This window comes from Aedes albopictus, chromosome 3, assembly GCF_035046485.1.
Source record: "Aedes albopictus strain Foshan chromosome 3, AalbF5, whole genome shotgun sequence".
NCBI classification, from domain to species: domain Eukaryota; kingdom Metazoa; phylum Arthropoda; class Insecta; order Diptera; family Culicidae; genus Aedes; species Aedes albopictus.
This window is the reverse complement of record NC_085138.1, coordinates 336315567-336446762: the sequence shown is the minus strand read 5'-3', so window position 1 is coordinate 336446762 and position 131196 is coordinate 336315567. Positions and strand designations below refer to the sequence as shown.

At 39.5% G+C, this 131196-nt stretch overlaps 2 protein-coding genes and 1 long non-coding RNA gene across 4 annotated transcripts; 2 read left to right on the top strand and 1 right to left on the bottom strand.

The window, feature by feature from the left end:
- The first annotated feature begins 6 nt into the window (after positions 1-6).
- On the top strand, positions 7-1551 carry LOC134291606 (uncharacterized). The gene is made up of 2 exons (XR_009999183.1): positions 7-979; positions 1213-1551. It is a non-coding gene; the product is annotated as an uncharacterized LOC134291606 (long non-coding RNA).
- Positions 1552-18612: 17061 nt separating this feature from the next.
- On the top strand, positions 18613-19780 carry LOC109401606 (checkpoint protein HUS1). The gene has a single exon (XM_019674182.3). The coding sequence runs from the start codon at positions 18880-18882 to the stop codon at positions 19762-19764; it is 885 nt and encodes a 294-aa protein (XP_019529727.3). The 5' UTR covers positions 18613-18879; the 3' UTR covers positions 19765-19780.
- An 8094-nt stretch (positions 19781-27874) lies between these two features.
- On the bottom strand, positions 27875-117614 carry LOC109397409 (ras-related protein Rab6). 2 transcript variants are annotated; one of them, XM_029865262.2, is made up of 6 exons: positions 116852-117614; positions 101832-101890; positions 65763-65922; positions 36011-36216; positions 35723-35789; positions 27875-28117 (listed from the first exon to the last, which is right to left on the bottom strand). In XM_029865262.2, the coding sequence occupies exons 1-6, from the start codon at positions 116919-116921 to the stop codon at positions 28047-28049; spliced, it is 633 nt and encodes a 210-aa protein (XP_029721122.1). In that variant the 5' UTR covers positions 116922-117614; the 3' UTR covers positions 27875-28046. The 2 variants fall into 2 exon arrangements, with proteins under 2 accessions (XP_029721122.1, XP_029721123.1); XM_029865263.2 differs by lacking the exon at positions 27875-28117 and adding an exon at positions 28438-29323 and having other exon boundaries at positions 116852-117613.
- Positions 117615-131196: the final 13582 nt, after the last annotated feature.

Here is a 131196-nt window from a genome sequence, read left to right as displayed (position 1 = left end):
AATGTGGCAATATGGTGTTTGGCCGTTGTTACCGTGTTTTGGTTTGCAACCTTACTCAAGCAAAGATTCAAATCCTTACACAATTTTCTGAATGAAATTTATTCTAGCGAAGACTACTTTATAAAGAAGACATGCAACTCTGTTAATTTTCCATACAAACTTCAAGCGTCACCGACGGCACCGCCGCCTGGTGAGCTAAGGTGGTACCTTTATGTAAAAGTGTAAGAGTGTATTGGTGCGAGTATGAAAATTTACACACACTATCATGAATAGTGCCACCTTCATCCGGGGTGGCGCTGCTAGCAGTGACTCCCGATTTTCAGCAGTGCTGCAAGTCTTCTTGATAATGTGGTCTTCGATTCTAGTCTAGATGTCTGTTCTCAGTGCTATCCCCAGTGTGGCCGATAAACTGACGCCCCAGTGAATCACTACCACAGAGAACAGACATCCAAGTCCAGTTCCAAAACTGTGTAAGGAATTTAACGGCCATTTAAAATCGGCAACACAAGTGGCAATAGCGTGGCGCTGCAATCGGTTAATTTTCCATGCTAATTTAATTCACCACTTGAAATGTTTCACTTCACCACTGACTGTGGCAATATGGTGTTTGGTGGCGTTAGTGTTGTCATCGTGTATTGGTATGCAACCTTACTCAAGTAAATATTCAAATCCTTACACAACTTTCCGAATGAAATTTGTTCTAGCCTGGATGTCTGTTCTCTGTGTCGCTACGATGAAATGCCATCTCTGCTAATCGGCATCGATAGCAGGGCAGAGGGAATGATTTATGCTCCACTGAAGAGGGAGACTGCGAAGATAGGCGTGACTACAAACTCGAACAAGACGAAGTACATGATTGCGGGTAGATACAGACAGGCCTTTGAACGAATAAAATACGGCATACTTCAGAGAGCTAGACACACAGTGTGAATGTCGAAAGTATTGTGAAAGCTATATTCAGCAAACAACCAGGTAGGGGGTCGGGAATATAGACACTATATATTCCATAGACTCGCGGAGACGAAGACAACTGTAGCCAAACGAACTGTCAGTTCGTGTAGCCAAACGAGCATGACGTCACGATTTCAATAGCGACAATGGATTGCGTGACGTCATATTCGCTCGATACACTCCAAATTCATGACAAAACACACTAAAATCGTATTACTCAACCATGTCTCCGCGAGTCTATGGAATCTATAGTGTCTATAGTCGGGAACATCGTGGGCGGCTCTTTTTAATTACATCAAGACATGAAATATTTCAAACGCATGAAATATTTCATATGTATGAAATATTTCATATGCATGAAATATTTCATATTACATGACATATTCATTTTTGAATTAACACGTTGAGCATGTTCAGAATTCCATTCAATGAAAAATATATCAAATTGCGAGACATATTTTTCGTCAAACATCCCGTCGATTTCGCCCACTGTGCAGCACTACCGGTAATGTGTTGGTTTCTAGCATGAAGCGCCACCACACCAACTCATGGTTCTTCTTCCTGTTCGCTATCTTCTCACTTCGCACAATCTTATCCCGAGATTTTTCACTCAAAAATCACAAAACCGAAAATAAATCAATTTTCTTCATTCGAACGGCATTTTCTTGAGGCACAACTCAATCACTGATCATCGCGCCCCAACCACTCCCCCACTCACAGAACAAACCTTTTGCCGAAAAGTCCCCTTTCCGAACTCGCGATTGTCACCAAAACCCCACACTAAAAATTGAATGATTCACACACAAATCGTTCGACTGTTGATCCGCACCGAAATACACGACTAATACCGGCTGAAATTCACCACAATTCGAATGTTCACAAAACGGAATTCCACTGGAAAACGTTCAAAGTTCTAAGGTATCGGGCGACGACTTTACGCGAGAAAGACCAGGGACGACAAGAAGTCTTGTGACGGTGTCTGACTGAATCCGAATGATGATGCCAAAGGCAAGGCGGCGATGGCGAGCTGATGATGCATGCACACACAGCAGCACAACAGTTTGCGGGTGGCGGTCGTGGTCGCGGTCGTCGTCGTCGATGATGGCTACTATCATCGATCGTTGATTGCCACGTGAGTGTGTGTTCGTGAAAACAAGAACGAAAGCTTTTTCCGCTTTTCCCGCACGCGTGAGCTTTTCAGCCGAGGGGACTATAAATGTGAATGAAATAAATGTGTGTAGGGTGGCCCAAAATGTTATACATACTGATTAAAATCGCTCATTGAGTTGTCCAAAAAATGTCTCACGAAACCTAATGCAAGCCTATCCATATACGTGAGAACAAAAGATGTTTACAAAGTTCTTACAGATAGATTAACACGGGAAATCTAAAAACAAACCACTCCCGCATAGTTAAATACAATTTGTATAGCGCATTTAGTTCACCACTGGACTATCGCACTAGTTTTCAAGAGTGCGAAAACGCTAATAAAAGTGCGCGATTGCATCAAATCAACTCGGTGTCTTCAGAGCACTTGTTCTCCATAGATTGAAGAAATAGTGCGCCGAAGACATCAACCTGATTTGATGCAATCGCGCACTTTTATTTACGTTTTCGCACTTATAAAGTCGCAGTTCGCAGTCCAGTAGTGAACTAAATGCGGTATATTACAGTCCGCACAGTAAGTCTTCTTTATCTGTTAGGGTGCTATTTATTACACTCTTTGCCCAGACGCCAAATATTTGACAACTTTTGACAGATAAATTTTGGCAGGTGGTTTGGCTCTGTTTGCCCCTATTCGTTTTTCGAGAGTGACAAATATTTTTGTTTGCCTGCTACATCTTGGTCAAAATTTAACTGTCAAAAGTGGTCAAATATTTGGCATTGGTCAAAGAGTGTCATACTACCTTGGGGCAAGACACTGTGCTGGAGAGTACATTTCCCTTCACAGAGTTGCTCAGAATTTCTCCGGATTGTTCCCGTTTTAGCTTGGGTGTTGCCTGATTTATCGCAATCAAAACAATATTGCTCGATATCTCGCTTTTCTTGCAGTTTTAGGGGTGTTTTTCAACAACTTTCGTCGATCATTGGTGAAAAGAGTTACTCAGAATTTCTCAGAGTTACTCTCGTTTGCACAGTGTCTTGCCTCTAGGGATAATCAATGATGTCGTCGATTTACATTTCCGAATAGTGGAATAAGTGCAGTGAAATTAGCAATTAACGAACATTTTTATGACATTTCCCATCCCTGTGTATATGTCCCGTATTTTCAGTTCAAATGTCCCGTTTTTATGTTGTTACTATCAGGTCAGCCTATTGAAAGTGGAAAAACTAGGGGTGGGTAATGTCTGAGACATAACCGCATTGTTGACGTAGGACAAAGGCTGGAATGAGGTTCCGACTTTTATATATTGAAATGGGCCCTTTAATTTGAAGTCTTAAATCAGCTGATTTTTCGTGTCATTGTTGTCCGACCTTCGTAAATAAATGCATAACGAATTTATCACATAACGTCGGTTTCCTGCAATAGGGGCACAACTCAAAATATGTCATTTTTGAGATTTTGATAGCAAATGATGAAAAACTATGTAAAATTTCATCTCACAAAGACCCGTTCCAAAATTCGATGAGAAACGCGAGATTTGGGCATTTTCACCAATTTTCCGCAGTAAGGGCACAACTCAAAATCAGTCAATTTTTTCAATAGTCGTTGAAAAATAGTTGTCAAAAATTCATGAAACAGATAGTCCTTCAGCCCCTTTCAATGATACAACAATCAAAATTTGTTTACTTTTATCAAATGATGAGAGAAATAAGTGAATTTGCAGGAGGTGCTTCATGATTACCAATTTTCAAACGCTTATTCTGAAAATTCACATTTTTTGAGTTGTGCCCTTATTGCAGGAAACCGACGATAAAAGGCCTACACAATGTATGCTGGCAAAATTCAAATCGGCGGAGTGATGTGTTGATTAAAGTTGTTACCTATGTGATCCATTTCACTGAACGCATTCATAAGATGTTAATTAGTTAAACCTTCCGTAACTCGCGCGGTTGGCTATCACTTGAGGGTTGAGTATTATTTTATTTTGAAGATAAATGTTCAACCGTTGTTTGAAAGAATTTTCGTCGAAAGGAAAGAATGATTATAATATTGAAAGGCGTTAAGCCATAGCTTCCCAAACATCATATTGCGATCGCAACAATCATTAAAATAACTAAAATTGCCGCTATGAAATGAACAGATGGAGCCACCGTAGCCATGTGTATTTGACACAACTCAATTGCTGTTAACGAAATTTTAGATAATTTTGATTGCAGTTTCATGAAATATTCTAGATTCAACAATACGTTGTATAGTTACGCGAACAACAATTAGAGGCCGGCTATACTGTTGCTAAGTTTTCAGTCTGTCGCTTTTAATTATCCGATTCATAACTCTGGAGGAATAATTTTCACTGGTCCTGAAAAGGACCTTTTAAATAACAGGAGATTTCGGCAAGACAATTGAAAATTATCCGCACTGAATGCTGGAAGCCATCGAAAACTGCCATCGCTTACTGCCGTGGATGAGATTCCTGGTTCTTCTTCTTCTTGGCGTAACGTCCTCACTGGGACAAAGCCTGCTTCTCAGCTTAGTGTTCTATGAGCACTTCCAAAGTAATTAACTGAGAGCTTCCTCTGCCAATGACCATTTTGCATGTGCATATCGTGTGGCAGGCACGAAGATACTCTATGCCCAAGGAAGTCAAGGAAATTTCCTTTACGAAAAGATCCTGGACCGACCGGGAATCGAACCCGTTACCCTCAGCATGGTCATGCTGAATACCCATGCGTTTACCGCCTCGGCTATATCGTCGGTTTCCTGCAATAGGGGCACAACTCAAAAAATGTGAATTTTCAGAATTAGCGTTTGAAAATTGGCAATCTTGAAGCACATCCTACAAGTTCACTTATTTCTCTCATTATTAGACAAAAGTAATCGAATTTTGATTGTTGTATCATGGAAAGGGACTGAAGGACTATCTGTTTCATGAATTTTAGATTACTATTTTTCATCGACTATTGAAAAAGTTGACTGATTTTGAGTTGTGCCCTTATTGCGGAAAATTGGTGAAAATGCGAAAATCTCGAGTTTCTCAACGAATTTCAGAACGGGTCTTTGTGAGATGAAAGTTTGCATAGTTTTTTATCATTTGCCATCAAAATCTCAAAAATGACAAATTTTGAGTTGTGCCCTTATTGCAGGAAACCGACGATATGGGCCCTGTTCCATATAGCCTGAGATTTCTGGTTCCAGATTCTAGAGATTCCTGGTTCTATCAGCTAAATAGCCGAGAGTCATCGCAGGATTGGTGCGCAGCTGCGGAGGTGACATCCATTCCCTTTGACTGATTCAACGAAAATGACGGAAGAAAACAGAGGTCACTGCTTTTATTCCCCTTGATTAGTAGATTAGGCTCCTCCCATTTGGCTGGCTTTCCAGTTTATTTCGTTTGCATGACCCGCCCCGAATGCTCCAGACGCATCAAGCAACTAACCAACCGAGAAATGAGCAAACCACCAGCGGGTAACCAAACGATCAACTTTTAAGCGCAAACCGACATTCGGTTCTTCAGATTTGTGCTCTAGAAAATTCTAGGTGTGGCTTCGTCATATATTCACCTTCGAACATTTTCGAAAAATGTTTAAACTTAATTTTAATTAAACAATGTTTCACGCAAAATAGTTCGGATAGAATAATGCGTTGTTAAATTCCGGGTGGAACCATTAGGCCATTAGTGACCGGTTTCATCATTATTGCTGGGCCACCAAGTATTCAATCTTTCACTTCTCAATTGCACCACACTTTTCTCGTTCGATGGAATGAAATTAGCTGATTCACAAACTCTTAAGGAATAATTAACGGTGGTCCTGAACAAGACCGTTTGATTAATTGACGATTTTAGGAACGAAATGGCATGAATTCACCATGTCACGCAATGCGTGTTGGTTTTCTCCGTGCTGAATGATAAACGCCACCGAAAACTGGACCGCCGTGGATTACAATAATGACCAGTTTCACTATTGATGGCAACGATGCTCTGTCTTTTGCTTTTTGGTTGCACTACATCTCGATCGATGTTGGAAATTATCCAATTAACTCTTGAGGAATCATTTTCGATGGTCCTGAAAAGGACCGGTTTGAATAATGGACGATTTTGATGCATTCAAAATGCCATGCAATGCGTGTTGGTTTTCGCTGCGGAGTGCGGAGAATGCTGGACGCCGTCGAAAATTGGCCCACCGCCGCTGCCATGGATGCGATTCCAAGTGCTATCATCAGCACGATATCCGAGAGTAGTCGCTGGGTTGTTGTGCTGCTGCCTTGCTGGAGGTGACATCCACCTCCAACCTCCTTGACTGATCCAACGAAAATGACGAAAGAAAACAGAGAACACTGCTTTTATACCCCTAGATTGGCAGATGAAGCTCCTCCCATTCGGCTGGCTTTTCAGTTAATTTCGTTTGCATGACCCGCCCCTTATGCTCCAGACGCATCAAACGATTAATCAACCGAGAAATGAGAAAATTTCCATTGAACGGATAATGTAACCAAAATATTAGATGATTTAGATCATTTTAATTTGGAAAATGTTAGAATTGAAACATTTTTCACGCAAAATGGTCCGGATATGATAATGCGTTGCCAAAGTCCGGGTGGAACAATTAGACGTCATAATTGTTGCTGGCTGAGTCACCAAGCATTCAAAATCATTCACTTTTCTGTTGTACTACACTTTTCCCGTTCGTTGGAATGGAATTATCCGATTCACAGCTCTTGAAAAATCATTTTCGATGGTCCTTAAATTAGGAGGAAAATTAAATGAATTCACTATGCCACTATGCGTGTTTGTTTTCTCCGCACTAAATGCTGAACGCCACCGAAAACTGGCCCGCCGCTTGCTGCCGTGCATGCGATTAATGACCGGCTTTGCTTTTGCTGAGAAACGCCGCTCTGTCCTTGCTTTGCACTAGGTTCACCTTTCTCGATCGAGGGTGGAAATTCATCCAATTAACTCTTGAGAAATCTTTTTCGATGGTCCTGAAAAGAACCGTTTGAATAATGGACGATTTTGATGAATTTACAATGCCACGCAATTCGTGTTGGTTTTCTCCGCGCTCAACGCTAGACGCAATCGAAAACTGGCCCGCCGCTTGCTGTTGTGAATGAGATTCCTGGTGCTATCAGTACGATAGCCAAGTGTCGTCGCTGAGTCGATGTGCCGCTGCCCAGCTCGAGGTGTCACCTCGACGGTGGTCGAAATGGAACTGACGATCAGCTCTCGCATGATCGCATTCCTTCCTGCATCGTAGTTGCCCCCACGATGCGCACCAATCAGAGAGCGTTGGTATACTGAACGAGAAAATTTGTCCGCTACCCATATTTATAGATTTCAGCGATTTCAATGTCTAACTTTAAAACAACTTTTCAACTATTTATCAATGATTTTTAGGTTCACCGAATATTACAAATTGAACGCGGGAGTTTCATCTCTCGGATAACGGGATTTGTTTATCATTTCGTTCAGTGGGAAAGGTACTGTGAGCGTTTAAAATCTTTCACTCAAACGTAACGCTCTTGGTTTCATAAATTTTGAAATGACACCGGGTATAGAAAACAGAGACGTAGTCCTACGTCAAAAAGCTGTATAAAGATACGGTAGAAACCCTAGAAACCTTGCCAGTAGAAAATCCGCTGAAATCCAATGCAATAACTGTAAGTTTCATCATTTTTATGTAGAGGTGCAGTGCAAAATAGTTACTGACAAAATCCGAAGAATGCTCCGTTGGAGGCGAGTTTCTTCAGCATCACAAACATAACCACAAAAACCGAACTTAATTGCTTTTCCTCGTGGAAAAGAACACCCGTGCTTGCAACCGTTTTACTTCATTCCCATGAGAATGCATCCTACATGAAATTGTGGTGATTCTGGAAGTGCTACTGTTCTTTTTCATAATCATTGTTGGTAAATTTGTAGAAAACTACAAAGGGAAATATTACAACGGCTCCGTGGTGTGCTAGTGAGTTGATGTCTCCGCCTTCAGCAAAAGTTCCTTGTTGGTTGAACGAGATCCTCAGTGTTTCTAGTATTTGATCGTACAGTTTTATTGACTTATTCTAGGGCCATCGAGAGTTGTCAATACGGTTCCCATTATAGTGATCGACCTACTAACGAGTGGAGACAACGATGTGTAACAGTTCGATGAGAACTACGACTACATAGAGAAACATCGAGTACAACGGGTACGGAGTGTCGTGACCAGAGGGAATGTTTCTCCTCGCACAGCCCTCAACAACCGTACAAACGTTCCATCCGGAAATATTTCTTCGTGCTCCGACGAATAGAGAGCGGTGCCACCCGCTTGTTCATCGTCGGAGCTGGCTTCTTTCAACGCATCTTAGCGTTTTGCTGCTGCTACTGCTCTGCTGCTGCGACCGTTTGCCTTCACATTCGTCAATCAACTGACTGGCACCGCGATGCACCCTCTACAGCATCATCAATTTTCCCTCCAATTCTGGTAATCTCTCTCCCTGATGAGCAATCTCGTTTGTACTAAATAGGGGTGTCAATGTATTTTTTTTTAACGATGTATTTTTTTTATGTTTCATTATTGAATCCTATTGAATCACTATTGAACTTTTCAAAACCAATCTTTTTTATATTATCCCATATCCAATCTCTTATCCTACAATTCCTCTCACCCCTACTCTTCTGCTATAGAATCCAAAAAGCTATCCTTTAATACTGCTTGAAAGAATCATTTCATATTGATATTGATATTCACGTGTTAGGACGCCATCTCCTGTAAAATTTAAATTCATTAATTTGGCTTGTTGATTGACTATTCATTACAAAGCTCTTTAAAATTTACATTTGGATTGTTCAGCGATCAAAATATTGCTATTTGAGAGCACATTGTTCTACATTCCATATCTTCGTGTTGACAGTCAAATAGTTAAAATTTTCGTAAATATCAACAAACTACTCACTGAGAGGTATAGCTTTTGCATCCTAACTATTCCAACAACTTCAGACTCTAGTTTAATTTAAAAACATTTCACTAATACTTCACTTTTGCAAAAGAAAATAAAAAATGAATAACTCTTTTAAAGAAAAACTAGAAAGGACGAGCAAATTCCTTTTAATTCTACTACTGTGCTTATCTTCGGACAGATAGGCCTATTTCGTCTGTGACTTACAGACTTCTTCAGTGTCAAGTGCTCGACTGAAGAAAACCTCGCATTCGTTGTGGTATTTATACTAGGAGTGTATGTGTAGGTACGTGTGTGGGTAAAAGTGTAGGTATAAAAATGTAGGTACAAAATTGTAGGTACAAAATTGTAGGTATAGATTTGTAAAAAAGGGGTAACAGGTAGATACACCCCTTTTTTACAAATCTATACCTACAATTTTGTACCTACAATTTTGTACCTACATTTTTATACCTACACTTTTACCCACACACGTACCTACACATACACTCCTAGTATAAATACCACAACGAATGCGAGGTTTTCTTCAGTCGAGCACTTGACACTGAAGAAGTCTGTAAGTCACAGACGAAATAGGCCTATCTGTCCGAAGATAAGCACAGTAGTAGAATTAAAAGGAATTTGCTCGTCCTTTCTAGTTTTTCTTTAAAAGAGTTAAACATTTTTTATTTTCTTTTGCAAAAGTGAAGTATTAGTGAAATGTTTTTAAATTAAACTAGAGTCTGAAGTAACAAGTTCTACTAAAAGCTCTAAAGTAATAGTAAAGTATTCCAACAAGTCAATGCTATTTTATTTGACATTTCTAATATTTTTTTCATTAGCTAAACTTATTTCGAATCTAATAATATCTAGCTTTATCATCACTTCCACACTTTCTGAATCCATAGTTACTTCTGTGCAAAGTCCATACTCTTCATTAATCATTGTCACAAAACAAACTGGGTGTTCAACGTCAATACAAATCATTTCTTCAAAGCTTATAATAACGATCTCTTTATTTAAAAAAAGCACAAAACAATACAATAAAACCTTTTTTTATGAATTGAAGAAATCCATATATGTTTAGAAGGCATCCTAAGTGATACACAAACTACATTCTTAACAAAGTAATTTCCTTCGTGCATTAGCTGAGGCTCACCACGATGACATAGCACTAACTCGGTATGCCTGTCTGGATTATGACCCAATAATTCCTTTTTTTTTTTTTGTCAAGCATGTATATGTTTCACCACTCCGCCAAAATATTCTCAGCTTTTGTATCCCCACAGCGTGGTCTCTATTATGTTTCCTTCAGTCATTACTCTATTTTTCCTGGTTCCCCTTTCTCAAATTTTAGGAAAAAACATCCATCTTGTAGTTCTGTTCCCATTACTCGTTGATAATTCCTTCCAAAATAACCATTCTGCACCACTAACAAATATCATAATTATTTTTTTTAACAACATTGGTAAATTCAGTTCTTTTCAAAAGTCTGATTACTGTTATTTTTTGGAAAGTTAATCAGTACTTTTCGATGTATCAATCAAGTAACTAGAAGTCTAATCTGTTTATCTCTCATCAGACGCCATTTTGTATCCTCTTCTATGCCAAAATTTACTTTTGCGAATATGTTCTGTTTCCGCACATTTGTCATTTATTTTGTATAACCCTTACCAGCAAGACCATCCTATTCTTAACCTGCTAAGAATTTACACCCTCTCACATCAGATTGCTTTTTCAATTTCAAGCAAACTGCCCACAAATGACTTTTCTTCACTTTTCTAATTCTACCTTTCATAAAGATTGCCTTTTCATGTGAACTTGTAAGTTCAATGTCAACTGCAATCTTATCACCGCATCTGGTCTTTGCACGCCAGATTCCTTTTCTCTCAAATCATTTTCGAAAAATTAAATCATTCTCAGGTTCTACAAAACTGTCCTTGTCGTGTCAGATTGCATTTTTTTTTATTGAATTTAAACAAAATGCACTTTCAAATTAATAATTGATCTTGTTTATACTTCTGCAACTTCAACTCTTGACTCACGCCAAAAATGTTTCAAAACTCTCGATTGCTTTTAAAGGAACTGACAATATAAGTTGCCCATCACATAGCGTATCCATCTAGATCACTGATTTTCTTTTAAATTGAACATTTACAAACGCTAAATCATTCTGAGCTTCGGAAATCTAACTATTTCCATTTGTTCAGCAAAACTGCCCTTTGCGTACGTCAGTTTGCTTGTTCTATTCGATTTGGGCAAAACTGTCCTTTTCACACGCCAGTTTTCCATTTTCTTTTTATATTCTTATCTAGCAAATCAGTCCTTTACGCCGAGAGACGAACCAGCCAAGGGCTGAAAGTCTCTCTAATAAAGACAAATCAATCAATCAATCAATCCTTTACGCCAGATTGCTTCCGTTATTTGTTCTACATGCAGAAAATCTGTTCTTTGTCTCGCCAGATTACTGCCGAAGAGCAAAACTGTCCTTTTCGCACGCCAGTTTGCTTTTTCTATTCAATTTGGGCAAAACTGTCCTTTTAACACGCCAGTTTTCTCTATTCTTCTTACAGTTTAATCCAGCAAATCAGTCCTTTACGCCAGATTGCATCCACTATTACCCAATATGCAAGTAATCAGTCCTTTTCCTCGCCAGATTACTTCAGATGAAGAGCAAAACTGTCCTTTTCGAACGCCAGTTTGCCATTTTCTTCTTTCATTTTGATCAAGCAAATCAGTCCTTTACGCCAGATTGCTTCCGCTATTTGTTCTACAAGCAGAAAATCTGTCCTTTGTCCTGCCAGATTACTGCAGAAGAGCAAAACTGTCCTTTTCGCACGTTAGGTTTGCTTGTTCTATTCGATTTGGGCAAAACAGTCCTTTTAACTCGCCAGTTTGCCATTTTTTTCTCATTTTAATCAAGCAAATCAGTCCTTTACGCCAGATTGCTTCCACTATTGCTCTACATGCCAGTAATCTGTCCTTTCTCTCGCCAGATTACTTCAAACGAAGAGCAAAACAGTCCTTCATGTCAGTATACGTACAATTATCAAACTTTTCTTCACACTCACTTCACTTTCTTTCGGGAGATTGCTGCGCCAATTGTCGTGACCAGAGGGAATGTTTCTCCTCGCACAGCCCTCAACAACCGTACAAACGTTCCATCCGGAAATATTTCTTCGTGCTCCGACGAATAGAGAGCGGTGCCACCCGCTTGTTCATCGTCGGAGCTGGCTTCTTTCAACGCATCTTAGCGTTTTGCTGCTGCTACTGCTCTGCTGCTGCGACCGTTTGCCTTCACATTCGTCAATCAACTGACTGGCACCGCGATGCACCCTCTACAGCATCATCAATTTTCCCTCCAATTCTGGTAATCTCTCTCCCTGATGAGCAATCTCGTTTGTACTAAATAGGGGTGTCAATGTATTTTTTTTTAACGATGTATTTTTTTTATGTTTCATTATTGAATCCTATTGAATCACTATTGAACTTTTCAAAACCAATCTTTTTTATATTATCCCATATCCAATCTCTTATCCTACACGGAGGTTCGATGATTATTTCAATATGAATGAGTTCCCACGGAATGGAAATCCTAAGCCATCACGAGAACGATCCCTCCAAAGCCAGTCAATGGGCACATAATAGGTCGGGAACGATAACCACTAGAGTGGGTCAACGTTGTATGGAGAAACTTTGAATTGGATGGTATTAACCCGGAACAAAGCTTTTTCAATGTGTATTAGCGTCCAAAACAACTATGCATAATTTGGGAGCGATTGGTTTCGTCCTTGTATTCCGCATTGCGATTGAAATATGTATGGAAGTTAGTAAGGGAAAACGTACTTTTTTGCATTCTACTCATAAGTTGAATTCTTTTGTCTAATACCATATAACTAATGACGTTAAAGCACAAACTTATTTAATAAGTTTGTGGTTAAAGTATAGCCTAGGATATGCCGAAAAACTTTGCCAAAGACCGCAAAGTGATCCGACGCTTGTGAAAAAAGTTATTCACCTGGTAACTTAGGCCAAAAATTGAGATTTTATTATTGATGTTATTTCTTTACATCGGCACCAACATTTCAAAAGGGCGTAACTGCATTTGGAAGTAATACCTTCTTTCAAAGCTGTAGGTCGTACTGCCACCCTTACACTCAAACCACCGTGGTTGTCGGAAAGAGGAGAGTTTTTCCCATCTAGTACTTGTTGTGAAAAACATGGAAATCATAACGCATGATCCACAGCTTTAAAAGAAGGTGATGATTCCAAAAGCAGTTACGCCCTTTTGAAATGTTGGTGTCGACATGTTAAATGTTAAGCACCACCGGGCAATCTGTATACGTTATAACTTTTTTTCACAAGTGTCGGATCACTTTGCGGTCTTCGGCAAAGTTTTTCGGCATATCCTAGGCTATACTTTAACGTCATTAGTTAGATCGTTTTAGACAAAAAAAATCAATTTATGAGAAAAATGCAAAAAAGCACGTTTTCCCATACTAAATTCCATACAAATTTCAATCGTAATGCGGAATACGGGGAAGCAGCCAATCGACTTTGTTGACCCAGTCTAATAACCACATTCAATCCAAAGCAACTCGTGGTGTACAAGGGGTCTACTTAACATTTGGAAGCGGCAATGAACATCTTCGTAAAGCAACCAACATTTCTGACTGCCCTGGGATTGCTCTATCGGTACTGAGGTCGGTGATTGGGGCAAGACACTGTGCTGGAGAGTGCATTTTCCTTCACAGAGTAGCTCAGAATTTCTCTGGATTGCTCCCGTTTTTGTTTGGGTGTTGCCTGATTTGTCGTAAAATCAAAACAATATTGCCCGATATCTCGCTTTTCTTGCAGTTTTAGGGGTGTTTTTCAACAAATTTCGTCGATCATTGGTGAAAAGAGTTACTCAGAATTTCTCAGAGTTACTCTCGTTTGCACAGTGTCTTGCCCCTAGGGTCGGTGCATACCGGTATAATGGTAAGTTTCCAGTTCCCAAGTAGAGCGCTCAAGTAAAATTCCTCCTTTTTCCGTAAGTAATTTTGACATTTGTTCAACCGACAGCATTTTTACGAAACGATGCTGTAAGAAGGATGTGAAGAAAAGGGCACTGCATACGGCGGTTGCTAGATAAATTGTTCGTTGTTCGTGTGGCGTTTCGTGACCTTGTTGTTTACGATTTGGACTTAGAGAAATTTTATTCGTTTCCTCAGGAAGTGTGATTGAAATTTAAATTTAATTTTTGCGCGCGTATGGGGAAAATCCAGAGAGTGAGATTTCAACGCCACGGTGTCAAAATCTCGATTTTTATCGAACTTTCATGTACCTCGGATTTTTCTTCGGAAATTGTTAGTATTTGGGCTATATATTCATAATCGGAAGACGAGAAAATATTTTATCGGTGAAAATTTTCCCATATATTTTGTATGGGACGTTTTTTGGTTAAAATCAGTATTTAATTAATTTTAGTATGGAAAATAGCCAAAAACTTAGATAAATCAAAATTTCCCCGATGGAATATTTTAAAACTTTCCAATTATAAAGTATAGCCAAAATGCTGACTTTCTGTGAAGAAAGATCCGAGGTACATGTTCGATAATAATCGAAATTTTGACACCGTGCAACGGAGTTCCAAGGGAAATGCTATTGAGAGACGCTGGGACTCTGAGGGAACTTTTAATGGGTGTGTGAAGAATTAGCCTAAGTTAAAATTCACAAATAAAAAGAAATTAAAAAAAAACTTTTAATGGTATTACAGTGAGAACTATGGTTGGATACTAATTATAAATTCTGCAATATTTGAGTTCGGACTACGGTGGGAGGAATTCGGCTGGGACTCTGACGGTTACCTTGTGGAGTTTTAGATGAAATACGAGGTAGGACAAAGCTTCACGGGGAATTTAATGAAAAACCACGAAAGATTCTTTGTGATGAATCTTTTGGCATTCCGTACGAAGGTTTTTCTTTGGGGTTTCACAGAAAGTCCTCTTGAATTTCTTCCAGATGTTCCACCGAAAAATCCACCTGAAGTTCGCAGGGGATTCTTATAAAATGTCTCTGAGATTTTCATTAGAAGTTCTACAAAAAATCCCTCCGTGAGTTTCTTCTAATTCAGGATTTATTTATTTTGTTTTTTTTTTATTTTGGGATCTTCTAGGAGTTCCTTCAGGGTTTTCTCCAGAGGTGTTTTCTAAGATTCTACCAGGAGTTTTTTCGAACTATTCTACAATAATTTCATCCGGGATTTCTTAAGTATTTTTTATCCGGGGTTCACTCAAATATTTATTCGGAGATTGCCGCAGGAATTCCTTCCGGGATCATTTCAGGAATTCCTTCTAGGATTTCTATAGGAATTCATTCTTAGATTCGTCCTGGAGTTCTTTCAGTGATTCTTCCAGGATTCCTTTCTAAGATACAACTTTTCGAGATTCATCTAGGTTTTCTCTGGACGTTTCTCATGTGAATCCTCAAAGAATTCCTTTTGTAATTCCTCTAGCTTCTTCCGGGATTCCTCCAGGAACTCCTTCTAGGTTTCCTCTAGGAGTAAATTTATGGGTTCCTCTCGTAGTTTCTTCTGGTATTTTACCAGGATTTTCTTATAAGATTACACCAGGGGTGGCATCAGGGCATCATCTCCAGAAATTTTACCCGGGGTATCTTCCGGGAATTTTCAAAAGTTCTTTCCGGAATTTCTTCAGAACTTCCAGACTCCTGGAAAATAAGTCATGGTTCTTCCAGGAGTTCCTTCTAAGATTTGTCCAATAATTTATCCAGGATATCCTTCCGGGATTCCTCCAAGAAATTCTACTGGGATTCCTTGCAGATTACATAATTTGGAATTCATTCTGGAAGTTTCTTAAATTTTGCTCATGGAAATACTCCAGAAGTTTTTTTTTATTCTTTATGGAAGTACTCCAAGACTTGCTCTTGAGTTCCTTATAAAATTCCTCCAACAGCTTCTTAAGGAATATCTCCAGCAGTTTTGCAGGGAATATCTACACGAGCGATTTCAGAGATTCTTTCAATAGTTTCTTCCCAGATAAAAATCTGAAGACATTCCAAAAGATTCTGGAGAAATCATAAAAAAAAACTCGTGAAAGAATCCCTGAAAGAACTTCTAGAATAATTTCATATGAATCTTCTGGAGGAATCTCGGAAGGAATTTCTAGAGAATTCCATGCAGGAACCTCTGAAGGAATCCCGTATGGAGTTACAGGAGTAATCCTGGAGAGAACTCCTGGAAGTTCTGAACAAATCCTAAACAAATTGCTGGAATAATATCTGAGGGAACTCCCTTAGGTATCCCAGAAAGAACTCCTGGAGCAATCCTGAATTAATTTCGAGAGAGATCTAGGATGGAATTTCTGGAGGAATCCCAAGCAGAAATTCTGAGGGAATCCCAGAGCAATTCTCGTAGGGATCTCGGAACGAATTATTGGAATTCAGAAAGATTTCATAATAAAATGGTAAATGACTAATTTTTTACCAGGAATAGTGTATTACGTAAAGCTAATACTATACAAATTTCATCAAAATCGGATGAATATTGGTGGAGATATCGTTGAAACAAGAATTTTGCCATTTGAGAAGTTTCTTCACCGTTATAGCTCTAGATTCAAAAATACTGAACCGATTTCAATCAAAATGTAGAAATATTGTGTAAAAATTTCATTCAATTTGATCTAGCCGTAATAAAGTTATAGCCGTATATGTGTCACAAAGTCACAATAATCAAAAATGTTTTTTTTTTGTATCGTGACATTCACACAGTTATAACTTGACAAGTTTTCAAGCAATTTGGCTAAAAACAGTTTTTATAATGATTTTACAGTTTTAAATGCTAATAAAAATCGGAACAGTCATGACAGTTGTACACACAAAATAGTACACACGGAATAAAATGGTTTAAATGTACCTAAAATATGCCTTGAAGCGATTTGAGTTTTGAATGCTAGAAAAACGTATTGAACCGATTTTATGATTTTTTTACCTGTTTATTGATACTCTGTTAAGACCTTCGAGTCAAATTTTCAGACGTCTTGACGAGTTACATCAAAATTATAGCCTTTACAATTTTTAAAACGGATGAAAAAATTTGCTAAAATCTTATTTTATGATATTAACAATATCTGCGCCAATACCAAACTGAATTTGTTGTCATTGTTATGGTATTAGCTACACATTATATATTATTCCTGATCAAAAAATGTTTGATTTTGTGAACGGAATCCAACGCTATACATTATTTTCTGTGTCCAAATTTCATCGAATACAGTCTTTACTTCTCATGGTTCTAGTGCACCATAGAACATTTTATTCAACAAACGAAATGAAATGATTATGATTCAACAGTTTTTAGAATCATTGTCTCATCATCAGCTAAACTCAAATGCTATTTACTTTTTTCAATAATCGAACTATTTATAAACAATTCAGTTTTGGGGTGTCTTTATAAATTTTTAAACTACGTAACAGCAAATTATTCAACCTCAAGAAATTCAATCTCGTGTTCAGATGCAGCCATGCTGAGGGATGACGGAGCACACATTACAGAGCGACACGGCTAAATACTAATGCACATTGTGAACGCGCAGGCGCGAAAGAAGAAACACAAAGAAAGAGAAATGCCCCTTTTACTCACGGAATAATACATCGACATATTATTCCGTACGGAAAATCAACAACATGACTGACAGCATCGCATGACAGTGCCATCTGTTGGCAAATTTTTCTGGCTGTGAATTACTTATCAACTGCGAACGCCTAAGTAATTTTGATTGCAAAAGTTTTACGTGAGCATTACTTGTCCTATCCTTTTACACAGTACTTATCAAGTGGAAACTAGCCATAAGCTGTGAAGCTGGTAAGACGTAGAAAAAGGTCGGAAACTGCATCAAGGTGCTCAGCAGAAATGACAAATGACATGAAATAAAGCAATGTTACTTGACATGAACCGTGATTTTTTGGCCTGTTCCATCACATGTGCCGATCGGAACCATTGCTCCTAATTTTGGTTTTTGTGCCTCTAGACGTCTTCCACTTGGTGTTCTTTGGTCAGTCTGAAAATAAGACAATCGACATAAAACAATGCTTTCTTTCTGTATGTACCTTATTTCGATAAAAACTCACCTTCATTCCCGAGATAGTTCATATTTGTTGAACTATGGATTCGACACACATCCTGATTTGATATTTTTTCTTTGGATTTGTCTGTTCGAACCGATTCGGACTTGACCGTTTAATTTTGTTTTTAATACAGGGAACAAAAGTTGAAAATCTTAAATAATTTATTTATTTGGCTGAGTGTAAACGTCATTTTTTCTGTGGTATCATTTTTATAAACACATTTTAAATATTGCGCAGTTCCCACCCAACTGGACCCCTTTCGCAGTTAGTATAAGTGCGGGATCGTGAATAAAACTGCGATTTTGCATCGAATTGTTTCGATGTCTTCTGCGCACTTATTCATCACTTTGTAATGCATAAGTGCGCAGAAGACACCGACACGATTCGATGCAAAATCGCAGTTTTATTCACAATCCCGCACTTATACTAACTGCGAAAGGGGTCCAGTGGGGTGGGAAATGCGCAATATTTTTTTATTTCTCTTCTTTCATCAATCATATTTTTGCCAGACAGATCCCTATTTCGCCCCTCTTTGTATTTTCAAGCACGACAAGCCCAAAAGCTTTCGGAAAAACCCTTCGTGCTTTTTCGGAGGCTCTCAGAGCTTTCACTGATGATGGGGTGGCGTCGTGTTTCGGTGTGTGAGGTGATGTTTGTTTACATCGCTGTTGCAGAGTCTTGCTCGCAATCGCGAATCAACCGGTATCGTTTGTAACTGCCGCCAGAATTCGGTACGATTTTTTCTTTGATTCCTATGTGATAGATAGTGATATTTAACCACCAAAATGAAGTTCCGTGCCGTGATAACGGATACCCTGTGTATGCGCGAACTGCTGGACATTGTGACGACGTTTTCGCGCATCACCCGCAACATCGCCATCAACATCCAACCGTCGAAGGTGATCGTCCAGATCGAAGGCGATGTGGAAGCCGGTCAGTGCTTGTGGTGTGAAATCGATGCCTCCGATCGGAAAGGCTTCTTCAGCGAGTTCGTCATGGATGGGGTGGACGCGGAGCACAACCAGATCTACCTGATGGCCGCGGCTTCCAATCTGGTACAAGCGTTGTCCTACAGCAAGAGCAACTCCATGGATTACATCAAGATAAAGCTGGTGAAGACGGATGTGGCCTGTTTGGCGGTTGAGATGAGTGGGATAGTGCACAACGAGAGCGACGTCATGAACCCGAAGGTGCAGCATCACATTCCGGTTACGGTGGCTCCCCGCAGCGAGTGGAGCAATTTCGATCTTCCGTTGGAGATGGTATACGACCTGACCGTTATGCTCCCGTCGGTTAAAGCCCTGAAGGGCCTGATGGACAAGAAGAAGAACATGTCCCCTTCGGTGACGATCTATGCCACCCTGGGCGGGGAGTTGTCGTTGGTCGTGGAAACGGATGTCGTTACGGTGGCCAGCCATTTCAAGAATCTACAGTGCAGACGGGGAAAACCGCCGGATGGTGCTCATGATAGAGGAGAGGAAGAGCAGGAAAACCTGGAGGCAGCCTGCAAGGTGGACTCCAAGAAGTTGTTCACGTTGTTCGATAGCGTGGACTTTTGCGAAACGAAAATGATTGCCAATATCAAGAATGAGCATTTGCTTAAAATTCGGTTCGAAATGAGAGAGAAAGGATTTATGAACTTTATTCTGCCGGCGGTGGATTTTGAATAAAAATTTAAACGTTATTTATAAAGTTTTCGTATTTTTTTTAATCATTTGATTGTGATTGTATGTATTTGAGAAATTTCCATTCTATATAGGGTAACGCAAGATAATCCAAAGCTGATGAGAAAAAAATTTCAGACTCCAGATAAGATTCTTTCAAAGTTTTATACGAAATGCCCTCGGAGATCTGATGCGATTCTTTCGAAATTGTAGACGAGATTCTGTCAAATCTCAAGAAGAGATTCTGTAGCATCTCTAGCCTAGTACCGTCAGTGTACCAGTAGCCGCTCATGACCCAACAGCCGCTCACTGATGCAAAAAATAAGTTTTCACGCATAAATACACACTTTTCGACGCTGATTATCTTGGACAATATAAATTAGATGAGAACAAAGCCATTTTATGCAATATTTACCGAAACACATACATTTTAAAAACAAAACACTGAAATTTTTTGAGCGGCTATTGGGCCCTAAAAAGTTGTGGGTAATTTCATGTGATCCAATAACCGCTCACGCAATAAAATACATGAAAATCGTAAAATCTGCCGATTTTAGCACACAGAGTATTTAATCGATTAGTGATCACTATTATACCCTTTCACAGAACAGGAAAAACTAATGGTAAAAACATAAAGTTGCAAAAATAATTTACTTTTTCGGAAAAGTCTATTTAAAAGATGGCATAAATTTGTTCGTGAGCGGAATTAGGACCACTTTGGTCTCACACAAATTGTAATAAAATCATACTTTAATGAAAATTTTTACAATAGTCTTGATTTGTATCTGATTCTACGTAGATTCAACTAACATAAAATGCAAAAACATAACAAATTTGCTTAACAGTCATTTCAAAGAAGATGTTTTTCTGCAAAGCTGGCCTTAGATGAGCGGAATCTGGTACCCTGATGGTAACTGTTCTCTAGCCCAGATTCGGTCGAATCTCTAGACAAGATCCTGTTGAATCTTTAGACGGAATTCTGTCGAATCTCTAGACAAGGTTCTGTCGAATCTCTAGACGAGGTTCTGTCGAATTTCTAGACGAGATTCTGTTGAATCTCTAGACGAGACTCTGTTGAATCTGTAGACGAGATTCTGTGGAATATCTAGACGAGATTCTGTGGAATATCTAGACGAGATTCTGTGGAATCTCTAGACAAGATTCTGTGGAATTTCTAGACGAGATTCTGTGGAATCTCTAGACGAGATTATGTGGAATCTCTAGACGAAATTCTGTGAAATCTATGGACGAGATTCTGTGGAATCTATAGACGAGATTCTGTGGAATCTATAGACGAGATTCTGTTGAATCTGTAGCGAGATTCTGTCGAATCTAGACGTAATTCTGTCGAATCTCTGGACGAGATTCTGTCGAATCTCTGGACGAGATTCTGTCGAATCTCTGGACGAGATTCTGTCGAATCTCTAGACGAGATTCTGTCGAATCTCTGGACGAGATTCTGTCGAATCTTCGGACGAGATTCTGTCGAATCTCTGGACGAGATTCTGTCGAATCTTTGTACGAGATTCTGTCGAATCTCTGGACGAGATTCTGTCGAATCTCTGGACGAGATTCTGTCGAATTTCTGGACGAGATTCTGTCGCATCTCTAGACGAGATTCTGTCGGATATCTAGACGAGATTCTGTCGAATCTCTAGACGAGAATCTGTCGGATCTCTAGACGAGATTCTGTCGGATCTCTAGACGAGATTCTGTCGGATCTCTAGACGAGATTCTGTCGAATCTCTAGACGAGATTCTGTCGAATCTCTAGACGAGATTCTGTCGAATCTCTAGACGAGATTCTGTCGAATCTCTAGACGAGATTCTGTCGAATCTCTAGCAGGGATAGGGTGCGACTCAAAACTCTTTGCGTGCCGCACACTCTGCTACGAGACAGCACAACAAACTAGGAGACGAGTACGCGCAATCGGTTGTGTGTTGCTCGCTTACTTTGCCGCGCGCTGGAGCTCTCCTGTCTCTCACGCTCTGTCGTATGCACTCTCTCGGTGCTTGTCTCCGTGCTTTTGCACTTGGCTTGATACTACGCATGATTGGAAAAATTTCGAATCAAATGACCCATCACTTGTCAGCCCTTGACAAGCTTAACAACTTTGCCGAAACCACAAACTCTTCAATTAATTTATTAATTGATTTTTTCTGTTTGGAGACAAGCACAGTCCCAAGCACCGCGCATTACTCCCTGCGCCGTAGAGCTAGTGCTGCGATTGTCTCTCGCACAATTACGAAAGCTCTCACTCATACGTCTCTTGTCTCTCGGCAAAACGGGAGACGAGCACTTGCGATTGTGTGAAACACACGCTTTTTTCGCACCGCACGGTGCATGCCGCCAATCCCTGATCTCTAGACGAGATTCTGTCGAATCTCTAGACGAGATTCTGTAGAATCTCTAGACGAGATTCTGTCGAATCTCTAGACGAGATTCTGTCGAATCTCTAGACGAGATTCTGTCGAATCTCTAGACGAGATTCTGTCGAATCTCTAGACGAAATTCTGTCGAATTTCTAGACGAGATTCTGTCGAATCTCTAGACGAGATTCTGTGGAATCTCTAGACGAGATTCTGTGGAATCTCTAGACGAGATTCTGTGGAATCTCTAGACGAGATTCTGTCGAATCTCTAGACGAGATTCTGTCGAATCTCTAGACGAGATTCTGTCGAATCTCTAGACAAGATTCTGTCGAATCTCTAGACGAGATTCTGTCGAATCTCTAGACGAGATTTTGTCGAATCTCTAGACGAGATTCTGTCGAATCTCTAGACGAGATTCTGTCGAATCTCTAGACGAGATTCTGTCGAATCTCTAGACGAGATTCTGTCGAATCTCTAGACGAGATTCTGTCGAATCTCTAGACGAGATTCTGTCGAATCTCTAGACGAGATTCTGTCGAATCTCTAGACGAGATTCTGTCGAATCTCTAGACGAGATTCTGTCGAATCTCTAGACGAGATTCTGTCGAATCTCTAGACGAGATTCTGTCGAATCTCAAGACGAGATTCTGTCGAATCTCTAGACGAGATTCTGTCGAATCTCTAGACGAGATTCTGTCGAATCTCTAGACGAGATTCTGTCGAATCTCTAGACGAGATTCTGTCGAATCTCTAGACGAGATTCTGTCGAATCTCTAGACGAGATTCTGTCGAATCTCTAGACGAGATTCTGTCGAATCTCTAGACGAGATTCTGTCGAATCTCTAGACGAGATTCTGTCGAATCTCTAGACGAGATTCTGTCGAATCTCTAGATGAGATTCTGTCGAATCTCTAGACGAGATTCTGTCGAATCTCTAGACGAGATTCTGTCGAATCTCTAGACGAGATTCTGTCGAATCTCTAGACGAGATTCTGTCGAATCTCTAGACGAGATTCTGTCGAATCTCTAGACGAGATTCTGTCGAATCTCTAGACGAGATTCTGTGGAATCTCTAGACGAGATTCTGTCGAATCTCTAGACGAGATTCTGTCGAATCTCTAGACGAGATTCTGTCGAATCTCTAGACGAGATTCTGTCGAATCTCTAGACGAGATTTTGTCGAATCTCTAGACGAGATTCTGTCGAATCTCTAGACGAGATTCTGTCGAATCTCTAGACGAGATTCTGTCGAATCTCTAGACGAGATTCTGTCGAATCTCTAGACGAGATTCTGTCGAATTTCTAGACGAGATTCTGTGGAATCTCTAGACGAGATTCTGTGGAATCTGTAGACGAGATTCTGTCGAATCTCTAGACGAGATTCTGTCGAATCTCTAGACGAGATTCTGTCGAATCTCTAGACGAGATTTTGTCGAATCTCTAGACGAGATTCTGTCGAATCTCTAGACGAGATTCTGTCGAATCTCTAGACGAGATTCTGTCGAATCTCTAGACGAGATTCTGTCGAATCTCTAGACGAGATTCTGTCGAATCTCTAGACGAGATTCTGTCGAATCTCTAGACGAGATTCTGTCGAATCTCTAGACGAGATTCTGTCAAATCTCTAGACGAGATTCTGTCGAATCTCTAGACGAAATTTTGTCAAATCTCTAGACGAGATTCTGTCGAATCTGTAGACGAGATTCCGTCGAATCTCTGGACGAGGTTCCGTCGAATCTCTGGACGAGATGCTGTCGAATCTCTGGACGAGATGCTGTCGAATCTCTAGACGAGATGCTGTCGAATCTCTAGACGATATTCTGTCGAATCTCTAGGCGATATTCTGTCGAATCTCTAGACGAGATTCTATCGAATCTCTAGACGAGATTCTATCGAATCTCTAGACGAGATTCTATCGAATCTCTAGACGAGGTTCTGTCGAATCTCTAGACGACATTCTGTCGACTCTGTGGACGAGATTCTGTCGAATCTATGGACGAGATTCTGTCGATTCTTTGGACGAGATTCTGCCAAATCTCTGGCCGAGATTCTGTCGAATCTCTGGACGAGATTCTGTCGAATCATTGGACGAGATTCTGTCGAACCTCTGGACGAGATTCTGTCAAACCTTTTAGACGAGAGTCTGTCGAATCTCTGGACGAGATTCTGTCGAATCTCTGGGCGAGATTCTGTCGAATCTCTGGGCGAGATTCTGTCGAATCTCTGGACGAGATTCTGTCGAATCTCTGGACAAGATTCTGTGGAATCTCTAGACGAGATTCTGTCGAATCTCTGGCCGAAATTCTGTCGAATCTCTGGACGAGATACTTTCAAGTATCTAGACGAGATTCTGTCAAACCTTTTAGATGAAATTCTGTCGAATCTCTGAACGAGATTCTGTCGAATCTCTGGACGAGATTCTGTCGAATCTCTGGACGAGATTCTGTTGAATCTCTGGACGAGATTCTGTCGAATCTCTGGACGAGATTCTGTTGAATCTCTGGACAAGATTCTGTCGAATCTCTGGACGAGATTCTGTCGGATCTCTGGACGAGATTCTGTCGAATCTCTTGGCGAGATTCCGTCGAATCTCTTGGCGAGATTCTGTCGAATCTCCAGGCGAGATTCTGTCGGATCTCTAGACGAGTTTAAAAAAGGAGTTGAAGAGAACTTGAGAAAACCTCTGTACTAATAGCAATGTGGACTTCGAATGAAATGAAAACAACCGACCATCGAAACCTGCAAAGCAGATCGTTTCCTTCTTTTTTTTCAATGAATCATATCATTTTTATTTTAACTATGAAAAGCGACTAATGTGAAGGGTTCCCGTCCATTTTCTTCGTTCATCCCTAAAGTGTCCAGTCCATCTGTCCGCTTGTCTGTCGCGCATCTCCTCCAGACGCCAAGCAAGATGGCTCTGTGCTACCCATACTTTTCCATGTAATCAATCCGTTTTTTTGTTATTTTCTCTCGGTAGAATGCCTATTATTGTTTGCTGAATTTTGATGAATGAGAATGTTATTTTTTTAGCGTCTATCTCTCTGTTATGCGGTTTGCTTCGTTTAGGTTTTTCTTCTAGAGTGTGGTAATAACCATAACGGGGGTTCGTTTTGTTTTAGCGATAGGGTTTTAGTTTAATATTTAAAATTTTCATAGTTTTTCCTATAGATCTTTGTAGTGTGTTTTTGTAAAGTTGTAATTTAAATTGTAGTTAAGCCCGAAATTCTTTTTTTTTCGATAAGATGTATTTTCACAGGGGCTGTTTTACGCTTCTACTGGTTTTAGAAGTGAATGGGAATGATTGTGAATTTTCTTGTGTTTTTTTTTCTCGTTCTGGTTTATTGAAGTTGAGTGAACTTAACAAAAGAAACAATAATTAGCTCAGCTTTCACAAGTCCGGCTTACTTTTATGCATTGGAGTTGATTGAAAACAACAGTAAAAATAGTCTGAGTACAGTTATCAACCTTTGTGGTGTTCGAAGCTCATCTGGTTCATTCCAAAGTAAGCACAAAACATCCAATTTGCGTCAATGTTGTTTGCTTTTTTCAACATTTTATACGTTTTTTTTTGTTTTTTTTTTCATTAGTTTTGAAACAACCTTCAATGATGATAATGCTTGCAACTTTTAGCGATCAACACTAAATCATAATGCTCGTAAGTGGATTGTAAGTGAATAAATAGGGTGGGGCGGGGCAAGATGGGTCGCATAAGGATGGATCACCATAACTTTGTAAATACAAATCGTATTGGTTTCTATTCGTCCGCTACTCTTTAATACACTAGTTAGCTATGCTAAAAGTCGATAAAAAGTTCATTTAATACAAAATATGATGTTAAACGAGCAGTTTTAAAAAGTGATCGATTTTGCACCGTGGAAAAAGTGCGGGGCAAGATGGGTCACCTTTTAAGTAATTCACATTTTCTCAACGCAAAACGTCAAAATATAAGATTTGTTCCGCATTCATATATGCTCCATATCCATACTGAATAAACAAGAGCTACTAGTAAACATTTTATAGATTTATTTGGAATATAAAAAACTTTACAATTTGAGTGGTCCTAATGCGTCTTGAAAATCGATGTTTTCACTAAAAAATTATCATAATTTTTTGTTATAATTTTGAGTGTTCATTCCGCTTGATTGAAGTCATTTATGAGATAGTCTTGTAATAAAAAATAAATAACTTTTGAATGCTCCAAAAATACGTTCAAAATTGAAGGTGACCCATCTTGCCCCGCGGCCGTTTATATGGAGATTATATGGAATGTATCGCATAAGAAAAATGGCAAAAAAACGTTTTATTTTTTATTTCCAATGGGAGTGAATAATTTTTCAATCAATGCCCCAAACTTTTGTATATTCATGCTGGTCATCTAACAAAATTATTAATCTGAACAAAACATGAGTAATGCGCCCAAAAATGGCACTGACCCATCTTGCCCCGTGACCCATCTTGCCCCGCCCCACCCTAAGTGTTCATTTTTAAACGCATCGATACAATCGAATGCCATACATTTCAGGCGTGCGTATGTATATCGATCTCTCTTATCAGTGCTACCAACCTAAAAAAGTTATTGAATTTTCTGCGTGTTGAATTACAAAAAAAAATCAAAATCACGTCACGGGGATGAAGCTGAACAACAATATGCTTAGCAGCAATTGCCGAAAATGCAATAATAAATAATAGAATGATGAACTGGATATCGTAATTGCTTGTACATCACGAATGATTTTTTTCCCTTTCTTTCCAAAGAACATAGCATTGTTTTGAAGGGAGTATGTGCTTTCGACGCCATCTTTTCGAATGTATCAACATTGGTAGTTCGTGTCGGGGTGGGAATGATTCATTATTGTTTGTAGTTGTATGGGTAGTGAAATATAACAACCGCTGTTTCGCTGTTTTACTCGAAGCAGTTCTCCAAACAGCATCTGTACTGCCCTTAGAGAGCTACCGTTGTTACTATCGGTAATTATTAGCTTTTTAATGGGTGATTTGGTTTTCTAAACTAGTTCTAGTACTTAGCGAAATGGTTTGTCTTCGGTTCGGGGTCCTGCATTTGGGTCTTATGTCCCAAGCGACAATTTGAAGACCAATTAGTTTTGAGGTGGTTTCCAGAACTGTCATAAAACCTATTTTGGGTTTACGGTGGTTTCAAGACCTCCTTGAATCTAATTGACTTCAAAACGTAGCTTGGGGTTTATTTGTGGTGAATATGTGTGTGTGAGAGTGAGTTTTCTTATTTGTTAAACTATCGATTACCGTTTTTGTTTCTTAAAAACTTGATTCTTACTTGTGCTTCAGTTGGTTTTCTTGAGTTTAAGTTTCGCTTTGGTTACTGCATAGCTAAATTGTTAAATCCTAGTTTTTTTGTTATCTTGTAATAATTCGTTCTTGCTTTGCCTTCGCTAATTGAACTCTGCCGCGACACCGTTTCTCGAACGTTTTTTGATTGTTAAACTCTGTCATTCCTCTTGTCAATTCGTTATAATATTCTTACCATTGAGATTTTTTACTGTTTGGCGAAGTTGGACTAAAGGTACTTCAAATTTAAAGTCTGGATGTGTGTTTGTATTCGAAATATATCTTTAAACTGAGCAATTGTCTGTCTGAATTTGCTATTTTAATCGATTCAAGTGTAACCTGTTGAAAACTCTTCAGTCAATTTCGCCCGACAATAAAACCTCCCAGTATTTACTTCTTCATAGAAATTGTTATTAAAAAAAGGAAAACTTTCGGCAAAATATAAAGCAGACACATCAATTTTTATTCCGCTGCTTGCGCTCCGTGCCATTGTAGTTAGGATACACACACATATGCTGCCGATTTGCTGATGCCGTTGCTACTGCTACTGTTGCTGCTGCTGCTTCTTCTGCTAGTTCTCAGTTCCACGGACCACCGCCAGCGGGCCGCGTTTTAACACATACAACCTCCTTCCGAGTCTTGCTGGTCGCCGGAATTCGAAGGTTGGGTCTGCAAATCGACGGCTAGGAAGGACACAATCGGGGGTTAAGGAAAACTACTTAGATGTACCGTTGGAAAGGGGTTTACCGATAGATGGTTTGGAAGTTCAACATATGGCATAAGGTCACTTGGCATAACGAACGTTTGGCATAATCGAAGTGCACTGTTCTTTTTATGAAGATGATTATATGCTAAACGACACATATTCAAGATTGTAGTTTGATATGATGCCATTTGGAATGCACTCATATGGAGTAGCTGAATGTTATGCCAAATGGCGTTATGCTCAATGAAATGCTTTCGATGTTTTGGATCTCAATGAAACAACGATACTCGATAGAAATGCATCTATAAATCCGTACTCTGGTCAGTTTATTTAATGGTCAGTATCTAAATGTTAATATTTTTTTATAAGCAATGTTGGTTCATGTTAACAAACCATTCTCACTGTTTCTACAACGACTCGGTTTGATTCTACTTGCGTAAGTTTTAGACTAAAGACTAAACCGTAAAATTAAGGAAAGTATCGTAGTAGCTTTTATTACTCTTAGAAACAACTTAATCGACGGCATTAAATATATGTATATCGATAGTGATCATAAGTAATTGCGGAAAGTATAGGGAATAATAATTCTTAAGCAATAATGCTGTTTTGCGAATCGATAAATACCCTTTATAAACGTAAGGAAAAATAAACGAATCAGATTTTCACAATTAGTCAAAGGAAAAAATATAAGCATACAACAACATAAATCCTATCTCGCGTCACATCTAAATAAAGTTGATTTCGCAAAACGCTTCAAGACCCAGTTACAACAGTCAACGCGTACTTTATCAATAAATAAAAATATGGATAAAATGTTCACTTTTATCTTTATCTCTATCGCTTAAGAATGGACAAATTGTAGGCACTCCCTGCCACCCCCCTAAAGAACCGATCATCAACACCAAATAGTTATTCTCCTCATTCCGTCCGCATTCGCTCTTTCGAATCCACCTTCCAAAACACTCATCTATTTCCCGCGACGACCACAACGGCGGCGGCTGATCAGAGCCGGATCGCACGCACTCTCGCGCGTAGTAAATTTCCCTACTATAAAAAAGGAGAAGAATAAACCAAACACGAAAAACGACACCCAACGGAACTGGTTCCGGCCAGGTTCAGCATGCACAGCCACCCTCCGGGTCTTTGGTCTCGTTCGGCGAGTCCTTGAGCACAACCTCTTGCACTGATAGGTAGGAGAAAATCATAAGGTTAAGGAAAATAAAAGCGCAATAAAAGTGTGTGTGTACGTACAATAACCAAAAAAGTCATAGAGAGAGAAACCAAAATTAAAAAGAGAGATGTATATGATAAAAATGCAACTGAGAGTTTGTGACACGGTGATGTATGATGCCAATGAAACAGTGATAAAAATAGTGATATAGAATCGATAACGAAAACCCTTCATGTGCATTTGGAGTGTAGATGCTTGCAAACCAAGTATTATGTTTAATACATACCTACCATTGAATTCAATTCGAAGCATGATAAACATTGTTGAACACTGAAACTAACTGGCAATCGAATATAAGATTTTTGTTTGAATCGGATGTTTATCGAAAAATCTTTTAAAGCAGATTTGACAACCATTCTTTAGTTTTTTGTTCAAAAAGATAATAATGGTCGACAAATTTGAATAAAAAGTCGCAAATATTAACTATTAAGTATGAATACTACTTGTGGGATGTGACCAACGATAGTGTCATTCCCCTTGCCTGCCCTTGCCTTAGCAAGCATCAATGACAGTAATGCCTGGTTTAGACAGTGCAAGTGACTTGATTCAAGTCAATGGAAAATGCCCAATTGAATGCGAATTGAACGTGTAAACACCACCATTCATCTCACATGAGCAACTCACTTGACTTGAACGAAAGTTGAACATGTTGAACTTTTTCATTCAAGTCAAACGAAATCGTCTCACTTACCCCGTCTAAACATGTGAGCTGAATTCAAGTCATCTGTCAGTGAGATGAATTCAATTCAGTTTGCTTACGCTCCGCACGAGTTGAACAATGTAAACACTTGCTTCAACTAAAATGCATTCAAGAGCATTCAAGTGAACACTCAAGTCATTTGCTCAGTCTATAGACTTTGTTTATAAACACATCATTCCATTGGATTGAACATCATTAAGAAGTTAGCAAGTGAAATGCTCGTTTCAGTTGAACAATGTAAACCAGGCATAAGTCGCCTTTATCGTGAGTCCCGTACAATGTCAAGTGTAGTTTGCTAAGATTGCTGAGAACGGATTGTTCCGGTGAGTTACGCAATATTCACACTATTGATTGATTAGCTTGTGGGGTTATACCACATAAAAATTCCCTTTTGATTGGGAAAATGAGTGTTTGTGGATGTCCCGATGGGGGAATCTCTTCGGAACATCCGCAAACGCTGAATTGTTTGATGTACTTCGAAGTACTTTTAATATACTTACTTATACACAGTATACATACTTCACATTAAAATTTAAAACCCTAATCTTGACGTGTTAACTAATCTGGACTAATTGGATCTCCATATATTTCGTAAACTCGCAAAAGCAGCGTTATACCGCTCTTGGTTCCACTGTCTGATCTGACGCTATCTGGCTGCCTCTTCAAATACGTTGCAAGCTGGTGAGACTGCTTTATTTTTATTCAAAAATCATGCATAAATCACGTGAAATTCATGTATGTAGCGCTAATCATGTTTTCACGTAAAAGTTACCTGAAACTCCAGTGGCACTCACCCACATTTCACGTAAACGATACGTAAAACGCGAGTCAAAATTACCTGACTCATCACGTCGATTCGAGAAGCTCTAATTTGTCCAGCTACCTGACATTCCGGTGAAGGTGACGTGAAAAATATGGTGGACGAAAACTACCTATCTTTTCACGTAACTCTGACGTGAAAATTCTTCAGAGTGATAGTATTTAACATTTTTTGTGACGTTTTGTCATTTCAAGACCAACAATTGAAAAGGCCACAACAACATTTTGTTAACAAACATGTTTCTATCGACTTAAGGCCTATTGAACTTCACCCACACACCTCACCACCACTAACAGAAAGCGCAAACAACAAGCTTTCTGATAGTGGTGGTGAGATGCGTGGGTGGATCTCAGAAGGCCTCAAGTCGACAGAAACGTGTTTGTTTACGCAATGTTGATGTGGCATTTTCAATTGTTGGTCTGGATTTCGACGTTTTGTCCCTTTCTGCGAATCCCGAGAAGACTTCCTGGAGGAATCCCGGGAGGAATTCCTGGAGAAATCCTGCAGGAATCACGAAAAGAATTGCTGGAGAAATCCGGAAAAAATCCTGGAGGTATCCCGAAAGGAATTCTTGGAGGAATCCCGGGAGGAAATCCTGCGGGAATCACGAAAGGCATTGCTGGAGGAATCCGGAAAGAAATTGCTGGAGGAGTCCCGAAAGGAATTCTTGGAGGAATGCCTAAAGAAATTTCTGGAAGAATCCCGAAAAGAATTCTGCGAGGAATAGGAGGCAATCAGTGAAGTACTAGATTGAAAGTAGTGAGCTGGATGTTTGTATGGTGAGATGATCGATTCTCCATTTCTGCAATGAAATGGTGCAAACAGCATGGGTTATATGATTTCTTGTCTAATTTGATGCTGATTGAGCAAAAGTTTGGATAACTGTGTTGTTGTATTATTTATTTCTTGCAACTTCAACAACACAGTTACCCAAGCTTTTGCTCAAACATCATCAAATTAGACAAGAAATCATATAACCCACGCTGTTTGCACCATTTCATTGCAGAAATGGAGAATCGATCATCTCACCATACAAAAATCCAGCTCACTACTTTCAATCTAGTACTTCACTGATTGCCTCCTATTCCTGGAGGAATCCCGAGAGGAATTCTTGGAGGAATCCCGGGAGGAATTCCTGGAGGAATCCTGAAATGGGGAAATCATGGAGGAATCCCGGCAGGAGTTCTTGGAGAAACCTCGGGAGGAACTCTTGTGGTAATCCCGGCAGGAGTTCTTGGGGCAATCCCGGGAGAAATTCTTGGAGCAACCCTGGCAGGAATTTCTGGGGGAATCCCGAGATAAATCCATGAAAGAATCCTGGAATGAATTCCTGGAGGAATCTCGAAATGAATTCTTGGAGGAATCCCTGAAGAAATTCTTGGAGGATTTCCGGAAAGATTTTTGGATGAATCCCGAGAGGAATGCCTGGAGGAATTCCGGGAGGAATTGCTGGAGGAATCCCGAACGAAAATCCCTAAGCAATCCCGAAAGAAACTCCTGAAGGAATCCCGAAGGAAATTCTTGAAGGAATCCCGGAATAAATTCCTGGAGGAATCTTGGAATGAATTTCTGAAGGAATCCTGAAATGAATTCCTGGAGAAATCCCGGAATAAATTCTTGAAGCATTCCCGGACTGAATTCCTGGAGAAAACCCAGAATGAATTCTTGGAGGAGTTCCAGAATGAATTTCTGGTGAAATCCCGAGAAGAATTCCGAGAGCAATTCCTGGAGGAATCCCGGGAGAAATTCTTGAAGAAATTCCTAAATAAATCTTTAAGGAACCCCAGGAGGAATTCTTGGAGAATCCCCACGAGACATTCTCGAAGGAATCCTGGAAGAAATTCCTGAAAGAATCCTAGGAGCAATTTCTCGAGCAATCCCGGGAAGAATTCCTGGAGAAATCCCGGGAGGAATACTGAAATACTGAAAGAAAAGTCCTAAAGGAGTCCTAGGAGGAATTTCTGGGAGAATCCTTATACGAATTCCTAGTTCAATCACTAGTGGGATTCCTGAAGAAATCTCGGGAGTAATTCCTGGAAGTAGTTCCTGCAGAATTCTAAGTGGATTTCCTGGATGGACTCCCGAAGATACCTCGGGCAGAATTACTGGAAGATTTCTAGTATTAAATTTCTGAAGTAATCGCTCGAGGAATTCCTTTCTGAAACCTGGGAAAAAATCCTGGAGGGATCCCTAGAGAAATTATTGATAGAATTCTTGGATGAATTTCTGCAAACAATTTCTGGTAGGGCTGGTAGCAACATCTGATGGTCAGAATAGTTAATTTAGTGACCAATTTCTCGAAAATAGTGACCAAATAGTGACTTACAGATAGCAAAAAAGTGACTAAAGTGACACAAAAATAAATGATCAGTGATTTAAAATTGTAGGACGAACTTGATTCAGAAAACCCTTGAGTATCCCATAATGAACATTTTCAAAAAAAAAACTTTCACTTATTTCAAAATTTTCAATTTTCTAGCAAAAAAGTGTGCACAACTAGATGAGCATAAGGCTGATGAACGTCAATAGATGTGTTGATCAACATTAATTCTAAACTTCCCATGGTTGCTCTAGAGCACAATCGGTTTTCGACGAATTCGAGATAAACGGAATTATTTCAATAGTAGAACTATTGATCAGTCTTCCCACAAACTTGACACATGTTCAACTTCTGTACGTTTTCTCGCACTTGTGTTGAACATCAAACGCCAAACATCGGAGTACCCGTGTTTGCTACCGTACTCCGTACCGAAGAGTACTCAAGTACAAAACTTGTGTACGTACAGAAGTACAAAACGAAAATCGATCCGAGCACAAACCGAGAATGAAACCCGAAGCGGCGTTCGGATTGGCAAACGATTGGTGCCGAACTGTCAATTGGGTTTTTAAATTAAGAAAAATGTATCGATTTTTCGATTTTATACGAAAGAGCACCTTTTTCTGAGCCACTATGATTTTTTTCAGATTTTTAGAACTTTATTTTGGCGCCTAAAATCAATTTCAAAGAGATTTTTTTAAATCACCTTTTGACAGCTGGGCAACTGTTTGACAGCTCCACCCAGTACAAAATGCGACGAGGGGTGATTCGACAAATCGCTCCCATACAAACTTCAAAATGATTTTTAAATAGGTTCCCGGGCACCAAAATACATGAAAATTTGGATTTCGGCTCAGTTTTGCATGCAGATTCAGAATATGGAATTATCTCAACACTGCTAAAGAAGCCAATCGCGGTTCGAGAAAGTTCTTTTTTGCAAGATTGCTTCTCACTTCGTTTCGCACGGTACACATGTACTGTACATATGTTCGAATTTGTGTTTGAAACGAACTTTGAACATAAGTACACGTTTGGGTACTGATTTGTGTGTTGCGGTACGAACGCACAGTCAGAGTACAGGCGGAGTATAAATACAGCAGTACTTAGCGAGTTTGGTGTTCGTTTGGGAAGACTGCTATTGATAAACAATCAAAAATCTATTGATTTACAACATGGATGTTTTTCTGATTTTCTAAATAGATTTTGAGGAGGTATCATCTCGGATATATCTCAAGGAGTTTTATTATTAATCATTCAGGACATACAAGGACTACAAAAGCATATCGAAAGACTTTACCAACAGATATTTTCCAAATGCAGTGTTATTTTTTAGGTATTTTTTCAGAAAATATTTTAGGAGTACTGAAAAAAATATATTCCACATATTCTAAAGGGATTCAAAACCACCATTTTTCAGGATTGTATTTGTTAAATATATTTTAATGAATTTTATCAGACTCACGAAATCTGTCAGAATTTCATCCAGGAACTGCACTACAATATCACATGCAAGATCTTGTAAGGAATACACACAGAAGTTCATACATATGCATAAATAAACACAAGGCTTTCAGCATGCTCACTGAACATCTTAAAGTAAACTCCGCCAAAAGTTTCATCAAGAGTTCTAAAAATGCCCAATTAATTTTGCCAATAATTTATAGAAAAAAAAAAGTTTTTTTTTTATTTTCCAGGAGCACTACAAACTCCTGTTTGAAGTTTAGTCACCTGAATCATATGCTAAAAAAAGCAATACTAATAAGTTACTCTATAAATGCGATTAATGAATTTGCGAAAATACCTTTATGGACTAGACATTTTATTGTCTCTAATAACACAAAGCTTTAGACACTATTTTAGATATCAACTTGTTCTACTCACTGACAAGATTTCAGGACGATGAAAATAGTTGAAAATAGTGACTTTTTAACAGAAAAAGTGACTTTAGTTGAAAAGTCTTGAACTTTATAGTGACTTACACGAAAATAGTGACCAAGTCACTAAATAGTGACTCGCTACCAGGCCTACTTGAACTCTTCCTGAGGGAATGCTGAAGAAATTCCTGTATCCCTGAAGGAATTTGCCTTAAAATCACTGAAACAATCTTGAAAAAAAAAACGATAGTACGCTATGAAACTATCACTATCGCGGTGTGATTGGAAGGTATGGAAATGAGGCTGATATGCCAATCGAAACTTGTTTGCGACCACTTCAAAATGGCTCTAGGGTCCATATATCTATTAGAGGGTTAACGATTTTCTTCGAATTCACGGGAAAATCACGTTTTCCGCTAATGGTAGTGAATGAAACATGAATGGTCGAACATTCCAACGCTAATGGGATGCGCGAAACACCCGTTAAATACCTAGACTAAATGTAACACAAGAATGTAATCAGAACAAACATACACACTCTCACAATTAGGAAAAGCATAGGTAGAACCCATTCAGCAAAAACAACTCTCAACGGTATCATTAGCTGGCGAAGTGTTTTCTATCTTTTGTAAAAGGATACTGTCTTCTGGGGGCTTGTTCTCGGTTGAGTCCATACCGGGCAGGGCAGCGGCTACTCGTCGGAAAAGCTACAAGTAAAAGAAGCAGGAAAAATATAGATTACCAATATGTTCGCATTGGAAGAACTCATTGGAAATAACTCGACCGTTTGTTTTGGAGATTTCGAAACCCGAAATATAAACTATAATTCGAGGCACCTAAATTCTAAAGATAGTCGTGCGGACAGAGTGAGTACATGTGCTCCCACCTATAATTCAACTGACGACAAGAGGGGTCCCCCCCAACTCACCTGTTTCACGTTATAACCCGCCTTCGCACTGGTTTCGATGAACATCACATTCAGTTCTTTCGCTTTCCGCTCGCCTTCCTCCGTCGAGACCTGGCGCTTGTCCGAGAGGTCAGTTTTGTTGCCCACCAGCATGATGATTACGTCACTGCCACGCTCCGTCCGGACGTCGTCGATCCATTTCGATGTTTGGTGAAACGAGTTGGCATCTGGAGAAGGTGTGTAGAGAGCGAGCAAAAATAATAATGATGAGTAATGAGATAAGTGCATTCTTGATGCCATGATATACTGCCGTGAATCGCAAATCTGTCCCATTTGCATAGGAAATCCAGCAAAGATGGGACTGATATGCGATTCACTGCAGTATATGTATGTAGAGGATGTTGGTGTGGTGTGGTAGATAAGTAGGTAGGCTGGTCCGAGATCAATATGTTATCTGTGGACTTTGCATTGTGTGTGGACGCCGGAAGAAGAGAGAAGCACTGTTGTTTGGGTACCAGAGGCGGTGGCCAGCCAGCACCCTCTCTGCCATTGGGTAATCATGTTAATAACAGTGCCTGCCTTGGTGTGCCGCCATCGAGACGGCGGTCGGCGGTGGTGACCGAATGCGTGGTGTTTGCAGAATTGAAGCCCAGGCAAAGAACAACAAAGTTACCGAGCGTAGGTAGGTACACAGAGGGAACAAATTGCCAATGTGGCAAAACAGAAATGGGAAACAAATGTGTTGAAAACGCATGAATATTCGATTCACTTTCAATCGATGGGTTATGCAGCAGTTTTCCAGAATACTGCTAAACAACGATGAGACTGCAAATTTCGGTTTGGTGCTATTTTTGAATTGAATAGGTACTTGAAAACATCGTTTTCTGGATCCTGTCAAAAGAGATTCACAAATCAACCACGTTTAAAATGATGACGACCTAATTCAAGTTAGGCGCGGTAAGGCAGGGTAACGCGACTCCATTGAGATCATTATCCTTTTCCCAGCAACTCATATCGCTCCTATCTTGACTTCCTCGTAGAACCGACCGGATTACCAACCCCGGTGAGAACTTTACAGACAGGAAGCTAGCCTGAGCGTTTGTTTTTCAGGTTAAGAGCGTTCGTGTAGTTGCCGGCTTAGAATAGCACTACGGACCCCCTGTTCCGTCCACCAAACAGGGAACCCCAATCCAAGGTGTCAGGCGACCCGTGCAGAGGGATGAATGGTTGAGGGGGTTTAACCCTTATGTGGCCGACAGGGTACCCGGGTACCCATCACCCATTTTAAATACACGGTGTAGAAAAGAGCAAAAAGTTTGTCGTACACATAACTGTTGAAACATGCTCGATCTTTAACGGAGCCCGTAACGTGAGTAGATCTCCGTTACGGAGTAAGATCTACCGAACAGAATCTTGGTGACCTCCAACTTGTTAAGCTAGGGTAATGCGTTTTAGTAATAAGGATTCATGGTACAAAGCCCTTGTTACTAGTGACAGTTTCTAAAATTGCCTTACGGATCGTTAAAGCCTCGGTTTGTCCTCGCCGAGACTACACTTGATGCAAGGAAAACAAACATACTTTGCGTATCTAATTGCGTAATATTCTACTAAGAACTGATAAGTACTGGTGATAAAAGGACTCACGTGAATTCTTATTACCGAACACATTCTCTAATTTGACAGCGTTTTGCAACTAGCATAAAGTCCCGGGTTTTTCAATGTTGTCCTGGGACTAAACTAGAAGCCAGTCATGGATGAAGCCAGAGTTCCGATGCATGGACAAATATCAGTTCTACCGTTTTGTTTTTTTCAGAAATAGAATCGATTATGTGTGATTAAGGGCGCACTTTCGCTGGGATTTAGGGTATTGGTTCCCTTCTAAAGCATGTGGCTCCTTTTTTTAACCTACGAAAAACAAAGGATTGAAGCGCTGTTTGTTTTGTTTCTTATTTTTGTATTTTTTGTTAGAAGTGAGCGCCCATGAAAACAAAAAAGAACTGAATCAATCGGTGCCGTAATCGCTTGTTTTCGAATAGGATGAATATGTGAGCGTGAGATTAATGATGGAACACATACCCTATATCCCTGTGAAAACGGTACTTCACCATCACATTCGATTTCTCGAACCTCTGAGGTAACAAAACAAAATCTGTACAGAAATCGATGCTCCATTGCCTCTCAATGACAATAATGAAATGAAGTAGTACGACATGCACTAAATACTTAGGATACGAGTATTGTCACAAAAGATCTAAATACTGGTCGCAGTGGCTCATCCGAACAGAAAAAAAGAGCGTCAAGATTATCATACGAGACCTATTAATTCAGGAATTCAGCAGTCTGAAGACTGGAAAGATCAGCGCCCACCAGGTGACAGCTGAAAACGGTATACGACTCATGAATTCCAATGATTGCAAGAACATACACACAAAAATATCCTCAAAAATTAAGTAAATTGAGCGGACCTGGTGTGGTGGTTAGAACACTTAACTATCACGCCGAGGACCTGGGATCGAATCCCACTCCCGACAAACTCGCAAAATGTGAGTTCTTCCTTCGGAAGGGAAGTAAAGCGTGGGTCCCGAGATGAACTAGCTTAGGGCTAAAAATCTCGTTAATACAGATAAAAAAAAATTAAGTAAATATTTTAAAGGACAATGCGTGAGATTTATTACCAAAGATTTCCACTAAATGGCTAAATTTTTATTTTTGCTAAACTTTTTCGAACAAACAAACAACAACAACAAAAATCGGTTAAGGAATATTTTTAGATTTTTCCATGATTCTTTTGAAATAATTGTAAAAAATTGCTTTAATATTTCCAACATAAATTCCTTTTACAAAAAAATAACATTCAAACACTCCAAAAATCAATAAAAAAATTGAGGTATTACCGATTATCATGGCTATTCTGATGAACATTTTTAAAGAACTCATTCATAAATGAGGAATTCCTTCAGAGATTTGATTGGAAATCTATCCAGAACACGTTTCAAAATGCCATAGAAGATTTCTCTTGAAATTCTATCCATAATTCATCCATGAGGGGGTGGAAGCTCAGGTAAAATATTACCTCCTGGGCGCCCATTAAAAACACCACCCCCGGCGAAGACTGGCGCTCGAGCCTAGCTATTTAGCACTGTAGTTGGAGGAAATGCCAATGCAGAACCCGTAGCTTCCGGGAAGGTAAGCCCAGCTCCCTGGGTTAGTGGGTTGGTGTCAGGCCCTGCGAGCCAGCCGTAAAAAAGACTAGCACCGGAAAATCAACAAGAGAAGAATGCGAACCGATACCAATGGCGACGACCACAGCGACGAAAAGGGACTTGCGATTGGAAGCTCGGTACGTGGAACTGCAGATCTCTCAACTTCATCGGGAGCACCCGCATACTCGCCGATATACTGAAGGACCGCGGGTTCGGAATCGTAGCGCTGCAGGAGGTGTGTTGGACAGGATCTATGGTGCGAACGTTTAGAGGTAATCATACCATCTACCAGAGTTGCGGCAACACACTTGAGCTGGGAACAGCTTTTATAGTGATGGGCGACATGCAGAGGCGCGTGATCGGTTGGTGGCCGATCGACGAAAGAATGTGCAGGTTGAGAATCAAGGGCCGATTCTTCAACATTAGCATAATAAACGTGCACAGCCCTCACACCGGAAGCACTGATGATGACAAAGACGCATTTTACGCGCAGCTCGAACGCGAGTACGACCGCTGCCCAAACCACGACGTCAAGATCATCATAGGGGATCTAAACGCTCAGGTAGGCCAGGAGGAGGAATTCAGACCGACGATTGGAAAGTTCAGCGCCCACCAGCTGACGAACGAAAATGGCCTACGCCTCATCGATTTCGCCGCCTCCAAGAACATGGCCATTCGTAGCACCTTCTTCCAGCACAGCCTCCCGTATCGTTACACCTGGAGATCACCACAACAAACGGAATCGCAAATCGACCACGTTCTGATTGATGGACGGCACTTTTCCGACATTATCGACGTCAGGACCTATCGTGGCGCTAATATCGACTCCGATCACTACCTGGTGATGGTTAAACTGCGCCCAAAACTCTCCGTTATTAACAACGTACATTACCGGCGGCCGCCCCGGTACGATCTAGAGCGACTGAAGCAACCGGATGTCGCCACCGCATACGCGCAGAATCTCGAGGCAGCGTTGCCGGACGAGGGTGTGCTCGATGTGGCCCCTCTAGAGGACTGCTGGAGTACAGTGAAAGCAGCCATCAACAACGCAGCCGAGAGCACAATCGGGTACGTAGAACGGAGTCGACGAAACGATTGGTTCGACGAGGAGTGCAGAGCGGTTCTGGAGGAGAAGGATGCAGCGCGGGCGGTAATGCTGCAGCATGGAACCCGACAGAATGTGGAGCGATACAGACAGAAGCGGAAGCAGCAGACCCGTCTCTTCAGGGAGAAAAAGCGCCGCCTGGAAGAAGCGGAGTGCGAGGAAATGGAACTGCTGTGCCGTTCACAGGAAACACGCAAGTTCTACCAGAAGCTTAACGCATCCCGCAAAGGCTACGTGCCGCAAGCCGAAATCTGCAGGGATAAGGACGGGAGCCTCCTGACGGACAAACGTGAGGTGATCGAAAGGTGGAAGCAGCACTTCGACGAGCACCTGAATGGCGAAGAGAATGTAGGCACGGAGGACCAAGGCAGCGGACTATGTTGGTGCAGCAGAGGACGGGAACGAACCAACTCCCAGACGCTGAGGGAAGTTACGGATGCCATCCACCAGCTCAAAAACAACAAAGCAGCTGGTAAAGACGGTATCGCAGCAGAACTCATCAAGATGGGCCCGGAAAAGTTGGCCACCTGTCTGCACCAGTTAGTTGTCAAGATCTGGGAAACCGAACAGCTACCGGAGGAGTGGAAGGAAGGGATAATCTGTCCCATCCACAAGAAAGGCGACAAGTTAATGTGTGAGAACTTTCGAGCGATCACCATTTTGAATGCCGCCTACAAAGTGCTATCCCAGATCATCTTCCGTCGTCTTTCACCTAAAGTAAATGAGTTCGTGGGTAGTTACCAAGCCGGTTTCATCGACGGCCGGTCGACAACGGACCAGATCTTCACCGTACGGCAAATCCTCCAGAAATGCCGTGAATACCAGGTCCCAACGCATCACCTGTTCATCGACTTCAAAGCGGCATACGACAGTATCGACCGCACAGAGCTATGGAAAATTATGGACGAGAACAGCTTTTCCGGGAAGCTGACTAGACTGATAAGAGCAACGATGGACGGTGTGCAGAACAGCGTAAGGATTTCGGGTGAACTATCCAGTTCATTTGAATCTCGACGGGGACTACGACAAGGTGATGGACTTTCCTGCCTACTATTCAACATCGCCCTGGAAGGTGTTATGCGACGAGCCGGGCTCAACAGCCGGGGTACGATCTTCACGAAATCCAGCCAATTTGTCTGTTTTGCGGATGACATGGATATTATTGCCAGAACATTTGGAACGGTGGCAGAACAGTACACCCGCCTGAAACGTGAAGCAGCAAAGGTCGGACTGGTGGTGAATGCGGCTAAGACAAAGTACATGCTGGTAGGTGGGACTGAGCGAGACAGGACAAGCCTTGGCAGCAATGTTACGATAGACGGGGATACTTTCGAGGTGGTAGAAGAATTCGTCTACCTCGGTTCCTTGCTAACGGCTGACAATAACGTGAGCCGTGAAATACGAAGGCGCATCATCAGTGGAAGTCGTGCCTACTATGGGCTCCAGAAGAAACTGCGGTCAAAACAGATTCACCCCCGCACCAAATGTACCATGTACAAGACGTTAATAAGACCGGTGGTTCTCTACGGGCACGAGACGTGGACGATGCTCGAGGAGGACATGCAAGCACTCGGAGTTTTCGAGCGACGGGTGCTAAGGACGATCTTCGGCGGCGTGCAGGAGAACGGTGTGTGGCGGAGAAGGATGAACCACGAGCTCGCTGCACTTTATGGCGAACCCAGCATCCAGAAGGTAGCCAAAGCCGGAAGGATACGGTGGGCAGGGCATGTTGCAAGAATGCCGGACAACAACCCTGCAAAGTTGGTGTTTGCTAACCATCCGGTTGGTACAAGAAGGCGTGGAGCGCAGAGAGCACGATGGGCGGACCAGGTGGAGCGTGATCTGGCGAGTGTTGGGCGTGACCGACGTTGGAGAGCTGCAGCTGCAAATCGAGTATTATGGCGGCAAATTGTTGATTCAGTATTATCATGAATTTGATGTTAACTAAATAAATGAATGATTCATCCATGAATTCCTTCCAGGATTTCTTCTTCCTTTATCAGAATTAATTCTTTCGTGGTTCCCAACAGAAATATTCCTACGAGTTTTTGGTGTTCTTTTGAGTTTTGCGACAGTTGCTCCTGGAATTTCTGCAGGAGTTTTAAACGGGTCTCTACTGGAGTACCTCCCGGGATACCTTCCAGAGGTTTTCCCGATATGCTTCCAGAATATCTCGCTGGATTCCTCCTGTAGATCCTTCCAAAACTTATCCAAAGTATCTTCAGGAATTTTTCTTTCGAGGTACTTTCCGATAGGTAGTCTCGGGATTGTCCAGGAATTTCTTCTAGAGCATTTTCCAATACTTCTTTTGGATTTCCTCCCGAGATTCTCTTAGAGGTATTCAGAGTTCATCCTTGAATTTCCTTAATATTTCCTCCCATAACATTTTTTTTTCCGAGATGTCCCAGTTTTTTTCAGGATTTAGTCCAAAGCTCTTCTCGAGCTTCCTTCCGAAACATCTCCGGGAGTTCCTTACAAGAAATTTTGTAAGTTTTACCAGGAAACATTCTGGAAAAAAATCCCTTCGAGAACTCCGGGAGCAACGATTTAAAAAAAAAACAAAAAAGATATCCTGAACTTCGGGACGATTGCATGTAGGGATTTCGATAATAGCTCGAATAATCCCGAGGAAATCTGTAAAACACAGAGGCGACGCGTGGTCTAAAAGGGGACCTGTTCAACATTGAGGATAAATTCAAAATTGAAATTTGGTACACTTATGTTGAAGAACAGGTATGAGAGATGAGAATTATATATTATAATGCATTCCAAAACTGAAAGTTGTGCACTTTTCTTCTGAATAATCGCAGATTTGTTGGAGCCAAAATGAATTCGTTGCCTTTCGATTACCGACGTCAATCGTTTAAGCTTATCATGGTACATACGGGTACATATTTAAAGTTTGGGTTTTTTCCCTTCCCACTACTGGAAGGAAGCTGTCGTCAAACAACAAATCCTTCGCATGGCCACCATGTTGTGGTGCTTGAATGTCCGTCTGACGTGATTAACGAAACATACAATCATAAAACTACTTTTCCAGATAATGAAAAAGATTCTGAAATAGACCTTATTCAATCTAATCCTTACAATCATCTGGGTTACTTTGGTTCAATGTTAAAGCTTATCAAAGTAAGTTTTTCAGTTCTGTTTGAAAATTAAGGAACTGGGGTCTCAGTGCCATTACTAATCTTACGCTCCTAAACGCATTCTATCAGAAAACAAGTGATGTGTAGAATGAAAATGGGTAGCACTTCAAATTTCTTGTCAAAAAAATCAATACAAGCTAGCCCGGCTAGGAAAAGTTTAATAACTATTTAACTAATTAATTAAATTGCATTTTAAGGACAGACTTGTTAAAATCCCAATATGGCCGCCACAATGGCCGACTTTGGCACCTACTCGCGATTTTGAGGGCACAAATCTCTTCATAAACAAAACCAGCACACCTGAGCTTCTTATTTTAAGCTTATTACAAGTGAGCAAGAACAGAATAATAAAATGCATTGTTGTTTGAAGCTTGCTTCTTGAGATTTGTGCGTCTGAAGTTTTGATGCACTGTTGAACCGGGATTTCAAGACGTTTGTCCTTAACACTGAATAATGTACGCAAAACACGCCAAATGAAAGCACATTCAGCTTCAGCAGCAGGTACGCATGGTTGGTTGATGCGCAAGCCACGCGCATTGAAAGCATTACGGTGAGAAAGACTCTCTTTTTCCGCTTTTTCCTTCGATTTTTCTCTCTCGTTCAAACTGGTGGGTTGAACACGATGAGAGACACCGACGCCAAGCTGCATGCAAGTTTACCGCGCTTTTTGACGCAACACGGTAAGAGTGGCTCACACAGCGGTATGTCGGTTTAGCAAAAATGGTTCTGTTAGAATTAAGTTGTAATCATAGAGCGCTTTTTGATTTCAGGATAAGAAAATGACGATATTCACGTTATTAAACGTTTTTCTGCTGAAATCCGTTTTCTGCGGAAGCATTGTCATGTGCGATTTAAATGAGTTTAAACTCAATCCTATGCGAATCATTTTTAGCGTCAAACAAAAACGCGCACGAGAGACTCTCAGGCTGTGACCATAGTGGTTAAGGTGAGATGCGATCGGATGCGATAAGTTATGAGATGAGAAGAGGGATGTTTGATAGGCCATAGTGCATGAGGTTTTCAATGAGGGTGCGCATGTTGTTTTCACATCCTTTTTCGCCTATTTCGTGCGCATCAACGGCTCGCGTGATTTGATCGATGAAGTCGCTTGTATGTTGAAGCGCTTCTTTGGATGTGGGTAGTGAAATGATCGTTTCATCTATAAGAGCGGAAAGATTTTGTTTTGCGCGGGTCGTTTTTGCTATAACTTAGTCAGTTTTGATCCTGTTGCAATAGCAAAAACCGACCAGTTCAAAAAAAATCTGGTGTAACTGTACAAGATTGAGATTATTGAATTAATTATTTGAGAAAAGAATGTATAACATGTAATCATATCCGCGTGAGCGATGTCTTTATGTATACACATATTTTTATTTTCCAAACTGGGCTATCTGAGTGTTGATTTCAATTTAAATCAATATGAGACTGTTATACTGATTTTCGGCATTAAAACATTATTTGATTGTGCTGACCTCGGCAAAAAGAAACAAAAATTCGGCAAGTATGTATTATTTAAGGGTATAGGTTTTTTATTACAAAATTTTCGGCGATATCTACGAGAAAATATGTCTCTAATAAGTACCCAATGTTCATCATAAGGACTGTATCGTTAATTATGAGTCCATCTTTGAGGTCTAAGTCTAAGGGGCGATTTCTTCACCCTGGCTTAAGCGTTAAGCCAGGTTTAACTATATGGGTAAGCCTGGCTTACCGGTTAAGCCGAGGTGAAGAAATCGGCCCTAAGTCTTATTTTGACAACTGCTGTGTGTTTATGTGTTGCTAGCATTGTAAACAAAAGATAATCTTCATTAAAAGTTAAAGTTTTTCCTCAAGTGGAGTAACGCGAGTGTTTACGGATGAGAAGCAAAAATCGATTGTGACCAGGTATTGCTATGAAAAATGATTATCGCTAAGAAAATTAGCAAAAGTTGGAGGTCTTAGCGTTTTTTTTCTGTCCAAAATGCTGTCAAACGATTCGGTATGCCTAACACACTGATAGACTCACCCGGACGCTACAGAAAACCAGGTGCGTCCAAGTCAAATTTGGACAACAAAATTTGCAAAATCTTCAAAAGAAAAAAGGAGGTATTCTTCATAGATTGCGCAAAAAAGTGTGGAACGATTATTGGTATGGTTCAGCGCGCCAAGGAGCGTAATTCCCTGAAGACTTACCCAAAACAGAAATGTCCAAAAAATAGTCAAATTCTGGCGGATTATGTACAAACTCGGGCTCGGAAACTGTACGACGATGTTTTGAGCAAAAATTACATGTGCATAATCATGGATGATGAAACGTATGTCATATTGGACAACAAGGCACTTCCAGGGGCAGTGTTTCACTGTGAAGCGTGGCACTGATGTTCCGAATTCGAAGAAATCGATTTTTTTTTTCAAAACAGTTGGGAAAATGTATTAGTTTGGTAAGCAATTTGTCAAAGTGGTATGAAATCGTCACCTGTCTTCACCGTCCCAAGTATGAACGTCGAGATATACCGGAAGGAATGCCACCAGAAACCAATTCTGCCACTCATCTGAAAGCACAAAGATCCTACATTATTTTGATCGGATATGGCATCCTGCCACTATGTCTCTCAAATAAAGATAAATCAATCAAATCAATCCTGCCACTATGCGCGTGACACCTTTGACTGGTATGAAGAAAACAATGTCCAATTTGTGGAAAAGGCAATGAACCCTTCAAATTGATTGTAAATTAGGCACATTAAGAAGCATTTGGCTTTGATGAAAGGGAAACTACGGCAAAAGGATAGAGAAGCAGAGGACGTCATCGAATTCAAGAAAAACTGGGCCAACCCAAGCAAAACCATCGACGGAACAGTTGTCCAACCTTATGAAAAACACCAAGAAGAAGGTGCTAGAGCTGGCATGATCCACGAAAAATTAAATATGAAATGATACCATGGGCTTTTCTGATGGTCAATAAACAATGTAATTGAATTTAATTTACAAAACGAATAAAACTTTTTCAGATACAACAATTTTCAGGTGTACTCATAATTAACGATACAGTCCTTATATTAGGTAAAAGAGTATCAATCGAAACTGAAGTCACACTATTTTCGTTAAGGGGCTGTGCATAAACTACGTAGACTCTGAGGGGGGACGGGGGGGTCTGGCCAAAGTCTACGGTCCTTACAAATTTCAAAAAGTTTGTATGGACGAAAGTCTACGAGGGGGGAGGGGGGGTTCTGAGATTGCCAAAATTGAGTCTACGTAGTTTATGGACAGCGCCTAAGGGATCTAGTTTTGCCTGACAAAGAAAAAAGCAGAACTTTTCAATCAGAATCCTTTTAGCAATTAAGTTGAATACCATAAAACCTTAAACTTTCTAACTTGCACATGAATAATATGCACTGAACAAACGACCATATCAAACATTGATCACTTGATTCAAATCCCGAACAGAGAAAATAAAATGTTTTCTTATACACATATAATAACAAAATTATGCTGCAAAAACTTAAATGATTTGATGGAATAGGGTGGGGCGGGGCAAGATGGGTCGCATAAGGATGGATCTCCATAACTTCGTAAATACAAATCGGATTGGTTTGCATTCGTCCGCTACTCTTTAATACACTAGTTAGCTATGCTAAAAGTCGATAAAAAGTTCATTAAATACAAAATATAATGTTAAACAAGCAGTTTTAAAAAGTGATCGATTTTGTGCCGTGAAAAAAGTGCGGGGCAAGATGGGTCACCTTTTAAGTAATTAACATTTTCTCAACGAAAAACGTCAAAATATAATATTTGTTCCGCATTCAAATATGCTCCATATCCATACTGAGTAAACAAGAGCTACTAGTAAACATTTTATAAATTTATTTGGAATATAAAAAACTTTACGATTTGAGTGGTCCTGAGGCGATTTGAAAATCAATGTTTTTACTAAAAAATTATCATAATTTTATGTTATAATTTTGAGCGTTTATTCCGCTTGATTGAAGTCATTTATGAGATAGTCTTGTAATAAAAAATAAATAACTTTTGAATGCTCCAAAAATACGTTCAAAATTGAAGGTGACCCATCTTGCCCCGCGGCCGTTTATATGGAGAATGTATGGAATGTATCGCATAAGAAAAATGGCAAAAAACCATTTTATTTTGTAATTCCAATGAGAGTGAATAATTTTTCAATCAATGCCCCAAACTTTTGTATATTCATGCTGATCATCTAACAAAATTATTAACATAATCAAAACATGAGTTGTCGAGGCCGCCATAAAGCTACAGGGGTGTTTTTTTCATCATCATACAAACAAGCACACCGATCCGTACAAAAGCATTATAGAATATCTATTGATTTGGAATTGTTCGCCTTTATTGCATTGTCTATGGTTCTTTGACATCTTTCTTTGTAAACAGGCAAACAATATTGTATACAACAATGAGCTTTTGGAACCGTGAAAGATAATAGGGAGCAGCTTCCTATAAATAGGGCACCTCAAAATGTGTAAGTTTAGTACGAAATAAAACGCAAAGTGAAGTACATCTCTCCGTGTTATAATTTTCCGTCCCGTAACGCTTCTGCGGGAACAGTTTGGCGCTGTAGACAGGATGCTAGTCGGAACTAGCATCCAGTGAAAGTAGTACGTGGAAGTGAACTATCGATCATTGAACGCGTAGTGTGGAGTGTGGAATCACCTGAAGAATAGCAGTTGGATTCGCCATGCCGATACTTCAGTTGGCACCGATCTACAGTGAAGCTGCAACTCAAACCCACCATTTGGCTACACAACAACCATGCTCATTCCTGCGCATCTGCTATTCAATATGACCAGGTGGTCGTAGTATTTCGTCATCGTAAAAACATACCCGTCGTTCTCCTTCAGCACACTCTTGGCCATCGTCCTCATTCAAGCAAACCAAACATCGTCGAAGCAACTGCACCTCAAGTAGTTATTGCCTTCGGGATGATCACTACAACTACTGTCTCCGGAGCGGTTTCAACGCGTGCAACACTTCGTTGCCAGAAGCTTCTGTCTCCTAGATCGTTCTTCACATCGCATCAAGCTCATTACCGCCATCGCCAAGCAGGTTCGTCCTCGACAATTCGTCGTCCGAAGTCACTGCCTTCGCATGGTGTACGGCACCTGCCGCAGAACCGAACGCCGTCTTCGTCATTGTTGAAGCCACTCTACCAAGCACACATGGTTAATAGTGATTGCCTTCAAGATGAGTTTCAATCGAATTGCATCTCTAAACACCATCATCGTCCAAGCGGCTGGCAACAATCCGTTGTCGGAAGCCATTGCCTTCGAGATGATTCCGCTCACTCTCTCGACGAAGTGATTTCGTCGCGCGCAACTGTCCGTTGGCCGACACTTCGAGATCTCGCTTCAACGCGACACGTACATCAACGTCTTCGTCAAAGTGGCTACCCGAGCACCACGCACCATTCCAAAGATGAACCATTCTACCATCTACAACCTTCCAAAAAGAGGCGCATCAAGATTATCTCCGAGTCTTGCCGAAGAAATTCAACCAATTCCCGATCGCTCAAGGTGGGCGGCAGATCATCAAGCAACGTTATTATCTATCAGCCATCGATTAATAACCAAAGGGGCACCATCTATCAACATTCTCGTCCAAAACGATTCCCGACGATCGCCTCACGGTGGGCGGTGTAAAATCAATTCATGATTCGGATCCATTCATTGCATTGTCCAGCGTATATCGAAAATTGCTTATACAATTGGTGGGCGGAATGTCGAGGCCGCCATAAAGCTACAGGGGTGTTTTTTTCATCATCATACAAACAAGCACACCGATCCGTACAAAAGCATTATAGAATATCTATTGATTTGGAATTGTTCGCCTTTATTGCATTGTCTATGGTTCTTTGACATCTTTCTTTGTAAACAGGCAAACAATATTGTATACAACAATGAGCTTTTGGAACCGTGAAAGATAATAGGGAGCAGCTTCCTATAAATAGGGCACCTCAAAATGTGTAAGTTTAGTACGAAATAAAACGCAAAGTGAAGTACATCTCTCCGTGTTATAATTTTCCGTCCCGTAACGCTTCTGCGGGAACATGAGTAATGCGCCCGAAAATGGCACTGACCCATCTTGCCCCGCGACCCATCTTGCCCCGCCCCACCCTACTATTTTATATGCAATGAAATATGTTATTTTACATAGTGATCGATATACAATATGATAAATTTTTATTACGTCCGGTCCATCAAAATGCATGTCATGTGAAAAAGCATTGGGTTATGTTTAAAAACAACAACATATTAACGCATTTTATATTATCTACTAGCATTCCCAACACATTAAATCCGCATTGCTTTACATACGCAACGAGGGCAATCATAAAATCCATACCCGACAAGCATTCTCTTGCGTTCTCTTGCGATCACATGCGTCGAAGCAGCTCCATCGCATCTCCGCACTCATCGCAACTCATCTACTATGTACGGTTCATGCGTTCTGCATATAGTTTCCACAGAGTGTGCTTCGACGCTTATCCGATCTCTTATCTCTTTGCATCGCACCTCAGCCACTATGTGCTCAACGTCAGCATGTGATAGCAAACGTTGTTCAAAGTCGCCTGTAGAACGGGTTGATCTCACACATTTACACCTCCAGCCGTATACGAACATCCGACCTATTGCAGTGTGTTGGGGCGTTCATATATGAGAGCTTGTTCAACAGAAAAAGTTGAACTACGGTGCGGTGTGCTTGTTTTGCTTCTCGGCCGCTTCACGGTGGGTGGTTGGGCGACTGTCTTATACTGGTGGGATGGGTGGTACGCACCAGATTTTTTTGTTCCAACGGAGATGCAATGTATTGAAGTCTTGTAAAAACATTTTTTTTCAAGTTCTGTGATAATATAAAATTTAATCCATATAATTTAGGTTAATTTAAAACGACAAAGGGATGGTGAAACAATTCCTAATTGTTTTATTCCAAATCGAATACCTGTGCAATGAACTGGTTGAACACGCCGACGAGACGCCTCTGGTAAAACAAATAATCTCAGGTGGATCACTACAAGATATGTGGCAAACAACTACGAGGAATGATAGTCAGGATCTAAGAAACCGAACAACTACCGGAGGAGTGGAAGGAAAGGGTAATCTGCCCCATTCACAAGAAAGGCGACCATTTGGAATGTGAGAACTTCAGAGCGATCACTATTTTGAATGCTGCCTACAAAGTGCTATCCAAGATCATCTTCCGTCGTCTGTCACCTAATACGAATGAGTTCGTGGGAATTTATCAAGCCGGCTTCATCGACGGCCGGCCAACAACGGACCAGATCTTTACCGTACGGCAAATCTTCCTGAATGCAGGGAAAACCATGTGATCCAGCGCATCACTTGTTTATCGACTTCAAGGCGGCGTACGACAGGATCGACCGCGCAGAACTATGGAGAATCATGGACGTAAACGGCTTTCTTGGGAAGCTGACCAGATTGATTCATTAAAGCAACGATGGTGACACAACTACGTCAGGGTTTTGGGTGAATTATCCAGTTCATTCGAATCTCTCCGGGGACTGAGACAAGGTGACGGACTCTCATGCCTGCTCTTCAACATCTCTTTGAAAGCTGTAATGTGGAGCCTCGTAGCTGTGCGGTTAGGGTCACCAAGCTTCTAATCACACCATTCTGTGGGGTGAGGGTTCAATTGCCGCTCCGGGCGATGAAACTTTTCTCCGTATCCACTGGTGCATGCTCCGTGTGTCCGTTGTCTAGTGTTAAGTTTCGTTCGGTTTTCAGCCTGATCCTAATATAATAAAATAAATCAAGATGTGAAAACCATAGAATTTGATTAAAAATGCAAGAAAAAAAACCCTAAAAAATCAGCTCCCATACATCTATTTTGGGCCAGGGTCCTTCTAATTTGGCCACTCCCATAAGAAATACACGTGATTGGCCAAAATAGAAATCAAAATTGAGAATTTGACCGAAACTGACGCAATGCTTCTATTTTGACCAGTTCAATTTTTTAATGCAAAAATCAAGTATTAGCTTGATTTCTGCATTTTTCCTATACAAACGTTAGATTTCAACCATTCATTTACCATTAGTAGTTTTCATAGGATTACACAGCGTAACAAAAAATAACTTTTGGTCTGTCTCAAGAGCAAACGTATGTGTCTCCGAAGGATTTTGGGCCGCTGAATCCGAATCCGGGCTCAGATTTGCTCTAACACGTCACAATTTTGAGATATACCTCAATTTATAGGGCAAAATATGCACAAATGTCCCAAATGGAGGATAACGTGCCTCTGGAGCCGGCCTTCTGATGGAAATATTTTTTTTAAGCAATCAAAAGGTTAATTGGTCAATTATCATCGAAATTAACGACTCATGTAAAATATTTCGTTTTACCAAATCAAATTTGATAGTTTAAAGCGATTTATGTTAGGTACGATATTTCCCATTCAAGTCACCCTCCAGAAGTTGCATGCAAGTTTTCATACTAACATAAAAAAATTTTTGCATGAGTCGTTAATTTAGATGATAATTGACCAATTAACCTTTTGATTGCTTAAAAAAAATTCCAAGCTTAATGGCTTGCAGTCAAAAAAGCCCAAAATCGCATATTTTGCCGTATAAATTGAGGTATAGCTCAAAATTGTGACGTGTTAGAGCAAATCTGAGCCCGGTTTCGGATTCAGCGGTCCAAAATCCTTCGGAGACACATACGTTTGCTCTTGAGACAAAAAAATGTTGCGCTGTGTTATCGATTATTTGTGTTATAAACATGTTTTCCCATAGACTGGCCAGAACAGGTGGCCGCATTCTACGCCAAAAACAAAGTTGCGTTGCGTTGCGTTGCGTGGTAACGGAGTAATTCGTAGATTGCATACTGAAAGTTATCATGTTAAAACTTTAATACTTCTATTCTAATTGCTTATGGAATGCTGTTTGGGAAGGAACAGCTATCCAATCAGAGGTTGAAGCAAAAAAGACATGAAAACTTCCATTGCCGGCCACGCCCATCTTCTCCGTTACGAGGATAGGAAAGGATGTGATGATATGACACCTACTTAAGGTGAGGTCAGCGACTCACCGACGCCCCCATAGGTGTCAAGGAGTTGGATATTTGGAATTGGTTAATTTGGGATTCACTATTAGCGAGTGAAGCGACAATATTCAGATTGTATAAGTGTATTTGAGTAGATCATGTAGATGTGTTAGTGTGAGTGTAAGTGTTTTAGTATAACACCAACGTTGGGAGTGACGTAGCTAAAAGATTTTGTCACTCCATGGGCCTTTTTGTTTCCGGGGATGGGGCACAGGCATTTTCACTGTGTCCTGGCTAACAAGCCTAGGCTTAAGCGCCATTGATCGCTCTCTGAAACGAAAAGAAACACAATGGATGCTACCTGACGGTGGGAAAGGTTAGTTAGGATGGAAGGACATCTATTTAACGAGAGGCCAGCGACTCACCGACGCCCTCGTAAACAGCAAGGAGTTGGATTTTTGGTAAGGGAGTGGTCTAGGATTCACTATACGTAAGTAATGCGGCTATTATTGTTGGGTTTAGTGGTTCCAAAGAAATCATCATGATCATGATTAATACATCAAATCAGAACGAACTCACCAAATTTCTTGTTTGATATGATGTCTCCCTTGGCGGACGAATTGACTGAGAAGTTCCTCCGATTCCTCCGGCTTGATACGCTTGCGTTTGGGGGCGGCATGCTGCGGTGTATTACGTAGCGCGCTCGTTCAGGCCGCACAGATGCTACTCGAGGATGTCTGAAAAATGATGGCCTGGCTTCCGGGGGTGGTGTTCATACAGACTTCACTTCCTCGGACGACTGCAGCTTGTTCAGTGAGATCTTGATGTCCATCAGATCCTGATATTCCTGGAGCTGCTGAGAGACCAGATGGCGAAGGCGCTCGATATCATCTAGGTTTTACCTCCGTTGACGGTTATTGTCGACAAACTGGAAATTTTCGACTGGGGAAACACCGTTTGGCTTCGCCGTGTAGCTCCTTGTTGACTTATGACAACAACAAGCCCAATACAAACAAATGTTTTTCCAGCTGCTACAGCTTCCAAATGCGCTAATACACCAGGCCTGACACACAAAACTTGAACAGTTCCACAGATTGAACGCTTTAAGTTCACTTTTCAGCGGATTTTGCACGATTTTTCATGAAAAAAAAACTCACACCGTAAATTCGGAGAAAAAAGCGTGACAGAAAACTCAACCGTCTGACCCAGCAGCTTCGCATTCTACGCCAAAAACAAAGTACATGCTTATTAAAATACACGTTAATACAAACAAAAAAAAAGTACATGCTGGTAGGAACAATCGAGAATGAAACTCGATCACCCTCAGTAAGAGCACATTTAGATTGTTATTTGCTTACATTGACTTTTCAAATCATTACACATATAAAAAACGCTCAAAGCATTCGGATAACTTTAGATTTTAAACACTTTAAATGCTTTGTACAATCGCTACAATCAAACTGTGTAGCCACATTTAACGAGCGATTTTGTGTGCTCTTTATAGCAACGAACCACAAATCCGTTACGCAGCACACCTTACAATATTCACACCAATGACGACGACGACGACAACCCATTCGACAATGTCAGCCCACTTCCTGTTACCATGCGAGGTATTTGCACGGGAACAAAAATGTAGGTAGGTAGGTACGTGGAGTAGGCGTACGACTCTAGCGAGACAGACCACAAAAAGTCGCATTCAATTTGAATGCGGCTTTTCCGGTGGGAATGCCGTGGCCATACGGTACTCGGTTTTGGTTTGTACTTTTCCGAGATTGGTTTCCGCAGAATGGGGCACGTTCGGTGTAGTACTAGATTTGTAGTAATGAGCTGAATTTTGGTATGGTGAGAAGGTCAATTCTCCGTTTCTGCAATGAAATGGTGCAAAAAGCGTGGGTATTATGATTCCTTGCCTAATTTGATACTGTTTGAGCAAAACTTTGGATAACTATGTTGTTTATGTTGCAAGAAATGGAGAAAACAACAACACTGTTGCCCAAAGTTTTGCTCAAACAGCATAAAATTAGGCAAGAAAACATAATACCCACGCTTTTTGCACCATTTCACTGCAAAAACGGAGAATTGACCTTCTCACCATACTAAAATTCAGCTCATTACTACAAGTCTAGTACTTCACCGATCTGTCCTATTGGCTGCACAGCTTCCATGAACGGGTAAAAGTTGTTCCGAACGGAACATCTCTGCAGAGCGTTCCCGATAGATTTCAGCAGAGATTGGTGTCCCAATAGAAGAGGTTCGTGGCATCAGCGGAATTGCGAAAAATTCAACAAACGGCTAGAAGCCCTGCATAAGCCGTCGAGGGGTGCCCTACGTCCACCAAATTTATCTTGATGAACCCGGCAAAGAACGTTCGCATAGTTGTCGTCTGGGTGACGCCTCCTGTACTACCAGCAGGTTAAATCGAATTAAATTCAGCGAACCGTAACATTGACGACCGGATGAAATGAAACCGCTACTAGAAGTGGACTTTGCCGAAAAAAAAAAGGCGAAAGAAGTTGGGAAAATGAAATGAAGGCTGAAGCCTCCTCGGGGTCTCCCGCACGCGCTTGTTTCAATCGGCCCGCTTAAACCAGTTGATCATTCGTAATCGATGCCGAGCAACGAGCAAAAAAAGCAGCCGAAATCAATAATAATTATTGCTTCATGTGTTCGCAACGCTTATACTGTTAACCGTAGCGGCGATGATGGGGGCTTGGTAAATTGAGAGGAAATAAACGAACCAAAATTGCAACGATGCAATCTATGGCCGATCCCGTGCAATACGGTCGGTTGCGTAACTCAGGATTTTAGACAGCAGCGTAATGTTGATTTATGGGGCACTAAATTTCAACGGTTAACAAATAACCTTGCACTCGATACGAACGAACCATAAAGTTCTGAATGTCACCCAAATTTGATCCATTATTCTACCCGTGATTCATGGGAAGCCAAACACGGCGAATCAACCTCGAACTCGATCTATATTCTACCACCCACAATGAATCATGACACCAACTGGTACTGTGTCAAAAAAATAAAAATAAAAAAGGCCGATACATTACACTGAACGACAAATAAAAAAAATAGCAAGTATTTGAAAAGCGAAGCTTAAACGTAAAGCCCATAGCTGATTCGGTAAACGCGCGGACATTTAGCAAAATCATGATTAGGGTGACGGGTCCGATTCAGGTCGGTTCAGAAACTTTTCGTAATGGAAATTTCTTTACTTCCTTGGATGTAGAGTATTGTCGAGCATGCCACACGAATTATATGATCATTGTCAGAGGAAGCTCTCATTCAAAAACTGTGGATGTGCTAGTGCGTTACGTAAAGAAGAGGAACATATGCGGATTCATGAACAACTTGTCAGAATTCCGATAATACTTTGACGAACAATAGCATTTAATTACAGTTTTCCAAAATGCTATGCTTTGCTAACTCGGTTTTGGATTCGATTCTGTCGACCAGTGTAATGACAAAATCCAATCGCGAAGGCGAAAACGACTAGCCCCAACCGGCGTCACTACAACCGCACAGTACACGATTGACGTGCGAATTTCGAGCGCGTGTACAATCAATTAGGTAGGTAGGCACCTTACACAGAGCCCTACACAGCCAGCAGCAATGGAACACGAAAACACAACAACAACCAGCTGGTGCACTTCAGGTACCTCACTGGGGGTGATGTTGTCGGCTTCTACGACGCGACGTGGCGCTGTACTGGAAGCGAAACTTGCGATAAGGAATAATTGGTTCACCTGTGCAAGGAACTCCAGTAGTTTATATGTATATTCAACAAATAAAAAACTTTTCAAAAGACAAGTGAATGCTTTCATTTTCTACTCACGAAACGTATGTTTCCAAAGTCTCAATTTATCTTGCAATGTGCCTATACAACTATAAATAGAAGCAAGATTCGATTTTGTTTTTATCTCAACCGCTAGAATGTGGAACATATCAAATCGAGTTGAAAAATTGATTAGATTTCTTGGCGAGCACGGCGGAGTGGAGACCAGGTGAGGCAAATGAAAAACACGAAAGAAAGTGATTCTTATCACCCTTCTCCCTAGGGAAGGTGGCGTGATCGTGACACCGGCAACAGCACAGTTGAACAATCCATGACAGGTGAATCACTCGTGACGTTTATTTTCGGTCAATTGAAAAGAATTGATTTATTGAATTTTAGTGATAAGACCGTTGACATGGTGTACATACGTGAATTAGGTTAAACCAATTCTACAAGTGTTCAATAGGACATGTGTGGATCACCAATATGTAAAGGCTTACTTGAAAAAGGCACAATGCTCTCATGTAAGGTTAGAATTATAATACTGGAAACTAATGCCGTTTTTCTTTTTTAACCTGTGTTGGAACTGGATTGGCGGAAAATGTGTAAACAAACAAGGTCAAACAAACTATAGTACAAGCGAAACCGAAGTCGGGTTGGGGTTGAAAACTGTGATATCATCCAGTTCCAACCCAGGTTGGAACTGGATCAAAAAGAAAAACGGCATAAGTGAGAGCTATAAAAGCCAGACACACGATCGTTTTCAATACAGACAGTAGCGGTGCTCAATTTTGTAAGTTCTGATCATCAGGCCTCCCAGAAAACCAATTTGTAGTTATGTCCGTGTCATACGTACTTTCAATTAGTAAAGATATATCGCATTAGATGCAACAGAAGAGCATACAAATGTGGATGCAATATACGAGAGACTATCATAACGCTATAAGACTTGAAGCGACATCTTATAAAATTATTACGGTATGCATTTTAAGCGATTCCATAGTATTCGAAAAAAAATCGTTCAGGAAATTGTTGCTGCTAGTGAATCTCCAACTTGCCAGCTTTTGAAGAACACCGCCTCTGTTTATATTAGAGATGGGAAAACTGATTCAATTTTGAGAGTGAATCACTCTCGATTCACTCTCAAAAAAGAGTCGACTCTTTTGATCGATTCAGTAACTCATTTCCGGGATTTGAGGAAAATGTCGATTTTCGATGTGAGCCAACTCCTTTTCGTACAAATCTACCTAGTTTTCGAGAAAATTCACAGGCATGGTATGAATATTGACGATCTGCACAAACGTCTGAGCATAACGTAGTGAAATGCAGGATTCGGAGGTTTTCGTTAATTTCTCCGAAGAATCGAATCGCTGGTTCGAGCCGGCCACATAATATAAGTATGAAAACAAAATTAATTGTCAAAGATTGCAATGTTCTGCGTCGAATCATCATTAGGTGCGCAATCATACTATCTCTTTTAGCAATCGTAATGAACATCAGCGAATCGTAACTCTTTTGAAAAGAGTCATGGCTCACTCACTCGGTTTCGCGAATCGATTCTTTGAGTCGATTCGCGAGTGAGTTACCCATCTCTAGTTTATATCGTCCCATGTTCTGCCAGATTCCATGCTGCAGCATTATCGACTGCACTACGTTCTTATCTTCCAAAATAATAATAAAAACTAAAAAAAGGTCTCAGGGTGTCTACTACCTGGAAAACCGGGAATCTAAAGGGAATTTTATTAAACAGAGAAACACCTGAAATCAAGGGTGCGACCATTAATTTGCAAAGATTTACATTCATTTGCTATTATCTCAGTTCAAAAGCATGCTATCGAAAAACATTGTATGGATAAATTTAACCTTGTAGTTTTATCTGAAAGTTTGCCGAATAACATTGGGGTCGCAAACGTACACCAAAGTCGTGAGCGAGCTGTGAAGGCAACTCTCCACGCGGTGAATATAAATTACATTCACGCTCATCTCCCCCTGGAGATGTTCCTGAGATTTCTCCCAGAGATGCTAAAGGAGTTATTTTTGGGATTTATACTAAAGCTATTGAAGGATTTCCTTAGGAGTTTTTACAAAATTTTTGCAGGAAATCCTCCCGGGATTTCTTCTGACATTTTTACTATTATTTCTTCAAGAAATTTCCGTGAGATTTCTTGTAGAATTTACAGAAGCTTCAGCCGGGATACTTCTGATACTTCTTAGAGGTTCCCTCGGATTTTTTTTAAGTATCACATCGCCAGCGATTTCTCTCGGAGTTTCGCCCGGGACTTCTTCTTCCAGTGTTGGTTCTGGCATGTCTCTCAGAGTTTTTCTTATAGTGGGCTTTCTTGTCAGATTTTTTCCGAAGTGCCTTTTGGGATTTCTGCAAGAACTATTGCTGATCCGTGTTTCTAATGTTAGTCTTCCCGTGATTTCTGTCAGGGCTTTTCCTCGTAGTTGTTTGCCGCATATCTTGTAGTGATCCATCTGAGATTACTTGTTTTACAGGTTTCTTCTCGAAATGCCTACCGGAAATCGTCCCAAAATTCAGGATACTCTTATAAGTTTTTTTTTCAAATTGTTGCTCCCGGAGTTCTTGCAGGGATCTTTCCAGACGTTTTTCTCGAAATGTTTCCTGGAATAACTTACAAATTTCTTGTAAGAAGCTTCTGAAGAACTATCGGATGGAATCAAGGAGAAATCTTGCGAGAAATTTTGCAAGGAGCTATTAGAGAAATCTCGAGAACAGCTTCGGATGAAATCCTAAATAACCGGGACATCTCGGAAAAAAATGTTATGGGAGGAAATATTAAGGAAATTCAAGGATGAACTCTGAATACCTCGGGAGGAAATCTAAAAGAAGTATCGGAAAATGCTCTATGAGAAATTCCTGGACAATCCCGAGACAAACTGTCGGAAAGGTATTTCGGAATAAAAGAAAAATTTCTGAAGAAACTTTGGAAGGTTCTCCAGGAGGAATCCAGCGAGATATTCTAGAAGCATATCGGGAAAACCTCCGGAAGGTATCCCGGGAGGTACTCCAGTAGAGGCCCGTTTAAAACTCCTGCAGAAATTCCAGGAGCAACTATCGTAAAACATGAGGGGAGCGGACCTGGTGTGATGGTGAAAGCGCATGCCTATCACGCCGAGGACCTGGGATCGAATCCCACTCCCGACAAACTCGCAAAATGTGAGTTCTTCCTTCGGAAGGGAAGTAAAGCGTGGGTCCCGAGATGAACTAGCCCAGGGCTAAAAATCTCGTTAATTGTAATTGTAATTGTAATTGCTCAATCCACACCCAGGCCGACAAGTGTCAGCCCATCTGCTTGTAGGCAGATGTGGACCTACTAAGCCTCCCCCGTTAACATGTCCTACACCGAATTAGCACACCGGGATCTTCCACAGGCAGGCGCTGGCGTTACCAGTCCCAACAAGTGTCAGATACATTAAATAGATGGGGTAGAGGATATAGGAAGATGTGGGAATAGGATGGGAAGAGGTTGAAAATGAAGAGATAGTAGAGAGGTTTCGATTTTGTTGCTGAAACGAGAAAAAGAAAGAATGATAAAGAACATTAGCGATATGTTCATAGATTATGATTTGGTCGATAATTTCTCATCTATTTTGTTTCCATATCGTTGCATCGGTGAACATTTTCATCGCCTTTTCCGTTTTTGTTATGGCCATCTCGCGTTTTTGTCATGTCCTCTTTGTCGGTTGGCGACGTTCGGGATGTAAGTAGAAAAGCATGCATTTAATATGATTAGTACGACAGTAATTGTGATTGCTCAGTGCTTCGAGCCCATTTGTTCGCAGTACATATCAGGCATCCCGTTTTAACAAGTCCTACCCAGAATTAGAAACCCGGATCTCCCACAGACAGTCCTAACTAGTGTCAGATAAGTTCAATTGAGGATCTGAAGCGGCAAAATGAGAAGACAGTAGAGAAGGTTTGGTTCATTAGTAGCTGTGTTCATGTGATGTTTGTCTGAAATTGAAAAACTATTTTCCTTAAGTGTTCAACTCTCCACCCCAAATTTAATACCGGAAAAACATCTGATCAGATGTATAGTTTCGCAATTCTATGTCCACATTGAAATGCTTTTTTGGTTATACATCTTTTATCAAGAAGGAATAATGTTATTTACTGTTATAAAATAATTCAGTTGAAGGGCAGCTAATGTATTGTAATCCAGAATAAACCTACAGAAAATGTCTCAATAAAAAGTTAACTCTAGTTCAACTAACTACACAAACTAAAAAGTGTTATTATATTTTACCACTGATTTCACCCTAATCTTGACCCTAACATAGTTATGCGCTTAGTGTAAGTGGACGCCGCTTATGATTTTGGTTGGACAATGACCAAAAATAGTGTTGTTTCGACAATAGTCACATGCTATGCCCTACGACATTGACGATTCTATTGTCTATGGCTCATCTATTTCGCACCACCCAGCAGGGACTTGGTCTGGTACCCAATTCAGCATCTCCATTCCACGTAATGTACCGCACCTCTTTTGATTTGTGATATATTACGCGGAATATTATTCTCTTCATTCGGATAGCGACTGTGTAACCCCATTGGATTGAAAGCCTCCATCAAACATGAAGCGACTAATCGGAGACTGAAGACTCTATACCAAATTTGGCTCAGAGACAGGTAATCAGTGAAGTCAGTTTTTCTCGTTTGTCAGGGACGATTGATACGTATTAAGGCAAACTTTCCACTGCATCTGCCAGCAACAATCGGTGGTCGATCAACATTCCGAGTCGCCTAATTTAACAAGGATGCCAAGGATCACCGCTCATGCTTTACAATACAGCTGGAAAAACTAGAACAACACCTGGTCACAATGATGCATAAAGCACTAAAGCGGACCGGAAGATTCGGTGAGCCAGCCCCCACCAGGGCTAAAAATCTCGTTAATACAGACAAAAAAAAAAAAAAAAAAAAAAAAAAAAAAAAAAAAAACGTAAAACTCAAAAGAACACCAAAAAAACTCGTGGGAATACATATTTCTGTTGGGAACCACGAAAGAATTAATTCTGATAAAGGAAGAAGAAATCCTGGAAGGAATTCAGGGATGAATCATGGATAGAATTTCAAAAGAAATCTTCTATGGCCGCTAGGTGGCGCTGTAAGCGTTCAATAATCAAACCCTTTGGTATTATTGTAGGTGACTATATGCCAAACAACTTTGTCGAAGACCGCCAAGTGATCCAACGTCTGTGAAAAAAGTTATACCCTAGGCAAAGTAAGGCAAAGTATTGAGATTTCATTATTGATATTATTCCTTTACATGTATTGGAAAAAACAACAATAAAGTTTATCCTCACTTTGCCTAGGGTATAACTTTTTTCACAGACGTTGGATCACTTTGCGGTCTTCGACAAAGTGGTTTAGCATATAGTCACCTACAATAATACCAAAGGGTTTGATTATTGAACGCTTATAGCGCCATTTAGCGGCAAAATTCGAAAACTTAAAATTTATGCATACATTTGGCCAAGTTTTCCCATACAAACTTCAAGCGTTTTGAGCGCCCCCTTAGGCTCAACCGATTTTGCTCAAATTTTGAACGTAGCTTCTAGGAGTCCAAAAGAACTGATTTAGGAAGTAAGACTTGACATTTTTTGAGTTTTTTGTTATTCATATAAGTGTGGGCCACCTTTACACACATAAAGTAGGTTAAACCAATTCTACTAGTGCTCAACAGGACATGTGTAGATCAACACCATGTGAAGGCTTACATATATTTACAAAATGTGCTATTATCACATGTATTGACAAAATCATAATGGTATAAACTAAAAGAGAGCTCTAAAAGCCAGACCCTTGATCATTCGAATACAGACACTTGCAGTGCACAATTTAGTTCGTTCTGGTCATCAGACCTTTAAGCTAATTCAATCTTTTTGACGATATATCAGTGTCTACGAAAAAAAAAGAATTAAACCACTTCAAACCATTTGTATCGCTAAAACTTATAATGTTATGTCCATTTTTATATGGAAAATTACATATTTTTTATCGTCTGCATATACTTGAATTAGGACTCTTTAATTAGGATTAAGTAGCTCTCACAGTATCCACTAGCTGGAAAATCGGGAATCCTCAGGAAGTTTTATTTTACAGGAAAAACCCTAGAATAATATTCAGGGAATATTTTGGATACTCAAAACAATTTTACACCGATAAAAAATCTCAGTGGAGAAGAATCGAGTTTTGATTCGAGCCCAGATCACTCATTCAGCCTTGTCGAGCAGCTATGTGGATGTCCAGAGGATGGGATGGTACTTACAGCATGGGGTGGAGTACCCGAGATGCCCTTAGCGGCAATGAACTCAAGTAGATTAAAAGATCAAAAACGGCTGCAAAACGGTGAGTCGATAAGGAGAGCGTCCAACATAGCTCCGGTCATCACAAGTTCCTACCTCATGCTTCCACGGGTCAAGCGATGACAATGACCGCCAGCTAAGAGCCTTGTTGTCCTTCTGACTTCAGCTAGATTGAGGAGGTACGACCCGAGCGTCTGTTCACCAAGGAGGTGCGGCTCGAACAGCGTCTGTTCTGGCATCCAGCGGCTGAGTAAAAAATGTTGCATCACGCCCAGTTAGATCCAAGTTGGGACGTTAAACAGAACTGGCACGATGGCCCTCCGGCGAGACAGTGTGTTGGCGTAGGCCCAATCCCCATTGCGAATAATATAGGAGAAAATACGACTCGATACAATTGGCCCAGGCGACGAAATAAGGACTAAGATTGGAAACTTGGAACATGGAATTGCAAGTCACTAGGTTTCGCAGCATGTGACAGGATAATCTACGATGAACTACATCTCCGCAACTTCGACATCGTGGCATTGCAGGAATTTTGTTGGATTGGACAGAAAGTGTGGAAAAGCGGGCATCGAGCGGCTACCTTCTACCAAAGCTGTGGCACCATCAGTGGCGCAGCTACACTTGAAGATGGCTGGAGGGACATCCGATCCGCTGTAGGTAGTACCTCGGCTGCAGCACTAGGCTTCGCGACTCCGAATCATAGAAACGACTGGTACGACGGCGAATGTGAAGAGAGAGAATGCTGCAACACCGTACGGGAGCGAATAAGGCAAGCTATAGACAAGCGCGGAACAGGCAGAGCTCAGTCTTCCGGATGAAGAAGCACCAGCAGGAAGAACGAGATCGCGAAGCGATGGAAGAGCTGTACCGCGCTAAGGACACACGAAAGTTCTACGAGAAGCTGAACCGCTCGCGCAGAGGCTTCGTGCCACAAGCCGACATGTGCCGAGATAATTACGGGAATATTCTCACGAGCGAGCGTGAGGTGGTCAACAGGTGGCGGCAGCATTACGATGAGCACCTCAATGGCGACGTTGCAAGTACCGAAGGTGGTGTGGTAAGAGATTTAGGGGTATGTGCACAGGACGAAAGATTTCCGGCCCCTGACCTCCAAGAGATTGAAGAGGAGGTTGGCCGGTTGAACAACAACAAAGCCGCTGGAGTAGATCAATTACCAAGCGAGCTTCTGAAATACGGTGGAGAAGCACTGGTGAGAGCACTACACTGAGTCATTACCAAGATTTGGGAGGAGGAAGTATTACCGGAGGAATGGATGGAAGGTATCGTATGTCGCATCCACAAAAAGGGCGACACGTTGGATTGCGGGAACTACCGCGCGATCACACTACTGAGCGCTGCCTACAAGATAATCTCTCAAATTTTATGCCGCTGTCTATCACCGATTGCAGGAGAGTTCGTGGGGCAATATCAAGCTGGATTCATGGGTGAACGCGCTACAACGGACTAAATGTTCGCCATCCGCCAGGTGTTGCAGAGATGCCACGAATACAACGTGCCCACACATCACTTGTTCATCGATTTCAAATCGATCGATAATAGATATGGCAGATTATGCACGAATACGGGTTTCCGGATAAACTGATACGATTGGTAAAGGCGACGATGGATCGAGTGATGTGCGTAGTTCGAGTATCAGGGACACTCTCGAGACCCTTCGAATCTCGCAGAGGGTTACGGAAAGGTGATGGTCTTTCGTACTTGCTGTTCAACATTGCTTTAGAGGGTGTAATTAGGAGATCAGGGATTAACACGGGTGGAGCGATTTTCACGAAGTCCGTTCAGCTGCTTGGTTTCGCTGATGATATTGATATTATGGCTCGAAAATTTGAGACGATGGCGGAAACGTACATCCGACTAAAGAGTGAAGCCAGGCGAATCGGATTAGTCATTAATGTATCGAAGACAAAGTACATGATGGCAAAGGGCTCCAGGAAGGAATCACCGCGCCCGCCACCCCGAATTTATATCGACGGTGATGAAAATCGAGGCGGTTGAAGAATTCGTGTACTTGGGCTCACTGGTGACCGCCGACAACGACACCAGCAGAGAAATTTAGAGGCGCATTGTGGCAGGAAATCGTGCTTACTTTGGACTCCGCAGAACTCTACGATCGAATAAAGTTCGCCATAACACAAAGTTAACTATCTACAAAACGCTGATTAGACCGGTCGTTCTCTATGGGCACGAAATATGGACCCTACGTACAGAGGACTAACGCGCTCTTGGAGTTTTCGAACGGAAGGTGTTGCGTACCATCTACGACGGAGTGCAGATGGAAGACGGGACTTGGAGAAGGCGAATGAACCACGAGCTGCTTCAGTTGCTGAGAGAACCAACCATCGTCCATACCGCGAAAATCGGGAGGCTACGGTGGGCGGGTCACGTCATCAGGATGTCGGATAGCAACCCGACTAAAATGGTTCTCGAGAGTCATCCGACCGGTACAAGAAGACGTGGAGCGCAGCGAGCTTGGTGGGTCGACCAAGTGGAGGACGATCTGCGGACCCTACGCAGAGTGCGGAACTGGAGACAAACAGCCATGGACCGAGTGAAATGGAGACGGCTACTATGTACAGCAGAGGCCACCCAGGCCTTAGCCTGATCGGTAAGGTAAGTAAGATTAAAAGGTCAAAATGTGTGTCTTCGGGACATTTATCTTTTTCTGATACTAACAAAATAAAAAAGATAGTTTATATGGTCCAAAAATTACTGAAAAAATCCCGTTTTTATTGAATAATACGTTCAAGCCTGGCTTTCTGATCGCAACAGTACTTTTCACGAACTCGAAAAACGATAAAATAATGAAATAAGTTAAATGGTAAACAATTTCAATTTGACATTTTTTCGACCTTGACCCGATGGAATCCAACATTTTTCACAATGGGGATTCAAAAATGTTCCTATCTGACGTAGAGGGTAATAAAGACTCACTCAAAGCATGAGTTTTAAGCTATGGGCGGGGCACAGCATTAAAAAATAAAAAAATAGTTTTTTAACCACAGTTAACAAAAAAATCGAAAAATAGTAAATATGTATTTCTTTTTGTTTGTGGATTAAATCAAAAATTCAAAAGGAGTTGAAAATGTGTTTTAAACCCAGAATCTACATAGGGATTTAAGACTCTATTGTACCATAGAAGATAATTCTCTTCGACTTCGTTACTCACTTGTAATATCGTACACGACTACGGCTACGGTTGAATCACGGATGTACGAGGGTATCAGCGATCGGAATCGCTCTTGTCCGGCAGTGTCCCACAGCTGTAATCTCACTGTTCGGTCCTCGAGGTACATGGTTTTCGACAGGAAGTCTATACCGATCGTCGCCTGTTGGGAAAGAGAGAGGAAAGAAGGAGAGCAATCAGTATTTGATTCGGGATACATAAGGATAACGCTTCTACTGTTCAGCAGGGTGCTCCTAATCCATCCCAACTAAAACAAAGGATTGAAATGCTATTTTTTTGTTTCTGATTTTTATATTTATTGTTGGAAATGAGCACGTATGATAACATAACGAATGGATGAAATCGTTGCCACTATCGCTGTTCCGGAGCAGGATGATTTTGGGGGCGTAGAATTATTAATGGCACTGTGACCCTGTGTTGCATTATGTATTATGCGAAATAAGTGCATCCTCTTTGTTTCCCGCTGTAGTAAAACTTTCATCATTCTAGATGAATGTTACTAAGAATAAAAAACAGAACTGACCAAGAATAAGAATTCTTAGAAGTAATCGTATCGATTCGAGCCATTTAGTAAATGAGTTTTCTTATAGCAACATTATGGTGGCGACTACGGCGAAGACGGCCGACAATACAGTTGGCGAGACGTGACTTTCGATAACAATAAATCTTGCAAATTTATGGCCTTTAGTATCCTTTAGAATGTCTGACGAGTGTTTGGCTGGTTGCGTGCTGAAGGAGTTTTTCCACCAAGTCCCAGCAGTGCAATCCTTGGGGAACAACGCGGGTGAAGTCAAAACAGAGATTAACCTAGAATGCAAGCTGTATGATTGCTACGTTGCACGACTGACGATGAATATCCATCACATGAGGATATGAGAGAATAGGTATAAAAGTTAAAATTGTTACCTAGTGGTCGGACGGTCCCAGACAGTATAAAAATAGCATTCTTCCATGACGACAATAAATATGAGTTCGGCAACGCATCCCACGAGAGGTGTAAAGCGAAATAAAATACTTTTCCACGTGTGACATTTTTCGGACCAGGGCCACAGAAACGGTCCTATGTAAGTCATGGTAATCAAATATTGATCAGGATGGCAAACATGTCGTCATCCTCTAAACGATTTGCGAAATTGCTTCGTTCACCTTTGTGGCATTTTCTGGTTGTTTGTAACAATGAAGAATGTAGAGCAATCAATTGGTCACATTGGTGCTTACCTATTAACAACACATTTTACTGTTTAAGTACTCATAGAACACTAAACTGAAAAACTAACTCCCAGTTGGAATGTAAAGCTAGAAGTCTTTCTGGTATGTTCAAAAGTAATCTCTTCCATTTACATTCATTTGCTAATATTACATCAAAACCATCTGCAAAATCGGTCACAAATCCAGCATTTACAAGTGATTCCCATTAGTCCTTTTGTTGCGGAGCCAGAAGACCAGAGCGCCGCGCCGCGCAGAGAGTAAAAACTCCAATCCAAACAAACAACTGCAACAACATTGCTGGCAATTATGGGGGAAGGAGGACGACAAAAACAAACGAGGCAAATCTGCAGCCCCAGTGCCAGTGAAGTGGGCCCCCACGGTTGGCCGACGACGTTTGTGGCGTCGGGATGTCTCCGTACACATTATTTTTTAACGACCCATGCGACCTAAGCGGGTTTCCACCGGTGACTGTGCGATGCGAGGGCCAGTAGCTATTACCTATTGAGTTTCGTTACGACTGATGCGATGTTGGGAGGATGGGGGAGTAGCAAGTACGACGCGACACAATAAATCGTTGTACCTATGCTTGCTAGCGTAAGGATAGAATTGTTGAATGGTGAAGCATGGATTTGTGGAAAACAATTGCTGGGATCGTGCGGAATGTTGAACATTCCGAAGTTTTTGTGTGGAAATGATAGTCAGGTGGATCAAAATAACTTCAGAATTTACCCTTCTAACACTACCTCCTTCATTGAAATCTGTTTGTTTTAGCAAATTTAGGAAATTCAAATTTCATAGAAAGTTTGCAAATGCTAAACATTGTGACTATTATTTGTACCCAATGTTACGCCAGGTCTAGAGTATTTTAGAAAATCTCCGATTTAAGAAGATTCTAGACAAACAGAGTTAATAACTCAGCTACCTTTAACATGATTTTGTTTCGAAGCTGCAGTCATTGTAATTAGATGAACTTATCTCTATGACGAGGGTTCCGGCTTGGTTTTGCTCAGAAACCCTTGTTCCAATCTAAATAATAAATATTTACAACAACATCACGAAAGCATAAGAGCTTTTACATGATTACTGTAAATTACAGTATGCAATCAGCTTCTTGGTAAATGCAATGAACCAATGGTAGCAACTGCAGAATGCGCCAATAGATATGATTTTTTTTTTGCAACAAGCTAAAAATGCAGCACATCATTCCTTTGATCTACGATATGAAAACATACATTTCGCACCATAAAGTACGGTGTTGTTTACAAGTGGAATTGCAATCAGGGTCTGTTTGAACTTTCCATTTGCTGCCATAGGCGCTGCTGTTGACCTCTCTGTTTATCTAGCCATCCCGGTCCATATATGGTGCAGCATCAGCATCACACCTTCAGTATCATTCACATCACTGGACCAAATGTCTGCATGACTTATGCCGTTGACTTCTGTCGGTATAAATGTAGCAAATTCACAACAGACCTATAATTCATAGGACTGTTCAACTCTAACAACAAACGTTGATCGACGAATGCAAATGCCGGCAATTTGTACTTACTGTGAACTAGATTGAGCTAGACATGATATGGCAGACACTCAGACAGACACAGTTTCCACCATACAGCCCAAAAGGATACTAATCAGAGATAGTGCTTGCTTGTCCACACACAAACCAGGGCCAAGTGAAGAGGAAGTCAGCGTGGTGACGCCGGTCCCTGGAGAGTGATTTGTTTGAATAAAATAAACATGATTCATTCATCTGAAGGAGACCAGTGGTTTTCTGTTCGCGTAGTTCGTTAGATTCTTGTAATTTTTGTACTTGCAGTACATCGGAGATGTATTACAAGCATTAAAACGGCCAGGCGTTTCAAACGTTTCAAACTTGGTTTCACATTTAATTCTTGAATCAACTATTTAAAGGTTGTATCGGCATTTTCTTCAGGTCGCAACGCAATTGAGAAACATCTGCAAATGATGCAGCGATATTGAATTATAGTCAATAGATAAATTGGACTCGATAGTGGGTTTCCGAATAACCTAACCTATGAGAAAAAATCAAATCAATCTTCTCCAGAACTTGACCTTTGGTTGAATATTTTAATAATAATTTCCTCAATCACAAATTCCAATAAATCGCCCAAAGCAAGAGTAAATGATATGATTGCATATTCCGTTTGTTTCACTGCTATAACTAACGTTATAAAATATTTTTAAATATCCTTTCCCAAAGGTTTCTAGGAGTTGGCAACTGTTGGGGATTCTCCATCCAGGGGGAAAAAATGGTCACGTTCGTTATAGACCACCAATAATAATTTCCTCAATCACAAATTCCAATAAATCGCCCAAAGCAAGAGTAAATGATATGATTGCATATTCCGTTTGTTTCACTGCTATAACTAACGTTATAAAATATTTTTAAATATCCTTTCCCAAAGGTTTCTAGGAGTTGGCAACTGTTGGGGATTCTCCATCCAGGGGGAAAAAATGGTCACGTTCGTTATAGACCACCCTAACGACTTTCTAACAGTAGCCGTCCATCATGTAGGAATGTTCCGTGGCAGCGATTAGTTGCTTTAACAGTATTAGGATAATTCCATATTCTTAAGCTGCTCTCCAAACTGGGCTGAAATCCACATTTTCAAGAATTTTGGTGCCCGAAAATCTATTTAAAAATCAGTTTGAAGTTTGTATGGAAGCGATTTGTTGAATCCCCCTCGTCGTTGTTGAATCACCCCTCGTCGGGTTTTGAACTGCGCGGAGCTGTCAAGCGGTTGCCTAGCTTTCAAAAGGTGATACCAAAACATTAAAAATCAGGGCGGGTCAGACAATGAATTTTTTAACCACACGCAGAAAAATGACACTTGTTTAATACAATAAAATGCATGGTTGATTTTCAAACTGAGAATTTACTTATTCCAAAGTTATATTTAATTGTTTTCATTTAGAGTTTATCGATAAAAACAACCGATTACCATCATTTCATATAATGTCAAAAATTTCATTTGTTTCAACAAAATAAAAATCATAAACATGGTCCGAAAGCATTCACACATCTATAAAATGCTTACCCTAACATCGCCACAACGAAGAAGGTGTAGCAAATCCATCACCCCAACTTCCAAGTGCAGCTTTGGCCGTGATGGATAACGCGCAGGTAGGGTCAAGTGGGGTAAAATGCCATTTTTCAAACTTTCATCGTTTTCAATGATAATTAGCCTCATTTGTTAGGCTTCCAAAGTGGTAACAGCAACTAGACAATATTTGCTCGATACTTCAGCAAAAATATTTACAAAACTTTAGCATTTTCATCGATTTTCAGCGATTTTAAAAACTGATTCGTAAAACGGAAGTGGTGCAAAACGACCATCTGCCATGGGGTAAGATGCCACTTCATGAAAACATTCAAAAATTACGTCCATCAGTTTTCAGGCATTTCCGACTCCTTTTCCCCCCTCTGTCCCGCTTTTTTCGTATACTCAATAAATTGAGTGTTCCCCCCTCCCCGCAAAACGATGATCGTAATATTTGAATGATCCCTAACATGGAATGCTTAGACATCAACAACCATGCGTCTCCATGTGTGCCTCAATCTCGTTTGAAACACTTGGCTGATAATAAAATCACCAGAAAACCTTAATTACAAGCACGAAAAACCGGAAGTTGCCAATTTTCATTAGGAAATCAAAGGATTTTCCGTGGGTTTGGTGGCCTAGCTTCTAGAAGAATGTTTGATGCAAACATATCTTGACACCATTCACCTATAGCAAAGGATCAAGTCTCATTCAGGAATGATTTTATGAGTTGGGCCATTTTACCCCATCTTGGCATTTTGGGCTTTGTTCCCCTACTCACGACAGCATCCACAAAAAGTTGATCGGTTTCGCTTTTTTTTTTTGTCTTTTTTTAGTCGTTCTCCTCCCTATCCGCTTACCGACGGTCTAAAAATAGATTTCCGAGCTGCCGCAGTTGCTGCCGTCACCAACACAATCACATTCCGGGTTTGTTAGTGGCAAAAGTGCATTCGTTTGAATCAATCCATTATTTCATGTTGAAAATACCATATCTCTGTTTGTTTTAACAAACTGTCAAAAATTTCGACAAATGAAAATATTTGCATTATCAAACAATAGAACAATTCAGTTTAATAAACTAGAAATCAGTTTGTCGCTATAGTAAACTGAAAAATCGGTTGATTTGAACTAGAATTTAATTGTGTTTACAATTTATTTTTCTGCGTGCAAATGGCTTTTTTGCTATCAAGCTATCCCGTAATGTGGGTAGATCACCTTGGAATGGTGCGTTACGGCGTAAGATCTACCACATCAAGTTTTAATTTTGCTATTTTCCTGCCTAAAGTGTGAGGATTGAAACGTTTTTGTAATGTTTCTGTTTTTTTAATGTTTTGACTTTTACTACGAACGATTTCTGTTTTTATTTGTTTATTTATTTTCATCCTCTTCAATCTTGTGTTTGTCAAACATTGATTGACTGCTTCAATCCTTCAACCCCTTCAATATCTTCAGTATTGACATGTAGATGTGTAAGGTACCCCGGGGCAAGTGAGAATCGGGGGCAAGTGAGACCTATAGCTAGTATTTTTTTATTATTTATTTTTAAGACTAACATTCTTCATGGAAAACATAGGTATCACACCTACGGATACTTTGAATACAAAAAATGTTATTGTTTCAACCATAAAGAGACCATATACGTTATTGTTGTTCATATGTAATTTTCAATTCACTAGGTGAGATTGACGTGCTCTACTACATTCGTCGTTTAAAAATAGATTTGTTATTCTGCAAATACTTTTTTGGTTTCAGGCTAGTGTTTCTAGTTCTTGCAAATGATTTCAAGCGAAAATGCTGTATTTTATTTTTATTTATTACCTTTAGTTTACTGCTCTCAGTTGCCCCAGAGCATTTCGCTATCTGGGGCAAGTGGGACCTATGAGAATAAACAAACACAATTTTATGGGTTCATCTCGTATTGTTCAGCCGAAGATGAAATTAGCACGATAGTCAATTAAAATTGACACGTTAAGTAATCTACTGTCGAATCATACTTTATTACCTCTATTTAGATTATGAAATTCTTGTTTAAAATAGAAAAACCTTGGGTAAAACAAAAAATCAAAAGCATGTATTTTTTATGTTTTCCTCTTAATATCTTCCATTATTTTTTCACTTAACGCTGCATAATGCATTCTTCTGAGCATTCAGATATCGTCCATAAAAAAATTAGGGAAACAGCCTTTTCAAAATTCATGATTACAAAAACATTATTTAATGATCGTAAGATTATGTAAGGAGAAGATATTACTGAAAATCTCGAAACCTCAGATTTACTATTGGCGAGATTCGTCAACTATATAATATAGAGACCAAGTTTTGAAATCTTTTGTCTCTTCACTTTATGGCGCTTTTTGTATAAAAAAATCAATTTATTTTGTATGAGCTACTAGAGTTGATTTAAGTTTTTTTCCCCAGCGATTTGTTAAGTGTTACGTAATTTATGCATGATACCATAAACCTCTTCTTATTTTAATCTCTAAACATAGTCATTCATATAAGAGATTTATGATTTATGTTACCTTATTTGTTGCAACTTATATTAAGCCCTTTGAACAAAAACTCTGAATAGGTTCCACTTGCCCCGTGAAACGCAGTAAATGAAGATCTGCTACACTTTTCATTATATGCAAAATATATGGAATGTAAAAATTTTGAAACAATTTTTATGCACGTTAATAAGTACAAATATACCAACAACGTCTTTTGGGTCCATTGGAATTATTAAAGAATTTGTGTTCTAAAATTTTTGTCATGACAAAACCAAATTAGCATTTTTTTAGGTCCCACTTGCCCCGGGGTACCTTATGTTATTTATATGCTTGTTTTTGTATACTAATATAGAGGAGAGTGGGACAAAAGTTCGAGTGGGGCAAGAGTTTCTTTTGAAGTTTTTGAGCTCAATTCAAATTATTTTTTTCGAGTGTCAAGGTTGTTCTAAGCCTATTTGAAAAAGAGTCTTTCACTCCAAAAATTATGAAAATTGATCAATATTTCGAAAAGTTATGACAAATGTTGGTTTATGATCAAAAAATTGTAATATGCGATGGTCCTTCCAACGCAGGGATTGAAATTATAATGAAATCGAATTCGATATTTCATTTTGGGGCGTAACTAGGTATATATTAAAGATGCTTTAGCATGTATAACTTTTTGCATAAAAGATTTGAAAATCATATTTTACACAAAGTGGGGCAAAATGTTCGAATTGTGGGGCAAGAGTTCGAGTCATGTGGAAGTAAAAACCTAAAATTCTGCAAAATGTACATATTATCTCTAATAATGATGGAATTAGCGAGAAAATTCGATCAAAGTTGAAAAAAAGTTGTTTTATCTGAATTTAGTAGGAAACTACTAATTTTTGTTGTAGTACATTTAACCCTGATTTGGAGTCCCGTAACGTGGGTAGATCACCTTATAATGGTGCGTTACGGCGTAAGATCTACCATAACAAATTTTGATCTTGTATTTTTTTAGCTTTGTTAATTTAAATGCAGAAAAATTCCAAGATCACAATTTGCTCTACTTTTTTTTTCTTTTACATGTTATGTTTTTCATTGTTAATAAACCATTTCTTTCAGGAGGATTCAGGTAATTTGTAATTATGTAACTTGTGAGCCTATCACCATTTGAAAATCTATAATTTTACTTTTTATTTCAGATTTGGAATCGAACACCCAACAAGGAATTAGGAAAGGAACCAGGCATCAACCAAAAATATTGCGAGCACCTGAACGTTGACCAAACGTTTCCTTTGAACTTTACCCTTCCACTAACATCCAAATTCCCGTGACGCCTAGGCCTGAAAGAATGTAGAGGTCTCTATGTACTTTCATAGGTGTCCAACTAATCTTCCTTTCCCATCCCTCAGCTGTCGCAAGGACGTGGCCAGGACAGCACTCGACCGTTGGAGGATTGAGTCAATCTTGTCTAAGAGTCAGAGATTAGTCCCAAATCTTTGTGCTTTGATAACGGACAGGAAAGATGCAGCCCTCATAACAGCGATCCAGCGAATTTGTGCGACTTGCTTAATGCTAATGCTAATGCTAATGCTAGTACATTTAACCCTGATTTGGATAAAATCCAGTTCGAACTTTGAAGTGTATTCCAGTTCCAACATCAAAAACTAATTGGTTTTAGGTATTCCTATTACCAAAGTGTCAAAATAGTGTGCTACGGTTAGCGAAATTCCACAAACACTAGATTCGAACTTTTGCCTCAGTGGTGGGGCAAGAGTTCGAATAAGACACACATGTACAAAAAGTTTGAAAAATTGAAAATACATTTGGCTTAGCTTTGTTCAGCAAAACTTTAGCTCATGGATGGTAGAATCACCACACGGTATTCATTTATTTTTATCAGCTTCGATTAAAAAAAAAAATGAGTTTTCAACTAGGGTCGAACTTTTGCCCCACCTTCAGGTATCAGTAGGTCGGCTACAGAGGCACGTTCTCCTCCCCACCTTACTCTACTTTCTTTCAGGAATATCAAGGTAAGTTCATTTAACAGATCTGTATACCATCCATCAAGTGTCACCTGCGCTCTAGAATGTCGAAACGAGCTCATCATAACAATCACACCCAACTAACACAAATTCTTTTTCCCTAACATCTATGGAGATAGTTTGGGTACTCTGTATCTTTGAGTACACGTTAAACTAACATTCCTACCCTTTCCTAGCAGTTGTAAGGACGTGGCCAGGTATATAATGTGATGCTTGTTTCGACCAACTCTAACACGTAGGAAAAGGCGTTGATCTCAAACGTTATTCTAGCGACACTACGTGTTAGATTTTTCAAAACATATGAAGCTGAGCATTGTATAACCACCCACGATGTGTACAATCGCCTATGGTATGCTATGCTAAATGGCTTTTTGCTATCAAGCTAGGTTAGGGTGTCTACTCGTTTATGAGAGTAAAATTTCTTGATTTTTCAGGTTTCAGAAAATAATTTCAGGTGCACATAATAATAAATTCAGTAAATTGAACGGACCACCTAATTTGCTATTATACAAGACAGAAAAGATTTTGCAAAATTTGTCAAGAACAAAATTTTAGAGAAATTTGCGATGCCATTACTAAAAGTATGTTTAGTGGAATTGCTGGAAGAAAGCTCCTGAAGCAATTGTCGGTGGAATTCCTACATAAGTTATGATAGGATTTAAAAAAATAGAAAAAAGATAAAATAAAATAATTTGTCCATTATTGGCAAAAATTTAAGAAGATTTTTTAAGAAAAACAAATATGAAATTCATTGAGAATTCAGTTAGATTATTCGAGAAATTTCAGACGAAAAATTTAAATACAATTTTATTCTATCAAAATGGAAAAAAATCTTGTAGCAACATAATACTAAATCCAGTATGCTTCAGAACATCACGGAGGAAAATTTTAAAGAAAAGAAAAGGTTTTCCTGTTACATTTAATTAAAAAGCATCCAATTTTGCCATCATTACCAACATTCTCGAAAAAAATATTAAAAATATGTATAGCAAATTTCCTGAATTATTCTTTAAAACTAGCTCTAAAAAAATCCTATATTTTTTAGAGTTTCCCTTGGGCTCAGCTAGGTTTTTTTTCCGGAAGTTTTACATAGCATTCCTGCTATTCTGCTATTCTGCTATTATCAACGCATCCCCTGGCTTTCGCCCATCTGCGTTGTCTTTTCACTAGGCAATACGTCTACCAATTGATGTTTATGGGCTTGCCGGACCAAGTCATGTAGCTAAGCCAAACACCCCACCTACAACTGTTGGGTAGGCACCATTGTCCCGCCCACTGGTCTTTTACAGCTAGTTGTAGGTGCATGTGTGCGTGTAAGTATTGGTGTATGTGTGTTAGTGTTGGTGTATTGTAGGCGCCAACTCGTTCTAATCCACTCTGATTGCTAACACCCTATTGAACCATTACCCTTAAATCTGGCAATCTATGAAATAGAATGACTTAAGCGCCTGTACATAATAGTCAGTTAATCAAACAAGGAATATTAGTATTAAAGCGAAGATACAATGAAGCAACGCCCCGAATCTCGAGAGCACAAACCCCAAGAACCAAATGACAGGCTGCGCGAACAGTCGATCGACTGGCCACCACCAGTGAATAACCAATCGAGCAAACCCTCCAGCACAAACCGCCACCAGTTCTCCCGACCTGCGCCCAACAAATCCGAGACATAGCCCAGCCATACCTTTACCTTAAAACCAAAATCTAGATTGCAGAGCACAATACTTCCCAAGTAACCACGCAGCTCGGGCCGCAAATCACGCACAACACGTCACAAATAAGACAAACACTACCCCGCCCGTACAACCGAAACCGATCTAGGGTAGAGAAGGGCCTCTTTCCACTCCAACCCGGACTCAACTGCACCCACAGGATAGCGCACCCCACACACACACTGCACTCTTGCATCCATCACGACTTGAGCCGCACGGTCACCTGGGTTGCTTCTATCTGCATGACCTCACCCAACCCGTAACGCAGAGTTTAAATCCCTCTCTTGCATTACAAAGCAGTCTCTCTTCCCAAAGTTTTATCTGATAATTCCAGGTTTTTCCGCTTTTTCTGGTAGTATACACTCTGTAGGCCTCTGCCAATAGGTGCTTGTTTACGGAAAAGAACGAGTTGCATTACATACTTAATTAGGGCCTGTCCATAAACCATTTAGACTCTGTTGAGGGAAGCGGATTCTGGACAAAGTCTATGCTCTATAATTTTTGTATGAGCAAAAGTCTACGATGGTGGGACGGGGGCTTCTGAGATGGCCAGAAATTAGTCTTACGTAGTTTATGTACATCGCCCTAAGGGGTATAGTATGCAGTGACAATCTGATAATAAACCATAGGGATTAAACATCATCAATAAAACAAAAAATGTTGTAAAAATATTGCCGGAAGTTACGCAATGTAGTAAAAATCACTGCGGGCTTCTAAATTATTATTTTTTACCTATTTTTTGTATTACAGGTAAAATTATCCGCTATTTCTTATATTTAAACCCACGAGGGTTTCCACCCCTTTTGATTGCTGACTGAGTAGTCTCTGCCTTTTTGCGCTGGAAATAGTGACTTAAGATGAAAGTTAATCTAAATTTGTCTAGGTGTCCAGTCATTTGGACGAATGTCGTTTGGCCGAATTATGGTCAAATGAATTCAGAGATGAGGATATAGGCATGGTACACAAATTACGTAACGCTAAAATCGGCGATTACAGACTCCCCCCCTCCCCCCTTGTAACGCTTTTTGTATGAAAACCAAAAATATTTTGTATGGCTCGTAACGCTAAGCCAGACTCCCCCCCCTCCCCCTATAGCGTTACGTAATTTGTGCACGATGCCATACTACGGTCAGCATTCTAGCTGCCAATATGATCATCAGAAATATTTCCTTTTTTAATCATAGGCTATTCTTTCAAGTTTTATCATGAAGGGATCAGTTGCGAATATTTCTGTCAGAGATTATCCTTTCTTTCGAGTTATATTGAGGTGGGGAACAGTGGCATGATCATTTAAATTCATCATTCCGTTTTCGGCCAAACGGCGTTCAGCCAAATGACATTCGGCCAAATGACCCGGAACTATTTGCCTATAACTTCGAAAATGACTTCACATCTTCGAAAGAGATGTGCATTTGTATATTCCATTCTAATTGTACTATATCGAACTGGTTGCCGTTGCGCTGCTTTCACTTTCTACCCTATTGTGGTATCATGATGAGCACGAGGATGTTGATGTGTGGCTGTTGGTTGATCATGTTTCCAGTCCGGGTTGCCATTCACCGATGTCGAAGTATCCGGGTCCATTTGAGCCATGGACTCAGAAGAGGATCAGAGTCAGTTGCTCTCAGGGGAAAAAGCAGCTGACGAAAGTACCGGGGCTGGGATCGAACCCATGACCATCTGCTTATGAAGCAAACGTGTGACCAATTGCGCCACGGGCCCCGGCAAAAAAAGTCGCCTTTTAACATACTGAAAAATTTGTAGAATATCCCAGACCTCTAGAATAAAAAAAGTTATTCAATATTGATCGCAATATCATCGATTTCGAACACTGTGCGCTTATATTTTTTCCCAAGGAAAACAAAATTGATTTGTTTATCAAACAAAGCTATTGGAAAGTCAAACCGTCAAACATAAAAATTTTCAGTTTTTTCCACGTTTTTTTTTACTTTTTTCTTAATTTGTTTTGATTTTTTAAACTCACACAAATTTTTAAACTCACTGTTTTTTAAGTATAGTTGGATATAGGGAAAAAATATTTCATATTTTTCCATTGAAACTAGTACGTAGAATCTATTTTTGATACCAAAAATCTCAAAAATTGTTTTCTTTTGATTGTTTCATATTGGGCTACTTGGCAAATCTGAGGCTGAAAATCAGCTTTCAGCAGAAAAAAAAATAAAAAAATCGAAGGGTAAGGCTTTTGTAAAATTGGAATTATATGACATATAACAAAGATCGGCGATGAATATTACTCTCAGTGTATTTTTCTTGTGAAAGTTCTAAAGCATCTTTTAAAACATCAACAAAACGTTTTCGAATTAAATTTTTTGAAGGAGAAAATTATGTATTTTTTATACGACTTTTTCAAAACTTAGGTGAGCAATATGGTTGTGTTGATGCAAAAGTAAATTTATGAAATTCAGCGCATGAATAAAAACTCTTTCAAATTAAAAAAAAATATCAAGTCAGAAATGGCAATTTTTTCGAGTTTTGGGCCGAAAATAATCTATTGTAAATTGAGGTAGTTCAAATGGTTCTCAAGATCACAAACTCAATAGAAAAATGATCTCACTTCCTAGCTTGAACAACGAGTAATTTGAGAAGTAAAAACAACCGAAGAAAATGCCAAGCACAGCAACGTAGAGGATATGAATCAGCCGGCTTGTTTTCCTTCTTAAGACTGGAAGCTGCTGTTCCATTATGGATTCACCGGCATGCATATTGGATGAGAAAGGAACCTGTCGCTGACCTACTTAAATGGTTTTGTGTACATACTCATCCTCACTACCTTTCTCATTGCAGCAATAATGTTATCCTACGTGTTTGGGAGCTAAGGCTAGCTGCTATTCAACCTTGCCGCCGCCTAGCGGTGGCGTGATATCTGGCCTTCCTTCATACTTCTCTAGGTGAGTCATGCTACTTGGCGGTAAACTTTCTTGTTCTTTTCTTGATGGCTCTTTTGGGGATATGGGTATTACATTTAGCACGGGACACTCGCGGTATCGTTTGTTCCGGACAATGAGGATAATGATGACGAGGTTATACACACTGACTGAGGCAGGAATTTTTGTTTGGCTAGTGAGCATTAGGGTGCTTTTTTACGTTAACGTCTCAACCAGGACAGAGTCTGCCTCTTAGCTTAGTGTTCTAGGAGCACTTCCACAATTATGTGGCAAACACGAAGATACTAATATCAGTGTTGTGAAATTTCGAAATGGTTAATGCCTAACGACACTTACTCTAACACTTCAAATGAAAAACGCCATCCATCAAAACAAAATCGAATCACGCCAAAGCAACTGAAGCTAACCCTCGTTCAAGACCAGAATCAACACCATTCAACAGCTGCGATGATCTCTTCTTTTTGAAACAAAGGTTGAAATACGAAGCTCTGACTGCTCGATTTTTGTTTGTAGGTACGTTTCACATGCATATTAATACGGCGTTCTATATTTGTGTGGGTGATCTAGGTCATCTAGCAGGGAGTGTCATAATGTCTGCGTCGGAGTGACCGGTAACGTGTTTTGAGATGCTCAGGAGATTGCAAAGAAGGCGCGTGGCGGAAGTTCCCATCGTATCAATGCGTTCGTCACGAATGTGTTTGTTAGTGACATAGAGATGGCGGAGGAATTGAAATGTAGATGTTACATGATGTCACGACTTGTTTGTGTTAAGATGGTGATGGTGCATAAAAGTGAACTAGGAATTCAGGATCATAATCAAATTGAATATAGACGGAAACGGCTATTCTCGCCATTTTATTTAAATTGCTAGGAAATTTGTTGAGAAAATCCAAGAATTTACAATCGTTGAACAAGTAGGTTTGAGTTTAGGGAATCGCCACTGAAACAAATCACAATTGTTAATTTTGGCAAATTAGGGGAACATAATGATATGAATTAAAAAAATTGTGTATTCAATTTTTTTATACTAATGGAGTTGTATTTCAAGATTGTGTATGATGTGAACATCGCCAAAATAAATTTTCGAGATCCGTTTCCTAGGAAACCAAAATACCCCTTTTAATTAAATGTGGAATTTCACGCCCGCCGCCAGTAACTATTCCATTTCGCAGAATTATCCCCGCGGAAATCGAATCAGCCAGCCGCCAAGGATAATTACTTTTTCCGTTTTCATAACTTGCTCCGTCTGTCACCACGGAGCAGTAGCGCAGCTGAGTAGCTCGCCGACCACCACCGCAGGATTCAAATTAATTGCATCAATTATTAACTAACTTCTTAATTGAGCGTGCTTCGAATTGGGTCTGGCCGGAGGTCTTATGAGGCAAGACGATAGTCCAGTCCGTCATTTAAATTCGTCTGAGAGGCCGTTTTGAGTTGAGAGCATTGTGGATTCGTTCTTCCGTAGGCAGAATAAATATTTGATGCTCGATTCGTAAAACTGAAAGAAGCATCGAACCTTTTCGCCACATAATCTATTGATTTTTATGTTTCTTCGGTTCTGCCCTATCGACCGTACGGTACCGGGCGGTGATGGCACGGAGTACAGTTTGACTACGTATTACGGACATGTTACGAGCTCATCTGACCATCGTAATTGGTTGTGACAGGCAATTTCGATCGAGCACTTTCTGTGTGGAGAGTTGCGATGACAACAATGAAACCGTGCGAACTATGTTGCAATTCCAGAATAATAACAGAATTTTTTGATTGGGAAATGAAATTAATGGAGCAAACTATTTGAGAGTCGGATGCAGGGAGGAAACTTTACTTGTGGCAAGAAATAATATGGAGCAACTGAGTTGTGACAGACAAAATAGATATTGCAGAAGGTACAAACCTGATAGCAGATAAAAATCAACTGTTTGCATTTTTAATTTATGTTTTTGCAACTAACCTTCTAGTAAAGTGTGCAGAGCCATCATAGAACCAAAATTAAAAAAAAAAAAAACAAATATTTTCGTGTTTCGTTCTCTTCTTGTTTTTTTGAATCCTATTGAACCTAAAGTTGGCCTCAAATCTTTCCAAATCAAGCTGGATTATACAACCAAGTTTGAAGCAATTTGACCGACTAAAATCGCTCATAACGAAGATAACAAACCTTCCGACAATACCCTAAGTCACGCTATTTATTACAGTTTTTAAAATTATATAAAAAATATTAGAACTTGAAATACAGTGATGACCCGATGTTGCCATCCCATGGTGTAGGATGACGTAAAGTAGTAATTTCGGTTGTTTTAATTTTGTCTTGGATTATAAATTTGTTGGAACTTTTGATTTTTGGATCGTAGAACAGGTAAAATGACGGGCTTGGTGGTCTAGTGGCTACCGCTTCTGATTCCTATGCGGAAGGTTCTGGGTTCAATTCTTGGCCCGTCCCTTTCCTCCTACTAAAAGCCGTTTAGGGAAACGACTCCTTCCAACTTTCCTAGCACAATGTCAATCTATCATTTAACCTATGAGCCTTTGAGTTATGCAACCAAGCGCATTATCTTCAGAGTAATAAATACACTATCACTTTACGCCTGGCATCCACGTACCAATGTGTGAACCCTTTGCCAACCATATCCCACCAACGCTCCGACATCCGCATGAGTCTGTGCAGGCGCAGAGGTACAGGGGATGGCCAAAATGTTTGGGATAGGCAACTTTTTTTCTCCCACAAAAAAATTCAACATGCTGTAACTTTTCATAGAGTGCATCAAAAAATCTAAAATTTTGGCTGTTTGTCAATCTATTATGTGTGCATCATTGGTACAAATTTGGGCTCGATTGATTAATTTTTCGCGAAGTTAGAACCGTTCGCGTAAAATACTATTTTTTAGACAACTCATTTTTGAGCTGTCATAACTTGGAAACCAGTGAACCAAATTGAATGAATTTTTTAACGTTTATCAACAATATATTGGTACTCAATACGACGTTATAAAATGTAATGTTTTCTCACGGCGAATTAAGTTATATCGGGTTGAAATTTTTACCCATATAGAGGAAAATAAGTCAAATTTACAATACCACACAAAAATTATTAAACGTGTTCTTCCTTCAATCTAAATAGGCTCTAATATATCTGATTAGAGATAATTTGAGAACAGAAGTGGAAAATCTTTGGATATCAACACTAAAATTTATTCACATTAATGTAAAAAAAATACATTTTTTCGAGAAAAGTCCAAAAAGTGTCAATCCATGATAACTTTTTTCAACGTTTAAAAAGTATCTATGTTTTAATAGTTTGTGAAGCATTTATATATTGTTAGTGTATGTTCAAAATTTCATTCAATTCGGTTTACTGGTTTCCGAGATATGACAGTTCAAAAATGCGTTGTTTAAAAAAAGGTGTTTTATCCGAACGGTTCTAACTTTGCGAAATATTAATCAATCAAGCCCAAATTTGTACCAATGATGCACATATAATAGGTTGACAAGCAGTCAAAATTTGAGATTTTTTGATGCGCTCTATGAAAAGTTATAGCATGCTGAACTTTTTTGTGAGAGAAAAAAAAGTTGCCTATCCCAAACATTTTGGCCATCCCCTGTATATACGGTCTGCTGTGGGTACAAACTATTACAATAATCACTTCCTTCCCCTTCCCCATATTGACCTGCAACCTGACGTGGTAGGCGCCATTGTCGCCTAAAAATAGAAGAACATCAACACTCACACACTGAAGATGCCTGCTTAGTCCCCGGCAGATATCTCATTGGTTCCTTCAAGGAACTTCCTTGTGTGAGTGTAGCTGGTCTGGCGATACTGGAGTAGCATCTACGGGCGGTCAATCAAGTTCAAGCTCAAGCTCAGAACAGGTGAAAAGTGAGGTTCCGAGATGCCACTGCCTAAGACAGTTTTGAAACTGAATTTGGATGTCTGTTCTCTGCGCCGGTGGTGTAGTTATTGTTGATATATCGATTTTTTTCTTGAATTCATCAAAGTTTTCTTTTTCCTGGAGGTTTTTTACGTATTTGCTCCGATAAATTGTTCCTTCCGAGAATTTTTCGGTGTTCTTTCGGGATTTCTGAGAGTTGTTCCAGGGATTTCTAGCAGTGATCATCCCGGGACTTCTACAGGCGTTTTTCATGGGTTCTCTGCTAGTGTACCTCACGGAATATCTTCCAGAGGTTTTCCAGATAAGCTTCCACAGTTTTTCGCTGGATTCCTCCCGGAGATCCTTCCAAACCGTATCTAAAGCTCATTCAGGATTTTTTCTTAGTGGTTTCGGGATAACTTTCGAATATTTCTCAAGGATTTCCTGGTTGGATTTCGCCTACAGTATCTCTCGGGACTTTACTAAGAGGTTTTTAAAATCTCCTCTTCGAAGTTCCTTAAGGATCAATTGAGAAAGGCAAATGTTTCAGAACTAAAAAAGCACTTTTTCCCAAAATGATCCACAAATCGAAGAAAGTAAGAACGTCCAATTGTTTATTTAGTTAATTATAACAATCGCACATAGGGGTTTTGTTCGGTTTCTCGTCATTCTGGAGAAAAGTGCTTTTTCAGTTTTGAATAATACGCGATTCTCATTTGAGCCTTAATATTTCCTCCCGGAATCAATCCCAGAACTTTTTTCCGAGATGTCTCAGTCTGTCTCAGGATTTTTTGCTAAGTTCCTCTCGATTTTTCTTCAATACGTCTTTGCGGAATTTTTCGCAAGATTTTACTTGGTTTCCGTCTGATATTCTTCATTCATTTTTTAGAAGGAATCTCGCTATTTATTCCAAGAAAAATTGAAAAATTCCTGCAAGAAATCCGGGAAACACTATAACAGAAATCCGAAAAGTATCATCCACAATCTTGAACAATTTCTGGTTGGGATTCCTGGAGGAGTTCTGACAATATCCCATGAAATTCCGTTAAAAAAAGTCTCAGGTGTCTCACTGCAAGAAATCAAGGAATCTTTTGAGAGTAGTACTCCGATGAAAATCTCAGCAGCAACTTCAAAAGAATTCCTTCGAGAATCTCTAGAAGAAAGCTCGTGGAAATTTATTTGAGAAAATACAAGATAAATTTCTGCAATCCCGAGTGGAACTATTGGTGGTACTTCTGCAGAAAATTCGAGAAACTCCTTAAAAATCCTTAAAGGAGCTCTAGTATAGTTTTCAGGAATAACTCATGTTGCAACGCTAGGAGAAATCCCGGGAAGACCTCATGAAGAAGTCCCCCAAGCAACACACTTGGTTACAAAACAGTGACGGCAGCGTATGTAAGGGTTGCACAGTAAGTCACAGTGACTTCTGTGTAACCCTTACATACGCTGCCGTCACTGTTTTGTAACCATGTGTGTTGCTTGGGCCAAAGAGGAACACCGGAAGGAATTGCGGAAAATCTTCACAACAGGAGTCCTGAGAGAAACTCTTGTAAATATCTCGGGATAAATCCTAATAGAAATACCACGATGATATGTTTGTGCAATCGGAATTCAGGAATCCCGGAAGATTCTTAAGAAAGAATCCCGTAAAGAAATGTTCGAATGTTGAAAATATGCTGGTACGAATCCAAATGACCCTTCGGGAGCAATTCAAAAAGGATTATCAGGAACAAATACAACGGAAATTTTGTTAGAAATCCTGGGAGGCATTCCAACACACAAATGCCGAATCTCGGTTTACGAATGCCGAGATTTGCACAGCTTAGTAGTCTGTTAAATGATTTCATGAGATTATAGCTTAAAAATGCCGAGAATCAATATAATACGCCTTGTTGCCAACAACATATCACTTTGTTTGCCGGTTAAAATTCAGAAACCGAGATTTGCAAAGCCGAGCTCGGGAAATAAAAAAATTTCAGTATTTTCAAAGAAGTTCAAAACAGAAACCCTTTCGGAATTTTTGAAAAAAAAAATCCTTGGAGCAGAATTTCTAGTTGGGCTCATTAGTACTACATAATCAATTTTTTTTACTCATACCAGCAATGTAGTAAACTCTGTGGACCCTACTTCCGAGTAGAGTGTCCTTCCCGGGACGTCCCGGGACAAGAATTCCCGGGATTTGAATGATTTCGGGATTTCCCGAATCCCGGGATATAATTTTAGAAATCCCGACAATCCCGGGAATCCCGGAATGAAGATCATTCGTAGCTAAAACTGCCAAATATCCAAGCAAAACCTTGTTTTCACTTTTGGAATTTTATCGGTTTTCTCACATACTACCTACTGGGCTTTGGACACTAGGTTATACTTAAGAAAACATTCAAGACAAATTTGGTTTTATCTCTCTCTCTTCTTGGCGTAACGTCCCCACTGGAACAAAGCCTGCTTCTCAGCTACGAGCACTTCCACAGTTATTAACTGAGAGCTTCCTCTGCCAATGACCATTTTGCATGTGTATATCGTGTGGCAGGCACGAAGATACTCTATGTCCAAGGAAGTCAAGTAAATTTCCTTTACGAAAAGATCCTGGACCGGCTGGGAATCGAACCCGTCACCCCCAGCATGGTCATGCTGGATACCCACGCCTTTACAGCTATGGCTATATGGGCCCTTGGTTTTATATAATGCCTTAAAATTAAATTTTCAATTATACTGGTTTATTCAGTGGCGGTAAGAACTAACTGGACGTGACCCAAATATTATATTACATTGTAATGTTTGGAAAACCTGAGACCAAACTTGTACTATATTATGTGAATTATCCGATTTTTTAGAAGAGAATTCATGAACCTCAAAAACGAGTACAACGTCTTTAAAATTATTCAAAAACCGCAATTGCAAAAAAAAGCCAAACTTCTGTATTGAAATATTCATAAAACTATGAGTTCAAAAGATTCCCTAAAATTGCAATGAGGTTGAACAGATGCGTTTTTTTACAATGCACCAAAAATACAAACATCATCCGTAGCGATATTGGACGGATTATGATGCTTTTTCCACTCAAAATATAAGATATTTGTAGAAAATTAACTTGCAATAAATTAGCTACTAAAGAGTTGAAAACAGACATTTCTTGGTGAACTTAACATTGATCCTTTATTTCTCTTTATAGATGATTTTTTACATAGAATAATGGTTCATTACATTATACAATAAATGGATAAAATGGCTTATAATGAAAACAAAATATAAATGTGTTAAATAAATAATAATATTTGAACTGCACAAGAGCAAAACAAAACAAATCTCTAGGTTTTTATTGAAATTAAAAAAAATCCCGGGATCCCGAGATTTCCCGGGATTAGCTGAGTATTTTGTCCCGAATCCCGGGACAAGAAAATTTGGCCGGGAAATGGACACTCTACTCCGAGTATAATAAAGTACAAGTAATAAAGTTCGTAGCTTTTTAAGAACACGACTTTTATTTTCTATCAGTGCAAAATTTCGCTGAGTGTTCAAGATATTCCCTGACTATTTCGGGTTTTTCCCTGGCAAATAATTCCCTGAGGATTCCCGGTGGTTTTACCAAGTAATAGACACCCTGATTAAACAATTCCTGGAGTAATCTTTGCATGAATTTCAGTAGATACTCTCACAGGAGCTGCTTGAGAAATCCCGACAGACATTACTGAAGAGATTCTTGGAGGAATCCCATGAGGAATTCTTGAAGGAATCCCTGAAGAATTCGTAGAGGAATCACAGGAGCAATTCCTCGAAGAATTGTTGCAATAGTTTTTATGGGAAGTCTCAGGGGGGTTTCTGGTGAAATATTATCACGAACTGCACGAAATTCTTGGAGAAATCCTTAAAGAAATGCTAGGAAGAAGCCCCGGAGAAATACGTAGAGGAAATCCTGGAGAAATCCCTGAGTACCTAGCGGAATTCATAGAAGGGGAATCCCAAGGCCAGAAAAATCCCCACAGCAGTCCCTTGAAAAATCTTAAGAGGGAACAGCATCCTTGAAGAATTCCAGCAGGCATTCCTTGAGAAATTCCAGCACAAATTTCTAGAGCATACCCAAGAGAAATTCCGGGAGGGATTCTAGGAAAACTTTTCGAAGAAATGCCTGAATAAAACGCTAGAGAAGTTTCTAGAAGAATTCCTAAAGGATCCTCTAGTGCTGGAGTTTCTGCAGCAGAAATTATTTAATTGAGGAATCCCAGCAGAAGTTTGTACAGAACTACCAACAAAATTTCCTAGAGCAATCTCAGCAGGATTCCTGGTGGAACACCAAGAGGATTTCTGGGAAGAATTCTTTGAGAAATTTCTGGGGAATCCATGAATAAAATCTTTGTCGGTATTCTGGAAAAAAATCCTGGTGGAGACGACTAGATGAATCCCATGAGGAATCTATTGGATGGAGAAATGCCTGAAGGAGTCCCTAAAGGAAGTCACTGGAAGAATGTCCAGAAGAATTCCTGAAAGAATCACAGGAGGAAATTCTGGATGATTCCTAGAAGAAATCATCAGAGGAATTGCTGAAATAATTTCAGCAGAAATTGAATGAGGAACCCTAGCAGAGAAGTGTAACTATACAGGGGATACTCAAAATAACTGGGACAGGTAAAATTTTCACTTTTCAAAAAATGCTCAACTCGCTGTAACTTTTCGAAAATGGCATCAAATAATCTCAAATTTTTACTGTAAGTTCATCAACTAGTTGTGTATCAGTGGTCAAAATTTGGAAAAGATCGGGCTATTCTACACGAAGTTATAAAGGTTCTAGAAAAAGGTATAATTATTCGATGGTCAACTTTGTGCTGTTATATCTCCGGATTTAATGAATCGAATAAAATGAAATTTTGTTCATTTATGACTTATATAATGAGCTATTCAAAACTTTTGACTAAACTTAAAATTCTTCACACGAAAGAAAATTATAACGATTATAATATTTTTCTAATATATCACCAATTTATCCAAAACTTCATCATCGTTTCAAAATTCGAGATAGTAATTTTAGTTCATTTAAATTCCCTCTAATTGACTTGAATATATTTGTGTTTCAAAGGAAAGTTTCCAAATAGCCGGCATTAAATTGAAAAAGTAATGGGATGCATATGAAAAATAGATAAATTTATCAAAAAAACATAGAATAAATGAAATCGCTATAACTTTTTTTCTTATTAATAATTTCAAATTAAGTCAACTGTTTTTCAAAGTTCATTCTATTAGTCATAAACGATCAAAATTTGATTGCATTCGGTTCATTGAATCCGGAGATATAACAGCTCAAAGTTGGCTATCGGATAATTATACCGTTTTCTAGAATCTTTATAACTTCGTGTAGAATGGCCCGATCTTTTCCAAACTTGAACCACACATACAAAACTAGTTGATGAACTTACAGTAAAAATTTGAGAATATTTGATGCCCTTTTCGAAAAGTTGCAGCTAGTTGAACATTTTTTGAAAAGTGAAAATTTTACCTGTCCCAGTTATTTTGAGTATCCCCTGTATCAGTTTTGCATATTCCTGTATGACAGTCGTTAAGCTTCCTTCAGTTGAACTTTCTGCAAAAATTACAACAGAAGCAATTACAGGGGATACACAAAATGATCGGGACAGGCTATTTTATGGTTTTTAATACTAATTATAATTAGTATCTTGCATTTTGAAACGATGTCGAAATTTTGGTTATTTTGGTGTTATATTAGAACAATATTTATATTATCACTAGCTATCCCACGTCGTACTGCTTGCCTACTGTGTTTTTTGACATACAGCTCCCTAGAAAAGTGCCCAGCAACTTCATCTGTATGGGCACTCCCCTTTCCAGAGATAGCAGGAGTCTCACACTATGCTAAGAACCTTCCCCGGCCCCAAAAGTACCCACACCCAAAAATTCACGCCGATCGGTTCAGCAGTTTCTAAATCCAGACAGACAGACACAGACAGACAGACAGACAGACAGACAGACAGACAGACAGACAGACAGACAGACAGACAGACAGACAGACAGACAGACAGACAGACAGACAGACAGACAGACAGACAGACAGACAGACAGACAGACAGACAGACAGACAGACAGACAGACAGACAGACAGACAGACAGACAGACAGACAGACAGACAGACAGACAGACAGACAGACAGACAGACAGACAGACAGACAGACAGACAGAAATTACTTTTCATAGCTCATTATATAAGTCATAAATGGACAACATTTCATTGCATTTAGGTCTTTCAATCTGGAGATATAACAGCTCAAAGTTAGCTATTGGATAATTATACCTTTTCTGGAATCTTTATTAATTCGTGCGGAATAGCCCGATCTTCTCCAAATTTGGACCACTAATACACAACTAGTACAACACAAAGTGAACATTCTTTGAAAGTTAAAATTTTGCTTGTGCTGATCATTTTGTCTATTCCCTGTAGATATTCGTGGAGAAATACCAAAGGGCTCTCCAGGAAGAATCCCATGAGAAATTTTTGAAAGAATCTGTGGATAAATCCAGAAGGAATTTTAGCATGGATTCCTGAGGCAATCTCAATATCTGGAGGAATTACCGGAAAGAAATCTCTCCAAAGGCGACAGAATTTGATACGATATTGCTTGATATATGTTATTTTTCTAATATTGTTTTTTTTTTCAAATAAAACGCGAGAGTTGACTTTGACTTTCTTGAGTAGGGTTTTTATCTAATTCCCGTCACACTAAGCACCGATCAAATAAGATCGAGTTTATTCTTGTACCTCGTCCAATGTCTCATGGCCAGTTTGGTTTCAATGGCTAATTCATAAATAAGCTTTCATATCATGTAAAAACATATTATAAAACAACTACCATTTCCTTTCAATAATAAGATTGATAAGTTGTCCCTCGAATTTTATTTCCATCTAGTCAGCGCCTATTTCCGTCACACCTTCTACGTGACACTATGGTACATTACAAACATTATGATTTGACCGTAGTTGTGTATTCGAAAAGTCGATCGAATTCTTCGCAATCCAAATCAAATCATGTGTTCAAAGAACTATTAACGATCAACGATCAACGATCAAATCTGACTATACATGTCAATGGTTGCTCCTCCGTGATTGATCTGAGTACCAGTTGCACTGAGATCCAAATGAATAAGGGCTGGGACACTCCACTTATTCTCAAAGTGCAATTTTAGCAGCTCATGCATTTTGGATCAATAACGGCGCCGGCCACGTCCTTATAGTCAGTTGGGAAGGGAAAGGAATGTTAGAGTGTGCTGGTTGTTGCTACTAAAGACCGAGAGCACCTCTGCATCCCCACAACCAGTACGGACTGGGGTATTTGTTAGACGGAAAGGATGGGAGATCTGGGAGTCACCGTTGGGTCGGTGATGCGATCCATGGATAGGGATTTATTTATAGTGTTCGTAAGGTGATAGATTGTGTGGTGAATAAGGTGAATAAGGTCAAGCGGCACAGCACGCTTTGGTTGCATAACTTGTAGGCGTTATATACACTGTGCTGTGAATGGAAGTTGGAAGGGAGAGAAACGACTTTTTTCAATTCGTTTCTGGTTCTAGCGATGGCTATGAACATATGAATATACATGAGTTGTATATGTAGTGAAGAGAGAGAGAGAGAGAAAGTGGATAGAAAGATACAAAGTAGGATGAAAGGGACGGGCCTGGGATTGAACCCATGACCTTCTGCATACGAATCAGAAGCGGTAGCCACTAGACCACCAAGCCCGTCTCAAATCATGTGTTCAAAGAACTATTGAGCAAAAACTTTTAAATTGAGATAGATGTAGCTTTAGAATAACGAATAAAATATTTAAATGGTAATTTTTGCCAATCAGATCATCAAACGCCATCACAGTGCAACGATGAAATCTTTCTCTGTGGTTGAGAAATATGATGTTTCCTATCAAGAAACTTCACACACACAACTGTCAGCATCTTGCCAAGGACAAAGATTACTGTTTGTTCACAATTTATCTACGGAAAAATGCAATGTATTTCAAAAATTGGCTTTGGCTGCATTCTACTGCATTGAAATACTACTTTGAAGTTCTACAGCGGTTTTTGGAATGTGAATTAGAAGTCAATTCAATAAGTCAATCTGACGATGTGAAATTTGAACGGTGATGAAGAACAAATTCGGCTAGCTGCTGCTCTAAGCGGTTGCCTTCGGCATACGCAAAACGATAAAAATGTGAAGTCGTCAGTGAAGTGAAATTGAAACGTGAAATTTCGCATAATTATTCGATTTCCAGTGCAATAGGAGCTAGTTATTGATAGTCGAAAAGGCTGACAAAATTTGGTCAAAAAGCTGCCGAAGTCGGAGAATTACAAAATCGGAGCATTACTGTAATTGTATGGGACAAATTACAGATCGGATATGAGCCGGATCCTCTTTAGTAAGCCGGATCATTTGAACGGATAAAGGGCTCAAGAATGAATTGACGAGTCGCACCGAACAAATTGCAATGTTTCTAGAACAAGTTCATTGGTTACGACATGATTAAAAGTTTGTTCAATTTACAAACCAACAAATGCTTATGCATAATCTAAAAATTATATCTAATGTTTGTTAGTTTCTAAACCCCATCAATCCTTTCAAACATACTGGTCCTCAACAATCTGGATTGAATCACTCCCCACAGGAGAACAATACGATTAAAATTTACAGTCCAATAAATAATAAAGTAGAATGAGCTTGAGCCGACCACCACCGGAACGGGACATCAGAATGTGTAGCACAATATCCCAGCTATGATGGCACTCATCTAGGAGTACACAACATCAACCCCAACAATCAACAGGGAAAATGTGTGTACATATTCACATTTTAGCTCCCATTCATTGGACCAAGTACCTACACCACACACAACCAGTAGTAATAATAATAATGGAAGAAGGGAAGTGAGAGTGTCATCGTCCCCAAAAAGGCTCCAACCGGATTACAGTTTAATCCCGTCTGAAAAGCTATCATAAATCACTCTTCGCTCGAAACTCACAAACCACAACAAGAGCACATATTTTCGAAAACATCATCTCTGATGGGCATGCTTGCTGTGCAAGCTAAAGCTAGAATCTCGAGTCGATCCCTGCCTCCTTTTGATTGGTTTGACCTACTGAACGGCCAAAAGAGCCACCAAGCTCAAGCAAGGGGGGAAAAGATGAAATTTGGTTTAAATTGATTTTTCACACGATGATGATTTGCATGTATCTGAGGATGTCACCCGAGCTATAGATACATAGTGGAACAAGAAACATGGTAGTTTTCTAGGATGCTCTGGAAATTGATCTGCGAGGAAAAGTGGAATTATTCCCGAATAGAAGAGATGAAAGTACGGGCTTCGTGTTTCGCTGGATGCTCGTAAAATTAAGATGACACTGGGAAAAAGCGCGATGTGGTCTTATGGGTTTCCCTCAATGGACGTTTGTACAGTACATACATACATATTCTGGTTCCGGTGGGAAATCGAAACGAGACCAAAGTCCCACGGACCTTTCCGATGGCATCGTAATACAACGCCGCGCTAGTAATGGGTTTATGGAGTGGACATAAAATAAATTCAATATTTTACTGCTTTCTTTCTGTCGCTTGCCTGGCTAGGTGTAGTCATGCTCCATGGCAGCAACCAACAACGTACATAAGATGTTGTTGTGGAAGATACTATCATTTCGAGCAGTGACGTTCGCAGGGGTAGCTCATGGCTTACGCCGTAAAAGTAATAAAAGAATCCGTGGAATTTGCTAATCAGTCTTTTGATAGCCTTTCAATATTTCATAGAACTATACCAGAAATCTAGGAGGCTTTAGTTTAGATCCATCGAACATTGTTGAATAATCGTTTCTTTTCGTATAATTTGCGCATTTTCATCTAATTCCCGTCTTATCAAGCGCCGATTAATAATGGTCGAGATTATTCTTGTACCTCTTCTCATGTCTCATGGCCAATTCGATATCAGTTACTAATTTATGAATTATCTTCCATATTATGTAAAAAAATATTGAGCAGGCACCATAATTTACGAAAAATAAAAAAAAATGTCCTTCGAATTCTGTTTCCGTCTAGTCCACGTCTATTTCGAGAAAAAGCTGAATTCAATTCCCGGCACACCTTAATACGTGATGGTGAAATATTATGATTTGACCATAAAAGTTGATCAAATTATTTGTAATCCAAATAAAATAATGTGTTCAAAGTACATTTGAACAAATAGCTTTTAAATTGGAAAAACGCCCAGAATATTTCCATCTGATGAGTCATTCAAAAAGGTAAGTTGGAATTGATATGACGGGAATTAACGTATATAACGAAGTAGATTTCTACCCTAGTTGGAAAAATAGAAATGCGGCGTATTCAACAAAAACGTTCAAGTACATAATAGTCGTGTGTCAAAAATATTTACAGTTATAAGTTATGATATCCCTTTTAAGACGAAACAAAAAAAAGCGACGATACAAATGGTCCAATTTATCTTTCGAATTATAGCTTTGTCTATCTAGAAACAATGAAAATGAAGAAATTGCGACAGAAAACACTTTTAAACTTTTACGGGTTTTGCCTACTTTTTGTCGCGGTAACTCTCATATGAAACTTAAAAAAAAAGTTTGTTTACACACAAACAAGTAAAAGTAATGACTCAATCAACTATTCCAAGGATTTCTCCCAGGATTCATTCTGAGATTCATCCTGGGATTCTTTCATTGATCTCATCTGTGATTTTTTGTAGACTTTTCTTCCAACTCAAAGTTTTCCCGGGATTTCTCCCGTTTGTTTTCCGAAATTTCTAATGGGGGTTTCCCGGGATTTCTTCAGTGAACTTCCCGGTTTTTTTGAGGATTTTTTGCCGAGATTTTTCCTGGATTGTTTCATGTCTTCTTCCGGGATTGCTTCTTTGACTCATCCGGGGAATTCTTTAGGGATATCTCCTGGGATCCCTTCAGGGATTTCTCCAGGGATTCTTTCCAGAATTCCTTCCTAGATAGTTTCAGAAACTCCTCCCGAGATGTGTTTACGGATTCCTTCAGGCATTCGTTCCGGGATATCTTCAGGGAATCCTCTGCAATTCGTTCATTGATTTCTCCGGAAATCCATCACTGATTCTTCTCGAGTCTACTCTAGGGATTCCTCATGGAATGCCGTCTCGGATTCCTTCTGGGTTACTTTTATTGATAAAAGCCGCCTAGCTGAACAGTGGCTGGCTAATGGTGTCAGTGGCTGAACACAATAACTGCTGAATATTGGTCTGAAGTATGGCTTGTTCAACCTTTTTAATGAGCAATACATAGATAGTGTAATATCAAGTTGAATAGAATATCCTTCATCTGTGTAACCAGTTTTAAAGCATGTACCAACATGCAGAATTAATCTTCTGTTGTTCAGCCTTAATTTTTAACAGCTGTCCCAAGGATGTTTTCGTGAAGTCGACATAGCTTGCTCAGCCTTAATACATGCTTAGTTCAACGTAAGTTCTTGACAATTCAGATGCAACAAGTAATGCTCTTATATTTCAGGATACGTATACAATTGTGTGTGGTGTATGTGCTAAGGTGAGTGACTATAACTCAGGAGGCCCGAGTTCAATTCCTAGTTTTTCCACAGATTCATTCTGGAACATCTCTTCTGGAAATATAAGCAGCTAATGGTAAAAATAGTCTCACGAAAGTGTTTTTATTTTTATAAATTTAATTGATAACTGATTAAGCGCATAATAAGCCTTAAAATAGTCTTTCACAGAACCTCAAATCAGCTAAAGGTTGAAAAAAATCACCAAGTATTCTGCAAGGATTCATAGAGGCATTCCTCCCAAGATTCTTTCCGAGATTCCTCCCAAGATTCTCCCGGGACTGAGGGACTTCGTCAGATTCTCATAAAAGCGGCACACAGCGTGTTTTCCAATCAAACTCATTCAATCTCCATTAAAACTTGCAAACTTCACCATCGAACATTATTTATGAACAGTTTTGGACCGCTCAGGAACTACCGGATGTGGCCACCGGACACTGGAGAACTATGGTACGGCCAATAAATTGTATATCCACCTCTTAATAACAATATATCGGCACGCAAGGCAAAATAAGTATTTGGTGGTTACTTGGGAATGCTCCTAGTGGAACAGATGTAAGGTGACTGTACCAATTATAGCACTACCTACGTACCTACGGAAAACTATTCATACAAAAATAACGAGAAGACCAACAAATGTCATCAATATGTTAAAAGATAGATAAGTTTCCATACATTACAGGAAAAATATAGAAACGGAGCCAAAACTACTTTTATTACAGCGTGTGCCAAAGATAGGAACCCTGTCCCAATTTAAATACATTTTTTTTTAACTTCGGTTCCTTTTCGCACTATTTGCATGCATTCCTTATGGGATTAGCCATAACTGGTACCCTATGGCGATAAAGGGTGCAAGGAAGCCGAAATTTTAAGGAAAATGATTTATTTCAACTATAATTTGAGTAAAATGTGGTTTTTAACCGTTATGTGGCCGGCAAGCTTTTTGCTTTTTTCTACTCCGTGTATTTTAAATGGGTGCTGGGTACCCGGGTACCCTGCCGGCCACATAAGGGTTAAATGAGTGCAACCATCTTTTATGAACGTGATCTGTTGTTCACAAAATTTTTCTTGTTGATTTACATCGTTAAAGCGTGAAAATCAACTATGGCGAATAATTGGTACTATAGCCATAATTGGAACACTTACCCTAACAAAAAAAATACTATTCATGACCTACGTTGGGTACCATATCACGAACAAACAATAATGGAACCCTATAAATGTTATATTGTTTTTTACTTGGCCCCGCGTAAAATAAAACAGAACACTGCAAATGCACAATAGTGCACGACTTCACAAATTAACACACACATAAAACAAAAATTTGATACAATACAACACTTAACATAAAATTTAACCAGCTACCCTGATGGGTAACAATTTACGATCACAGGATGACGAGGTTCCATTTATTGGTTTTGGTCCATCAGTCAATCCTGGAATAGTGTTTTGTTTGCCTGATTGCATTCTTGTTAACAGTCTTTGTTCTGTGTTCATAGCTTAATTTTGTGTAGGAAAACTAATCCTAATGGGCCATCCCCAATTGGATTTTAATGCAAGACGGCTGCATTTTGATGTCCGTGATAGGGACCGGTTGCCTGTCTTGCAGTTATTTATCGCCAGAAATGACCTTAAAGTATGCAACTAGCAACTACTCCAGTTGCTAGGGCTGTATTCTTCCTGAACGATAGAAGTGCCCTAAAAATGCGAATTAAAATTAGGAAAATAGGGTATGTGTGCCATCAGTAATCTCATGCTCCCATATTCATCCTATTCGAAAACAAACGATTACGGCACCGATTGATTCCGTTCTTTTTGTTTTCATGGGTGCTCACTTCTAACAAAAAATACAAAATATTGCTGGTATCCATTTAGAAATTTCTGACGGTAGATATCAAAAAGTATTGATGGGATTCCTCAGGCAATTCCTTTTGAGAATCTTCCTGGAATACTTGGACTTTCAAGAGCAATTGCTGAAGGAAACTTAACTAAAATAGTTAGAGAAATCCAAGCAAGAAATTCTGAAGAAATCCTAATACGAATATCTGAAGTTTTTGCTGTATTCCAAGAGAAATTGATAAATTCAGAAATCTGGAAAAATCACGAGAGGCATTTCTATAGCAACCCTTGAATGAATCACTCACAGGAAGGACACGGACACCGTCTTCAGCCAGAGGCTGTACAAACTGAACGAAACTTAACACGACACATATTACGAGCACCAGTGGATACGAGGAAGAAACATTTCTTGTGAAAAGTTTCATCACTCAGAGAGGGAATCGAACCCTCACCCCATAGCACGGTGAGTGTAGAATTAGCATTAAGTTAAAATACACATAAATAAAAACTAAAAAAAAACATAGCACGGTACGTTTATACGCTTGGTGACGCTAACCGCACGGCCACAAGGCTCCACCGAAGGATTTGTATGGGAATAGTCGGAGAAACCTCTAGAGCAACCTCAACAAGACTTACTCATCAGGAATTTGTGCAGGAATTCCAAGAGAATTTTTGCAAAGATTTGTTTATGGATTCCTCCAACCCAAGTAACATACTTGCCATAGAAAAATATATACTAACCTGCTAGAAGAAAGTCATTCACAAAAACCTGCGCTGCCGTGGCTCTTCTATGACAAGTGTGTTACTTGGCATTTCTCTGCCGATTTTTCTAAGAACACCTTCAGGAATTTCTCATGGTGATTCTCTCGGAATGCCTCCAGACTTCTGCAAAAGTTATTTCTGTGATTTGTACAGGAATTATTCACAGATTTCTCCATCAATTCCCCATGAATGCCTCCTGGGTTATCAGATTTTTTTCCAAGGATTCGTCCAGGTATTACTCTTGGAATTTATCTAAGAATTCTTCTGAGGTTACTTTTAGAAATTCCTGCTGGGATTTCTTTACTTATTCTTGATGGAATTCATCCCTGCAATTCCTGCTGTAACATCACTATGGATTCATCCAGAAATGAACTCAGAGATTTTTTTCAGAGATTCCTTCAGATTTTCTCTGAGGATCCTTCTAGAAATTTCTCTTCATATTCTTGATGCAAATTCTCTTTGTTGTTGTTGTTGAAATTACCCTTGAAGTACTGCTGAGATTGCTCCAGGAATTCGTGATAGGAATTCTCTCAGACGTCTTCGTAAGATTCTTCAAGCAGTTCCTGCTGAAAATCTTCCAAAAATTCTTAAAGCAGCAAGAATTTCCGGTGATAATGCCAGAAAAACTATTGAATGAATGCTTAAAAAAATTTCTGCTGGAGTAATCTCAAGAGAAATGTCTGAAGAAACCACAGCCACAGGAGGAATTTCTGGAGGATTTCTATATCTGAAAGAAATCACTATTCCGTGAATTCTTGGAAAAAATTCTGCTGGAATTCATGAAGAAATAATAATAGGTATATCTTAAGCAATCCCTTCAGGATTGTTTAGAGAATCCCATAAGAGATTTTACCAAATATTACTCCAGGAATTCCTATTGGAATTTATCTAAGAATTCTTCTGGGATTACCTACAAAAAATCTTGCTGGGATTCCTCCAATTATTCTTGATGGGATTCTTCCCTGAAATTCTTAATGCAATTTTTATATGGATTCATTCAGAAATTAATTCAGAGATTTTTTACAGATATTCCCTCAGAAATCCTCTAAGAATCCTTCTAGAAATTTCTCTTCGTATTGTTGTTACAAATCCACTTCAGATTTCTTTGAGAATTTATGTTGAAGTTATTCCTGGAATGCTTCTGGGATTTTTCAGGCATTCGTGATAGGAATTCTCCAAGAAGTCTTCCTAGGATTCTTCAAACAATTTCTGCTGGAAATCCTGGGGGACTTTCAAGAGTTTCTAGTGATAATGCAAGAAAAAATATTAGATGAACATTTGCAGCAATTTTTGGAGGAATCTCAAAAGAACTTCCTGGAGGAATCCTTGGAAAAATCTCTAAAGAAACTTTAGGAAGAATTTCTGGAGGATTTTCGAGAGCTGTATCTGACAGTATTCTGAAATCTGTATCTGAAAAATTCCTGTGAAAATAACAGGGGGAATCATAGAGGAACTTCAAGTGGACTCTCTGAAGGAATCCCAGGAGAAGTTACTGGAAGAATCCTTAAAGCAATCCCCTCAAGATTTTCTAGAGAATCCCATCAGAGATTTTGCTAAGGACTTCTCCAGGAATTCCTCTAGGAATTTATCTAAGACTTCTTCTAAGATTATAAAAAAAACCTTGCTGGGATTCGTCCAACCATTATTGATGGGATTCATCCCTGCAATTCCTGATGTAACTTTTATATGGATTCATCCAGAAATTCACTCAGAGATTTTTACAGAAATTCAGAATTCCTCTAAGGATCCATCTGGAAATTTCTCTTCGTATTCTTGTTACAAATCCTCTTTAGATTCCTTTGAGAATTTATGTTGAAGTTACTCCTAGAATGCTTCTGGGATTTCTCCAGGCATTCCTGATAGGAATTCTCCCAGAAGTCTTCCTAGGATTCTTTAAGCAATTCCTGCTGGAAATCATCCAGGAATTTCAGGAGGACTCCTAAGAGTAATAGTTCAGCAAAAATTTCCAGTTGCAATGCCAGAAGATATTTTGGGTGAACCCTTGTCAAAATTTCTTATTAAATCTCTAGAGGAATTCCTGGAGAAATCCTTGGAAAAATCTCTAAAAGGAATGAATTTCTGTTGTATTTTCGAAAGCTTTATCTGAAAGAATTTTTGGATAAATCACTGGAGGAACTATTTATTTCGGGAGTTCTAGGAAAAAAAAAACATGAGGGGAATTCATGCAGACATTCTTGCAGGAATCCCTGGAAAAATCACAGATGGATTTCTAGAGGAACTCCAAGTGGACTCTCTGAAGAAATCCCAAGGGGAATTCCCGGAGGAATCTTACGAAGTATTCATCAATCCCACCAGGATTTTCTAGAGAATCCCATCAGAGATTTACCAAAAAATCCTCCAGGAATTCCTTTTGGGTATTATCCTAAAATTTCCTTTAAATTACTTCTAGAAATTGTTGCTGGAATTCCTCCAATTATTTTCGATGGGGTTCATCCCTGCAATCCCCAATGTGTGTGTGTATTTGGTTTTGAAGAGGGACTTTAACCTTATGGTCATTCGTCCCTTATCCCTGGTTGCAATCCCTAATGTAACTTTTGTACGAATTCATCCAGAAATTGTCTTAGAAATTTTATCAGCGTCATTCAGAATTCCTCTAAGTATCCTTCACTGGAAAAATAATTGCGGGAATTCTTGGAAAAAATCCTGCAGTACCTAATTAAAAAATTCTTGCAGAAATCCCTGGACAAATCACAGCAGGATTCCAGGAGGAGCTTCAAGTTGACTCCTTGAAGAAATCCCAGGAGAAATTCCTGAAATAATCCTAAAAGGTATTCAACAATCCTATCAGGATAATCTAAAGAGAATCCCATCAAGAATTCCTGGTGGCAATATTAAGAAAAAAATAAGAAGAATCCTCTTGGAATTCTTTCAAAAATGCCTGATGGGATTGTACTGAAGTTAATCGTTCCTGTGATTTCCTTCGGAGATTTCTCTAAAGATTCCTGAAGAAATTCCTCTTGCGAATCATGCAGATATTTCTTCAAATATTCCTTCAGGAATTTGTTTTAGAGTATCAGTAGATATTCCTGCTTATCTAGAAATTCTTTCTGGAGATTTTTAAGCATTTTGTACTGGGATTACTCCAGAAATTTCTTTGGAGACGCCCAGCAGGAATTAGCTGAAGAATCCCAGCAAAACTTCCTGGTGGATTCAGACATTTATGAAAAAATCCCAGCAATATTCCTAGAGCAATACCAGACAGAATTCATAAAAAAAACTCATCTTGAATTCTCACAGGAATTACTGGGAACATTCTAAGGAAATTTCTGTAGTAATCTTTATAGAAATCCCTGTAGGACTCCTAGCAGGAATTTATAGATGATCAAAGTTTTTCAATGAAATTATGAGGTAAACTTCAATTTTAGTTGTAGTTTGGAGCCACGTGGACAGTTTTATTCCGATGAGCGCCTGGGTCAGGAAGGTTTTGAATTGCATAACCTTTTTTACCAAGGCCTTATTAGTTGGAATTGAAATGAATTCATCTGAAAAGTGGTAAGATTCATGTATTATTGTGTATTACGTCGGGTCAGGCGGTTAAGAAGTATAGAGCTAGCGTGGAACTTTTTAAAAAACTCCAAAACATTTTCAACTTTGAGTTATATTCTCAGTGCGGTTGGAAAAGCTTTTGAGGCACGCTAGGTGTAAATATTTTGTACTAAGGATCCACACAAGCTTCAGAAAGCAACTGAGAGACTTTAATGAAAATTTATAGATATTCAAGGTCCCACAAATACCCTGATATCAAGAACTATAGGCTCTACAGTGGTCAGTATCCATCCTACTTTTGTGATACCCTCCTCCGGTTCTATCTATACTTAAATGATTATTTTCCAATAACGAACATCCAACATATCCTATTTTTGTAAAATTAAGGACGGCCTACTGTTGACCCCTAGTTATGCTTATGCTCACCAGCAACTATGTACGTTGGTGGTGCTTTATCCGATTGGAATGAAGAGAAATGTGCTGTTTGCTGGTTGCTAAATGCATTCTGCCTGTTTGCAATCCTATCTTCAAGGACTTCCGTAGCTGAAAGATATAGAATCGTTACTCAGGCGGCACTGGCAGAGTTCACATCGGCGGTTTCGTGCAAAAAAAGAGATAAGTCACAATTTACTATAGTTTTTAGATTGTTATAGTAAGTCACGATACCAAAACAAGTTTTGAAAATCATCACGATTATATACATTTATATCGTAATAGATAAACCGTGAAGTTTTTTACTCACAAGAAGATAAGCAATCTTCATCTATCTTATCAGTTATTATAAACAGAAGAAATCTCATATTAGAGCTATTTTTTACGGTAAAAAAACAATAGCTTTTGGAGTTTTACCTCTGTTGCACGAAACCGACAACATGAACACAGTAGAGAGCAACAACCAAGTAACAGCGTTCTGATGGTGTAGCGAGAGGAAACACTTGAATTTGCTTTCCACCAGAAACGAAGCGGAACTGCAGAAGCAGTTTATCACCGGCGATGGCAACACGAATTTTGAATTACTTCGCTTGTCCTGGTCCAACAGTTTACTGTGGAAATGATCCACATCCCCACGCCTCCCCATCTTCCCCAACAATCATCATCTTTCTTATACATACCTGGTATGTGTTGTCGAAGCTGTCGTACATAAATCGGGTGATTAGCGAGGTTTTGCCGACTGTAAAAGAATGAAAAACCAGAGAAAAAGAATGTAAACAATGGGGTGAAAACTGAGAAAACAAGATAACAATTATCATCATTGATATATACCTATGGGTGAAGATTGAAAGATGAAAAAGAAATGGAAAACGAGACAAGAAAAAAAAAAACGGACTCTGAATTGATGAAGATGATAAAGCTGGGAAATGCCGCCGCCGCCGCTGCCACCGACGCGAGACGCGTCTGTTTGTCGGTGCGGTGAAAGGTGAGAACAATGAGGTTCATTACAAACCGACGACGTTGTTGGTTGGCTGGCGGGTTGGCGCCCCATCGTTACCACCTTTGGAGTTCAATGGAAGGTTTTTTTTTTTTACGATGTTAAATAGTACGTTTATTTGTCGATTTCAAGTTAAAAAATATTTACATTATTATTTAGACACTGATCTCAAGATTGAAATTAAGTTCATTTATATCTAATCTTCCATTGTTGCTATCAATGAATGAAATATAACATGCTAAATACTTCAGAATTATTGTTTTCACTCTAGTTCCTATGTGATTTAGTGACGGCCGCTGTAGATCAGCACGATCGATACGCCTTCCGCCAGTTGTCGCAATCAGCTTCCGTTGCAACAGTAGAAACGCGTCATTGACTCTTGGGCAGTCAAAGAATTTGTGCTGTATCGTTTCAACTGGTGCGCCGCAGTTCATGCACTGTTCTCCGTCCGACCGCCTCATTTTGAAGAGCAGTTGCCGGTGCCGCAGCTTCTGATTCACCCACATGTAGAGCAGGCTCCTGAGAGAAGGTGTAAGCTCCCAAGTCGAAATATTCCTCCAGATACGGGGCCAATTTAAGTTTGGATGTTGTGTCTCCACCTTTGGTCTGTCCGTCCGCTCAACGAAAAAACGGTGGATGAGATCGGCGGAAGGGTGAAGGCGGATTTGGAAGGGAAGGTCTGCATAGTTTCGGAGGATCAATTTTAGGCAGGGAAGATCAGAGAGCGAGTTTGCGTTGGGAGGATTTGCTGAGTTGAGAAAGGAGTTGTAGTGGGGGATCGACTCGATCTCGTGAAGATGTCGGTTGATCATTAATGCGGGGCATTTCATCCGCGGCAGATGCAGTTTTAGCCCGCCGTTTTCCTTGCTGCGTGCAAGTTGCTCCATCGGTACAGTTGCCGGCGCTCCTCGAAAAATAAAACGCCGCATGGTTGCTGTGACTTTCGCTATGTGTGCTGAAGTGGGTGTTAAGTGTGCTGCAATATACCACATCTTCGAGGAGAGGAAGGTGTTCAGAAGAACAACTTTTTGGTGCAGTGAGAGGCTCCGTTGAGAGTGTAGCCAGACTTGCCGAGAGAAGTTCGTGACAAGCGTATTCCAGTTTATGTTGACCATCTCCACTATTGAATTTGTAAAGACGATGCCAAGAATTCTAATCGCATTTTCTGTACGCAGCCATGGTACAGTAAGGGGCTCATTAATTATCCCGACGTCGCTTGCTGTCGTCTTCCTTTCGTTCAAACGAGCGCCAGCTACACGCCCAAATCGTTTGAACAAATCTCGCATCGTATTCAACTGGTCAACCGTACTGATAATTGCACTGATGTCATCAGCGTACGCAACTATCAAATCTCCGCCGCACACTTGCTCCAACCGCAGCAGAAGAGGATGCAGGTAAAGCACAAACAAATGCATAGGTCGTTTGCGTGGACGTTTTTTTTTCTTGATGTCGCGTGTTGGCACGTAACGAATGAGGGATCTTTTTTCATCATGTTATCTGAGGGGGTATAATAAGGTCAGGTTAGGGTATTGAATTAAAATATTCAGAGTGAAAATTCTTTTAGTTTGATTTAGGTACAGCTAGATGAATGTCAAGTTTTATCACCGCTTGTGTGCAATATGGTTGTTGGGACCGAATAGAAGAAAGCTGCTACTGCAGAACAATGTTGCATACTTGATTAGTTTTCACATTTCCCCGGTCTGAGAGATTTGCGTTTCTATTATAATCTTGATGTATGCTTGACGGGGACACACGTTTCTATTGTTCATTTACTTCATCTGGGAAAATCAGCGGAGAAACTTCTGATACACCATCATAGTTTGCTTCGTTAAGTCTGGAACTTGAGTTCCTATACAGCAAAAATGGTGAAGACGCGAGTATACAGCAAGACCATGCTGAGATTGTCGGGTTCGATTCTCGATCAGTCCAGCTACTTTTAGTGGTGAAAATAGTTTAGCACTATATAATATTTTAACGCTATATAAGCATGGAAGCAAGGGGTTTCCAACAAGTTTTTAGTGACAAGTAATCAATGATTACTTTCGATTTCTCTGAGTAATCATGGTAATCACAAGTAATCATGGTAATCAGGAGTAATCATTAGTAATCCGAAGTAATCAATGGTAGTCAGATGTAATCAAAAATAATCAGATGTAATCAATGGTAATCAAATATAAACAACTAGGTAATCAACGGTATAACCAAACAAAGTAATCAAGAGTAATTATTTGTAATCATATGATAATCATAGGTAATCTGAGTAATCAGTAGTAATCTTAAGTAATCAATAGTAATCTTGGTAATCAATAAGTAATCAAGGTAATCATAAGTAATCATGGTAATCAGAAATAATCATTAATAATCTGAGTAATCTTGAGTAATCAATAGTAATCTTGGTAATCAATAAGTAATCATAAGTAATCAAGGTAACCACAAGTAATTATGGTAATCAGAAGTAATCATTAATAATCCGAGGTAATCAATGGTAATCAGATGTAATCAATAGTAATCAGATGTAATCAATGGTAATCAAATGTAACCAACAAGGTAATCAACGGTACAATCAAACAAAGTAATCATGAGTAATCATATGATAATCATAGGTAATCTGTGTAATCAGTAGTAATCTTGAGTAATCAATGGTAATCTTGGTAATCAATAAGTTATCAAGGTAATCACAAGTAATCATGGTAATCAGAAGTAATCTGTAGTAATCTTGAGTAATCAATAGTAATCTTGGTAATCAATAAGTAATCATAGTAATCACAGTAATCAATGAGTAATCAGAGAAACTTTTTCAGTAGTGACAGGTAATTAATTTAGTTGAAAACCCCTTGCATGGAAGGCTTATACTTAACCCATATCCGCCAACGTCCTATTTATAGGACAGATGCCCCGAACGCCCAGCGTCCTATAAATAGGACAGTCCTTTTGATGTGAATATCTCCAGAATTATACAAAATTTTGGAATACTTTCTTATACCTTGCTCATTCTCATTGTGGACAATATAGTTTGTGACTGGTTCACTAGATGGCGTGAACGATGCTGCAAAGATTACATACTGTCACGATCTATGAGCTTCATTTCCAATGTGAAAGAAATTTTTTTTCCCTGGATTCTTGACAATGGTTCATAATTTATAGTTCATTTCTTCGGCAGAGTTGTTAATCAATACATATAAAAGTCAATGTATATACAGGGTGTTAGGTTCCTGAGTGCAAACTTTTTAAAGGGTGATAGAGGACCATAAATGGTGAAAAAATTGTTCTACGCAAATGGTCAAATCTCAACCGTTACGTAGTTATTGAACTCCCCATGTTTTTGACTCTTATTGCCTTAACTGGCTATAACTTTAAAATGGTCAAACTTATCGCAGTTTTTTTACCCTTATTCGAAAAATTATTGATTTTTTTAAAAATTGGCATCTTTGTACCGATTGGTTTAGTTAAATAACAAAGTTTTCTAGAGCAAATAGCTCAAAAGTAGTGTGTTTTAATTTGTTTTTGTCAATTATCTTTGAAAAATGCGTAATAATTTAAAATTCTTTCTTTGGCAAAGTTGTGGCCCCTGTTCCACTCTACAATTCGTTCTTTGACATCAAACTTCTATCTCTTATCGTTTTCTTATAAGTATCTCAACCGCTGAGCGTTCGGTAATGGATTTTTAACGAAATTCTGTAAAAAATAACAAATTTCGGTAAAATGTTATCGTTTATCTGTCAAACTCTAACGAACTTCGGTAAAAGTTGCTACCTTTACCGAATTTTTCCTGTAAAACAAACTTAACGGTTGAGATTTTGGTAAAACATTACCGAAGTCGGTGATTTTTTCTAACTGTGTAGGGTAGGGTAGACGGTAGGGAAGTGAATAGGATGGTGAGTAGGGTTGAGGGTAGACGGTACGATTAAGTAGTATGGTGAAGGGTAAAGGGTACGATCGAAGGTACGGTAAATGATAAGACAGTGGTTATGAGGTACTGGATATGGTAGAGGGTAGGGCAGATGGTAGGGTCGAGGGTTATGATAGAGCGTAGGATAAAGGGTTGGGATATAGGGGGCAGAGAAGACAGTATGGTAGAGGCTAGAAAGGTGAGGAAATGAGATGAGATTTTCTCGAAATACCTTCAGAAATTCTTTCCGGAATATCTTCGGGCATTCCTCTTGTGAATCTTCCCAGGTTTCCCCCCGGGATTCCATTTGATATTGCTTCCCAAATTGATGTACAAATTGCTCCTGAATTCTCTTCAGGGATTTTTGTAAGAACTGCTTTGAAAAATCCTGAAAGAATACTTTCATTTATTCTTTTCTGCATTCCTTCAAAGATTCCTTCCCGGATTCCTGCTGTGATTCCTTAAAGGACTCCTCCCGAAAAAAATATGAAAAAACATAGATTTCTGCTGAGGTGTTTTTAGGCAACCGTAGTTTTTTTAGGTATTCGTGCCGGAATTTCTGATGGGATTCTTTCATTTTCCCGATTTTTTCAGGGATTCTTTCAATAATTCCTTCCGGGACATCTCCTATAACTCTTGCAGAAATTCCTGCTCAGTTTACAGCTGGTATTCCTGTTATGATCCTTTCAAGGATTCCATCAATTATTCTTTACGTCTTTACGGGACTCCTTCAGGAAAAACTTCAAGGATTTACGCCAGAATTGCTTTAGAAAATCCTCAAAGGATTATTTCAGAAATTCTAACCAGCATTTTTTCATGGATTTCTTCTGGAAGTACTTCACAGATTCATCCGAGGATACTTTCAAAATGTTCTGTCGAAATATATTCCAATAATCCTAGTGGAATTCTTTCAGGTGTACGTACCGGGATCCTTGCTGGGTTCTCGGGAGTTTTTCAGGCATTCCTCTCGTGACAGTAATTTCTTCCGGGATTTCTTCTATGATTATTTCAGGGATTAACCAAGCTTTCAGCTGAGGAGGAATTCACAGGATTTTATCCGATATGCCTCCCAGATTTCCTTCCGAAAATCCGCCTGGGATTCCTTCGGGTTCCTACCAGGATTGCTTTGGAAAATCTTGAAAGGTTTTCTTCAAATGTTCTAGTCAGCATTCCTTTAAGGATTACTGCTGGAGTCCCTTCAAAGATCCCTTCTGGGATTTCATAAAGGATTCCTTTTAGAGGTTCTTGCTAGGATTGCTCCAGGGATTCCTACTAGTGTTCTTTCAAAGACTCCTGTGAATCTTGAGAATCTGGCGGGATTCTTTTAGGTATTCATGCCAGGATTCCTCCAAAGATTTGTCCCGTTTTTTCTACATTCCTCCCGGGATTTCTTCAATTATTCTTTCAGGGAGCCCTGTCCATCTTCCAGTCGGGATTCCTTCCGTAATTTAATTAAGGATCCTATCAGGGATTCTGTACGGGAGTTCATTTGTAACTTTCAGGGATTCTTTCCGAGCGTGAATTACAGCTAGAGAGTGGCAGAATAAAAGAAAAATAGAGAAACGGAGATTCGAGTAGTCAGCCTCAAAAGTTGCTACTGGTAACGTAGTAGTGTTGGGATTCCGACACAAGAAATTTCGTAAGTTATTCCAGAACAGGGGTTCTCAAACTTTTTCAGCTTGCGACCTACTTTTGATTTTCAAAGAATTTGGCGACCCACCAGCACAAAAAAATAATAAAATAAGTTTTTTTTTGCAAATTTGGACTGCCTTTTCAGATAAATACATTTTATAACTTTCATAGGTTGTGATAAACTTACATTACGTAGCCCTTAATCTTAAAAAAATGTTTTTTTTTTGTTTATTTATAGCGCTCCTATAGTTTTTTTTTTTTTTTTTGCAAAAGTCTAAGAATGGTTAAGGTGCCAAAATTTGCAGCATCAGTTAACTCTTAGTCTTAAATATTTGAGATAAGATTTCATGTTTTTAATATATTTAACCAGTCTGGCATGGAATATATACTGGAAATTTTATGCTTCTGCTCAAGTAGTTTTTAGAATTATAGTACTGCTGAATGGTCAGATTAGTTCTCTTGTAATTTTAATAATATCCTTCATACACACATATTTTATTTTCATGTTTATTGAAATCACTTTTCCAGCGCTGGTAGCAAGAACTGATGGTTAAAATAGTTATTTTAGTGACCAAATTCTCGAAAATAGTGACCAAATAATGACTTGCAGATAACAAAAAAGTGGCTAAATAGTGACTTTTGGCACAAAAATATGCTTAGTGAGGAATCATTGTTGGACGAATTTGATTCAGAAAACCCTGAGGTACCGCATAATTTTCAAGAAAAACTTTCATGCTCCATTCATAAAATTGTACAAAGTTGCATGTAAGTATCTACAATTTTCTAGCATATATTGCGCAGAACTGGATGGGCATGGCATGAATGTAAAAGGATGTGCCAACATTAATCTTCAGTCGGTTCCGGTAGAAACCCCTTCGTTTTTTATGAACGTAATTGCGGGTACCGTGATTTCGGGTGAAATTGATCACTTTTCACAGTTTTTGGCTTCTAATTTTTGAATAGTTATTGATATGGTCACACTAATTGCTTTAAAACAAGTATGACCACGATTTTCATCAGTCAACCAGGTTGAAACTTTTACAGCACATCATTTTATTGCAATAAATATCATTTAAAATAAAAAATCAGAAATTTTAGTTTCGGGGTGAAATTGATCAGTCAATGAAATGTCCTTGTAAGTGCTGGAAATAAATTTTCCATCTGAATTATCCACCCCAGATTGCGAAAAGCTTTGCAAAACTTATACAAGTTTAGTAAATTCTTAATTTAATTTTAATTTAATTTTATTTTTTTCTTAATTTAAATTTAAAGTTTAATATATCTAACCAAAACGCCTAGAAGTATGCAATTTCCATAGTAGACAAGTCATTACTTTAGAAACAATTTTACAATTTTATGCATAAATATCAATATTTATAAAACTTTTGATGATGAAATCAGGGTTTGCGAACACTTGGCAGCTATAAACATTAATTCGAATATTCATTACATGTGCGATACAGCTACAGTAACAAAAGTTAGAAAGTGTCTTTGAAAATCGCCAAACACGCAGTTTCGGAAAATATTAAATTTTATACAGAAATATGCGACTTATTATCTGTAAAACATGTAAACTCATCATTCAATAACCCTTGAGACAGATGATGGTCATTTTCTACAAATTGTTTTGAGTTCATAGCTTTATTTTTTACAAATAAAAATTGCCCCCACGTCGATCAATTTCACCCCACTGATCAATTTCACCCGAAATCACGGTATTTCTTTCGTACTTGTAGACCGATTTGAAGTGAACATATTTGAGGGATATTTGCTAAAATTTCTACAGAAAATACTGTCAAGAAAGAATAAATAAAAATATTACAATCTTCATACTTTGTGGCAGTGCATCGAATGCGGAATTTCTTATGAAACTCTCTGAGAACTTGTTGGATGTTTTCTGTCATGAATTTCATCATGTTGAAAATATAGATAGGCAAATGCTCAAAAATGTGTGAATAAATTTGAGTAAGCATTTGATTTCTTGAATATTTTTTTCAAGAATTCCCTCAAAATAAAAAAAAAAATGTGGGAACAAATAACAGAAAGTAATTAAGAAATGTCGATGGAATTCTTGAAATATTTCTCTACGTACCTCCTTAGAAGAGTTACAAGAAGAAAACAACGATTTTTTTTACTACCCTATGAAAATGCAATAGAAATCCTAATTTACTTAAAATGTCTCATATTTTGTTATTTATGTAACGAGTTGCAAAAAGTTGATTTTTTCAGCACGAGTCGTAGATTTATCCAACGAGGCTTGCCGAGTTGAATAAAAACGAAGAGTGCTGAAAAAATCGAGTTTTGCAACGAGTTTCATACAAAATTTTATGCAATGATTTTTTCATAATGCAACCCATTTGAGTTGCATAATATTCATAATGCAACTTAAATGAGTATGAACATTATACAACTATTTTTCATTATGCAACTCATTTCAGTTGCATATTGAGCCAGTTCGGAAAAAATTGGCCATTATGATACCAAAATAAGTTACATAAAAGGTATATTATTATATTGAATTGCATAAGTTATTTAAATTGTCTCATAGTTTCTGGTGAAATTTTCATAAGTTGTTAATTTTATTTTTGGACTTAAAATAGTGACCAAGTCACTAGATAGCGACTCGCTATTAGGCCTCCACTCTCACCGACGCACCATGGGGCGGCCCCATACAAACAGGTGGCCAACAATATTTTTGCGTTAGTTTTATAATGACTTGTCCCTTTTCGTAGGGTTTATTTCTTAACTATATGAAAAACATGTTAAACATGTCAATCATGTCATGAATACTTCTAAGGTCTTCAAACTTCTTGGAACTCAGTCCTCCAATATCTATAAAAGTTGTTTCGATATATACGTACAATGATTGGATTCTTTTGATGGTATTTTTTAAGGCATATGTTCTGAAGATTTCCACACCAGTTTTACTACTTTCAGTTCATCTAGGTCATCGCATCGCAAAACTCCATGAAATGTAGGTACAGGATCTACAAGCGAAACTAGTATTATACGAATGCCTACTCTATACGCCACAGACCAATGACCCCGATGACCCTTCTAACAAGTAAATGGAGTATTGTATTCTTGATAGTATTGAACTGTAAAGATGGTGCAGATCTTACAAGATCTCAATGGAATTTAAGCCTTTGTGTCCAGTCCACAAACAACCAGTGCTTGTGCAGGTCTGTGAAGATCCGTTATGTCCGTAACCGTTCCATACGGTTTGTATGGGGAAAAATGACTTTTAATGTGGCAACAATTAATAGTTTAACAGTTTTGGATATTTTTCAACCCATATTTTTTCAACTTCCAAAAAAGTTGAAAAAAGTGACTTTTTAGGTGAAAATAGTGACTTTAGTGACCTGACCTTGAAAAAAGAGACTTTTTAGTGACCAACCCACAAAATGTGACTAAGTCACTAAAAAGTGACTTGCTACCAGCCCTGCTTTTCAGTTGTTCCGTTTCAGTTCAGACGATCGACTTTCATCGGAATTTTACAGAAGTTTAACTTTACTGAAGAGAAGGTTTCTTGTCGAAGTTTGGTAATTTTTTGTTGATTTTTGGTATTTCTATTTTTTGATATTTAAACACAAAATGCTAACGCAAGCAACAATTTGAACTATTTTTTTTTTCAGAACACAAGTAAAAACTAAAATTTTACTCAAATATTAAAACACTGAGAAACAGACGTAAAACTTTGAACAAATTTCATTAAAAAACATCGTTACGAAAACGCAAACGCCCAATTCTAATCGTCCTATACTTGGCCGGACCACCACAAGGTGGCGGTAGTGAGCAAACGTCAAACAGGAGCTAACTATCGAATATTTGAATCAACTGTTAAAGAGGTGTTCAATGGGAAGCGAGCGGAGTGTGAAGTCTGTTTCTCTGTGCTTAAAACTTCCAATTGAAAACTTATAGTGTCGGTATTGATTCAAGAATAGTAGTTTCAATATTCAATATACTCCACACAAGACTTATACATAGGCGAAACTACTGGGAATGCCGGGGGTGCCAGGCACCCCCTAGAATTTCAATACATTGCTGTAAGATATGGGGCGATGAATGAAGAATTGATGAACTAATGAATATTTGTTTGTAGTGCACCCCCTGGCAAGAATCCGTAGTTTCGCTCATGGACTTATAATACAAAATTTTGAAAAGAATTAAGGAGAAACCGAAATTCTAGAAAAATAACTCTTCTAGAAATGGATTTTCCAAAGGAGTATTTGAAAATTAGAAAATGGCAAGCAATAACATTCGACATAAGTTAATATAGACAACGCGACCCACCAAAAATCAGCCCATAGTTTGAGAAACGCTGTTCCAGAAGGTGTTTTGAGAAAAACTTCTAGAAAAAAACATCCGGCAAGAAGATCGAGAAGACCTATTAAAAAATCCAAAAAGGAGTCTCCCTGAAAAATCTGTAAGTAAAATCTCAGGAGGGTGACTGCAAGCACCCTGAAACCAAATTTACTACCCTAGAGAAGGATCTTTGAAACTATGTTGGGAGAAGTAAAAGAAAATCGAGTCAAACACTGTTCCGTTTAATTCCAACTTTGTATTTGAATCATATGGCAGAAATGTCTTTCGATCTTAACTTTATTAAACTCGTTTTTTATTACTTCCGACATTTTCAGGTATTTCACTAACATACCCAGGTTTATCAGCTTAAGAGAAAGTTCATTATAAATCCTGTAAAACTCTAAGATATATCCCGGGAGCAACATAATAAAAAATCTTCAAAGAAAAAACCCAGCAAAAGTTCGAAAGAACTCACAGATGACACTGAAAAAAAAATCTGTAAGAACTTTAAAGAGATATTCCGGAAAATCCAGAACTCTAGAAAAAAAGATCGGCCTTGTGATCGCAAGGATCACACTTTCGCTCAGTATACGGATGATTATGGATTCAATTACCCTTTGCGCCATCAAAAATGTGTTTGTCAAGCCAAGAAACATAGCATAGCAGTTAGAAATTTCCCCGCTTACGTACTGCCCTAGTCGACAAAAGAGCTTTTTAATTAGAATAATAAAATTTAAGAATAAAACTTTAGGTGTAAGCTCACAGATATTTAATATGAAGAAATAACAAGAGGAACTCCGCAAAAAATCTCGTAAGGTACTCTGGGAGCAATATGTTAAAACCGATGTAAAATTCAGACAGAACGTTGATAACTTCTGGAGAAATCCGGGAACGGACCGTAGTAGAAATGCTAGAAATAATGTTGTGATTTGTAATAGAACCTTGGGAGAACTTCTACATAAATTTCGTGAACAACTCCTGGATAAATCCTGAAGAACCTCTGGGAAAAATATTTGTCGAAACTGTGGGAGAAATTCCGGGAAGAGCTCACAAACGCGTGGAACACCGGAAGAAATCGAGAAAAAATATTCAAGAGGAATCCTGGAAGAAGCTCTAAGAAAAACTTTGCACCAACTTCTTAGAAATAACTAAAAATAAACTCCTGCAGAAATGCCAGGTAAAACTCTGGGAGAATTCCCACGAAAATTTCATGGAAACGAACTGCTGGAAGCAGGGTTCCTGATTTGCACTTTTCATCTTCTTCCACACTCGAAGACAGTCAGCAGCGAACGGTCGTCGCTTTAGTTTGTGTGTTTGTTTGTCAACGACGACAGCAAACTCAGGCGAACGGTGGGAAGCCACACTTGGAAATTACTCATTCGTCCACATTCGCATCGCAAGCGATCGAGCGGTGATGCGATTCGTGAGTGATACGAGTTATATTGTGCATACAATTTTTTGATGTTTTCGAAATATTTTCTTTGCTAATCTAGCATTTCAACAACAATACACTAAAAATGTATGCATTACATGCAGAAATTCTCTTCTAGTTATGGCAGTAGCCGCTTCGATCGCTCACCAGCATTCTTCACCATTCGCCATTCATTCATTCGCTTGCGATCCAAACTGCGACGATCGACAACGAATATCCATGTCAACCAGCTTGAGCATCGCTTCCCACTGGTGATGGGGTTGCGTGTTTGATCATGACTATCTCTAGATTGAGTTTAAATAAGGGCGAAAGTAACATGAGAGAGTTCTCTTCATCGACTCTCTCTTCTCCAAATTAAAGTGACAAGAAGCAAGTATAGTTGCACTTTTTGGCCATAAAACGCTTGGTTGCGATGCAATCTAGCGTCTAAGTGTAAAAAAGTTCGATTGAGTTTCTGTTGCTGCATCTTTCTCAATTCGCTTCAGCAAAGAGGAGTGAATATGAATGGAGTGAGGCGAATATACCGATCCTTGGCTGGAAGTTTGGAAAAATACCGGTAGGAAGTCAGAAGAACCTCCAGGATGAATTTCAAGCAAAATACCGTGAAAACATACGGAAGGAAGCATGTGAGATATCCTGAAGGTATTTCGAAAGTTGTCTCAGAAGTAGTTGCAAAAAGAATTCCTGTCTGAATTTCTGTAGAAGACCTAGTGGAGGAATGTCTAGATGAACTTTAACCCCCAGATTCATCTGTGTCCACCTGGAATTTGCGGTAACGTATCGGAATCGTCTTCTTGAAATATCTGTTGACTATTTTCGACTGTTGAATTTTTACTCTAGGAGGATGGCGGATGGAGCCATGGACACTTCTCAAGTTTTATCTAGTCTAGTGATTCCTCCTGCGACTCTTTTGGGGATACATATCTCCAAGATTCAGTTAAGGATTCCTCTAGATTTTTTTCTGAGATTCTTTCATTGGTTCCTTTAGAGATTTATTCTGAGACTCCTACCGGGTTCTTTCTTTTAGTCCTGTGTTTCGATTAGGGATTCTCTCAAGATCCTTCCTGAGTTGTCTCCTGGGATACCTTCAGGAATATGTTCTGACTTCCTTCCAAGTTTCATTCGGCAACTCTTGCAAGGATTCTTCACGGGATTCCTTTAAAGATTTCTCCGACATTCCTACATTGATTTCCTCGGAGATTATTTAGGGATTTCCACCGGAGTTCTTCCGACATTATTTCAGGTGTTCCTCTAGAGTTTCATTTAGAGATTCCTTTGGAGTTTTTTTAGGGATTTCTTAAGAGATTGTTTTCGGGATTTCTTCCGGGATTCATTTAGGTTGTTCTTCCGGAATTCCTTCTTTAGTCCTTCCCGGATTTTCTTGAGCGATTTCTCCTGGGGTGTCTTCAAGCATTCCTCTATGATTCTATTAAGGAATCCTTCGGGAATTCTTTCTGGAGTACTGGGAATTCTTCCCAAGATTTCTTCATTGAATTCTCTAGAGACTCCCATAGAGATTCCTTCCGGGATTCTTTCACGGAGTATTGTTAAGATTGTATCAGGGATTCATCCAAAAGTTTCTTCTGGGATTTATTCAGAAATATCTTTCACGCTTGCTTATGATTCATGCGATTTATTGATTGATATTTCCCAGGTTTTATTTTAGCGCCTGCTGTTCATAAACTGCGTAGACGCTTAGGCGAGAGAGAGGAGTCTGTCCAAAAACTACGGTCAATAATATAAATTTCGGAAATTTTGTATGGGAAAAAGTCTGCGAGGTGGTTAGAGCACTTGACTATCACGCCGAGGACCTGGGATCGAATCCCACTCCCGACAAACTCGCAAAATGTGAGTTCTTCCTTCGGAAGGGAAGTAAAGCGTGGGTCCCGAGATGAACTAGCCTAGGGCTAAAAATCTCGTTAATACAGATAAAAAAAAAAAAGTCTGCGAGGGATCCTGGAGGTCTGAGATGGCTAAGAAAATGAGTCTGCGTAAACGTAGTTTATGGACAGCACCTTAGAGACTCCTGAGATTCATTCAAGGATTCTTCCCGTTATTTCTCCTGAGATACCTTCATTGACACTGTCCTGGTTTCTTCCTTCAAGTAGGGAGGGATCCCGAGATACGTTAATGGATTCCTTTGTTGATTCCTCCTAGATCCTTTCAATGATTCGTTCTGAAATTTCACCCAGGATTATTTCAGGATGTCCGAAGCGACTCGCTTTCAGAGATTCTTTTGGGGAATCCTACCTGGGTTTTCTTTCGGGATTCCTTCAGAAATTCCTCCCAGAATTATTCCTCTCGGACTGGAGGAATACTGATTTTGCCCGGATTTCCTTTAGGGCTTTCTCCTTGAAGTTTCCTGTAGTGTTTTCTCTCAAGATTTTTTCAGGGATTTCTTATTAAACTTCATTTCCTAGAAATCTATTCGAGATACCTTCAGGGATTCTTTTCGGGATAACTTCCTCGATTTATTCCTAATGTTCCTGCAGGAAATTTTTTAGATATTCCTCCGGATAATTCAGACATTTTCTTGGATTACTCCTGTATTTTTTCATGAATTGCTTCAGGATTCTTACAAAGATTCCACCAGGGATTCGGGAGTTGTCCAGGGATTTCTTCCAGGATTCCTCCCGGGATTAAATACAGCAGCGCTCCGACTACATACTACAACATTGATGCCTAAAAGATCATGATCAATCATTGATTTTTGACTGTAATATGCTTTGACTTGATTTCCCAGCAAAATTTTCTTCAAGTCAAACAAAATTTCCTGATATTCCCTTACTCATTTTTTTTTTTTGCAGACACCCTGTTATATGATGTGTGAAGTGTTGTGTTATGATCAGCACCATTATTATTCAAATTTCAAGATAACAATCGTCGTTTTACGAGAAATTTTACTATGATTTATGATAGTTGTAATGTACAAATGATGATTTTAAATGCATTTCGCTACATTAATTCAACATTAAATCACACACGGTAGCGCGAGGGACTTGTCACTCATCAACGAACGAACCCAAAATTATATCACCGCCATCGATTCGACACAGCTCAGCTGTGCAATACAAGTAAAAAAGCGATCTCCTTTGATTCGATCTGTGGCAGCAGTAGCTTCTGTCGCGTGGACATTAGTCATCATCCAGCACACCCCGAAAACACCGCCGCTCAGCTCAGTCTTTTTAAAAGGAACCCGCACCCGTCCTCCCTCCTATATCATACTACGACCGACGACGACGACGACGGCTACTACTATGGGTGAGAAGATGAGAAATGCAGGAGAAAAATATTCACCACCACAATCAGACAAGACGAGGGTGGCCGTAGTCGAAAAATGCTACACGTCACAAATCCGGATTGCGTTAGGGGAGCTCATAGACGGTTCCGGAGAACAGCGAAACATTCCGAGGTTGACTTATAACTAGATTAGATTAATACCTACCACTTTGTTCGCCCAGAAAGACCAGCTTAAACTTCCGAAGCGGATTGCCAAAATCGCCGGATGACGACATTGTCGCTGCCTACGATGGATTCTCACTCTTCTGGTTCTGCTACTATTCGACTCTTTCTCCTCACTGACTCACACTCGTTTTGTGCACTTCCAGACGCCACCGATCGAGAACACAAATCCCAATCCGGCTGACCAAATCAAGCCAAGCCCCTAGATCCGATTCCAACGGGACTTCCTAGGGGGGAGACACTCCGTTTTGGCCTTTGGCACTTTTTCTTCACCGTTGTTTCACTTCTCACTGCACCGCGAACCGAGACGGAACACGCACACAAAACCAGCAGCCCAAGAGCCCACCGCACAATTCCTTCGGTTGCTCACTCTCCGCTGGATTCCACACAGCACCTTTTTCACGCTTGAGGAGAAATTTTCTTTCACCCGACCGAGGACCGAACACTGGCTTTTCTTCTTCACCGTCGGATGCCAATCCCCTGGTTGGCTGGCTGGTAGAAAATGCACTTTTTCGCGGACACCGAAACGTCCCTCTCTGTCAAATCTACCGGAAACGGAACCGCCGGAGCTGGTCAAATTCAGCGGAACAGCGCTAGCCGGAGATTTTGCTTGCCAAATTGCACTTAATCCACACACAATCGCCAGCAGCAAGTTGAACCATTCGCGTAGCTCGCTCTCCAGTGAAAAACTAGTGACATTACACTTTTCGCTGACGGCCGTCGTCGTCGTTGTTCGCGTTCCTTTCGCGGTGACGATGCAGAATGACAGTTCTCGCTCCGAGTGAAGGTGGGAACAAGGTATCCAACTGCGGAAGGTTCAACGCGATCGAACTTTTGGGCAAGGAAGCTCCAAAACAAGGTGTTCTGAATCAAGATTTATAGATATTATTTTTCTCACCGATCATTCTAAATATTGAGGGATTTGCACCAACAATCAATATGCAACTGGCGATTCGCACGTGACGCCAGTTTCAACATATTTAAATGACCCTAATCCCCCAGTACATCATTTTTGAACGGAGCCTTAGGAGGCGATATGCTTTTGGCGCTACGCTGCTAAATGTGCTAAATGTCAATCGTGTTTTCACTGTTTTTCCTTATTTATTCAGGTATTTATTCCAAATTTCATCTTTAGCGAAATGGTTAGCGAAAACCAACAGCGAGTTTGAGTTGATCTGTTTAAATTGAAATGCCTCTTTTGACTCCCAGGTCCCAGGGATACGACGCGGTCGGATGGTGCAAGGATAATACAGGCCGGCGCGCATATAAAACTAAGCTTCCGGACCGCGATGCGACGTCTGCACAGAATGAACCGGAAGGTGGGAGATACAGATATGGTTTGGCAGCCACCAGTTCACAGCGAATACTGTGAGGACACCGTAGCGCCACCGTAGGCCATACGTGCGGCAGATCTTTCCGCAGTACACGCGTCCGTCGTATCTTAACAGCTAACCCTCACTCCTCCCGACGCCTCCCCTTCCATCCCCATCGTCGGCTTTCCGCCCGCCCCCCACCCCCTTATTTCCGAGCTTATTTCCTAGCTTTTTCGTTTCCGTCCGTGTCGTGTCCAGACGGACACGGTGGCAATCCAGTTCAACCGATTCTGCCGGCTGAAATTAATAAATTCTTTATTACGAGGAAGGATGCAAATGATGCAACCCTGAGACATGCAACCTACTCGTGCAAAATACTTTACAAGACTGACGTTTTATTTCATCATGATCGTTTGCTTTGTTTTGCCGATGGCGCATCACCGCTGCTAAAGCTATATGCCCTGTTTCTCGCTTTCTCTGTATCCCTCTCAATCCCTACATTCTCCTTCTGTCCTACTCTGCTATTTGCAAATTTTTATAAAACTTAAATTTCTCTTTAACTTCTTTCTAAATATACACCCGATTTACATTACCTCAACTATTAAATTAACTGTGTGTTAACTGTTAACCTATTTTGTTAATAATTCTATTCGTTAAAAAAACGTAATCGATCATTTATCATAATCCTTTTCACTTGTAACCAAGAAGCATCACCTATATTTCATCTTAATATTTTTTCCAGCCTTTACCATATTGACCTGCATTATGCAAGTTTTCTTTTTGCGATTTAAGGTGAAGGTTGCTCGAGATCATAATAATAAGCTTGGCTCCCGCTCTAATAACCCTCTCAACCACCCACTCAAAACAAACAAATCAGACGGCGCACAGTGTAGTGTGACATGGTCAAATAAACTAACAAAAACGTTCCAAAATAAGCTGTATTAAAATAGCAGTTGTACCTTTGAATTTTGGCACACATTTGGTTTATTGCATATGCCCACCAACACAATTTGTTCTTATAAAACATTTTAAATTTATTTAAATCCCTGCTTTGCCCAATATTTTCACCAATTATTCCATTGTGCACCACTTTATTTACGTTTTTGTTGACAACTCTCTCCTATCTTCTCTCGTACTTTTTCTCTCTGACCGTTGAAAACTACCGTGTTATGGGGTGACATTGATTGATGTAATTTCAACTCATAAACAGCGAATGATTGTTCTATTATCTATTGAAATCACATTGGCAGTATTATATTTAAAATAGTTAAAAAGATTAACAAAATAACAGCCTTGTTTTGTGATAAACATGAACTGCGGTTTAGTCAATTTCACCGTATGTTGAACAATACCACTCAGTTAAACGGTACGCTTTTACGTGTTAGCGAACCGCGATGTAAATTGATCCGGGTTTTCGACCACAAAAGTGGAAAACGCGTAAGTTTTTCGCGATAAACGGTAGGTCAGGCCAGGGGGTGCGACACTTGAATCTTTTTTGGAATCAGTTTAAAAGATTCGAAAAGATTCAAAGTGATTCGGCGGGATTAATAGAAGAGCGGACACACGTTAGTTATATCAAAATAACTGAATCATTTTCGGGTCAGGCGAAAGTGAGGACAATTTCGCGTAATCGATCAAATTATTACAGTGCTGTGTTGTTTGAAAGACTGATAAAAAATGATCTTAAAAAGGTGGGACGCACTTGTCGAAGAAAAAAAAGTGCAGTGTGTGCTCCATTTTGGCACGAAATTGTGAAAAGGTTGTGAAAAATGCAAAGCAGTACTTCCCAACGGACGAAAAATATAGTTGTCTACCACCAGTAGCAACCTAAGTGCATTTTGAGAAGGTAAGCACGTATAATTTTGAGGATTTGTTCGCTTACTTCCGCGCTACTCGATGACTAGGGTGAGGGGAGGGAGGTATAAGAGAGAGAGTGGCGGCCATACTCGCTGCCATTTTGCAACCCCAGCAACTATGTCCTTAAATTCAAGCCTAATCCTTTTATTAACATCCTTCTTCATAATCCTTTATCATCATCCATTATAGTCTTTCATCATAATCCTTTATCATAATCCTTCATAGTCTTCCTTCATCATCATAGTCCATCATCAACCTTCACCATCACACATCATCATAATCATACATCATAATCTTTCAATACCCTCTTTCATCATAATCTTTCATCAGCATCATTCTTTATTATCATCCTTCAACACAATCCTTCATCATCCTTCATTATTATTCTTCATCATCGTCCCTCGTAATCATCCTTCATTATTATCCATCACTACAACTCTTTATCGTCATCATTCATCATCAACTTTCATCATCATCCTTCATAATTTTCCTTCATCATCATTCTTCATCATCATCCTTCATCATCAACCTTTATCATCATCCTTAATTATCAGCCTTCCTCATCGTCCTTCATCATTATCCTCAATATTCATCCTTTACCATAATCCTTTATCATCAACCTTCATCATCATCCTTTATCATTATCCTTCATCATCAACCTTCATCATCATCCTTTATCATTATCCTTCATCATCATCCTTCATCACCATCGTTCATCATCAAACTTCGTCGTCATCCTTCATCATCAACCATTATCGTTATTCTTCATCATTATCCTCAATATTCATCCTTTACCATCATCCTTTATCATCAACCTTCATCATCATCCTTCATCATTAAACTTTATCATTATCCTTCATCATTATCCTTAATCATCATCCTTTACCATTATCCTTCATCATCAATCTTCACCATTATCCTTCATCGTTATGCTCCATCTTCATCCTTTATCATCATCCTTCATCGTCATCCTTCATCATCATCCTTCATCATCAAACTTCGTCGTCATCCTTCATCATCATCCTTCATCATTATCCTTCATCAGTATCCTTAATATTCATCCTTTACCATCATCCTTCATGATCAACCTACCGAGATGAACTAGCCATGGGCTAAAAATCTCGTTAATACAGATAAAACAAACAAAAAAATCATCAACCTTCATCGTCATCCTTCATCTTCAACCATCATCATTATCCTTCATCATTATGCTCCATCTTCATCCTTCATTATCATCCTTCATCGTCATCTTTCATCGTCATCCTTCATCGTCATCCTTCATTATTATCCTTCATCATCATCCTTCATCATCTCCTTTACCATCATCCTTCATCATCAAACTTCGTCGTCATCCTTCATCATCAACCTTCATCATCATCCTTCATCATTATCCTTCATCAGTATCCTTATTATTCATCCTTTACCATCATCCTTCATCATCAACCTACCGAGATGAACTTGCCATGGGCTAAAAATCTCGTTAATACAGATAAAACAAACAAAAAATCATCAACCTTCATCGTCATCCTTCATCGTCATCCTTCATCATCATCCTTTACCATCATCTTTCATCATTATCCTTCATCAGTATCCTTAATATTCATCCTTTACCATCATCCTTCATCATCAACCTTCCTCATCATCCTTCATCATCAACCATCATCATCATCCTTTATCGTTATCCTTCATCATCATTATGCTCCATCTTCATCCTTCATTATCATCCTTCATCATCATCCTTCATCGTCATCCTTCATCATCAACCTTCATCGTCATCCTTCATCATCAACCATCATCATTATCCTTCATCATTATGCTCCATCTTCATCCTTCCTCATCATCCTTCATTATCAACCTTCATTACTCTCCCCAATCATCATTCTTTATCATCATCCTTCATCATTATCTTCATCACCATCCTTCATCATTATCCTTCATCATCATCCTCCATCGTCATCCTTCATCATCATCCTTCATCATCAACTTTCAACGTCATCCTTCATCATCAACCTTCATTATTATCCTTCATCATCATCCTTCATCATCTCCTTTACCATCATCCTTCATCATCAAACTTCGTCGTCATCCTTCATCATCAACCTTCATCATCATCCTTCATCATTATCCTTCATCAGTATCCTTAATATTCATCCTTTAACATCATCCTTCATCATCAACCTACCGAGATGAACTAGCCATGGGCTAAAAATCTCGTTAATACAGATAAAACAAACAAAAAATCATCAACCCTCATCGTCATCCTTCATCATCAACCATCATCATTATCCTTCATCATTATGCTCCATCTTCATTCTTCGTCATCATCCTTCATCGTCATCTTTCATCATCAACCTTCGTCATCATCCTCCATCATCATTCATTATCATCATCCACAATCATTTTTTTTTCGACTTACCCTCTCGGTGGGATTTGCCATTAGCTTACCCTCTCGGGGGAATTCGCTTAATGTTCGGCTCACCCTCTCGGGGGAATTTACTTTTTTCTTGGTGCGGCTTACTCTCTCGGGGGAATTCGCCATTAGCTTACCCTCTCGGGGGAATTCGCTTTTTTCTTATTGGCTTACCCTCTCGGGGGAATTTGCCATTAGCTTACCCTCTCGGGGGAATTCGCTTTTTTTTATTGGCTTACCCTCTCGGGGGAATTCGCCATTAGCTTACCCTCTCGGGGGAATTCGCTTTTTTCTTATTAGCTTACCCTCTCGGGGGAATTTGCCATAAGCTTACCCTCTCGGGGGAATTCGATTTTTTTATTGGCTTACCCTCTCGGGGGAATTCGCCATTAGCTTACCCTCTCGGGGGAATTCGCTTTTTTCTTATTGGCTTACCCTTTCGGGGGAATTCGCCATTAGCTTACCCTCTCGGGGGAATTCGCTTTTTTTGGCTTACCCTCTCGGGGGAATTCGCCATTAGCTTACCCTCTCGGGGGAATTTGCTTTTTTATTGGTTTACCCTCTCGGGGGAATTCGCTGTTTTCGTTTCGGTTTATCCTTAGGGAGAGTTTGACACCACCTTACTCTCTCAGGAGAATGCATTTTTTTTTTATTTATTGCGGCTTATGAATTACAAATCTGGAAGCACCCTTATTACCATAGAAATTCTATTCCAATCTACGGCATATCTTCGACTCCGCCCGACACACTAAATGGAATCCACCCCTAAGACATACTGTATGTTTCCTTTTTGGCCGAGAAAACGTCACTTCACTTGCAGCAGTTCGAGTGCAAAGCCTTAAACGAGACACTAGGAAAAGCAAAATCACTAGCCGCAGCTCAAATAAAACGTCCTGGATGTTACAAACCAGCAACCTAAATATAGCAAACATAAGTTGGGAGTTGGGTAGCCATCATTCACCGTAATTGCCAAAGCCGTGAAAACAAGCAAAGTCCCGGTAACATTACCCTGGAATATCATTTTCAGAAAAACAACCTGTGACCTCGTGCAGCAGCCAATCACGCAAAAAGAACTACCGTGTTTCTAATGAACGTCAATTAACCATAACAGTTCCATTGTTATCAAAATTCTGATTCATTGTAAAAACAAAAACAAAATCGCCACGGTAACTTAACCTCGACGCTTGCCTCAACGTTCCATTGCGCACTGTTGTGCCGTTCAACGAAACTACAATCCTAACTACCTCATAAAAACGAACCAAGCCGAACGAGACCCGCTCCGCGCCGAGTCAAAAGAAAGACGCTCCGCCGGCACCTATCTGCTGCCACACATCTCGAAAAAATAAACCGCTTTTCATCAAACCGCACGAGACCCGCCTGCGTTGGGTCAAAATAAAACGCTCCGCCGGCACCCATCTGCTGCCACATCTCGGGTAAAAACTGCTTCTCTCCATCTATTCACCTGTTGGGAGTTTACCTATCGGCTGTGCCATTGTCGTGTCCAGACGGACACGGTGGCAATCCAGTTCAACCGATTCTGCCGGCTGAAATTAATAAATTCTTTATTACGAGGAAGGATGCAAATGATGCAACCCTGAGACATGCAACCTACTCGTGCAAAATACTTTACAAGACTGACGTTTTATTTCATCATGATCGTTTGCTTTGTTTTGCCGATGGCGCATCACCGCTGCTAAAGCTATATGCCCTGTTTCTCGCTTTCTCTGTATCCCTCTCAATCCCTACATTCTCCTTCTGTCCTACTCTGCTATTTGCAAATTTTTATAAAACTTAAATTTCTCTTTAACTTCTTTCTAAATATACACCCGATTTACATTACCTCAACTATTAAATTAACTGTGTGTTAACTGTTAACCTATTTTGTTAATAATTCTATTCGTTAAAAAAACGTAATCGATCATTTATCATAATCCTTTTCACTTGTAACCAAGAAGCATCACCTATATTTCATCTTAATATTTTTTCCAGCCTTTACCATATTGACCTGCATTATGCAAGTTTTCTTTTTGCGATTTAAGGTGAAGGTTGCTCGAGATCATAATAATAAGCTTGGCTCCCGCTCTAATAACCCTCTCAACCACCCACTCAAAACAAACAAATCAGACGGCGCACAGTGTAGTGTGACATGGTCAAATAAACTAACAAAAACGTTCCAAAATGAGCTGTATTAAAATAGCAGTTGTACCTTTGAATTTTGGCACACATTTGGTTTATTGCATATGCCCACCAACACAATTTGTTCTTATAAAACATTTTTAATTTATTTAAATCCCTGCTTTGCCCAATATTTTTACCAATTATTCCATTGTGCACCACTTTATTTACGTTTTTGTTGACAACTCTCTCCTATCTTCTCTCGTACTTTTTCTCTCTGACCGTTGAAAACTACCGTGTTATGGGGTGACATTGATTGATGTAATTTCAACTCATAAACAGCGAATGATTGTTCTATTATCTATTGAAATCACATTGGCAGTATGATATTTAAAATAGTTAAAAAGATTAACAAAATAACAGCCTTGTTTTGTGATAAACATGAACTGCGGTTTAGTCAATTTCACCGTATGTTGAACAATACCACTCAGTTAAACGGTACGCTTTTACGTGTTAGCGAACCGCGATGTAAATTGATCCGGGTTTTCGACCACAAAAGTGGAAAACGCGTAAGTTTTTCGCGATAAACGGTAGGTCAGGCGAAAGTGAGGACAATTTCGCGTAATCGATCAAATTATTACAGTGCTGTGTTGTTTGAAAGACTGATAAAAAATGATCTTAAAAAGGTGGGACGCACTTGTCGAAGAAAAAAAAGTGCAGTGTGTGCTCCATTTTGGCACGAAATTGTGAAAAGGTTGTGAAAAATGCAAAGCAGTACTTCCCAACGGACGAAAAATATAGTTGTCTACCACCAGTAGCAACCTAAGTGCATTTTGAGAAGGTAAGCACGTATAATTTTGAGGATTTGTTCGCTTACTTCCGCGCTACTCGATGACTAGGGTGAGGGGAGGGAGGTATAAGAGAGAGAGTGGCGGCCATACTCGCTGCCATTTTGCAACCCCAGCAACTATGTCCTTAAATTCAAGCCTAATCCTTTTATTAACATCCTTCTTCATAATCCTTTATCATCATCCATTATAGTCTTTCATCATAATCCTTTATCATAATCCTTCATAGTCTTCCTTCATCATCATAATCCATCATCAACCTTCACCATCACACATCATCATAATCATACATCATAATCTTTCAATACCCTCTTTCATCATAATCTTTCATCAGCATCATTCTTTATTATCATCCTTCAACACAATCCTTCATCATCCTTCATTATTATTCTTCATCATCGTCCCTCGTAATCATCCTTCATTATTATCCATCACTACAACTCTTTATCGTCATCATTCATCATCAACTTTCATCATCATCCTTCATAATTTTCCTTCATCATCATTCTTCATCATCATCCTTCATCATCAACCTTTATCATCATCCTTAATTATCAGCCTTCCTCATCGTCCTTCATCATTATCCTCAATATTCATCCTTTACCATAATCCTTTATCATCAACCTTCATCATCATCCTTTATCATTATCCTTCATCATCAACCTTCATCATCATCCTTTATCATTATCCTTCATCATCATCCTTCATCACCATCGTTCATCATCAAACTTCGTCGTCATCCTTCATCATCAACCATTATCATTATTCTTCATCATTATCCTCAATATTCATCCTTTACCATCATCCTTTATCATCAACCTTCATCATCATCCTTCATCATTAAACTTTATCAGTATCCTTCATCATTATCCTTTACCATTATCCTTCATCATCAATCTTCACCATTATCCTTCATCGTTATGCTCCATCTTCATCCTTTATCATCATCCTTCATCGTCATCCTTCATCATCATCCTTCATCATCAAACTTCGTCGTCATCCTTCATCATCATCCTTCATCATTATCCTTCATCAGTATCCTTAATATTCATCCTTTACCATCATCCTTCATGATCAACCTACCGAGATGAACTAGCCATGGGCTAAAAATCTCGTTAATGCAGATAAAACAAACAAAAAAATCATCAACCTTCATCGTCATCCTTCATCTTCAACCATCATCATTATCCTTCATCATTATGCTCCATCTTCATCCTTCATTATCATCCTTCATCGTCATCTTTCATCGTCATCCTTCATCGTCATCCTTCACCATCATCCTCTACCATCATCTTTCATCATTATCCTTCATCAGTATCCTTAATATTCATCCTTTACCATCATCCTTCATCATCAACCTTCCTCATCATCCTTCATCTTCAACCATCATCATCATCCTTTATCATTATCCTTCATCATCATTATGCTCCATCTTCATCCTTCATTATCATCCTTCATCATCAACTTTCAACGTCATCCTTCATCATCAACCTTCATCAACATCCTTCATTATTATCCTTCATCATCATCCTTCATCATCTCCTTTATCATCATCCTTCATCATCAAACTTTGTCGTCATCCTTCATCATCAACCTTCATCATTATCCTTCATCATTGTCCTTCATCAGTATCCTTATTATTCATCCTTTACCATCATCCTTCATCATCAACCTACCGAGATGAACTTGCCATGGGCTAAAAATCTCGTTAATACAGATAAAACAAACAAAAAATCATCAACCTTCATCGTCATCCTTCATCGTCATCCTTCATCATCATCCTTTACCATCATCTTTCATCATTATCCTTCATCAGTATCCTTAATATTCATCCTTTACCATCATCCTTCATCATCAACCTTCCTCATCATCCTTCATCATCAACCATCATCATCATCCTTTATCGTTATCCTTCATCATCATTATGCTCCATCTTCATCCTTCATTATCATCCTTCATCATCATCCTTCATCGTCATCCTTCATCATCAACCTTCATCGTCATCCTTCATCATCAACCATCATCATTATCCTTCATCATTATGCTCCATCTTCATCCTTCCTCATCATCCTTCATTATCAACCTTCATTACTCTCCCCAATCATCATTCTTTATCATCATCCTTCATCATTATCTTCATCACCATCCTTCATCATTATCCTTCATCATCATCCTCCATCGTCATCCTTCATCATCATCCTTCATCATCAACTTTCAACGTCATCCTTCATCATCAACCTTCATTATTATCCTTCATCATCATCCTTCATCATCTCCTTTACCATCATCCTTCATCATCAAACTTCGTCGTCATCCTTCATCATCAACCTTCATCATCATCCTTCATCATTATCCTTCATCAGTATCCTTAATATTCATCCTTTAACATCAACCTACCGAGATGAACTAGCCATGGGCTAAAAATCTCGTTAATACAGATAAAACAAACAAAAAATCATCAACCCTCATCGTCATCCTTCATCATCAACCATCATCATTATCCTTCATCATTATGCTCCATCTTCATTCTTCGTCATCATCCTTCATCGTCATCTTTCATCATCAACCTTCGTCATCATCCTCCATCATCATTCATTATCATCATCCACAATCATTTTTTTTTTCGACTTACCCTCTCGGTGGGATTTGCCATTAGCTTACCCTCTCGGGGGAATTCGCTTAATGTTCGGCTCACCCTCTCGGGGGAATTTACTTTTTTCTTGGTGCGGCTTACTCTCTCGGGGGAATTCGCCATTAGCTTACCCTCTCGGGGGAATTCGCTTTTTTCTTATTGGCTTACCCTCTCGGGGAATTTGCCATTAGCTTACCCTCTCGGGGGAATTCGCTTTTTTTTATTGGCTTACCCTCTCGGGGGAATTCGCCATTAGCTTACCCTCTCGGGGGAATTCGCTTTTTTCTTATTAGCTTACCCTCTCGGGGGAATTTGCCATAAGCTTACCCTCTCGGGGGAATTCGATTTTTTTATTGGCTTACCCTCTCGGGGGAATTCGCCATTAGCTTACCCTCTCGGGGGAATTCGCCATTAGCTTACCCTCTCGGGGGAATTCGCTTTTTTCTTATTGGCTTACCCTTTCGGGGGAATTCGCCATTAGCTTACCCTCTCGGGGGAATTCGCTTTTTTTTGGCTTACCCTCTCGGGGGAATTCGCCATTAGCTTACCCTCTCGGGGGAATTTGCTTTTTTATTGGTTTACCCTCTCGGGGGAATTCGCTGTTTTCGTTTCGGTTTATCCTTAGGGAGAGTTTGACACCACCTTACTCTCTCAGGAGAATGCATTTTTTTTTATTTATTGCGGCTTATGAATTACAAATCTGAAAGCACCTTTATTACCATAGAAATTCTATTCCAATCTACGGCATATCTTCGACTCCGCCCGACACACTAAATGGAATCCACCCCTAAGACATACTGTATGTTTCCTTTTTGGCCGAGAAAACGTCACTTCACTTGCAGCAGTTCGAGTGCAAAGCCTTAAACGAGGCACTAGGAAAAGCAAAATCACTAGCCGCAGCTCAAATAAAACGTCCTGGATGTTACAAACCAGCAACCTAAATATAGCAAACATAAGTTGGGAGTTGGGTAGCCATCATTCACCGTAATTGCCAAAGCCGTGAAAACAAGCAAAGTCCCGGTAACATTACCCTGGAATATCATTTTCAGAAAAACAACCTGTGACCTCGTGCAGCAGCCAATCACGTAAAAAGAACTACCGTGTTTCTAATGAACGTCAATTAACCATAACAGTTCCATTGTTATCAAAATTCTGATTCATTGTAAAAACAAAAACAAAATCGCCACGGTAACTTAACCTCGACGCTTGCCTCAACGTTCCATTGCGCACTGTTGTGCCGTTCAACGAAACTACAATCCTAACTACCTCATAAAAACGAACCAAGCCGAACGAGACCCGCTCCGCGCCGAGTCAAAAGAAAGACGCTCCGCCGGCACCTATCTGCTGCCACACATCTCGAAAAAATAAACCGCTTTTCATCAAACCGCACGAGACCCGCCTGCGTTGGGTCAAAATAAAACGCTCCGCCGGCACCCATCTGCTGCCACATCTCGGGTAAAAACTGCTTCTCTCCATCTATTCACCTGTTGGGAGTTTACCTATCGGCTGTGCCATTGTCGTGTCCAGACGGACACGGTGGCAATCCAGTTCAACCGATTCTGCCGGCTGAAATTAATAAATTCTTTATTACGAGGAAGGATGCAAATGATGCAACCCTGAGCCATGCAACCTACTCGTGCAAAATACTTTACAAGACTGGCGTTTTATTTCATCATGATCGTTTGCTTTGTTTTGCCGATGGCGCATCACCGCTGCTAAAGCTATATGCCCTGTTTCTCGCTTTCTCTGTATCCCTCTCAATCCCTACAGTCCGTACTAACGTCAACTACAGGAGATCAATGATACCGGGGATGCCGGGCGCATAGCATGATGAGATGACCATCGGCTGGACACAAGTCCTAGTAGTAGTAGCGTACGAGATTTGTATTTTTTAAAATATATTTTATAATATTAAAAATTAGTGGATCAGCTTTAATTTATTGAATTTAGAAAAAAAAAGCGTTTCGCTGTGTGCTTCTTCATCAGGCAATTATCGAAGGCCTTGAGAGGCGCTCACTTTGGCGCTGGAAGATTTCTGTGCCGCTACGAGGGCAGGTTTTTCGTTAGGGGGTCCACCACATTGCTAAGAGGTACCACGATGACAGTTTTGGTTCGCTGTTTGGTAATTAGACATCCCATTTCCAAAGACGAAAGACGTTCCCTATGTCGCATCGTCCACGGCATCCGCTAAACCCCGTTGTTGATGAACAGCTATTCGCTCTCCAATCCATGGCCTTCAATCCAGTACGTTTACTTGTACGTCTCCGTCTTCTCAATAGAAATACACTAGAACTCCAATGGCGCTGTTGTCACTATTTCCATTTAATTAAATTAACACTTTTTATTCTAATAATTGATTGTTTTAAAGTGTCCAGCTTGAAGAGCATCTTTTCTTTTGGTAAACAAAATTTATCTGACACTTCTAGTACCGCTACTGACTCTGTAAGGGCGTGGCAAACTAGATGTTAGTCACACGAACAGTCGCGACATTGGACTTCTGTGGCTATAGTTATTCTAATGTCTTCTCCGTCTGAGATTACGTGACGTGTTTAAGGGTTAAACGGTTAAACAATGTTTTCCGACGCCCATCAAACTTTTTCTTAGGTATTGCAAACCCTGATAAAAAATATCATAAAAATACGATAAATTTGATTGTTACAATACCATTTTTCGACAATTATTCACCATTAAACGTATTGTAATTTTCACAGCACACTCACCATCTCCCCTATTGTTATATACCATTCGGCGAATGGTAAATGGTACTTTTACAATAAAAAATGGTGGTCGTTATGTATCTTAACCATAAAATTTTGAGAAAATTTTCATACACTTTTTCGCGAAAAACAATAGAATGTATTGTGTTTTTATTAGACATTTTTAGGGCAATTTTCAAAAGAAAACAATCTATTTTAATGTTTTTTCATTGTTCTTACAATACAAATACAATTATTTGAATGGCGTCAAATGAATCGTTGTTGTTACAATAGAAATATAATAATAGTTGTTGTTATTTGTAAGCAGTTTTCGCTTTTGAAAATCCATAGAATTTATATATCCCGCTAACATTTATATCCAGCATTTACGAGCACTAACGGCCGCCAGAATGATATGCACATTTTATGATAAGAATCAAACACTCTGATGTCTGTC

What these genes read in the sequence shown, in the direction of transcription:
- LOC109397409 (XM_029865262.2), bottom strand. Translation starts at nt 116,921, where the DNA reads ATGTCGTCATCCGGCGATTTTGGCAATCCGCTTCGGAAGTTTAAGCTG. An exon ending in GCTTCGACAACACATACCAG is followed by an intron (nt 65,923 to 101,831) that starts GTATGTATAAGA and finishes CTTTCCCAACAG; the next exon opens with GCGACGATCGGTATAGACTT. An exon ending in CGGGTTATAACGTGAAACAG is followed by an intron (nt 35,790 to 36,010) that starts GTGAGTTGGGGG and finishes TTTTACTTGTAG; the next exon opens with CTTTTCCGACGAGTAGCCGC.
- LOC109401606 (XM_019674182.3), top strand. Translation starts at nt 18,880, where the DNA reads ATGAAGTTCCGTGCCGTGATAACGGATACCCTGTGTATGCGCGAACTG.